The 144179-nt window shown below is 36.7% G+C and overlaps 1 long non-coding RNA gene across 1 annotated transcript; it reads left to right on the top strand.

Annotated features, from left to right (window-relative positions):
• Window positions 1-10372: 10372 nt before the first annotated feature.
• Window positions 10373-112270, top strand: LOC115510332. Its single transcript, XR_003967678.1, has 3 exons — window positions 10373-10469; window positions 74518-74770; window positions 112093-112270. It is a non-coding gene; the product is annotated as an uncharacterized LOC115510332 (long non-coding RNA).
• Window positions 112271-144179: the final 31909 nt, after the last annotated feature.

The following is a 144179-nucleotide window of genomic DNA, read 5'->3' on the forward strand; positions in this document are numbered from 1 at the left end:
CACACACAAATGTCTTTAAAGTGAAAGAAAATGTACCCTTCAGTCATTGACATCTGGGGCAGGATCTTCCACACTTGGTGTGGAGGAAAAAGGAAAGGCTTTGGTAGAAGAGATAGCATCGTGGACCATTGGAAAGTGGAAATAGAAGAACATTTCACCAAGATGGATGAGCCCATGGTACTCTCTGTGCAGGGAACATGGGGGTATATATGAAATACAGAAATCCCATTCTATGTTTTCTTCCACTTCTTGCTATTACCTGTCTTTTGCAACTTAGATAATTTACCTGTAACAAGGTTTCTTTCTCTTTTCCTTTGGTGTGGGTTACTTCCAACATGACTAGTAATACAACACAATATTCAAGCGTTTCAGCTCTGGAGAGATACTGCCTGCTGTATGGTTCCCACTGCCATTTCCTAGCAGCTGTGATTTAAGGGATGACAAGAATGTAAGAAAGGAGACAGGAGTAGGTCTTTGCAGCAAACAAGAAAACAGAGACAGAATTTCAAGGAAGGCAGGAGGGTACTGGAGAGCCATTAAGAGTGTCAGATCCTGCAGGAAGGCCAAGAAAGAAAATGGCTGAGAAAAGACCTTTGGTACATCATATTGTTCAATATGTGAGCCCAACATGTGATTTTAAATTTCCTCATAACCACATCAAAAAGACACAGGTAAAGTTAGGTTTAAAATGAATTTCATTTAGGGGCACCTGGGTGGCTCAGTCAGTTGAGTGTCCAATTCTTGGTTTTGGCTCAGGTCGTGATCTCATGGTTTGTGAATTTGAGCCCATACTAGGCTCTGTGCTGACAGTTTGGAGCCTGCTTGGGATTCTCTCTCTCCCTCTCTCTCTGTCTCTCCCCCATTCACTCTGTCTCTCTCAAAATAAATTAATTTATTTTTTTCATTTAATCCAACATATCACAAGAATGATTTAACATGTAATCAGTATAAAAAATTACATTTTACATTCTTGATTTCACACTGCCTTTGAGGTCCAGCGTGTATTTTACACTCATAACACATCTCAATTCAAATGAACCCCATTTCAAGTGCTCAGTGGCTCCCTGTGGTTTATGGCTGCTGAGTTGGATGACACAGACTTAGACAACAGTGAGAAAGTGTAGGTGGAGAAGTGGGACCAGTCATCAAGTTCTAAAGAGTTAGCATAGAGTGGATGGTAAGGACCCAGTTGCTAAGAGTGTGAGAGCTTGGGCACATTTTTAGAAGGCAAAGAGTTGAGACCATTTTCTAAATTAATGCTTTAAAAAGACAACTGAGATGAGGATTCATTTCATGGAGACAGTCAACAAATGAAGAAAGAGAACTTGGAGATGTGAGGAAAAAGTTACAAAACAAGCATTTCCCACTGAGGGTGAGACCTGGAGGGCCCACGATGGTAACAGTCAGAATTATGTTCTGTGTCGGGGAACAGACTTTCAGTTCTGAGGGTCATGTTTGGCCCTTGTCTTCCACAGGCCCACTGCCCATCCAAGTTAACTAGACACCTTCCTAGAGGCATTAGTGTTTGCACTTCTTAAGGGCACCAGTGGCAGGTGTAACTGGACAAATGAGATAGTCTTTTCTGTGATACTAGAAGATAATTGGTTATAAATGTATAGGCTTTCTTCTAAAATCCCAATGTTTCAGTGGATATTTCCTGTTTTCATTAACTCCTAACATCCATTTGTCATTCATTAACCTATCCAGTCTTCAATGGAAAATGTTTATTGAATTTCTACTAATTTTTTCTTGAAACTTTGAATCAGTGCATTAATTCTTTCATTCACAAACCTTCATTGAGTCCCTCACTCTCCTTTTCCACAAGTAGGACAAACCTAAGGCAAATTTTTACATGGGTGAAATTGATTTGGGGAATTTTTCCATCTTGCTTTATGAGTTCTCAGATTTCTAGTACTGACTTACACTTTTTTGACCTTGCCCAAAGATCCACGTCATCTAAACACAATGATTCACCACCAAGGTCAACACTGCCACCACCATCTTTCCCACCACCACCACCACTATCAACAACAACAATTAAACTTCTGGTTCTATTCTAAACTGTCCTGCTTATTAGGAGACAAAACAAAGTTAAAGCTCTTAACTTTTCCAGAAGCATTGGTGTTATAAAAAGAGAATGGTTATTAACACAAATGAATCTCTATTTTTTTAAGTTTATTTATTCTGAGAGAGAGAGTATGCATGAGCAGGGGAGGGACAGAAAGAGAGAGAGGAGAGAGAAAGAATCCCAAGCTGGCTCTACACTGACAGCACAGAGCCCCATGCAGGGCTTGAACTCACCCGTGAGATCATGACCTGAGCTGAGATCAAGAGTCGGCCAGTTAACCAGCTGAGCCATCCAAGCACCCCTCTATTTGTTGAAAAGTAAAATGAGTGAAAATATCTCCTTCTCCAACATTTTTAGATACAGACAATTTGAATGTATTTTATAGTAAATACCTATACACCTACCACCTAAATTCTACAAATATTATTTTGTTATATTGCTTTCTCATGTATCTATCCATTTATTACTACCTCTATTCTTTCATTAACCCATAGCATTTGTTTACATATTTCAAAGTAAATTGCTTTATGCAGACATTCGGATATTTTTCATTAAACACTTTAGCAAGCATATCATTAAGTAGATTTTGATATTTCTTTTGAGATAAATTTGAAATTCAGTGCAGTGGAATGGAATCCTTAGTGTATTTTGCTGAATTCTGATAAATGCAAACAACTGTGTAACCCACACCTCTATCGAGATGGAGACTATTAATTACCAGCATCAGAAAGTTCTCTAAGAGCAACAAGTCTTCTGATTTTATTTCTCCCATAGGTTTGTTTCATGTCACAAAAATGACATGAAAATAACTTAGGAAGAAAGGATACATGTGATAAAACAGTGGCCTGATGATGTGACTTCATGGAGGCTGGAAACATTAGGGGTTTGATGATGGTCTGGTTCCTCATGGGCAGAGCAGCAGTACACATCCTCTCAAAACCAAATACATTATCACTTGTCTATGGTAAGAATTGGCCAAGATCTTGGGATAGGTAATAGGTGCTGCCAAGCTCCTATGCAGATGTATGGAAATGTGGCAAGGAGCCATTCCTCTCTGCTAACATGAGTTAGGAAAGGGCCACGGGAGACATGCTCTGAGCCCAGCTGTAATTCCAGTCTGCCCTCAGTGGCAAGAGAATACTTCTGACATCATAGACCCAATCAGTGTCTTCATGATGCTGTAACCCTCTAACATAGTGTTAGGCCATTGTGTCAAGAAAAGCACAGATTGAATAAGGGGAAATTGGGGATAAGCAACTATTAAGAAACAACCTGTGGTCTCAACAAGTGAAAATAAAAATATCAGAAAAGAATCAGAATATTCAGGAGCCTTAAGCCTGATCTTTTCTTGAGTGTCTTGTTTTCCATTTAAATCTAATTATCATGGATCCAAGATTATATTTTGCAAAAGGATTTAAGGACATATTTTTAACTCTTATATGTATATATATATGTTTATATATTTTCATTTTTTCTTCTTTTTAATTTGTTGGCATGACATAAAAGACTATCGCAAGAGTATCTTTCATTTGGGGTAAGAGCAGGTGTATTTGTTGTCTTTCTTGATCTCCTCTGTTCAGAGGAGTGAAATCATAGCCTTGTTAGTCATATCTTAACATTAGAAATGGCCATGCCCCTGTGATGGCTAGGAAGAATGGAGATTATGCTTAAAGCCCAAACCTCAGACTTGTGGGTATTTTCTCTTCTAGGTTAAAAAAAATACCAGAAAGGAAAGATTTAACTCACTAGTTATTTTGAGAAAATCAATTTCCATACATACATTTAATTGCCCACTCATAAATTTATATTTCCCTTTCCCTCTCTGCATAATTGGTTTCCTGAATTCAGTTTAGCCCCTTGCCCCATGTTTTCATAAGAGTTTTTTATTCCTGACATTTGTCTGGTCAAGCCATTCTTTTGCTGAAAGAGCTGGTAACTTTTCATTGCCTTAAGGATGAAATCCAAAATTCTTAGTGAGACATTCAAGGCTTGTCAAAAGCTGGTCCCAAACTGATTTTCTAGCTGTACTTTCCCTGAGGATTCCTTCCCAATTTCCTCCCCTTTCCTTTCCATTTCCCACAATTCTTGCATTCCTTGTTGTTACCCTATGTGCATAAGATTTTGAGGGGTGGGCATGTGCAATTTTATGTTACCACATTTAGATGAGTGTGTGCCTATCTACCTATGTTACTGGCGACTCTTTTGTCAGAATATAATCTCCAATTTACCCTTCATTTGCTTTTTTAGGCTTTAAAACATAGTAAAATATAGGTAATATAAAATTTACTATATTAGCCATTTTTAAATGCTGCACAGTTCATTGACATTAGGTATATTCACATTATTGTGCAACCATCACCACTATCCATCTCTGGAATTTTGCATCATTCCATACTGAAACTCTGTATCCATTAAACAATAACTCCCCATTCTCCCCTCCTTCCAGCCCCTGGTAGCCTTCATTATACTTTCTGTCTCTATGAATTTGACTACTTTAGGTATCTCCTATAAGTGGAATCATACAGTGTTTGTCCTTTTGTGTCTGGCTTATTTTACTTCGTGCAGTGTCTTCAAGGTTTATTTGTATTGTAGCATGTATCAGAATTCACTTTCTTTTTAAGGGTCAGTAATGTTTTATTGTAGGGATACAATACATTTTGTTTATCCATTTATCTGTTGATAGACATTAGGGTAGTTTCCATTTTAAGGCTATTATGAATAATACTGTTATGAACATTGGTGTGCAAATATTTGAGTATCTTCTGGCAATTCTTTTGTGTATATATCCAGGATGGAATTGCTGGGTCAAATGGCATTTCTATGTTTAATTTTTTGAAGAACTGCTATACCATTTCTACAGTGGTTGTTTCTACATACTATTTCTACAGTTTCACCTTCCTGCCAAAAATGTACAAAGGTTTCCATTTCTTCACATCCATGCCATCCATCCACATTTTCTGTTTTTTGTTTTGTTTTGTTTTATAATAACCATGTTAAATGGGTGTGAAATGGTATCTGATTATGGGTTTAATATGCACTTCCTTAATAATTAGTGATGTTGAGGATCCTTTTATGTACCTATTGGCCATTTGTATGGCTTCTTTGAAGAAATGTCTGTTCATGTTTGTACCCATTTTTTTCAATTAAGTTGTTTGCTTTTTCGTTGTTGAGTTTTAAGAGTTTTGTATACATTATGGATATTAAATCCTCATGAGATAGGTGATTTGCAAATATTCTCTCCCATTGTGAGAGTTGTCTTTTTAAGCTGTTGACAATGTCCTTTGATGCAAAGTTGTTAATTTTGATGAAGTGTCATTTATCTATTACTTTTCCTTTGTTGCCTGTGCTCTGGTATCACAGCCAAGAAATCATTGCCACATACTTTGTCATGAAGCTTTCCCAGTGTTTTCTTCTAAAAGTGGTATAGTTTTAGACTTCACTTTTTGGTCTTTGATCCATTTTCAGTTTTTTTTTTATATGATGTAAGGTAAGGATCCAACTTTGTTCTTTTATATGTAGACATCCAGTTTTCCCAAGACTACTGTTGGAAAGAGTCCTTTCCCCCCATTAAATGGTCTTGGCACTCTTGCTGAAAATTATTTGATCATATAAGCAAGAGTTTATTTATGGGTTCTCTATTCTTTTCCATTGGTCATATGTCTTCCTTTATGCAAGTTTTGATTATGCACTGTTTTGATTATTATAGGTTTATAGTAAATTTTGAAATCACTAAGTGTCAGTTCTGCAACTTTGTTCTTTTACACGATTGTTTTGGCTATTAGAGGATCTCTTGAGATTCCATATGAATTTTAGGATGGGTTTTTCTATTTCTGCCAATAAAATATTGTTGAGCTTTTCATAGGTATGGAATTGAATCTGCAGATTTCTTTGTGTAGTACTGGCATTCTAATAACAGTATGTCTTTTAATCCATGAACATGGGATGTCTATTCATTTATTTATGTCTTCGTTAATTTATTTCAACAGTGTTTTATAGTTTTCTGCATGCAAGTCTTTCACCTCCTTAGTAAGTTGATTCCTAAGTAGTTTATTCTTTTTGATGCTTTATAAGTGAATTGTTTTCTTAATTTTCTTTTCAGATTATTCATCATTTCTTTTCTGATTGTTCAGATTGTTCATCAATATAAAAATGCAACTGATTTTTTTTTGTTGATCTTGAATCCTGCTACATTGCTGAATTTGTTTATTCATTCTAACAGTTATGTGTGCTGCATGTGTGTTTTTTCTACATAGAAAATCATGTCATCTGTGAACAGAGATAATTTTACTTCTCCCTTTCCAGTTTGAATGTCGTTTATTCCTTTTCCTTGATTAATTATTCTGGTTAGTACCTCCAATACTCATTTAACTAGAAGTGATAAAAGGAGACATCTATGTTTTTATTTTCTCCCTTATGTTAGAGGAAAAGCTTTTAGTCCTTCAACATTAAATATAACGTTATCTGTGAGTTTTTCAGAAATTACCTGTATTATGTTGAGATAGTCTCTTTCTATTCCTAATTTGCTGAGCTTTTTTTTAATCATAAAAAAGGTATCAAATTTTGTCAATTGCTTTTTCTGTATCTACTGAGATGATATTACAGTGTTTTTCCTACATTCTATTAATGTTATATATTACAATGATTTATTTTTGTATGTTGAATCTTCCTTACATTGCAGGAATAGATTCCACATTGTCCTGGTGTATAATTGCTTTCATATGCTGTCACATTAAGTGTTATAGTATTTGGTTGAGGATTTTTTACACCAATATTTATAATATATATTGGTCTTCCGTTTTCTTTCCTTGTACTGTCTTTGTGTGCCTTTGGTATTAGGGCAATGCTAGCCCCACAGAGTGAGTTAGGGATCCATCCCTTCTGCTCAAGTTCTGGAAAAGACTGAGGAGGGATTGGTGTTAGTTCTTCTTTACATAAATGTTAAGTAAAATTCACTAATGAGACCATCAAGTCTAGATCTTTTCTTTGTTGAGAGATTCTTGATTATTGATTCAATCTCCTAACTAACCATGAGTCTATTCTTATTTTCTATTTCTATTTCTATTCAGTCTTGGTATATTTCTAGGAATTTATCCATTTCATCTAGGTTACCCAATGCATTAGCCTACAGTTTTTCATAGTACTCTCTTATACTGTTTTCATTTCTATAGATTTGGTAGTACTGTCCTTGCTTTCAATTCTGATTTTAGTAATTTGAGAGAAAACATGATAGCTTATAAAGTATTTGTCCAGAAAGGAAATTATAAAGGATGAGAAAGTAAAAAGGGAGAAAGAGAACATTTGGCCCTGAAGAACCATCTGAACTCAAATGACATCCCAAAAGTTTGTATCCACGTACATATCACAAAATAAGTACCTTTGAACCCAACATGTGAGATGGATCAAAGGCCAGTTGTTCATGATTGTGTGTCACTGTGGTCACCTTTTGTCACTGAAATACTGTGACCTTGAAATGATGGCTTTTTCTATCCAGTATATTTCCCTAAGTATTTTGGAACCAAAGCATGGCTGAGACAACCCATGGCTGGCTGGCTTACTGGTTATTCCTGAAAGAGGGAAAAATGAAGGGGACTTGAGTTTTTTCCTTCTGTTTTCCATAAGATTTCCATTTCTGCCTCCTGTTTGTACTTCACACAGTACTTAGAGGGCATCACTGAAACTCCCAATAAATACCCAGTATTTTTGTACATCAAAAGTTTCACAACTCAACACTTCAGGAAGTCTGATTTTATTACTTGTTTATACATTTTTCCCTTTGGCCTGAACCAAAGCTGTCTTTTGCCAAATTTAAATGAAATTTGCCCCTCATTGAATTTCAGTTTGATACTGAATTCAGAAGCCAGAAAGAGGGAAGTATGCATTTTAAATGTATCTATTTTTTTAATGTATGTTTCATAATATTCCAAGCCAGGTATATACAACAAATTGCAACACATTTCCTCAAGCAACCACTTACAGATCATACTAAATGAAGTTAATAATTATGTATTACATTTTTTTAATGAGCAGTGAGGAATGTGCCTGAATGGTCCAGTTTATTAGAAACTTTTCCAGGAAAACTTCCTACCAGCGTCTCCCAGTAGAGATCACTTTCTTATTTTAACGTTTATTTATTTTTGGGACAGAGAGAGACAGAACATGAACGGGGGAGGGGCAGAGAGAGAGGGAGACACAGCATCGGAAACAGGCTCCAGGCTCTGAGCCATCAGCCCAGAGCCTGACGCGGGGCTCGAACTCACGGACCGCGAGATCGTGACCTGGCTGAAGTCGGACGCTTAACCGACTGCGCCACCCAGGCGCCCCTCACTTTCTTATTTTAAAGGCATCTGAGTTTACTCCTCTCCACTTCTCTCTCTCTCTCTCTCTCTCTCTCTCTCTCTCTCTCTCCCTTTCCCTCTCCTCTTTCAGGTGGTGGAGAGTCTGAGGATCATTTGCACTAATTATTTTTAGTTCCTCCTCACATAACACCTGAAGAGGGCATTCTATTTATGGGAACCAAATTACTTAGAAATATTTCCAAGCTCCTTAGCAGAGGTCAGTACACATATTAGCTGGGGGCAAAAGGAATATTCAAGCTCAGGCACCCCTTTTGAATTCACAGCTGGGATTTTTGCAGCTCCATGCTATCAGTCTGGTCCCCTTGGTTACCCTTTACCTTGCTCATAATATCCAGACAGCATGTCAGGACCCATCTCATCTCCACGTATCAACAAATGTTTGTGGAGGATCAGCTGTTCCCATGGTACCTGGGCTCAGGGATTTGTGTTGGAATGTGTGGTGTTTCCCAGACCCTGGGTTCCCAGCAACTGCTTATATACAATCTTGATTCTCTGTACCTACTGAGTCCTTCTACGATTTCATGGTGCTGCTCTGACACTTTCACACTCTGGGTCCTAACTCCCTATTACAAGCCACAGGGATTAATGAATTCCTTCCCTGAGATCTGACTGCACTCGCCTTAATAGGCCATTTGTTCCTCCCTGCTTTTTTCTCCATTAGGGTAATTTTCAAAGAAGCACTAATAATCACTTTCCTCATTCTGAATCCATATTATAAAACTTGAATTGGGATACTTCCACTGGAGAGAATGTAGAAATTTATCTTGGTGGAAAGACTCCCTCCTTCTGTGTGTGTGTGTGTGTGTGTGTGTGTGTGTGTGCGCGTGTGTGCGCGCGCGCACACTCGCGTGTTTAAGTTTATTTAGAGAGAGAGAGAGTGAGCGCGAAAGCACAAGCGGGGGAAGGGCAGAGAGAGAGGGAGACAAAGAATCCAAGAATCCGAAGCAGGCTCTGGGCTCTGAGCTGTCAGCAGAGTCCCATGCAGGGCCCAAACCCACAAACGTTGATATCATGATCTGAGTCAAAGTCAGATGCTTAACTGACTGAGTTGCCCAGGCGCCCCCCTTCTGTGTGTTTTTTTATCCTATTTTCTTAGCTGTGTGTTTGATAGCATGTAAAAAACCCAAACTGGGTGGCCATGGCTTTCATATAACAATAGACATAGTGTGGAAATATTTTTGAATAAAAATAAAATGGTGGCTACAATCTGTGTAAGTTAAGTGACATCTAAATAATAAGACATTTGAAACAAACATTTTATGAAAAAATTCAAATGCTTCCCTTGAATCATGAATAAATTTATGGTAATGTTTCTTACATAATACTTAACTCCCCAACTTTAAAAAATATGTACCTTGTGTGATAGCTCTTCATTCTAAGTCTAAAGTGTGGATTTGAAAAAGAAGAATAAACAAAGAAAAAAAAAACTTGAGAAAAATAAAAGACCAATTTGAACAGAACTAGCTTGGAAACTATAGATGATACAGATTCCTTTTTGCTACCCTTGGTAGGAGTCCCAGATTTACTAAAAAGAAGAAAAGACCCCCCCAAAAAAACACCCCAGAAAACTGAGATGCCAGTTAAATTTGAATTTCAGATAAACAATGAATAATTTTTATCCTAAGTATGTCCCAAATATGGCAGGAGGTGTACCTGGTTTAAAAGAATTATTTGTTGTTTATTTGAAATTCAGATCTCACTGGATGTCTTGTATTTTATCTGTCTGCCTTAACCTTTAGAAGTTCCAATTCAGTTGAAGATGAGTGGTGGAGGCCCAAATGACTAAATTTTTCATACTGTAAGCTCTGTATGGAATTCTATAAGTCAGGTTTGGAAGTCACCAAATTGTCATTTTAAGACATAACACAGACACACACCCACATACACACACACACACAATATAACAGAGACATGATGGTGGTCTCAAATTCTGTTTCTGATAGATTTCTACTACAAATGAAGACAAAATTTTATCTGAAGTAAAAGAGAGAACATCTGAGAACATCAGAGAACATCTGAACTTACCTTTGGGGATCCTGGTACAGGTGAGAAAATACTTGGGCATTTTTCTTTTCTTTTTTTTTTATATGAAATTTATTGTCAAATAGGTTTCCATACAACACCCAGAGCTCATCCCAACAGGTGCCCTCCTCAATGCCCATCACCCGCCCTCCCCTCCCTCCCACCCCCATCAACCCTCAGTTTATTCTCAATTTTTAAGATTTAGGCATTTTTCAAACCATAGTCTGAGCTATAAACTGGTAGGATTATAATCATGATGATCAATATTGTTTTGGCTGGCTAGCTTGAACTTTTGTTATCAAATATGGTTGGTTGGTATTAGATATTCTCATTAGCTTTTATTATTGATAGTGAAGTACAAGTTATAAGTAAAACCCAAAAAACTATATATATAGTAAGTGCCTGGTATGGGGCAGTGCTGTCAGAAAATGGTAAATGAGATAGAGCCCCGCCTCTTCAGGTGCTTAAATGAGTGGTTTAGGATCACATCAATTTCCAACAGGCCTTTAAGTTTATTATGATAAGCTGATTAACATAGAGCTTTATATGCAAAATGCCAGAGTAATAGAATACCTGATTTCACAGAGCTTACAACATTAAAAAAAGTCTTTGCATTTTCAAATGTAGCAGCCTCAATATAAAGCTTTGTAAAGGTGAAATCCCTTTATGGACAGTTGAGGCTACGTGATTTGGTGAGAAGATGACATTAAAGCTCTTTGTACTAACTGGGTTTATTTAATTAAGAATCAGTTATGGCATTTAACACTAGCTGATATGTTTTTATTGGTCATTGTCACATGAGACCTTTCTGGATTTTTTTTTCCTGTTAAGAATGTCTGTTGTAACCAGCCTGGACATGTTGTAACCAGCCTGGACATGTAACCACCATGTGAAATAATGCTCCTCAGACACATGGGGGAATTTCAGGCTTTTTAGTGTAGAAAATCCAGCTCAGTTCCCAACTGTTTCATGATGTCTTTTCTGATGGTTACCGCCCACTTTGGGCTCTCATTTTCCAGATGACCATAGCACTCCATGCTGGACCATGTACTGCTCCAGCAATCTCTTCATAATGTTTAAGTCTGGTAGTCTTATAGTATTTGGGGAGGAAGGGGGGCAAGCACTATGTCATGGGCTTATGGACTTATTAAGAATTATGGACTTATTTAGAATAATGTCTCCAGAAGAAGCCTGTAAGTATTTTATCACTTAGTTGTTTGACCTGGAAGTAATTTTGAAGATCACAACACCAAAGCAAGCAGTGTAGACAGTGAGCATCATTTGTAGCACCAAGGGTGTGTCCTGAGAAAGAGCCTAAACAAAAGTAAAACCTCAGTATGCCAGGATGAGTGAGGATTTAGGGGTAATTATTCTTTCTGGTTGGCTGGAAAATGTCTTTCTGAAAATTAAGTCTAGTATGCTACGAAAGTTGCTGTGCTTAGTATTCAGGTTTGTACAAAGAGTACTAATGCAGAGCACCTGCTCTCAAGGATCAGCTAATCCAGGTGAGGAGTTAAGAAATGTGTATGAAAACTTAATTAACAGGATAAATGGGCAGCACGGGAAGGTTATTTCTTGGCTCCAAAGGAGAGCTATTAAATGTGAGCTGCTCATTCTCTAGACTAGCTTATTTTCCTGTCCTGGTAAATACAAGATGGTGGATGGAACTGGGTCATTCTTTGGACATATTTCTTGTGGTCAATAGTCATAATAAAAAGAAAATAATAGCAGCCACTTAAGAAGTGATTAATACTTTCCAGATACTCTTGTAAGAGCTTTTTAAAATTTAACAGTTTTAATCCCTTCGACAACCCTGTGAACTAAGAGCTTGCAGAAAAAGAGAGGTGAGGTAACTTGGCCTAGTTTGCATAGCCATTAGGTAGCTGAGTCGGGCTGGTGGGTAGAGTCCATGCTGAACAGTAGTTCTGCTCTGCCTTCTTTGTTTCTGCCTATCAACTCCTAGGGTGCCTTCTAAAAAGTTACATTCCAGAAAATGTTTCCTTTTCTTTTGTCTGTTTATGATAACGAAGTTGAAAGGAAAACCATCTGGTTAATGCATGGTACTTATCAGACATTCTTTCCTGGATCATTGAAATTTTGCATTGATGAGGCTGATACCTAGTCAAGGCCATTTTATGAGAGCTGGAAGAAACAGCAAGACAAACATTAACATCCACCTAACAGCCCATGATCCACAAAGAAGTTGTGTGGGATGCCAGAAGAAAGTACAGTTACCTGGAGAAATACACTGTAGTAGATAGGAAAGTGATATTTTTCTGTGAGGAACCAAGGTGATTTCTGTGAAGGAACTATTCAGTTAACAACAAACAGGGGAAGAAATGAGCTGTCTCAGGCTTTGTAACATCTGTTGTAACTGCACCTGCCTCAAAGATTTCCTGGTTCCTATTCCGGAGAGAGAAAGTCAGCAGGAAATGAGGCAAGTGCATAATGACTTCACGGAAAAAGATGGCTTTTAACTTCTTGGGTTTAATTCCTGACAGTGTTACATATCCCCCTTGTTGTTTGCTGTACTTTACAAGGTGGCAGTTTGTATAACGGAAGATGGGGGAGAAGAAAGGGACCTGTGCTTGGAAACTGTGTTTAAGGAGCACAGGAATGTCTGGAGCCATTGGTCAATTGGGTGACATCATTGCACCTGGCCAGTTAGTCCTCACTCTGACTCAGTGGGTCACAGGTGGAAATAAAGCATATCCCTACTTACCAGAACAATTTAAAGACTCACCACTTTGTCTCTCCTTTCTTTCTCTAATCAGTTTTTCTCAAACTTTAGAGTGAATCAGAATCACCTGGAAGGCTTGTTAAAACAGATTTCTGGACCTGATGCCCAGAGTTTCTGACTCAGTGTGTCTGGTGTTGTGCATGGGAATTTGCACTCCTGCAAGTTACCAGGTGATGCTGCTGCTGCTGGTCTGGAATTACATTTGAGAGCCATTGCTCTAATTGATTTAGACAGAAGTCCTCTATTCTAGGGCCTTTCTCCTATCAGGATTATCCAGCACCCGGAGATTTCCATCTTTTCTTCCTATCAGTACGAATGATGAGAACCTGCCTTCACTTTCCTCTTCATCCTAGCCCCAACCCCAGCCTAGCTCAGCCCCAGCATTCCTTTCCAACTTAAAGAAATTAATTAAATCACATTCCACTGGTTCCGGAAAGAAGTTGAGTGGCTGTGGCCTTCCCAAGCTAGTAGAATGAAGCAGACTTTTCCCCCAAAGGCCTCACTACACTGGTGATCGTACTTTAGATCTTTTTCGGGAATCAGATTACTGCAGATGGAATGCAAATAGCTTTATCCATCATTATTTATGAGACTTTGAACAAGTACCTAACCTTTCTGTGTTTTATGTGAAGACTATGGAAGAGTACTGGCACATAGAAAGCTGCTTAAAAAAAAAGTTATTCCAATCAGAAACTCCTTGAATAGAATATATGCAGCACCATTCAAAGAAATAAAAAGATTATAATCTCTATATGTGAACTGTTTATTATATTACTATGATTACAGGGTTTACTACCTTAATTGAATTTATATTGATCATTATAATGATCCAGATTATTTATTCTTACATTGTTTTATTCAGATATAATTAATATATAGTGTTATATTAGTTTCAGGTGTACAATGATTCAAACTTATTCAGTGATCATCAAGATAAGTGGACTCTTAATCCCTTTTAGCTATTTATCCATCCCTCCCCTCTGTGAAGCACCAGTTCTCCATATTTAAGAGTCTGGGGTTTTGTTTGTTTGTTTCTTTTTTTCTTTGTTCATTTGCTTTGTTTCTTAAACTCCACATATGTGTGAAATCATATGGTTATTTGTCTTTCTCTGACTCATTTATTTCCATTAGCTTTACACTCTCTAGATCCATCCATGTAGTTGCAAATGGCAAGATTTCATTTTTCTTTATACTGAGTAATATCCCATTGTGTGTGTGTGTGTGTATGTGCGCGCGCACACACACCGCACACACACACACACACATATATATATATATATATATATATATATATATACCACATCTTCTTTATCCATTCATCTATGGATGGACATTTGGGTCACTTCCATAATTTGGCAATTGTAAATAACACTGCAATAAGCATAAGGATGCATAAATCTTTTATAATTAGTGTTTTCATTTTCTTTCAGTAAATACCCAGTTGTAGAATAACTAGATCATATGGTAATTTGATTTTTAATTTTTTGAGGAAACTCCACACTGTTTTCCACAGTGACTGCACCAATTTTCATTCCTAGCAACAGTACACACAGATTCCTTTTCTTCCACATCCTCACCAATGCTTGTTATTTCTTATGTTTTTGATTTTAGCCATTCTGACAGGTGTGAGGTGGTATCTCATTGTGGTTTTGATTTGCATTTCCCTGATGATGAATGATGTTGGGCACCTTTTCATGTGTCTTTTGGCCATCTGTATGTCTTCTTGGGAAAAATATCTGTTCAGGTCCATTGCCCATTTTTTTTAATGAGATCACTTGTTTTTTTTTTGGTGTTGAGTTGTATAAGTTCCTTATATATTTTGGATATTAACCCATGTACTCTGAAAACTATAATTGTTTAAAGAAATTGAAGAGGACACAAATAAATTGAAAGATACTCCTTGCTCATTATTGGAAGAATCAATATTGTTAAAATATTCATACTACCCAAAGAAATCCACAGAATTAATACAATCTCTACTAAATTATCAACAACATATTTCACAGAACCAGAACAAATAATCCTACAGTTTTTATGGAGCCACAAAAGACCCCAGATAACCAAAGCAATCTTGAAAAAAATAACAAATCTGGAGATATCACAAGCCCAGGTTTCAAAATATACCACAAATACGCAGTAATCAAGATAGTATGGTTCTGACACAAAAAATAGACACATAGATCAATAGAACAGAAAAGAGAGTCCAGAAGTCAACTCATGCATATATGGTCAATTAATCTACGACAGAGGAGGCAAGAATATACAATGAGGAAAAGACCATCTCTTCACCAAATAGAGCTGGGAAACCTGGACAGCTATCTGCAAAAGAATGGAACTCTACCACTTTCTTACACTATTCACAAAAATAAGCTCAAAATAGATTAAAGACCTAAATGTGAGACCTGTAACCATAATATTCCTGGAAGAAAACATAAGCCAGTAATTTCTTTAACATTGACCATAACAACAATTTTGTAGATATGTCTTCTGAGGCAAGGGAAACAAAAGCAAAATTAAACTGTTTGAACCACACCAAAATAAAGGGCTTTTACACAGCAAAAGAAGCCATCAATAAAACATAAAAGCAGCCTTCTCAGTGGGAGAAGATATTTGCAAATGGTATATCCAATAAAGGGTTAATATCCACATAATTTTCTCAAAGTGAAAAAGTAAAATTCTATATGTAAGGCATATATAATATTTTAGTTACTTAAATATTTTAAAGGAATATTTATTATAGTAACAAAATGCATATTATACAAATACAATATATATTTATATCAGAAATTATAACAAATATCAATATTATATTAGGTATAAAATATATAATATACAATATCTTAAAATACATAATTAAATATATTTTAATAATATATTAATTGTATTCATGTTGGCATATGTAGAGTCCTTTAAAAAGTACCTATATTGGGACACCTGGGTGGCTCAGTCAGTTGAGCATGCAACTCTTGATTTCAGCTCAGGTCATGATCCCAGAGTTGTGGGGTTAAGCCCCATGTCTCCACACTGAGCATGGAGCCTGCTTAAGATTCTCTCTCCCTCTGCCCCTCTCCCCTGCTGGTGCTCTCTCTCTCTCTCTCAAATAAAAATAAATAAATAAAATGTACCTATATGCAAGGTGTACATTAAATATATTAAAATGTTACATATAGAATTAACATTAATATAGGAAAATGTTGAAAAAGGAAAATATCCAGAAGATATATTTGTATATAATATGTAATGTATATCATTTATTATATGTTATTTACTATTTCTAAACAGTTAGTTGGTTCATTATTCACATTTAATCTATTCTGCTACATTAGTGTTAATAAAGTTATCCTCATTAATCTTATTGGAAAAATGACTCAAATTAACAAGTGTCATTAGATAATGGAAAGCTTATTTCATTTCCTTGGTACATTAACAAATGGAAACTGTGGTCTTAAAGGTCTTTGGTATGTATTTAGTGCTTTTCTTTAAGTGCATGTTTTAAATACGGAATGGTAATTAACATTATTTTTCACTTCTAAAGCAATATGTTAACTACAAAGGCTTTAAAAATTTGATATTTTCTGGGCTCTTGTTGAAAAGAGCAGTGTCAGCCTCATAGGGATCATTTTTAGGCTTCTATAATGTCTTACTGTTTTATCTTCTCTATCTTCCCACCATGGTGCCTGAAATTCCACTATTCCAGCATTCTTGATTTAATCACTATGGTTATTCTTCTAAGGAGCAGCCTTCTCCAAAATGCTTCCATTTCTTCTTTTAAGCTTATTTATTTATTTTGAGAAAGAAGAAGAGAGGAGAGAGAGAATCTCAAGCAGGCTCCACCATGTCAGCACAGAGCCCCATGTGTATCAGGAACTGTGAGATCATGACCTGAGCCAAAATCAAGAGTCTGATGCTTAACTGACTGAGCCACCCAGGTGCCCCAAAATGCTTCCATTTCTAAGAGGAATAGCTTCCTGTGAGTCCCATTATCAAAAGGTCATTTTCTGATGGCCTGTGATAGCTTTGGGTGTTTAGAGTTTAGAGGCAACAAAAATACAAGAAAAGGAAGCTGGGGACAGTTTTTTCCTGCTTCAGGCATCTATATGGCTCCAAAAAAAGGAAAAAAATCAACACTGAGATCCTTATTAAGTCAGTCTTATTCTTTAATATTTTGCCAAACTGAAAGCTGATATCATAAGTTATATGGCCCTACTGAGATGTGTGACTGACAGAAGTTAATCTAAAGGCATGTGCTATTGGATATTGAACTAAAAGTTAATAATCATGCCTTGTGGAAAAAGCCATGTGCACAGAGAATTTAGTCTATTTTGAATCACCATTCAAAAGATACTGATTTTAAAGTTGGTTCTATTTAAATCTCCATGTGTTTTAAGTGGACAACTATTTAAAATCAAATATACAGTGTTGATTATAATAATCCCTTCCATTTGTTCAAAGCCTGACCTTTGAGCTTTGTTCAAAGGCTTTTCAGGGCATTTTCAGATTTTATCAATGATGTTCTCTTATTTAAGACTTAGCTTAGACAAACACTGACTTGTAGGAGGTGATTAATAGACTTATTTTACCCAAGTAGAAACCAAGGCTCAGACTGAGGAGTCAAATAATATAAGCTTATGCAGATGATAGGTTGTGGATCCACAACTAAAATCAACCCCTTTGTGGCCAGTGCACTTTCCACCCCACTGTGCTCTCTTTGAAGACATTTGGGGTCATGGGATAAATAATATGTATTCCCGAGATCTGCAGATCTATCTGCACTATCTGAGTTCCAATCAAAGAAAAATTGGGACTGAGCAAGTGTAGCCAGATATTCTCTCTAGATGATTTTGGTACTCCCTCTGCATCTTTTAATGGGCTGAATTGAATGTGTCTTCCCCAAGTTTGTATGTTAAAATCCCAACCTCTCATTACCTCAGACTATAATGGTATTTGGAGAAAAGGTCTTGAAAGAGGTGATAAAGTAAAAATGAGGCTGTTAGGATGGGCCCTAATTCAGTTTGATTGGTGTCTTTATAAGAAGAGGCACAGGGAACACGTGTGCTGAGGGACAACCATGACGAAGAGGCAGCAAGGGGGTAGTCATCTGCAAGCCAGGAGAGAGGCCTGTAACAGATCCTTCCTTCATGGCCTTCACAGTAACAACTCTGCTGGCACCTTGAACTTGGAATTCCAGCCACCCAGTTTGTGGTACCTTTTCATGGCACAACTAACTAACTAACACAACAACCCAATACAATCTCTCTGAACCCCCACCTAGAAGAAGTAATGAGAGGGCAGCTTTTGGGAATCTCTCCTCAGTGAAGCTCTTCATTAACATATTAACCCCTAGAAAGTAGACCTGCCAGCCCTCATGAACGTGTTTTCCTGCTTATTTACATTAAAACTTTTCTTTAGCCATTTGCACGTGGCATGCACTGAGCATTTTTATTCTGTATGGAGATGTCCCATCTGCTGCCTCTTCCTCTCCATCGGTCTTTCCTTTGCCCTCCCTTTTTCCTCTTCTGTCACTGCTTACCCATCCCCTCTCTTGTTTCTCTCCTGTCTCCCTTCTCTCTGGTCTTTCCCATCCTCTGTCCCTTTGTCTTCTATTTTCTCCTCTCTCATTTCCCCACTCTTATATATTCTGACATCCTTACCTAACCTCTCCTCTTTCCTTTCAAAAAAAATTTCTTAAAAAAAGAAAGATGTTCAATCCTTTTTACCCTAGTGTAAACATTCTTCGAAATAAATTATCCCATGGGTATTTTCTCTGAATTCAGCAGGCACTTACATGAACTAAATTGCTGATCCAACCTCTAGCTGGATGGTAGCCATCAGTGAATAGATGTGAAGGCATTTCTGGGTTGGCACAGGCTTTCCATGTCCCCAGAGTCATACTATCAAGCAGACATCAATTCTTAACTATTCAAAAGTCCTCCTGCAGCCACTTTTTATGCTAAATGTTGAGATTCCTGACCTGTTTCAGTTTTAAGTATATTTAAGATAGTGTGAGTTAGTCAGTCCAGCAAGGAGGAGGCTTCAAGCATTGACTGGCCAGAAATGACTGAAATGAACAGAGATATTTGAACTTATTGGTATACGATCAAACTGGAATTTGAAGGTTAAAGGACAGAGTGTCAAGCACACATCATGTCTTAGATACCTGTCTGTCTCCTCCAAAGCATTTCTTGCTGTATTTATGTGGGCATCACAAAATGGAGCATTGAAATATCAACACTGAAATCAACATTGCAGATTCCCCCATTCTGTTTGACACCTTCTTTGTAGGAAACAAATGGGGAAGAGCTTCTCGGCTTGTCGTAAAAACAGCACTCTCAACTCTCCATTTCAGCTTTTTGGATTTCATCTTATATATAGAATAACATACTTGTAATCCATAAAAAGATTTCTTAAATTGCAGGAGAAATATGGCTTAACACTTCTTCTCTGGCCCAAAGAAAATAATTGGTATCCCAATAAAGTCATTATTAAAGGTAATGGATGGGCAAAGCCTGGAAAAATCATTTTTGAAAATTTCCAAACAGGCTGAAACAGGAAAATGTCTGGGTTTCACAGTGTTATTTAACAAACACACACTGTCTGCTCAGGGGACCTGCATCTCCTCAGTCATGAATTAAACATCATCTCATGGTGCCCCTTCTTGTAATGGTGGTAAAATCCATGACTTCCACATGTGGTTTCAGAATAGAAATAATAATTTAAAAAAAAAAGGAAACCAGCGAAGTTTTCTACAGTTTTAAATACTATAGGTGTTAATTACCAGCTTATATCTAGAGTGACATGAATACAGAAAGACAAGGCTTAATGAGGTTTTCAGACCATTAGAAGGTACCATTTGATAAAGGCAAACAAGAATCCTGCTCTTTTGATGGACATAGGTATCTTCCATCTAAAGGTGGAATTTCAGTTATAAATCCCAGGAGGGATACAATTGATATATTCATTGTCTAGCAATTATGGAGCTTCCTTGTGTCAACCATCCCTGAAAAAAGACTGCATATAACTACACCACTGCAATGCCCACACCTTTCTTAGGGTATCTATATTTACAACTATTGCTGTAAGTCTAGAGAAGTGACCTCTTTCTGCAAAGAGCCTCATTTTTGTTCTACCTAGAATCAAAGTGCAACTGTTTGTTCATTTTAAAAAAAGAGAGAAAGAAGGGTGCCTGGGTGACTCAGCTGGTTAAGCATCCAACTTGATTTTGGCTCAGGTCATGATCTCATGGTCATGAGATCGAGGCCTGCATCAGCTCCGTGCTGAGCATGGAGTTTGCTTGCGATTCTCTCTCTCCCTCTCTCTCTCTGTGCTTCCCTTGCACTCTCTCTCTCTCCTCTCTCTCTCTTTCTCAAAATAAATAAATAAACATTAATTTTTTTATTTAAAAAAGAGAGCAAAACATAACTACATCTTTTCAGAATGTCACAGCCTGAGCAATCTTTTCAGAGCAATTCACAAATTGAAATTGAAATGTATATCTAGCTCTCTATAGATCTGTGCTGAATTGTATAAAATATGAATTTTGGAAATGGGTGTTTTGGAAATATGAGTAAAGGAGGGCTTATAAGAACTCTAAATATAACAAAAATGTGCACTGAATTATCTTGAGACTACCTGATTCACATATTTGTCCATTGTTGCTCTAAGTATACTTGCTGTTGTCCACTATTTTTCTTGCTTTGGTTCTAAAAGTTGTGATGGAAAAGAATCAATGACCAGTCTGGAGAGATGTAGAAGAATTATGTCTCACAGTTATTTCAGCTGTACACGTTTCTCTGCTCACATTCACATGAGCTTTGAGCTTTCATCCTATAATATCTATAGCACCAAGTCACATTTGAAAGGTTGAATGGAAGATACCTCTCTTTCAAAAACTTTAAATCATTACTCCTTCATATAATCTGAACCTCTGTTCCTCAGTTTACTCTCTATCAAATTACCACGTTAGGCTGTGTGATAGTTAAGTTTCCTCATAATCATTTTGTGAAACTGATCTGGATCAAAGGTACTCTACACTAGCCCTAGTACAGGGAGAAAAATCTACACAATATAGCAAAGAGAACACAAAGTTAGCTGTATCTCCTTTTCTGGTTGCACTGTCATGTGAGGATCTGGTTTTGCCTCTCCAGGACCTGTGACCCAGAGAGAATGGGCAGAAAATAAGCGTGAGACCATACAGAGTTTACAAGGCAGCAGATATTTTGAGCTTTTTCAAGAGTTTACAAGACTTATACAAGTAGAAGCTTATTCAAATTAATGAAAGTTACATAGGAATCCATTGTTCAGGTGTTGTATATTCCAGGGAAACATTGTCTAAGCCTTTGTTTATCTTCCCTCTCTATCAATTTATGACTATTCAGTTATTTGGAATATCATGATTTCTAATCCCAAGAGGCGTGTAGTAGAAGTGAGAGATACACTATATATGTTTGTATCTATGTCTATCCTCCCCATATGTGAATATGTGGATACTATATATATATATATATATATATATATATATATATCATATAGATAACTATTACTCCTGGGTAACATACCCTGAGGGGAAATGTTGAAGTACACATACTTCATAGTTCCGTCTGGAGCTTTGGGACTTATCTGATGGCTTTATGCCTCTGTACTTTGATTTCCCAACTTCCTTCTTATTCATTGGCTTTGAACAATTGTGGAGTCTGTTGTGTAAGGTAAAGAGATAGTTATTTGAGAATAGGATAGGCTGGTTTTTAAATTATAGACAAATATTTTTCTGCTAATGAAATTTGTTTCACTGGGATTTTAAATGAATTTTCTGAACCTACTTGCTTCCTCTTGGAGGAGCTTTGTCATTATGAAGACAGGAGTGCTGATGCATAGGGGCACTTGTACCCACCCCAATGTTTATAGCAGCACTCTCAACAATAGCCAAATTATGGAAGGAGCCTAAATGTCCATCAACTGATGAATGGATAGAGAAATTGTGGTTTATACACACAATGGAGTGCTACATGGCAATGAGAAAGAACGAAATATGGCCCTTTGTAGCAACGTGGATGGAACTGGAGAGTGTGATGCTAAGTGAAATAAGCCATACAGAGAAAGACAGATACCATATGTTTTCACTCTTATGTGGATCCTGAGAAACTTAACAGAAACCCATGGAGGAGGGGAAGGAAAAAACAAAAAAGAGGTTAGAGTGGGAGAGAGCCAAAGCATAAGAGACTCTTAAAAACTGTGAACAAACTGAGGGTTATGGGGGGTGGGAGGGAGGGGAGGGTGGGTGATGGGTATTGAAGAGGGCACCTTTTGGGATGAGCACTGGGTGTTGTATGGAAACCAATTTGACAATAAATTTCATATATTGAAAAAAAATAAAAAAAAAATAAAATGAAAAAAAAAAAAAAAAAAAGGGCCCTCCTGGATGGTCAGTAAATAGGTGATCATGTAAAACAAAGAATGGTTAGAAAGTCCAGATACAGGCTGTGAATTTGGCAACTAGAATTGGGTAAGCCAGGAGAGAGGTTTAGTCTTGGCTGAGTAAAAACTAAACAGGAGTTAATTAAGGTTTTAGAGAAGTGGATGGAAACCATGATCAAAGAATTTATTGGGATGTGAATTGGAGTAAGGAGATACTAATACCTGTGTTATTGTAATGTCAAGAAAGCTATTATACTTCACTGAAAAGTGAATGATCACAATGTTGATGAAAAATAGATCTTTAGTAGATTATTGATAAATGTACATAAAAAATCAGCTTGTCCAGTGGTTTCCACAATCATCTGGACAGCTTTATTCATACTGTGCACATCTATGTCTGCCCATTGTTGTCACTGAAAATTCTTGATCTAAGGCAATAGTTTATTTTATACATGGAGAGACAGTAACTCAGAAAGATTAAGTGACTCGCTGCAAATCAAAGTTATTATATATAAACATACTGGCAGAAGCAGAAGGACTTCTGCATTGAATCATCCTAGGACATATGAGAATGCCTTTATTTGGGGAGGGAGGTATTGTTTTTCTTTCACAGTTATAGAATTAGGGACCCATTTGATTCTTATTGTGTCATTCTTAAATCTCAGGAGTTCAGCACTCCTTCCTTCTCCTTCCCTTTCAAAGTGTACCCACATGCTACCCATGTTTTATATCCACATCACTCAGAAGATAAAGGTTTTTAACTCTGGTTCTACCTAGGAAACACAGTTCTTCTCAGTAGTGTCTCTTACAGCCTCTGGAAAAGCCAACCATCTTTTTTTGTTGAACTGAATTGGTTGCTTTGTTTTCTTTCCTCTAGCTCTGTGAACCATGTATATTTGTCTTCATATTTTCTGTTTTGGTTCTTTTTATATTTTCATGAGAAATCCAGTCGATAATTCCTTATTACCTATATTTAGCAGGCCTCAAATGCTTCCTCCAAACACAGGCTGGTGGAGCTTTAGCCTCAAGCAAACTTCAGGTGGTTGTGGCCAAAACATTAATTCTCATCCGAGTGAGTTACAAGGTAAACAGACTGTATTTGGAATCTTAAAAGCCTTATTAGAATATTGTCTGGGAATCCAGCTTTGTTCTACTGAGCCTGCAAAAGGACTCCTGAACTGTTACTCTGGTGTTCGTCAAAATGGATTGCCATTCAGCAGGAGGAAGTGCAGGTGTCACACTGAAGAGTTGCAAAGGGAGCCATTTGGTACCAACAACAAGAGAGGTTTATTACAAACACTAGTACGTTATGGTTAAAAACACATACTGTGATTTTTTTAAACCCCTTCAGTGTTTGGATTCCAATTTTTTTCTTATGCATCCATGAAACTACTTTACAATCAAGAGTGAACATATCCATCAACCCTAAAAGTTTCCTCATGGCTGTTTGTAATTCCTTTCTTCCAGCTCTTTTCCAGACACCCTGCAAAGCAACCCCTGATCTTTTTTCTGCCTCTCTACATTAGTTAGCTTTTCCTAGAATTGTATATAAATGGAATCACACAGTATGCATTCTTTTTAAAAAAATATCCTTTGCTGCCTCCTTAGCTATAACTTTTTTTTTTAGTGGTTGCTTTAGGGTTTATAGTAACACATCTTTACCTTCAAAATATTTTATGCTACTTTAGGTATAGTATAAAAATCTTATAATTCTTCTATTTCTCCCCTCCCATGCTTTATGCTGTTATCACACATTTTACCTATACATGTTATACCCCCACAATAGATACTATTTTTGTTTGAAAAGCCAGTATCTTTAAAGAGATGTAAATAGTAAGAAAAATATATGTTTTTCTGTATAGTTACTACTTATAGTGCTCTTTATTCCCTTGGGTAGATTCATATTTTCATCTAATCTTATTTTCTTTCTGCCTAAAGGACTTCCTTTAACATTTGTTAGAGTACAGATCTGCGTTGATGAATTGGTATTTCTATTTTCCATTTTTCCTTTTTTGGCAAGCCCTACTTGAACCTCTCCTCTATTATGCATTCAAGGTCAACTGAGCTGGTCTTAGATGTTTAGTTCCTCAATATGTTATTCCATATTTCACCATCTTTTTCAGAATAACTTGGTTATTCAATTTTCTTTGACTTTTCATATGAGTTGTTGATATTTACAAAAAAGTTTACTGGAATTTTTATTGAGATTGTATTATCACATCTGTACATCAAATGGGAGAGATAACATCGTGATATTAAGTCTCCCAACCGTTGAGCAAGTATAGCTCCTTATTTTATAGGTTTTCTTTGATTTCCTTCACTAGTGTTTTGTAGGTTTTTTTTTTAATACAGATATTGTACCTATTTAGATTTATACCTAAGTAATTCAGTTTGGGGTGCTATTGTAAATTGTATTATTATTATGTTTCAGATTTCAATTTATCATGCAATATAATAGTACAATTGACTTTTGTAGGTTGACATTATATTCTGAGACCATGTAAAACTCATTTATTAGTTCTAGGAATAGTTTGTGAATCCTTTGGGATTTTCTGTGTAGACAATTATATTATCTCTAAGTAAAGATATATTTATTTCTTCCTTCCCAATGTATTACTTTTCTTTTTCTTGCTTTACTGCACTAGATAAAACTTCCAGTATGATGTTAAATAGGAATTGTGAGAGAGGACATCCTTGATTTGTTGTAGAGCTGAGGAGAAAACATTTAGTCTCCCACCATTAAATATCATGGTTTCTGTAGTCTGTCTTTCTTTCTTTCTTTCTTTCTTTCTTTCTTTCTTTCTTTCTTTCTTTTAGTAAATATCCTATATTGAGTTAAAGGGTTTCCTTGCAGAGCATTGCAGTTGTTAATATATGAGACTGTGTCACAAATGAGTGTATGTTGGACTTTGTTGGAAGATTTATCTGCATGTACTCATATGGTCATATAGATTTCTTATTTAGTCTAATAATAAAGTGAATTTCAGTGATTGAATTTTGAATGTTGAACCAGCCTTGCATTTCTGGGATGAATTCCATTTGAATTTGATGTATTATGCTATCTTTTTATTGCTGGGTTCTACTTATTAATACTTGTTAAGAATTTTTGTGTCTGTTCATGGGAGATAATGGCGTATGGTGTTCTTTTGTTGTAATGCTCTGATTTTGATATCAGAATAATGCTGACCTCATAGCATGATTTTAAAACAATCCCTCTTCTTTCATTTTCTGGAAGAGAAGATATGGGTTAGTTTTATTTCTTCCTCAAATGTTGGTAGATGTTCTGATTTTGGTATCAGAATAATGCTAACCTCATAGAATGATTTTAAAACAATCCCTCTTCTTTCATTTTCTGGAAGAGAATATATGGGTTAGTATCATTTCTTCCTCAGATGTTGGTAGAACACATCAGTGAAACTATCTGGGCTTGGAGAATTTTGTTTTGTTTTGTTTTAGCATATTTAAAACTACAAATTTAATTCTTTTAATAGATATGCAACTATTCAGTTATGTCACTATCATGGTAGATTTGTCTGTTTATCCTTTTGGATCCATCAGTTTTTGCCTCAAGCTCAGTTGTTAGGTGCATGATGTATAAAATCGTTATGTATTCTTGGAGAATTAGTCCTTCTATTATTACATAATGTCCTTCTTTATACCTGACAGTCTTCTTTGTTATGCCTTGTTTGGAGTTAATATAGCCACTTCAACCTTCTGGTTAGTGTTTGTATATCGTGATTTTAAAAAGTGTTGTTTTTGGGGCACCTGGGTGGCTCAGTCTGTTGAGCCACCGACTTTGGCTCAGGTCATGGTCTCATGGTTTGTGAGTTCCAGCCCCGCGTCGGGCTTTGTGCTGACAGCTCAGAGCCTGGAGCCTGCTTCGGATTCTGTCTCCCTCTCTCTCTGCCCCTCCCCGGCTCATGCTCTGTCTCAGAAATAAATAAACATTAAAAAAATTTTAGGGGCGCCTGGGTGGCGCAGTCGGTTAAGCGTCCGACTTCAGCCAGGTCATGATCTCGTGGTCCGTGAGTTCGAGCCCCGCGTCGGGCTCTGGGCTGATGGCTCAGAGCCTTGAGCCTGTTTCTGATTCTGTGTCTCCCTCTCTCTCTGCCCCTCCCCCGTTCATGCTCTGTCTCTCTCTGTCCCAAAAATAAATAAACGTTGAAAAAAAAAATTTATAAAAAAAAAATTTTTTAAAGTGTTGTTTTGGTAGAATACAGATGAGTCTTGTTTTCCACTATTGTTGTTTTTGTTTCTTTTTTATCCAATATGACAATCTCTGTCATTTAACAGGTACATTTAAATCACAGACATTTAAAGTAATTATCAGTATATTTGCACTCAAATTTATGTGGCTATCTGTTATCTATATGTTACACTTTTCCATGTGTCTTGTTTCTGCTTATTTCATCTTTTCTGATTTTAAGTATTTTTCCTTCAATTTTATCTTCTTTATACACTTATTATTTATACTTAAAACACCTTGTTAGTGCTTGTGCTAGAATTTAAAATATACTTTTTAAAATTATTTGAGTCTATTTTTGAATAATATGATACCACTTTACATGTAGTAACAGTACCTTATAACAGTACATTCTCAATATCTTGCTCCCATCTTTATGCCAGTGTGTCATGTATTTCACTTCCATACACATTGTAAGTATGAACGCTCTATCCATTTTTGCAGTTATCACTTTAAATAGACAGGTCTTTTTTAGGTGGGTTAAAAATAAGAAAAATAAAGTTGTATTTAACCTCATTTATTCTATTTCCAACACTCAATTCTTCATGTAGATCTAAGTTCCTGGCCTTTATCATATCCCTTCTACCTGAAGAGCTTCCTTTAATGTTTGTCATAGGAGTGGTCTACTGACAATTAATTCTTTCAGATTTTGTTTGCTGATAAAGTCTTTATTGACTGCTTTTGCCAAACAGAGAATTCTGGGTTGACAGGGCTTTTACTTCTCTTTCAACGCTTTAAAGTTTTCACTCTACTATTTCTTATTTGCGTGGTTTCTGATCAGAAATCTGCTGTAATTCTTCTTCATGTGCCTCTGTAGATAAAGTATCTTTTTTCCTCTCTGACTTTAATTTCCCTTTTTCTTTGGTTTTCTTCGGTTTGAATATGATATCCCCAGGTTTTGTGTTTGGAGTATTTATTATACTTGAATTTCTGGTTTTGTGTCACTTGTTTTGGAAAATTTTCTGCATTATTTCTTCAAATATTTCACCTACTTTGTTTTTTCTTCATCTGGCATTCCAATTACCCATATTATTCCATTTGATATAATCCTATACCTCCTGCATGCTCTGTTCTTTTTTTTTCTCCACAGTTTACTTGTATGCTTCAGCTTATGTAATTTTTTAATTTTTTAAAAATTTATTTTGACAGCGAAAGAGAGAGAAACAGAGAGAGAGAGACAGAGAGAGTGCAAGTGAGCTAGCAGGGGAGGGGCAGAAAGAGAGAGAGAGAGAGAGAGAGAGAGAGAATCCCAAGTGGGCTCCACACTGTCAGCACAGAGCCAGGTGTGGAGCTCCATCTCATGAACCATGAGACTGTCACCAAAATCAACAGTCAGATGCTTAACCAGCTGAGCCACCTAGGTACCCCTCAGCTTATGCAATTTTTATTGCCTTTCCTTCAAATTCACTGATTGCTTTCTCAGCTCTGTCAAATCTACTAATGAGTCCATTGAAGGTCTTCTTTTCTGTTATAGTATTTTATGTTTCTAGCATTTCCATTTGATTCTTTTTCATAGTTTCTATATCTCTGCTGAAATAACCTGGTTTTGCATGTTTATCTTTTCATTGACCCTTTAACATGTCTACATCGGGTTGTGAGGTCTCTTCAGAGTTTGTGTTTATTATCTTTTGACATGTAATTTTTGGTTGGAGGCTGGATGTATTATGTAGAACAGTAGATAATGAGGTAAATCTATTTATATTAATCTATCCAGGGTTGGGCTGTGTTTGAAATTTGTTGTTCCTCTGGTTCCCAGTGTTGAGGGCTATTGTTGCTATGTGTACCACAGACTTTGAACTTCTCTTGTTTACTTGATTTTGTCTTTCTTCTTGGCTCTTTGTGCTCTTACTCAGAGTCTGTCTTGTTCATCTCTCTTGGCTGAAATACATTGCTACTGTTATGGGAGTTTTGATAGTGTGGGATGTAGGGAAGGAAACCAGTCTTAATGTCTGATTAAATGTGAATGTTTGGTATCTGCAGTGGGTCTGTTTTTTAGGGTATGACCTTTAAAAGTGATTGTGACCCTCGTCCAAGAATGGAGCTTCTTCCTTCTTCTATTTCCTGCTCTCAGACATCCTCCAGTGTTTCCAGTCTATGCATCAGATGTATTCCACCCTATAAATTAAGTGCTCTTTTTCTTTTTTTTTTTCTTTTTCTTTTTTTAAGTGAGACAGGGCAGCTGAGGATAGAAGGAGTTTCCTTCTTTCAGCTGCAGTGCTTCAGTCTGGCAGTATATACCTCTGAAGATTGAATCTTTTGTTCCATCAGGGAGATGGGTCTGGGAGGATTCAGCAGTGGCTATTTTCTCTCCTCCAGAAAGCACCATGGGAAAGCTTTCTCCATATTCTCCCTGATTTTCCTTGTGAGAGCCTGGTGGGGTTTCTCAGGGAAAGCTTGCGGTATTGTGGCACCACCCCTATGATTGTGATCCCCAGGGGTTCTATATTTTTGCACTAGTCACTCTTAGCTTCCAAAAAGTCATTAATCAAAATCTCTAGTTTAATGTTTTTACCAGCTTATATGGCTTCCAGTGGCTTCTACCCTAAGCAAGCAAATGCTTGGGTACCATTTCTCACTAGAGGTACCTTTTCCTCTAGGTTTCACCGTCTGTTCTAGGATCTTTATAGGATCACCATGTATTCTGAGACCTTGTTTTCTGATGGGTTCATGAAACTTTATTAAGTAAGTATCTGTCCAGCTTGTTCTTTCTTAAGGATGGGAGCTTCTTTTTCTTCACTCTTTACATGTCTAAGCTAAAAATCAGATGTCCACCTACATTCATGATATTGGAAGGTTTTTGTTTTTTTTAAATATGTATTTATTTTTGAGAGAGAGAGAGAGAGAGAGAGAGAGAGAGAGAGAGCGAGCATGAGCGGGTGAAGAGCAGAGAGAGAGGGAGACACAGAATCCAAAGCAGGCTCTGGGCTCCCGAGCTGTCAGCACAGAGCCTGAGGTGGGGCTGGGACTCAGAAACCTTGAGATCATGACCTGAACTGAAGTCAGACTCTCAACAGACTGAGCCACCCAGGCGCCCCAATAATTGAAATTTTAAAATATTTTCCATCTTCTAGTTATACAAGTGTGCATTAGTTTTCTTTGTTTTCTTTGTTGTTCTGTATAGGTTTTGTTGGAAGGTATGTGGACATATTTGAATTAAGAAGTCATCATTCACTCACAGACCTTTTTCCAATCCTGAAAAACAGTTCTGGCTGATAGCATACTTCTCTATAGGTTTTGATTTACCAGAATTAGAATGATTCTCTCTGGAATTTTATGGTATATGCTCTCTGCTTCATCTAGATTCATTCTAATTTGACTTTCCCTCCCAAAGAGAGCTAACTTTAATTACATAGAATATTGTGAATCTGATCTGACTATAACAGAACTCTATAAGATGGGTCCATCTTGGGGCACATACATCAAATTTCCATGGTTAAAATTTAACTTGAATTGGCATTAATGATTATTACTACTGCCTTTTATAAGCTTTTGTGATGATTGTCTCATAAGCTCTAGTCATAGTAAGAATTTCTCATTTTTGAAAGTGACCTTTTCAGCTAACTTTGCAATTTTGCTCTTAATTATATTAAATATCTTAATGTTTTGAGTGTGGCATTCTTTTTTTTTTTTAAGTTTACTTATTTATTTTGAGATAAAGAGAGTTCATGTGCTGAAGGGACAGAGAGAAAGGGGGAAGGAGAGAATCCAAAGCAGTCTCTGCACTTTTAGGGGCCTGAACCCATGAAACTAAGCTGAAATCAAGATTCAGTCATCTAACTGACTGAGCCACCCAGGCAACCCTTGGCTATGGATTCTTGATTGTCAAGATTACTTTATATGATTTCAATTACACAAGGTATTAACTAACTATCATCTACAAAGTTGTTAAACATTCCATCAACCTCTTTATCACAATTATTGAGAAAAATCTATAAAATGATATCAAGACAGAACCACAGAAACTTCCATCCAGGTTGGCATTAATCAATGCTCTGTGCATTAGTTATTTACCTATCTGTGAACCTATATAATTAATTCTGATATGAGTTCAATCCCAACGTTGTATCTGCAATATCTCATTAAGGCTGCTGGATGTTTCTTTGCTATAGTGAAAAAAAAATTACCTCTATGCTTTCAGAATCCTAGGATTTATTCTTACCAAATCCCTTGATTTCCACTGATTACAATACTATTTTTAAATTTCTTATATTTTCAATAATCTCTTATGGAAATTTAGCCAAGTGTAAATTAGTGATCTCTAATCTCTAGAATCTACACTTCCTTCCCTCCTTCCCTCTCTTACTTCATTATTCTTTCTTTTAATTAAATATCTACCAAACTTTGGACTATTGACAACTTTGCTATTATCTAAGTAGTTAGCAAGAGTTCTGAGATGACATCTTCATGACTTATTAGGACTATAAATGGAAATTTGTCTCTGCTTTTGTAGTACCTAGATACATTCTTGGTAATTAGAAATTTGTTAGTATTAACGCACCTTGAGTTGTAATATTTTCTTAAATTATTACATAATTTTTAACTTGAAAATTAATTTATTTGATGAAATATATGGAAGAATTAAACTTTTCTTATTTTCTCAGGATACCTTTGTTAAAAATAAGGAACATTTAAAAAGAATTTATTTGAATTTCTAAATGCCCTTTAGATTTGCAAAGGCAAAAACTGAAAGGGTCCAACTCTTCCTATAGCTCAGAATTTTTCTCTATGTTAAAGAACTACAACAATTAAGCCCATAAAGAAAATATTGTGGAGGATTGATCTGAAGTTGTACAAATTGAGTAATAATCAAAATTGGTAGTCACTACATATATCCCCACAGCTCTGCTACTAAACTTAATTGGTATAGTCCAATAGCAGATTCACAGAAATCTTCATTCCAAAATACAATTTAAAATGAAAATTATCATGTTTAAAATGGCATCTTTAGTGGAGAATATTTAACCACAGTATCAAAAATTGTGATCATGGCTCATACCCCCAGTTTGTCTAGGGAAGTATAGATAATATAGTAATGATAAGTCCATGAATATAAAGCATAGGAGAATTAAGACTATGTGTTGAATGTACCTTTTTATTTATGAATGATCCAATGAACGTGCAATGCAATGTAAGAAATCCAATAGACATTTGAGTTATGAGTGCTTAGGCAATTTGAATCTTATGTTCAGATTATATACATTTAAATATTGACCTTGAAACATAACTGTATATAGCTTTGCTCACTAAAATTATTAATATATGTTTAACATTATACATACATATATATATATATATATATTCTTATGAATGTATTCTATGAAGAAAGGGAGCAAAGAAAAAACCCTCTTAAAATAAAAAGAACTAATACTGAGCTCATTTATGATGCTACGTTTAGGCTTTGGCTATGTTGTCTTTATGTTCTTTCCTTTCCTTCCTTCTTTCCTTTCTTCCTTCTTTTGTTTCTGAGTGGTTATGCCCCATATATTCTGACTATAAACTTCCTAGCAGCCTGAACAGTCTATGCCTGTGTTAGGTGGAAAGTTTACCTTTGAGATTCACATCTTCAGGGCAACACAAAGCCCTCACTTTGTTGTGTTTGAGACTGTTGAACTTCTTACTCTTAACCTCACATCTACCATATCATGTATCTCTGTGTTTTCCTTTTGCCCCTTTGATTCATTTTTTGTTTATATGTGTTCCTTTTCCTTCATACAGTCTCACATGTTGTAAAATCTAAAGTTCTCTTTGTGTCCCTCATCTTAAATTCAGTCTTCATAGGCCCACTGGGTGACCTCATCCATTCTCAATGTCCCAGAATGATAGATGAATTACTAGCTCACTAGCTTAGATAGGTATTCTGGTTTCAGATCAATATTTTCAAATGCCTTCTGAATGCCCTCCACTATATATGCCCCAAACTCATCCATTCCCTTACTCATATATTTAAAAAAGAATAATTGAGTTGTACTCTGTGCTGGAATTAAGTGCTTGATACTTCAGTTTACAAATAAACAAAGGTCTTTGCCCTCAAAAAAGTTATATTGTGTGTGTGTGTGTGTGTATGTGTGTGTGCGTGCGGCGTGTGTGTGTGTGTGCGCGCGCGCGCATGTGACAGAGAGAAAGAGAGAGAAACTAATTCACAAAATAAACATTATGCTATGGTGGTTAATGTACACCCTAGGGTAAGGTAATGGGGAGTGCCTGGGAAAAGTGTGGGACTTACAGTTTGACATAGACATATCAGGGTAGGCTTTATTTTGAAGGTTTATTCCAGCAAAATGCTGAAGGAGAGGTAGGAGTTAGGTATTCCACATCATGGGGAGAAGCATTCAAGTTAGAGGAAATACTATGCAAAAGCTTTATTGCAGGTGTAAGCCTATGCATTCTAGGACAGGAAGGCAGGAAGGAGAATGGTGCTCTTCAGAACAGTGTGAATAAGGAGATGAGAAGTCAGAAAGGCAATAGAGGCCACATCCTGCAAGTCCACATAAGCTGTTATAAATACTTTGGCTGGTATTATAAATGAAAGGAGGAAGTCATTGCATTGTTCTCAGCAAGGGAGTCACTACTCCAGCTGCTGTGTCTTTTTTACCACAAAAAGACTTAATAATTCAACTTAAATAAGTAATTCAACTTAAATAATTAAATAAAACAAATAATTCATTTCATTTACTTAGTCCTCCAACTCAACCCTACTTTACTTTCTTATGAAATTCCCCCTGTCTCCCAGGCCAAAAATACTAGAAGTTTATTTCTTGCTTATATATAATCAATGAAGGTATTCTCATCAGCAGGTGACTCTGTCTTCATTGATTCAAGGACCAAGGTTTTTGCATATTAGGGTTATTCCATCCCTTAAGGTCTCAGTCAGCAAAAGGAGGAAGGCATGCAGGAGCCCTCTCCTCTAGAGATAGCATGCATCACTTCTGTCATATGCCATTAATAAGAACTCAAGGGTATGTTCCCACTTAAATGTAACAGAGGCTGGGAAATGCAGTCTAGCTGGATACCCAGAGAAAAAAGATCTGAATCAACAGCTAAACATTCTTTTCCTCATCAAATAATTATTAAATTGATTGATTCTACCAATTAAATACCTCCCAAAAGTATGTTACTTTTATCTCTGCCAAAACTTTTCTACTTTATTCAAGTTTTATCCTCTCTACCTGAATTTATTGAAAAATCTACTAACTGTTCTCTAAGGTTTCAGGATCTTCTACAGATGTCCTGTTTCTAATATGCAAATTTGGTCATTTTCACACTTCTTCAGGAACTCTCCATAACTACTTACCCTGGTACTCATGACCTTTTTGGATCAGATTTCAAGACTGGTCTGCTCTCGTATTCTGCTGTACTGAGGCTATGTGTTTCTATCGTGCCATGTTATCTGCTATTCCCCCAAATCATCTGTGTCCTGTCACATGCTCTGAGTGCCTAAGTCACACTGCACCATATGCACATGGCAAATTCCAACTTTTAAAGCAGCTGATCTGTCCTCTGCAAAACCACCTCTGATCTTATGAGAAAACCCCAGGAAATGAGCAATGTACTTGATGCCTCACACCTACTTAGTTATGACCCGGGACATAGACCATGGCTCTGGAAAACAGGCATATATTATAGTTTTTACAACAGAATTGATTATTAAATCAATATCTCATTTCCTTTTCTTTCCCCTTTCTCTTTCTCTCTTTTCTTTCTTTCTTTTTCTCTCTCTCTCTCCTGTTATTTCTTTCTTCTGATAGTGTTTTACAGTGTTTGGGCTAGAGTACCTCATATTTTCAATGTGTGATTTGAATAAAATAACGTCCAAGATTTCTTTTAGCACTAGAAATGATGGATTCTAAAGGTCATGAACATGAGGCCTCATCTTTTATAGAACCTGCCTTATGATTCCTGGATTGAATTTGTGAGGGCAGTGTTCCCTACAGACCCCAGAATATTCTCCAGAAACCACTATCTATGCACAACACATTTGTTGGACACAAACCATCTGATCAATATTAGATATCCGGGGGGTAAGGAATTCAGATGCTATTTAAACAGCAAGACCTTTTCAGGTCAAACTAAGATGTCTATTCCTATCTCATTCTCTAATCCATCTGAAAAGTATTTGGAAATTAAGCAGGTGCATAACATGTGAGTTTTCTTTAAGATGGAATTTACTACCTCTCTTGGTTCAGACTGCCAACAGCATTACTTTCAATTAATTTAACATTAGATAGACATGAAGAAACATTTCTCATCTCTTCAGGAGACTGTACAAGATAATTGGGGACAGATTACTCTTTTATTCTAAACTGGTAATATTTTTCATGTCTTGCATCAGTATTTTTCTTATATCAAATGAAGGGCAGAAGTGTGTGCGCCTGCACCTCTGTTATCTAACCTTGATGTGTCTCCAGAAGTGGTTGAAAGCATATTATCAGTGTCTTCATCTTACTTTCCCCCCATTAAATAACAGTTATTAAATCATGTTTAAAATCAATTATTTTTAAATTACATTTACATTAGAATGATTCTTTTGTGAGAGCAGAGAATTTCATATCATAAACACAATAACTAGCACATACTGGTCAATAAATACTTGTTAACTGTGTTCTACCCCTTTAGTGGGATAAGACAAAACCCACTAAAATAAGAAAAAAAAAACTAACAAAAACAATAAAACAGTTTTAACTACAAAATATGATCAATTTTTAAATATTTTTTATAACCAGTTTTTGGAAATTTTAATTCATATTTTCTCCTCCATTAAAGAGATTGTCTCAAGAATAAAAAATAGCTTTGTTATAAAATAATATCTAACCTATAATGAATATTCATGAGTGAGGGATATTGACTTCATAAGCATGGGATAAACTGCCACAGATTCAAGGTTTAGTTTCATTATGTTGATACCAGAAACATACAACTATAAGACACACTATTTATACTCTCTCAATATTAAAAACTTCAAATTTACTTCTGGGATAAATTATCTTTTTTCTTTATTATAAAACCCTTTTGAGGTTTTAAATGTCATTAATATGTTCATGGAACTATACTTACATGTTGAACCATGTGTTTATAATCTCCACCTGAGTTTTTTGCAGGTATATTAAAGGTAAAGTTAAAACTGAATTTCTTAGGTTGCTTGCACATGTTGGTTATTGTGAATAATTCTGTGATGAACATGAGTGTACAAATCTCTTCAAGATCCTGATTTCAATTCTTTTCGTTAAATACCCAGAAGCAGAATTGCTGGATCATATGGTAATTCTGTTTTTAATTTTTTGAGGAACCTCCATACTGATTTTCACAGTGGCTCCATGATTTTATATTCCCATTGACAGAGTACAGGATTTCATTTTCTCCACATCCTCATCAGTGCTTATTATGTTTTTTTTTCCTCCTTATAATTGCCATCCTAGCAAGTGTGAGGTAATATCTCAATGTGGTTTGATTTGCATTTTCCTGATGATTAGTGTTGTTGAATATTTTTCATTTACCTGTTGGTCATTTCTATGTCTTCTTTGGACAAATGTCTATTCAAAATGTGGTGTATAAGGGGCACCTGGGTGGCTCAGTTGGTTAAGTGTCCAATTCTTCATTTCACCTCAGGTCATGATCTCACACTTTGTGAGATCGAGCCCCATGTGGGGCTGTGCTCTGGCAGCGTGGTACCTGCTTGGGATTCTCTGTCTCCCTCTCTCTCTGCCCCTCCCCCACTTGTGTGCTCTCTCAAGCTCTCTCTCTGTCTCTCAAAATAAATAAGTAAATTTTTTTTTAAAGAAGTGGTATATAGGGGCGCCTGGGTGGCGCAGTCGGTTAAGCGTCCGACTTCAGCCAGGTCACGATCTCGCGGTCCGTGAGTTCGAGCCCCGCGTCAGGCTCTGGGCTGATGGCTCAGAGCCTGGAGCCTGTTTCCGATTCTGTGTCTCCCTCTCTCTCTGCCCCTCCCCCGTTCACGCTCTGTCTCTCTCTGTCCCAAAAATAAATAAACGTTGAAGGAAAAAAAAAATTAAAAAAAAAAAAGAAGTGGTATATAAATACAGTGGAATATTGTTCAGCCTTAAAAAAGAAAGAAGTTTCTCCATATACAGCAACATGTATGAGCCTTGAGCATATTATACTAAATAAAGTAAACCAGTCACAGAAAGACAATTACTGCATGATTCCATTTACACAAGGAATCTAAAATAGTCTAATTCATAGAAGCAGAGGGTAGGATCATGATTGATAAGGCACAGAGTGGGGAATTGGGAGTTGTTCAGCAAGTGTAAAATTTCAGTTACACAAGATGAGTAAATCTTAGAGATCTGCAGCACAACATTTTGCCTATAATTAATAATGCTTTACTGCACAATATTATAGGTGGGTAGATTGCATGTCAAGTGTTCTTAGCAAATTAAAAAAAAAACTAAATTCCTTAGTTCTTTCTCTAGTCATTCACTTCTGAGGAAATTGCTTTATTAGTTAAAGTATTGCTAAAGCATAACAAAACAAAAGAAAGCAAAAGGCAAACAAAACAAAAATATCAAATTGCCTTGACCATCCCCTGTTTCTCACCCTCACATTCAGTCCCTGACCTATTAATTTCAGCTCCAGATTTACCTAGGATACACCCACAGTTTTACATCACCACTTTTATGACATTGGACCAACCTACCACTTTTGAATTTCTAGACTACCTCAAAATCTTCTAACAAAATTTTCATTTCACTGTTGTCTTCTCTAATATATTCTCTAGAGAATATCCAAAGCATTCTTTTTTAACCTGAAAGATAACATATACTGTCCCGTTGCTTAAAGTCCACTGTGGCTTCTCAGTCCACTTACAGTAAAATTAAAATTTCCCACCATGGCAACTGGTCTGTGCTCTGGCCTGGCTGGCCTCTGGCCTCTGCTCACTTCTCTCTTAAGTCACCACAATTTGACCTACTTTCATATCTTCACAAAGCTGAGTTCTTTTGTTCTTTGTTCAGGCTGTTCTGTGTGTCTGGGCTACCCTTATGCTGACTTCTGTCAATACCATCTATCACCTTCCCAGGCTCTAGTTTTCTGATTTAATGCTGAGTTTTTAGAAAGAGCTTCTGTGATCAACCTAACTATATTAATGTCCATAACCCACTAGTCCTTCCCCCACCCAGTCTGTTTTTTTATCTTAACACTACAGTTAACTATAACTTCAGGAGAAGCTTTATCATTTCATATGATTAGACGCAGTAGTTGATTAGATAATTGAAATCACAACAAAAAGATAGTTCAAGACTAAAATTGATAAAAGAGTATGTCTATAAATTAACATTTTATTTAACTTAAAACATAGATACGTGCTTTCTTTTATTGATCTTTTTACATAGGGTCAAGGACTTAAGTATGTTGTTGAATGATTGGAGTTATTCTAGATCTTTCTTGCATTAGTATAACCCATACTTCTTTGGCTATGATTTCTAGTTTCAACTGCATAATTTAGATCAAATGAGACATCTAAAGACACCTAAAGACATGTGTGAAAACAACCAGAATGTTTCTAGATTTTGATATTTCTTTTTTAATTGTAGATGTGTCTCCCACACTTTATTTGGCAGGGTTTTGTTTTATTTTGCTTTTGATTGTTTTGTTTTTGGTGAATTGTTTGTATTGTTTTTCCAAATATTTTACTCATTTTTTTTTTTTACATAGTAGTAACACAAGGACTCGGACTCCTTCCATCCTGTCCTTTGCCTTCCTCAAATGACATATTTATATTGCTCAGACCTGGAAATAGCACAGATTACCTTTACTCACATTCTATTGGCTAGTCCTCACATGATCACAGTTAACTGTGAGAGAGGCAGGAAATGTAGTTTAAATGTGTGCTCAGGAAGAAAAGGAAATGGGTTTGGTTTGCAGCTAGCCAGTCTTGGCAAAACTCTCCTTTAAGTCCACTTTAATATTGTTACACAACATGGCCCTATTTAATATAGTAAATTAAAAAAAGGAGATGACTAAATTTTGTAAGTATTATTTGTTTTTGAATGGTCCATATAATAGTTTGTTTATTCTACTTATCCAAATCTCCTAACAGAATTTGCCTGAAAATGCAAGTCAGTAGGAGACATTGTATCTTATTAATAATATCCCCCTTTAGAAATTACTCAGCACTTAGGCAGACAGGATCAGGAAAAAAATGAGGTCATAAGGACCATAATATAAGTTGGCATTATAAGTAGGATAATGTTATAGACATTGAAATATTAAAATAGTCTCTACTGTTTCCTGGCCTACCCAGTCAGTTCTTTTGGCTCTCACTTACCTACTTAGGTGTCAGCAAAATATCCACGAGATTGAAAGTAATAAAAGGTACTGGTGGCTGTATCAGGATTGCTTCGTTGGTCAGGAATAGCTTCCACACAGATGGATTGAGCCTGTATAGAACTGCTTAGAGGTACTGAAAATACCACCTCACTAAATATATCCCATTAGTTATCAACAGCTGTAATTCCAAAAGCCCACTATTGAAGAGACTTTACTGGGGTGCCTGGGTGGCTCAGTTGGCTAAACATCTGATTCTTGATTTTGGCTCAGGTCATGATCTCACTGTTCATGAGATTGAGCCCCACGTCTGGCTCTGCACTTACAGTGCAAAGCCTGCTTGGGATTCTCTCTCCCTTTCTCTCTGTCCCTCCCCTGCTTGCACTTGCTCTCTCTCTCAAAATAAATAAGCATTTTAAAGTAAGTAAGCAAGTTAGTAAGTAAATAAGTAAAAATAAAGAGAATTTGCTGGATTAATCATTATCTTCACAGGACTCCTAACAAAATATTAGTATCCTAACTGAAAGAGTAACAAATTATTGTTATTCATACATAATGAATGAATGTATTAAATTACCTAACTCTATGCAAACGGCAGAAGGTATGCGATATAGGACAGGTGAAATTTTAATGGCAAAGGTTGGGGAGAATAGAAAACTCTGGATATAGGTACTAAATTAAATGCTTTTGGCAGGTAGGGGGCAGGCCTAATGGCATTAGGGGAGTGGAAAGGTAACACTAACTTATAAACATATATTTGTCCCTAGACATAGTATGCATTTCTTGTACAGTGTCTGCCTGCTGCGAGTATTACTCTACTAGTTCTGTAAAGAGCATTTATAAAGTCTTTTATATTATTCAGTTGCCACTTCCATATAATATAAAATGATATCTTCTGCTATCTGAAGCCAACACCAAACATTAGACCAATCATAAGTAAATTGAAAATCAAAATAGAGTGTTGTAACAGCGTTGAGTTATGATATGATTGATATAAAAACAACTATACAGATTTAATGTATATAGTTTGGTGAATATGGAGATTATATGTATATATTTCTCCATGAAACTATCACTCAAAGTCAAAGTAACAGACATATCCATCATCTCCAAATTTTTCTTGCATTCTTTTGGGTGTTGTTTTTTGGTTTTATTTTTTTAATTTTTTTTAAGTTTATTTATTTTGAGAGAGAGCATGTGAGCAAGTGGGGAAGGGCATAGAGAGAATCTCAAACAGGCTCTGCACTCTCAGTGCAGAGCCCGACACAAGGCTCAATCTTATGATCCACTGTGAGTGCAGAGCCCAATGTGGGACTGGAACTCAGGAACATTGAGATTATGACCTGAGCCAAAATCAGTAGTTGGACACTTAACCAACTGAGCCACCCAGGTGCTCCTGTTGTGAGAACTATTAACATGAGATCTACCCTCCTCACAAAATTTTAAGTGCACAAAACAATATTGTTGACTATAGGCAGTATGCTGTATAGCAGATCTCTAGATCCTATTCTCTGCTTCTATGAGTTTGACTGTTTTTAAGTACCTCTTATAAGTGAAATCATACAGTATTTTGTGATTGGTTTATTTCACTTAGCATAAATGCCACACAGCAATAAAAACATCATCTGTTGGCAGATACAAAGATGGTTAAACCTTAAAAAATATATATTGAGTAAAATAACCCAGACACAAAGGAGTACATAGCCACTGATAGAAAAATCCAAGTACAAACAAAATTGCCCATGGTGATAGAAGTCAGCATAGTGGTTGTATTGGAGTTGGTCAAATAACCAGAAAGGTGCACAAGAGGATTTTCTGGAGTGATAATAATATTCTATATCTTTATCTGGAAAATGGTTACATGTTTGGTGCATTAGTCAAAGATCATAGAACTATCCACTCATGTTTTGGGCATTTTCATGCACATAAATTGTACTAAGTACTGGTAGACTAAAAAACATTGTGTCACTTCTACATAACAGTATTATTTTTTGGTATCTTTTAAAGATCTTTAAGATGCCAAAAAATAATAATTTCTCAATATGAAACAGAGAAATCGAAACTTCATCTGAATCATTTTCTATATGGCACTTTTTTCTAATAGCTCCCCAGAGAGAATGAAAGAAGAAAATGTAGAGTGAGAATATTTTCATTTCCTTTTAAATCTGTGAGTGTAACCAAAATCTAAATTGAAACACCAAAGACATGAAAAAGAAAATTAATAACAGTAGAGAATTCAGAAGTACTGGTGAATTTGAAGCAGGTGCTCCTATAAATAGTCACCCATGGTTGATGTGAATTTAGCACCTTGCATGTGATTCTGGAAAATATGTATACATCTGGCTTGCTGCTATTGGGCATGAGTTATAAAATTTTTGTTCAGATATATAAATCAATGCACTTAAATCCAAAAGATTAACAGTAAGAGCTCAGAGCTCATATTGGCCCCTTGGCTCTCTCTTCTGATGAACTAAAGTGGAAGGTTTGACTTAGCTTTCAGAGAACTTTAAAAGTCTTAGATGTAATAGACTTAAATAAGTCTCTTAGCATTTTGTCAAGTTCAGGAAAGTCAGCCAAGTTAAACTCAGAGGTATGTCTGGGACTGATGCAGTTTTCCCCCAGATAGTTGTAGGGATTGTGCACATAAATTAATGAATTAATCATGACAATGTCACAACACAGACTTCTAATAGCTCTCCAGTTGCATAGTTCCAAAACTATTCATTTAAAGTTTTCAGAAACAAAAATTATGGCCAAAGAAATTGTAAAAGCTTAGTAAAATGTTACATGGTCCTGTTTAATAGTTCTGATTAAATAAAAAACAGAGGCAAAATAAACCAATACAAATATTCTAAATTAACAGTTACAGAAAAATATGTATTCATTGGAGGACTACTTGATGGGTTAGAAAGCGCTGAGTGATCATATCCAGAAGTTGCCTGTTAATGAATAGATATCAATCTGGAAGGGATTTTTCAAGATAATCTACAAGCATTAAACCTTGGTCCTCTTTTGAACTATTTAGAATTTGGGCAGATATTCTAGATACCAGTACCATTAAATGTATGTGTCAATGCTAGGATTTAAGTCACTTTCTGTCACAACACTGCTACATAAAAAAGTGTTCCTTTATTAGATATCTATTGCTGTATAAACAAACTTAAAAATTGTGGTCACTGAAAACCACTATATACATACACACACACACACATATATAGACATATGTATACACACACATATATGTATACATACATATATGTGTGTGTATACATATGTCTATATATATGTGTGTACATATATGTGTGTGTATACATATGTCTATATATATGTGTATATTTTTTTCTTTTTTCTTTTTCTTTCTTTTTTTTTTGCTTATGATACTGTGGGTCAGCAATTTGAGCTGGGCTTAGATGGACAGTTTTTCTTCTGACCTCTCCTAGGGAGAATGGGCCTCAGCTGGACAACTCCAGTTGGCTAGCCTGAGCTTACTCACATGGCAACAGCATGTTCAAAGAGAGAAAAGGGAAGTGGCAAGTCCCCTTGAGGCCCATAGTCAGAAATCACACAGTGTGTCTTCTACTTCTATTCTGTTGTTTAAACAAGTCATTAGGCCAGCCCAGATTTAAGGGGTAAGGAAATAGATTCCACCTGTCAAAGGGAAACACTAGAAATAATTTGTGGTTGTTTTAAATTTAGCATAGTTCTCTCCTTGGGCATAATTATTTAGATTCCTCTGATGAAAAATACACTTACCACCTCCTAGCCACCAAAAGTAGTAGTGTATGAAAACCAACTCTCTAAAGGTGAAAGAAAGAACCCTAATCTGGAGCATTTGCTCACTTCTGTGTTATAAATACTATGAGCATGCATAATTTCAAGATACAGTATTTCTATATCACTGAGTGTGAGCTGGCAAAAGATGCACACAGCTCTCACAAGCTGGTATGAAGTGGCCCAGGCACATCACTGCCTGAAAGTCTCAACCAATTATGGCATTAGACCCAAATACAATATATCCGAATCTTTATCAAGTCCAGATAGAGATGGGGCTTCTTGAGTGTGGTTTCTCTTGATCCATAGGCCTGTAAAAACATACATTATCTGCTTCCCATGTTCCCAATGCATAATTTTGAGATAGTGACAAGACAACTGTGTAAAAAGGAGAAGAATAAACATCACATAATAGACACTGGTGCACAGCAGTTTTTATACAGTGCGTATTTTCTGGTTTCCCTACCCTGGGAGCTGGCAGTAGTCCTTGGTTAGAGCCCTGATCTGTTCCATGACAGTAACTCTCTAGTCCATTGCTGTCCTTAGGTCTTGACATTACTCTTTAAGTATTTGGCTTTTCTCCGTAGGATTTTTGCTTTCCCTCTGAGATGTCTTTTTTTTTTTCCTATAAGAAATGCTGCCTTTTTCCCGAAGAGAAGTTTTCTCATCCTGGTTCTTACTTAGTAAAATTGGGAGCCTAGGGGTATGTTTTCATTTTTCACTGTCTGTGCCACTTATAGATCAAGGTGCTGAATATCTCATGTAATGTACTGAATGCTGTACTGAAAGTGAAAAACAGGATGGGTGGATGGGTACAGAATGGTTGTAAGTGTATCAGTTGTTTACAGTTGTAATCACGTGGCTGATTGGGAGCTATGGCAGCCACTGCCCCACATCACGAGAGTACCTACCATACCTCACCAGCCAGGGAAGAAATCAAAACTGAAAGTTCAAAGTATGGTTTCTATTCAGTATGTATCATATTCATATCATATTAAAGTCAAAAAATTGAAAGTCAGGGACTGTGTGTAGTGTGATTTGGTATTTCTTATAGTGACTCCTTTTTCCTGCTCATTCTGTGATTTGAATCCTTGGTCTTGCAAATAGAGTTCTAATATTCACCCCCATAGCCTGGATAGGAGCTGGCATTTCTGAAATGTACACATTTAAAGAATGTATTTACTCCAAGCCACTAAAATTGCATTTGAAGAGAATATTTCGAGATTAGATAACTCACTAGTTTTTGTTCAGATCCAAGGAACAATAAGGAGACCACAAGATTTATAAACACACATTTGACTTACAAACATACAAACACACTCTGCTCCAAGTGAGGGAACAGAGACAGGCTCACAGTAAACCATATGCATAACAAAAAGAAAGAAATGCCTTCCAAACCCAACCAACTTTTTGGCAGTCTGAAAAGTCTTGTCTACCAAGGCCCGTGGGGAAAAATGAATGCTTCCTAGGCCTCCTTTAATGGGTCAGGGAGTTGAATGCCCAGCTGAAAGAGGAAGATAGTGAGCCATTTGTCAAGGAAGGGATATTATTCTGCTGGATAACCTAGATAGATTCCATTTCCCAGACCCCTTTTCATTTTGTATCTTGTGGTACCAGTGCTGAGCTGGGTTACCAGCAATGGATTTAAAATTTCTACTCAAACTTGTCACTTGTATACAAACTCTAGGTGACAGAAGTTTAAACTGGAAGTCATTTCACCTAACCAAATAGCAACTAACTTTTCTGTAAACATGGAAAAAAAAAAAGAGGTCAACAGAGGTCTGAGACCTCTGTCCTGGATCATAATCCACAGTGTATTCATGCTTGCCTGTCAAGTATGCTTCTCTATAAAGCAGCTAGACAGTGAGTTTGGCTTCTGTTTTGCTGACTCTGCCTTCATATATTCCCCAATAAACTTCTATAGATTTCTATATTGTGTGAGATTAGTGGTACCACCTTTCAGGCTTAAGAGTCTGGGGTGTATATCTAAAAATTAATTTATGTAGCTGTCTCTCCCCTCCTTCAAATTCTCTTCTAGTTTTGATTCAGTCTATTTATTGCTAAGCATAGGATGCCCACCTAGAGGTTTGGGAGTAGCACTAATTGGTAGAAACCAAGCAAATTTCTATTTATTTTCCATAAAATATTTTTTAGAATATTCTAAGTGTTAAGCTCTATACTGTGTCCTAGAACAGTATTTCTGAAATGGGGATGATTTTGGCACCAGGGTTGCTTTGACAATGATTGGAAGAATTTTTGGTTGTCACAAAGGAAGGAGGGAGGGTACTATTCACATCCAGTAGTTTGAGATCAAGGTAGTTGATAATAATCCTGCAAAGCCTAGGACAACTTCCCACAACAAAGAATTATCCCATCTAAAAAGTTGATAGTACATTATAGTTATGAAACCCAGCACTAGAGATAAAATGATGCCGCGGGGCGCCTGGGTGGCGCAGTCGGTTAAGCGTCCGACTTCAGCCAGGTCACGATCTCGCGGTCCGTGAGTTCGAGCCCCGCGTCAGGCTCTTGGCTGATGGCTCAGAGCCTGGAGCCTGTTTCGGATTCTGTGTCTCCCTCTCTCTCTGCCCCTCCCCCGTTCATGCTCTGTCTCTCTCTGTCCCAAAAATAAATAAACGTTGAAAAAAAAAAAAAAAAAAAAAAAAAAAAAAAAAAATGATGCCGCAACAGTGATATCATTGGCTTGTGGCCATGACAGATAATCTTCAAAGAAGTGCTTTAGAATGTGTAAATTTACACAGCTGCAAAAGTCAAAAATCAGTATCAGAAGATCATGTAGGAAGACATGTCCAAGGAAGTCTTACTTGAAATAAAACCTGAATGTTGAGTAGAAATCAGCTATGTGCAGGGAGGAAGGAAGAACATTCCACAGAAAGGGAACATTGTGTGGGAAGGCCCTGTGGAAGGAGTAAACAGAAAGAAGCCGAAGGGCAGTGTTGATGGAGTGTCAAAGTGGAGGTGGAACTTGGTATGGAGTGAGTCTGAGAAGTGGGAAGATAGCTACATCATGTGGGGCCTTATAGGTAATGTTAGTGAACTATGACTTTATCCTAAGTGCAATGGGAAATGACATTTTTGAACTAAAGAGGTAGTGGTGGTAGTGGGTGATCATTCTGTATACATTTAAAAATGGTTAAAATGGTCAATTTTATGTCATATATATATATATATATATATATATATATTTACCATAATACAAAAATAAGTGGTGGTATGCCATTTATTATGGTATATAAATGAAAGAACTTGAATGTGTGATTAAATTCAGAAGTCCAAAATAGCCATAAAGATTTTGAGATAGCTCTAGACTATTATTGGCATCAACAATGCTAGTAATATGTGTGTGAACAGTTTTGGTTGCTTCTCAGCCAAGAACTTCCTTTTCCTATCTAGACCCATGAAACATCTTCCTTTGAATGTCAAAGCAGGTGTTTACTTGAACCTTGTTAAAATTTCCAGTTGATGGATTTTCTTTCCCAGATGGAAATTCTTCTAGTTTAAGTAATCTTTCAAGGAGAAAAATTTCTGCTATGAAGTTACTTAAGGTTGGGTCCTTTTTTTCAGTATAAAAATATTTGTGTCTGAGGGGAGGAGGCTGAATAATGAGGAGATGAGGCTGCCACCACTTGGGTGTTAGTGACCCAAGCAGTCCCATCTGGGGCCTGTTACTATATTTTATAGTTGTTTTTCAGTGATCAGTGTATTCATTGGTGCTCAGCAATCCCAGACATCTGGCTTGTTCAGATGAAATCCTAGAAGAAATATACAACTTTTAATGAAAATCAATAATAGCACTGTTTTTCTTTCTTTTCACTTTAATTTTTTTAGTATAGCAAACCTCAAAGTATTTCATCACAGAAAAAAAAATGAGTTTTCCTTCTTCATGAGCATATTTTCCCAATAGACATATTTTTAAAATACTTTTAAATGTTTATTGTATTTTTTAAATAAAATAGAGTATTTTCTTATTTGTAAGGGAGAATGGCAATGGGATTGTAAGATTAATGTATTTTTCTTTGTTTACCTAATGAAAGCTGAGACTTGTAACAGGTAATAGTGGGTGCAAACTGAACCTGATCTATGAGGGACTATTCTGTACTTTGCATTTTAGAAAGGGAGGAAAATGAGTCCTGGTAATTCTGATGTATGCCTTACTGAAGTGCTGTCCAATAAAATGTTCTAAAAATGAAGAAATACTATAAAATGTTCTATAATATTTGCTGCCCAGTATGCAGTCAATAGCCCCAATGTGACTGCTGAGCCCTTGAAATATGGTTAATGCGACTGAGCAACTGAATTCTTGATTTTATTTCATTTTAATTAATGTAAATTTAAATAATTATATGTGGGTAATAGCTACAGTGTTGGAGGGGAAAATGTCTGATTGAATAATTTTAGGAGGGAGGGAAAAAGCTTCCTTTGTACTTCTAAAGCTTGTGGCACATTGATTAGCCACATTATTGATGGTGGTAAAAATTTGCCTTTTAAAACATCTTTTTTATTCATTTTTATTTTTTACTTTAATTCCAGTGTAGTTAATAAATTGTGTTATATTAGTTTCAGACATACAATATAGTGATAAACACTACATCACCCAGCGCTCATCACAAATGCATTTCCTAATCTCCATCACCTATTTCAGCCATCCCCCCATCCCCTCTCCTCTGGTAACCATCAGTTTGTTCTCTATAGGTAAGAGTCTGTTTCTTCATTTCTCTCTCTCTGTTTTTTTTTCCCTTTGCTCATTTTTTTTCTCTTAAATTCCACATATGAGTGAAATCATATGGTATTTGTCTTTCTCTGACTTATTCTGCTTAGCATTATACTCTCTAGCTTCATCCACATTGTTGCAAATGGCAAGATTTCATTCTTTTTCATCACCAAGTAGGATTCCATTGTGTGTGTGTGTGTGTGTGTGTGTGTGTGTGTGTGTGTGTATCATGTCTTCTTTATCCATTCATCTATCAGTGGACACTTGAGCTGCTTCCATAATATGGCTACTATAAATAATGCTGCAGTAAACATAAGAGTGTCTGCATCCCTTTGAATTAGTGTTTTGTATTTTTTTATAGATAGTAGTACAATTACTGGATCATAGGAAAATTCTATTTTTAACTTTTTGTACTGTTTTCCAAAGTGGCTTCACCAGTTTGCATTCCCATCAACAATGCACAAGAGTTCCTTTTTCTCTACATCCTCACCAACACTTGTTTTTTGTGTTTTCTATTTTAGCCATTCTGACAGATGTGAGGTGATATCTCATTGTGTTTTTGATTTGCATTTCCATGATGAGTGATACCGAACATCTTTTCATTTTCTGTTGGCTAAAACATCTTCAATTAACTTTCAAATGTCAATACATTTTTTAAGAAAGCAATAAAATCTAAGTATGGATTAGTGTTAGAAAAAAACAGAAGAACCTAGTCAACAAGAAATCTACAGGAGCTAATGTTTAAAAGACACATTCTCAGTCTGCAAAACATTATAAAACAGAAATTGTAGATTCAATTCACTGGGGCTGAGTATGCAAGCATTCATGGAAATATGTGCACAATCTCAGTGAACTTCTACTGTGTAAAATACAGGGATTACAGGACACAAATGAGTAAGAGGTTAACAACTTGCTTTCGTGTTCAAACTAAAGGTCTGAACAGCAGTCCATAGGATGACCAAAAAAAAAAAAATGATTATCATAGATCTTGATGTTTAAAACTACAGATTTAGGGGTTCCTGGGGTGGGTTAGTTGGTTAAGCATCCAACTTCAGCTCAGATCACATTCTTGTGGTTCATGAGTTCAAGCCCTGCACCAGGCTCTGTGTTGACAGCTTGGAGCCTGGAGCCTGCTTCATAGTCCATATCTCCCTCTCTCTCTGCCCCTCCCCTGCTGTGCTCTCTCTCTCTCTCTCTCTCTCTCTCTCTCTCTCTCTCTCTCTCAAAAATAATAAATAAACTTAAAAAATAAAAACAAAACTACAAAACAGTACTTATAACCAGTATTAAATAAATGGATCCAGGTTATGAACAGACAATTCATAGTTGAGGAAACCATACTAACCCTTACGAATAGATGTGGAACTGCACTAGTAATCAGAGCAAAAGTGAGATACTATTTCCACCCACAAAATTGGCCAAGCTTAGGAAGGATAGCAAAGATATGCTGATGGAAGTTTGAATTGATGCCATTTTAGAGATAAGTTTATAACGATGCTCTACAATATAAAAATCTCAATTTTAGGTATCTGTCAGGGCTAGAAAGCTTAACTGTTGCACATGTGCATAAGGAAGCCTATACGAGAATACCGATACATGAATTATTGTAACAAGTATTGATTGACCACCTATTATAAGCTAGATACTATTTCAGGTCCTGGGGATTCATTTATCAATAACATTTAGACAAAGTATCTCCTCTTAATGAACTTACATTTCATCCGTGGGAAGACATACCAAGAAAATAAGGATTAAGCAGGTGTATGTGGCAAGAAAAGACTTCTCTGATATGGAGAGAATAGAACACCGTCTTCAAAAAAGTGAGTGGGCAATTTAGGGAAGATATTTGGGAGGGGGGAGGACAAACTTCTGAGGCAGATGCCATTCTAGAAACAGACAGGAGGAACAGAATTGTTGACAAATGTGATAAGAGATCAGGATGGTTGATGAAAAGGCTTGTAAATCATGATAATGACTTTGGATTTTATTCTCAATGATATGGGAAATTAGAGGAAAGAACTAAGTAGAAAAGTGGTATGGCTTGTCTTCTATATCACGCTGGCTGCTATGTGTAGATTTTGAAAGGTGTGAGAAGAAGGAAGGAGATGAGTTAACTGGAAGCTCTTGACATTAATCTAGCAGAAAGAGAGATGATGATGGCTTTGATTAGCATGGATTTAGTCTGAAGACAGAGTCTAAAGAATTTGCCGATTGGTTGATAGTGAATGGGAATAGAAAGAGAAGAATCAAGGATAGAAACATAGGGGTCAAGGATGATTCCTTCATTCTGGTCCTACTTTCAGTATTCACATTAAGTTGAAAATTGCAAACAACCTAAATGACTGTTAACAGAGGAATGAATAACCCAATGGTACATATTTGTATATTATATTATGATTCTAGAGTTAAATGATGGAATTTTATCTCTCTGTATCAATCTAAATAAATTGTGAAATCATAATTTTGAATAAAAAGGTAAGTCATAAAATAGCACCCATAATATTATTATATATCATATATCAATATAGATTGATACAATATTATTAGTATCATTAAAATATTATGTTATTAATGTAAACTTCATAAGATATAAAATAATATATTTATTATGGGTATATATATTGTGAAAATAAAGAGATCTGAATAGAGAATGGCAGTTTTCTTGGGTCAGGGAGTTGGGGATAAAAGAAGTTGCAAGGGTTTTGTTAGCCACTGCAGTCCCTTTATACAGATGTTTAAAATTAAAAAATCTTAAAACCACTCCTTGAAGCAGATGCAGCCCCACACCAGAATATATGGCTGGATTCAACACACCAACTCCCTCAGCTGGACATTCTTAGGTGGCACCCCTGGGAAATGGGAAGTGGGACAGAGGAAGGGTTGAGAAAAAGACCATCTGTGTCTACACTTGCTTTATTTTTCTTAAAATAAAAGAGAACATCATCTGGAGAAAATATGTCAAATGTTGGGAGTATATGACCATTCTTGGTGTTGAGGAGATTAGAAATTGCTACATTGATCACTGTATCTTTTCATATGTTAGGAATACTTTAAAAAAAAACTTCAAATTTTTAAGAGCTACCAACTCTTAAGTCCTCAAGTTGGCAGTGATGGCCAACTATGTAGATCACAGTATCAGTTTTCATTCACTCTAGGAATTTGACAGACTCTTTGGAGTCAAGCTAGGCAATTCAGTTACTAAGCCACCCTTTTCTCATCTGCAAAATGGGATAATAAACTCATCTGCCCTGTAAAGTTGCTGATGACTCATGATCTACCATTATTATCGCCATCAATGATACGACTATATATTCCCAAAAATGTGACAGAGATAAGATTAGTTGTATTTCCAATGTTAGAAAAAAGAATGACAAAGTTTAGTAAGTTAAATACTTTAGTTTTCACAGATGGTAGGAGACAGGATTCCAATTCAGATCTGCCTGATACAAAAATGTGTGATTTTACACAAACATGTGCACTAAAAGGTCACTAATTGAATGTATCATACACTGGGTGAAAGACTTAAAAATCACAAGGAAAGGAAGCGTAGTGCTCATGTATTGTAATGCATAAACACCGTGAAGAGTGGATAAATGCATAAAGATAAGCTAGCAAAATACTGCCTTCAATTAAAAAAGGAAGTACACAGTTACATAGGTGTAAGTATGAAGGCCAGAGCCAAGAAATCACTTCCCCTGGGGGGTAAGTGCCTGTTTCCCATGAGGGCGCCACGCCAGTGTTTTATGAGTTCATTATCACTAAGTGGGGGAAAATGTGATGGACAGGTCTTACTTTTTAACTGTATTCATAACATCTTTGTTGTATAACTTTTAATGTTATCATTTCATGGTTTCTGAGGATTAGGAATCTTGGGGCAGCTTTTCTGTGTTATTCTGGCTTACTCTCTATCCTGAAATCACAGTCAAGCTGTTAGCCAGGACTGCAATCATCTCAGTTCAACTGGGGCTGAAGAATGTGCTTCTGCACTCACACACGTGGCTACTGGAAGGTCTTAGTTCCTTCCTGGCTTTGTCTGAAGATCTCAATTTTTTGCCACACAGTTCTCTTCATTTGTTGCCTGAGAGTCCTCATGACATATCAGGTGGCTTCTCCCAGTATACATGATTCAAGACAGATTGAGCCTAATATTTAGCCGTTATATTTTATAATCTAATTTTAGAGGTGGTATACCTTCACTTTTGCTATTTTCTATCAGTCACACAAACCAACCTTCATAGAATGTGGCATGGAACTACATGAGGGTATGAATACATGGAGCAAGAATCATTGGAGACCTGCTTATGGGCTGCCTACTGCAGGTGATCACTGAATTAGTGTTAGAAGAACTGTTATTTATTCACTTTCTATTTTTAATGAACACAGAATCAGTTAGGTAGAGATTCTTAACCAGTGGTGATTTTTGCCCCCAGCGAACATTTGGCAATATCTGGAGATACTTTTGATGGTCACGACTATGCAGAGGAAGGCACTATTAGCATCTAGTGGGTACATGCCAGATATATTGTTAAGTATACAGAATACCCACTCATGATAATTAACCAGCACAAAATACCAATAGTGCTGATGTTGAGAAGTCCTAAATTAAAGAAAGTCTAAATAAATAGCAGACACCTTGGTTACTAAATAGATTTTTCAGCTAATTGTATTCAAATGATGTTAAATATACAAAGCAGTTTACAGTCACACTTACACACACATACACACACACACATATCTGCAGTTGATTACATCAAACCAAAGAGTTATAACCCATAGAAGATCCCATCAATTAAAATAAAATTTGGGAGAATTTCAGGATGGTAGCTAGCAATTAGCTATTAATATCCACTGGGCCAGTGTGCTATGGTCACAGAGGTCATTGAAAAGATACGAGCTTGAGCAGAAGGTGTGATGGTGTTTCTCTAATTTCTCACATAGTTGATTTTTTTTTGTAGTTCTCTTCCCTGTTATGTGTCATAAGATTATTGAGTCAATGACTAACCTCCCAGGCTCATTTAAGCTATGTAAATAACTGGTAGGAAACTGAATGGCTGGAGAAGAGAGACGTTGGATTGTTTCCTTCTCTGTCTTCTCATTTTTCTAGCACCTAGAGTCCAGCCAGTGATGGTGTCCTTCCAGGACAGCAGCTCCTTTTGGGCAGTCCCCCTTCTACAACTCCAGTTCTCAGTGATGTGATTTCCCATCTTTGCTGCTCTCAGATCTTGAAGTAATGATGGATTTCTACTGTTATTAGTCACTGTCTCACATCTTTTGCGGGATCTCTGAATCCTGGGATCTCTCTGTACATAGGCCCATCATTATAATCTTTTTTGAATCCCATATTAAACTATCTTTGGCTCCTTGCTTGACCTGACATATATCTGAACAATATAGTGTGGACAGAAGATCCTGACACTGGATCCCATCCAGGGTTGGGGTGAGTTTGGATAGGGAGAGGTGGAGTGAGCAGAGCTCCACCTGCATGTGTTGTAAAGTTTGTTAGAGGTTGTGTCAGAGAGAATAAATCTTTATCATTAATTTCCTGGCTGCATGCTTGTACCTTTGTGGTATAGTGAAAAAATATATATTTGGTCTTTATTCCAGATTTCTGGCACAGAGCATCTAAAACTTCCTAGAATTTCTTGAGTGAAGGAATGTCTCTGGTTATTCGTAATGAGTGTCATTCAACCACACTTGAGTTTATACTAATGAGGTGACTCAAGGCAGGGCCCCTAGATAGCTTCAGGATAGAGGCTGGTCACCATAAAGCCTATGAGGGTTGGAACTTTCAGGCCCAACTCTAGATCTCTGGAGAGGGGAAGGGGACTGGAGATGGAATTCAGTCACCAGTGGCTGATGATTTAATCAGTTGTGCCTATATTAGTGAAATTTCAATAAAATTTTTTGAACAGTGAGATTTGGGGTGCTTTTAGGTTGTTGAACATGTCTATGTTCTGAGAGCCAGCTGTAACCAGAGAGGGTGTGGAAGCTCTGTCTTCCCCTTCCACCCCACCATCTTGCTTTATGTATCTCTTCCATTTGGTTCTTCCTAAGTAGTATCCTTTGTAATAAAACAGTAGTAGTAAGTATAGCACTTTCCTGAATTCTTTGAGGTTTTCTACTGAATTACTGAACTTGAGGGAGAGAATTTAAGGTAACCTCTCAGTTTGTAGTCAGCTGGGCCAGCAGTGCAGGTAGTCTGGGGACCCCATTTGTGTCTAGCATCTGAAGTGGAGACAGTCTTGTGAGCCTGAGTCCTTAACTAATGGGGTCTGCATTAACTCTGGGTAGTGTCAGAATTTAATTGAATTCTTGGACACCCAGTTGATGCTGAGGAATTGAAGAATTGGTTATTATTTGTAAGATTAAGTAATCCCTCAGTAAAGTATGAGTATCACAAAGAGAAGGGCAATGTCTGATCCATTCACCATTAAATATCCAGGACTAGATCATGACATATATACAATAAATAATTATTTTATAAACCATGGTGGTCCCACACAGGTTAGAGAAATAAGTTAGAGTAGTGCAGTAATAACTTAGAGAATCACATAATCTAAAGGACTGTTACAGTCCATGAAGATTGCACCATCACTGGGATGGAATTCTTTCTTAAATATCCTTCAATACCTCGCTGATCTAGATAAATAACAGAATTATGCCAATTGTCTATTTGCCATTAATCTTAGATATTTAGATGGGAACCATAACTGATGATTATTTAACCTGGGAAAGGACAAGGAGGAAAAAGGAGGAGGAGGCTAAAGAAGAATGGAAGATGATGATATTTAATTTTAGTCCTCAGAAAACACAACATGGCTACTGAGATTGCAAAACAACTGTTTATCACTTGCCCTGACATTGATGTTAGGTAACAGAACACAGAGAAATCCTGAATTGATGTAAGAACAATTGTTTATTTAACAGTTTATGCTTCTATATATGTTTGTAGGCTAGCCTTTCAGTTTGTTTCATTTGATCTATCTGCAAAATGGAGGTAATCATGACTCTCTTTTTCTATCAAGATTCATAAACTTAAAAAAAAATTAATGTTTATTTTTGAGAGAGAGACAGAGTGTGAACTGTGGAGGGTCAAAGAGAGAGGGAGACACAGAATCTGAAGCAGGCTCCAGGCTCTGAGCTGTCAGCACAGAGCCCTAGGTGCGGCTCGAACTCATGAACCGCAAGATCATGACCTGAGCCAAAGTCAGTCACTTAACCAACTTTCCCCATCCAAAAATTCTCTTAAATATGCTGTGCACCCTAATATTTGTCGCTTGTTGCTTCTTGTTGCTAATATTTAATAATCACAAAACCTATGTCCACTTACCTCTCTTTTCTCACAGACGAGTTGGTGGTTGTAAGTTATAAGTTCAGTTGTTTCCATGTCTCTGAATTAAATGGCCTCCTCCCTTCTAGCTATTGGCCACATCATTCAAGAACATGTTTCCTCTCACTGGACTAATAATGAATCCTCCCACCTTGTCACCCATTTCTTTCTGTTTCTAATCATTTTATATTATGCCCTTGGAATGTATCCAGATACAGACATGGGACAAACCTTTCAGAAATACTCAATCACTCCCCATTTTCTATCAGTTAATTAATTGATTATCCATCACCTAAAAATGAAGTGCCAGACTATCATGTGTGTGATTCCAGCCTACCTTTTAAAACTTCTTTCTCATTTCTTCTTTCCTTTTACCTACATTAAAGCCAAGTGGACCCACTTTTAGATCTTTACTATTCCCCAGACATTCCCATTCCCATGATTTTGCTTCTCCCATTTCCTTCACCTAGAACACCTTTCTTTCCTACTGTGTCAACCTGCAAAAACTCTGTCTATACTTGCTCATATTTAAGAATGATTCTTAAAATTATTTCTGACCCTACACAAAGATCCCTGAACTCAGTTGTGCCTTGCACTTGCTTAGTGAGTATGTCATTCTCCTTTGAGGGACAATTATCTGTGCTCTCAGAAGTCAGTGTTATGTAGTGATTGAATTTGGGGGCCTAGAGTCACCGTCTAGGTTTGGAATCTGGCTGAGCCACTTACTCTGTGACTGGGAAAGTTATGTAATTTCTATGTACTTTAGTTTTCTCATTTGTAAAATAGGTATAGTAATAGAACTTTCTTCATAAAGTTGTGGCCAGAGTTAATTGAGATAATATCTGTATAGTTTGCCTGGCACATAGTAAATGTCATCTGCTGTTGTTACTTGTTTTCTCCCCGTCTTCCCAGACCATCACTATTTTGACTTTTCTTCCTTAGTATTGCCAACTCCTGAGTCCAGGTTAAAATTATCTTTCACCCAGATGGTTTCAGTCATCTTCTCACTGGTTTCCTTGTGGTCAGTTCTGGACTTCCTCCAACCTATTTTCCACAAAAGCCAAGTGATATCTTAAATGCAAAACCACTCATATCACCTCCTTGTGAAAATGCTTCAGTGGTTTCCCAATACATACAGGATGAAGATTCAGCCTCCTAGGATCCAAAATCCCATGTGGTCTAGCTCGGCACTGTTCAATAAAATTTTCTGTGAAGATGAAAAAGTTCTATTATCTGTGCTGTCCTATAAAGTGGTCAATAATTGTATAGCCATTGATCACTTACAATATGACTGGTGACACTGAGGAATGGAAGGTTTATTTTCATTTCATTTTAATTAATATAAATTTAAATTTAAGTCTGAATAGCCACATGTGGCCAGTGGCTATCTTATTGGACAGTGCAGCTTCAGCCTCTGCCTGGCCACCTTTTCAGCTTTGTATTCGTCTTCACTTTCTGAAGTCCAGACACATTATGTTTCTCCAATGTCTCATTGCTTCCTCTTGACTTTGCAAATATTGCGTCATGTGATGGCTAATTTTGTGTGTCAACTTGGCTAGGCTATGGTATTTAGTTGTTTGGTCAAAGACCAGTCTAGATGTTGCTATGAAGATATTTTCAGATGTGGTTAACATTTAAACTGGTAGACTTGAAATAAAGCAGAGTACCCTCTGTATTGTGGGCGTACCTCATTCAATCAGTCAAAGACCTTAATAGTAAAGACTAAGCCTTCCCAAAAGAAGCATTTCTGCCTCAGGCCTTCAAGGTAGAACTTGAGTTTTCAGTCTATATTTTAGCTTAAGACTGAAACGTCAACTCTTACCTGAATTGCCAGCCTGCCAGCCTGTCCTACAGATTTCAGAATTACCAGCCCCCAGAATGACTAGCTCAAGTGAATCACTTGAGCCAATTCCTTAAAATAAAATACCTGTCTCTGTAGCTTCGTGTGTGTGTGTGTGTGTGTGTGTGTGTGTGTGTATACGTACACAGGATTCATTCTGTTTCTTTGGAAAACCCTAATTTACTCCCTTTCTTCTTCTTTTTTTTAATGTTTATTTTTGAGAGAAAGACACAGAGCATGAGTGGGGGAGGAACAGAGAGAGAGAGAGGGAGACACAGAATCTGAAGCAGACTTCAGGCTCTGAGCTGTCAGCACAGAGCCCGATACGGGGCTTGAACTCAAGACCAGTGAGATCATGACCTAGGCTGAAGCCGGACATCCAACTGACTTGAGCCACCCAGGTGCCCCTATACTCCCTTTCTATAGCACCCATTCCCAGAAAGCATTTTCTTGATTATTTTCCAATTATCTTTCAGGTTTTAGTATGAGATGAGTTCTTTTGCTCCATTCTCAAAATCAAACTGAATACTTACTTCAGTTTCAGTCAATCAGCATTCATTCATTTATTCATTCAGCAAATATTTCTTGAATTTTTGTACTGTACACATGTCCTAGCATGGAGCACACAGCAGCAGCACAGCCTCATAATTATTTATTTATTAGTGTAATTTCTTGATTAATATCTATCTGTACCTTTAGATCATAAATTCATGAAAGCAAGGACTTAATTGTGCTTTGGTCACCAGTGTATCACAGACTCCTAATTCAGTGTTTCAAGCATGTAAGTGTTAATAAATGAATAAAGTTCTGAAAAGCTGGGATATTGTGTTAACCTTCCTTATATCTGTCATAGGATTGTGCACATGGGAACACCAAGATGTTCTATAGTTAAAATAGAGTTTTATACATTTTTAACACACATAATGTTTTTTATGTTACTCTCAGATAAAACAATGCCCATCTATAATGAAGCGCTTCAAAAGCAAATAGTATTTAAAAATAAGTGGAAGAGTTAATTTGGGGGTCAAATTTTTCGATTGGGAAAAGGATCTAAATAATATTATTCTAGGTAAAATTTCTCTGTTCAGATGAGCAGCTCTTTCTCAATAAGGGTAAGAATTAATACTACTTTAAAAGATGCTATAAGTCTTATGTTCCACAAGCAACATGGGAAAGAATCCAACAGCTGTAAGAACCTGCTATTATCTGGGCACCTCAGGCATTAGTTCTCACAAAACCTGCAGGAGATTGGTATTTATATTAGCTCATTTTAAGAGATGAGAAGACACAGGCTTAGGGATGTTACATAACCTGCCCTGCCCAGCTCCTTAGAGACATCTGGTAGAATTGGGAGTTAGAAACCAAGCCTGTTGGGCTGAAGCCATGACCCATCCCAGTCAACAGAATGGGAGGGGTAACACACCATTGTGTCTTCATCCAGATAAGTTGATTTGGGTCAGGATCACCTAGATCCTCTAGAGAAAAGGTGGTGTAGGAGATCTTTTGCGAGATCCTATAAAAAGATGTGTATGTGTTAGTATATATTTTTTTAGGATCTATATGTGTATATATATTACATATATAATATATAATATGCATATTAATATTATGTGTGTTAATATTATTAAAAATGTGTATGCAATATATATGATATATAATATATAAAATAATTATATATATTGTTTGGAATATATATTCATGTTATGAACTAAGATATAAAAGTTGGGAATGTGTAAAAACGGACACGCTCTCTTTTTGGTCTATATTTCTGGCTGAAAACCCTGAGATGGATTGCCTCTAAACTAGGATAATATGATACAAGCAGTCCCTTGCCCTTTCTTGTTAACCCCTACCCACTAGACATTTCCTCTCAAAGCCTTTTCTTAGCTTCTGATGTAGCAGATATGGTTCCTTTTGCTTCCTTCCCAATACAGTGTATATACCTGCTGAATTGTTGAGCTGAATATTCAGCAAGCCTTAGCTGGAAAAACTCACTCTGTAGGGAACCAAAACAACAACAACCTCATGACAAAAACAGATCTGAATAAATTTGTCTGGATTTTCAGACCCTACCTCTCAGAATGTTGACAGTGAACTAAAACCAAAAACACAAGGCAACATTAGATATTTGCTGAATCAGGCCAAGAGACAGAAATGTACCTATAATACATATCTGAATATAAAGGTGATATAAGTGATCAAAAGAGAGGGAGAGTGAAAGGTCAAAGGAGAAACTCTCAGCTTGTAGAGATTGAACTACTTCCTTGAAAGCAGCTACATTCCAAAGTGGTTGCAGCAGTGGATGGGGTGCATGTAGAGGCAGGTTGCATAACCCAAGAGAGTCTTTGAAGGTTTGTGCTCACACTCACTTTCTGGAGATTTATGAGGCCATTCTAAACTCTATCTTTCCAGTGCTACATCAAAACCCTACGTCTACATTTTTTAAAAGAAAGAATAGACACTACTATATTATGAATTGGGTACCAGTTGAGCAGATTTCACTCTTTATGGAAAGATTGCTTTGGTAATTATAACACAAGGGGGGAGGATTAATTCCTGATTTTTGACAATTGGATTCTGGAGCCTGAAAATATCATCATTTTTATTCCATGCTGTTTTCTCCCTTCTTTCCCTCCTGTCTCCCTCACTTCTCCCTCTCTCCCTTCCTTTTCCACTCTCTTTCCTCCTTCATTCAACAAATGTTTATTGATGCTTATTCTGCCAGATATTACTTTAGGTGCTGGGAATGCATTAGTGAATAAGATAGATACAGCCCCTGACATTGTAGAACTCAATCAGAGTGAAAGGAAGGATTGTGTGAAGGATTTCTTTGAAATTCTTATATGCTTATTTGTCTAAGAATCATCTAGGAGTTTATAGATAAGAATACGGTAGAGTTTAAATATTTCAGAATTAAGAGTATATGTCAGGGGGTACCTATGTGGCTCAGTTGGTTAAGCATCCAACTCTTGATTTCAGCTCAGGTCATGATCTCACAGCTTCCTGAGTTCGAGCCCCATATTGGGCCCTGCACTGACCCTGCAGAACCTACTTGGGATTCTATCTTTCTCCCTTTCTCTCTGCCCCTCCCCTGTTCATGCTCTCTCTGTCTCAAAATAAATAAATAAACTTTAAAAATTAAAAAAAAAGGAATGTGTCAAAATCAGGGTATTTTTGATGCCAAACTGAGACCAGCTGATTTGTAGAAACTATGAAGACAAGACAGTAAAGCGAATGGCTGGAAGAAGTTCTAGCAATAGATAGCAAAGAAGAATCCAGATGGGTGGGTATTCAGCTTTCAGAAGGTGCTATAGTACATGAGAGGTGATGTTCCTGCCCAGAGAAATAGCAAGTGGCTGGGAGTTGGCAGCTACAACTCTTCTGGAGGTGTGACTTATAGCAAGAAGATGCATGAGAAGTTCAAGGAACTGAAGAAAAGGTCAGAGTGGCTAGATGGCAGAGTAGGGGGATGTTTGAATGAGGTTGCAAAAAATAGGTAGTTGCAAGAACAAACCTTGGAAGTCATCTTAACAATCTTGATTTTTAGGGGCACCTGGTGGCTCAGTTGGTTAAGTGACTGACTTCGGCTCGGGTCACGATCTCATGGTCCGTGAGTTTGAGCCTCGTGTCGGGCTCTGTGGGAACAGCTCAGAGCCTGGAGCCTGCTTCAGATACTGTGTCTCCCTGTCTCTGCCCCTCCCCCTCTCACACTCTGTCTCTCTCTCAAAAATAAATAAATATTAAAAAAAAGAATTTTGATTTTTATTCCAAGTGAAATGAAAACTTAGATGTTTTCAAACATAACTGTGCATGAAAGAGAGAATAATTTTTATACATTCTGAGTCTACTTTGTTGGCAGTGAGACTACTGTGAGACAGTAATCTAATCAAGAGAAGCTAGTAGTTTAGAATAAGGTAATGGCCCCAGATGGGAAGAGAATGGCCATCGTTGACTGCTGTTCAGAAGATAAAATCCACAGGACTTGTCGCTGGCTGCATATGATAGGTTGTAAAGGATGACTCCAAGATTTCTGGTTTTGTAGCCATATGGAGGTAGCCATGATGATGATATCTCATTCTCTGAGATAGTTAACCCTGAAGGTAGAATCAATTTGGGGAGGGGGAGGATAATGAACGTTATTTTGAAACTGCTGAATTTGAGGTGCCTTAGTGATATCCAAACGACATATCAAAGAGGCAGCTGAGTAAATGGGTTTGGAGTTCAGAGGTGAGGTCTGTGATAGAGACACTAATTTGTAAGTTCTCTGTAGTGAGGTGAAAATTGAAGCCATTGGCCCAGATGGAATCTCATTGTTTTATTTTTAATTTTTTTAAGTTATTTATTTATTTAGAGAGACAGAGAGAGGGAGACAGCATGTGCACACGTGTGCATGAGTGGGGGAGGAGCAGAGAGAGAGAATCCTAAGCAGGCTCCACACTATCAGTGCAGAGCCTGATGCAGGGCTTTATCCTATGAACCATGAGATCATGACCTGAACTGAAATTGAGTCAGATGCTTAACAGACTCAGCCACTCAGGCACCCAGGGATCTCCTTGTTTTCATGTAGAATATACGGTGGCCTAGGGAAAAACCTTGAAAGATAACATTTCTTGGCATGATAAATGAGATTAAATCTGAAGTGAAGATATAAGAGATATAAACATTTAAGGGGGGCGGGGAACAAAGTAGCCTTTGTCATAGAAACAAAGACAAGAGAATATTTTAAGAATCAAAATTCTGTAGTCTTAACTATTGAGTTCTGTAGTATTGAGTTCTTCTGAAAGGTAAATTAAGGTAAGAATTGAAAAAGTTTTGATTTAGGGGTCACTGGTAACCCAAGTAAAATTTTTACATAGAAGGAAGGGGCTAACGGCCAGATAGATATGAATTGAGGGGTGAAGATACTATGTTCATAAGGAAAGGCTGAGCACATATAAGACAGAACACATGATAATAGTAAGGGATTGGATCTAAAGTATAGATTGCATGGACAACAAAAAGTCAGCTCTCTTTTGAGATTGGAGAGACACAGGGACAGGATGATATAGATGCTAGAATGTTTGTAGATTTTATGGAAAGAAGTTGAGGGAGTTAGGATTAGATGGCCTCCGTTCTCTCTGAAGCATGTGGCTATTTTTTGAAAATGAGGAGAAGAAACCAATTATTTTGGGAATTAGGGCACAAGTATATCAGATATACATAGCTTATAGTATTAGTTATCTATTGCCACAGCAGTGCTATGTAACAAACCAACCCAAAGGTGAGTGACCTAAAACAATAGGCTTTTATTTAGCTTATGAGTCTGTGGACTAGCTTGGTAATTCTTCTATAGTTGTCTGAGCTTCCTCATGTATTTTGAGATTGGCTGACTGTCACTAGGCTGGCTTCCACTGGGTCACTGGGAGGAATTATTCCTCTCCCATGTGTCTCTCATCTTTAGTAGGCTATCCCAGGCATGTTCTCATGACCAAGGCAGAGATGCAAGAGCAGAAATAGAAGTATGCAAGATGTTCTCAAGCCTCTGCGTTCATCACATCTGCTAACATTCTGTTGGCAAGACCCGTTAAATGCCCAAACTCAGGATCAAAGAATAAGGAAAGTGACTGTTCCTCTTTAGTAGGAGAACCTCTCATGCTGTACAGTTGTATGCAAGGGTGGGGGTGGGTGGTGTAGATACAGTTGAAGGGCAAGGCATTGGGCCCTTAAAGCAATGAATCCACAAGTCCCCAATAGTATTGAGAGCTCATTCATAATAATTATCATCTTTTGGTAGTAGAATCCAAAAGCCCTATCGTGTGCATTTCTTCAGAAAAATTTGAATGCTTGGGTGGAGCACCAAAAAATACGTTAAACTCTGGGAATTTCCAGAAAGTGTGAAGAAAATACAGACAGACAGAGAGGCAAGGCCATTTATGAAATAAGTTAGGCAGGTATTGTTGTGTAAAGCATCTTAAAGTATATACTGGTTACCGAGGAATATGAAGGTGTGGGGAAAATGGAAAGCGTGAGGGCATTGTGAAGCCAAAAGCAAGTCATAACAAAAATAGTTAAAATATAATCTTGACAAGGAAGAGGTCAAGTCAGGAAGAGCATGCTTAAATTTTCAAGGTAGAGCATTTACATGAGATAACAAGGCTCATGGAGTTAGTTGTTATGAGTGGGGAAGTGAGGTGGAGAGTAGGAAAAGGAGAAGGGTGAGCAAATGAAGTAAGAGTGGGATGTGGGTAGTGGGTCATTCCTGTAATAGGAGAAAAGATGAAAAATACTAGCCCAGTGTCAGAGTGTTGGATGAATGAGAGGGTGTGACCAGGAGGTTAGTAGATGAGACTGTGGAAAGAAGAAAAACACAGTAGAGGCAAACAGCATGGGATGCAAGAGGTGGATTTTTTGATCAGATTAGTACTATTGTTATTGTCATTGAGAATGAAGGTGAATGCAATAAAAACAGCAACTAGAAGCAAAGAAGTCAAGCTTTTCTCTCAACCTTGAAATACATGGATAGTGATAAAAACAACCAACCAATACCTGGGAGAGCAGCAACCTAGACTGCAGATTAGACCGCATTGAGGGGCCTGCAAAATTTATTTTGGAACCAGTAGTGTCCCATATTCACTAATGTTTGCCTGGCAGTTGTAACCTAGATTAATTCTAGTCAAACTGGCATGGGTATTCCAGGCTAGGCCAGAGAACAATAAGGGTGGGAAAGGGACTGAGTTAAGGAAAGGAGGTAGGAGAAGGTAACAGAGAAACATTCATTCTCCCTCCCTGTCATCTCAGTGGTTCCTTGATAAGAAGTCAGTGCCTCCTGAAAGTAACCCCTTTTCTGCCCTCAGAAGGACAGAAACCATTCTGACAATTGATGATCTCAAAGCCTTTGTGGGAATAAATTAACCATTGTGGAGAGGATGGGAAGTAACACATGGGAATTATACAGAGATAGGGTTGCTATTTTCTCCATGTGAGAAAGAAATGAGGAAAAATATAAGAAAAACATATATGGTAAATATACATTTATTTTTTTTTTAATTTTTTTTTTCAACGTTTATTTATTTTTGGGACAGAGAGAGACAGAGCATGAGCGGGGGAGGGGCAGAGAGAGAGGGAGACACAGAATCGGAAACAGGCTCCAGGCTCCGAGCCATCAGCCCAGAGCCTGACGCGGGGCTCGAACTCACGGACCGCGAGATCGTGACCTGGCTGAAGTCGGACGCTTAACCGACTGCGCCACCCAGGCGCCCCTACATTTATTTAAATGTACATGCATTTATTTATTTAAAGATACATACATTTATTTAAAGATAACATGAATGTCCAGGATAATGATTATAAGTGGATATAATGATCTAAGATCAGTGAGTTAACTGATCACGTAAGGAATAAATAATATATAGTATTGCACATGACTTGAGTTCGTATCCCAGTCATCTTGCTCATAATTGTGCTCATCTGGTTGGCGCTTAGATTGTGATACATAGTAAGTATTAAATTTATATATTTGAAAAAAAATAATAAATAGTCTGTCTCTTGAGGAAGTATAGTTAAGCCTTTCTGAACCTTAACTTCTGCATTTCTATTTTCCTAATTGACAGTTTCTCTATAAGAGATAATTGTCAGTATTAAATGAGATAGGAGATGTGGACGTGGTCTACAATAAAAGTTAGCAAATATTAATTGGAATCTAAATTTGCCAATGTGAAGAGAATCCTTTCCTTAGTCATCATTCAAAGGTCTCTTGCTGTCTTCCTGCATTTGCATTTTAACCCAAGCCTGGTATATAAATACTAGTGATTCTTCTTAAAGGGTTGACCTGTTATATTTACATACACATGTACTCTTTGAGGTAATCTTGAGCCAGGCTCTTGCTGATTATATTTCAGCTTTTCATGCTGTTGTCCCAGAAGACGTTGACTTCATCTGGAGACATAGTAGCGCCATCGGTCTTCAGAGGTCCAATTCATTCTGCCATCCGGAAATTCTGTCGACAAGGCGGCCAGTGTTAGAAATTAAGCTTGTGACATGCAGGACATGGCGGAGTGCAAACATTGGTCAGTGCTTCCTCTCCCAGCCACAGAGGAAAGCCACACTGATTGGTATTCAGGAAAGGGACCTCCTGTTTCGAAGGATTCCTTCATGCTGTTCAGCAATGCTGTTTAGGGTGGATTTTCCCATTTGAACTGCAAAGCTTAAACACAAATATTAACTACCTGAAGCTGCAAATAGCAGCATAGTACATTAAAAAAATAATGAATATTTTAACCAGCCTTTGCCCAACCAAGAAAAATATTATGCAGAAACGAGGCTGATTTTAGAAAAATGCCCAAGGAAACATTAAAAAAAAAGTTGAGTTTCCTTTCAAAGTTTGTTTTTGCTAAACATTCATAATTTTGCTTTTTTCCAATCCAATTTTATTATAAGAAAGGTCTCCCACATGTGTACCTGGCATTCCTTTTAAAATGATTAGTAATACACAAAACCTTTGGAAATGGTGGGTGAGTTCTTAAATGTGACAGAAAGGACAAGATGTATTATAAATAAGGGAAGGTGCTGCTTTGCATGCATATATGTTTGTAGCCCCTTTGGTTATAGGCAGCTTTTCATGTTCTCATCATTTTGACTACTTAACATTTTAATTTTGCTCATTTAGAGAATCCAAATGTAACTGCTTCTTCACTGCAAATTTTCTCCCCAGTGAAATCACTGAAGGTACCAATCACTCGTGGTCAATGGAAGACTTTGGTGTTTTGGAGCTGTAATTCTGGATAGACATTCTGTTACACCTGTTGGATAGCTTCCTTGGCATTCATTTCTGTCTGTGGTGAAGATCAAAATGAAATTATCAAAACATGCTCTTCATGAATTCTCATTCTCAATCATTAAAATAGAAATTTTAAACTGATTTTAGTGAATAACAGAATGCTTTTAAAGCATTTTCTCTTTTTTACAAGCTCTTTTTTCTCAGCACATAACATTATCTCATTAACTCCTCATAACAATCCTATGAGGTTGGTATTGGTATGAATCCATTTTCCAGATGAGGAAAATATCACACAGAGATTAAAAACTGCCCAGATGGTCAAGTCAGGATTCACATATAGTCCAGATCCTTTGCTTTTTAACCTCCCTGTTCTGCTGTAAGTAAAATTCAGTTAAAAATTAGCTAAAATGGCTTTCCTTGGCTCCTGTTACTCTGTTGTCATTCAAGGTTTGGGATGGTTTGTTTATTTTTTTTTTGTTTAATTTTGTGGATTATACATTTTATTGTTATAATGGTAATAAAACTTGGGTCAAAGCACCTAGATTCTAGTTACAGCTTACCTACTGGCTCTAAATGACTATGAGTATAGGAAACTCTCAGTCTCCCTCCTGTAAAGCAGACACAATGGCAGGTAGTTTCCTATCTTTCTCAGGGTTTTGTCCTCCAAATCCGCTGGCAATAGATTTAAAATATTATTGCTGATGCTTCTCTCCCTACACAAGAAAAATACATCAAGCTAAAGTTCATAACTGTTCAAGTTAACACTTGAATATTAAACTTCTAAATTTTTTTGCCCTAAAGGATGTTGAACCTTTTGGGGAAAGGGAAATTCTACATTATTGGTGAATTTTTATCAAAGTTTTTGCTCTACGTCAAGAATTACTACCAAGAATAAGTTGTGACGGGGCATCTGGGTGGCTCAGTCGGTTAAACATCCCACTTAAGCTCAGGTCATGATCTCACGGTTCCTGAGTTGGAGCCCCATGTGCAACTCTGTGCTGACAGTTCATAGCCTAGACCCTGCTTCGAAATCTGTGTGTGCCTCCCTCCCTCTCTGCCCTTCCCCTGCTTGCACTCTCTCTCTCTCTCTTTTTCTCTCTCCAAAATAGACAAACATTAAAAAACAAACTTTTAAATAGAAATTAAAAAAAGAATAAGTTGTGACATGCCTTTGGAACAATAAAGAACAAAACCACCTATGTTTCAGTAATATCAGAAATGTGGGAACATCTACAATAATAGTCCAATGGTGAAATTAATTTTGACTGCCAACAGATTCCTTATGCCACTCTTTAGGGATTGCTGAATCTATTTATAGGGAACCATACCCAGAAAAATGCCACAGTTGGAAAGGCCATCACAATATCTGTGAACCCTTGGCATAAATGAATTTTCAGACTATTTTAAGGCAATTTATTATTTTTATTCCCAAAGCTGTTTCTTCTTACCCACATAAGAGTATTTATCTCTATCGCTAAGTTCCTGTTTTAGTCCTTTAGTCCTTATACAGCTTTCTTCTTTCTTCTTACCCCAAACTTTGAATCCAATTCCTCAGTTTTACATTGTTTGAAATAAGTCTTTCTCCTATCCTTCTCTCTCTAGGCCAGTGTTGTCCCATAAAAGATGAAATTGTACTGTAAATGAAGGAAAAACCCAAATTTAAATATCCTACTCTGTTATTTTAAAGGGATCATTCTTCGCTTTTTTCCTTTAGTACAAGCATCTTGAAAGGATGTGGTCTTCATGCCTGGAAAGCCAGAATGGTTTTATTTGAAAAACTGGAGCCCCCTCAGTTTGTATTACTAAGCACTGTGCTTGTGGTTTTTGTAATTCCTTCCCTTGGGGATGTCCTGACCCCTACCATACTTAATAATTTCCCTCTTCTGCTCCCTTCTTTGAGGTCTGATAGTGACAATGGAGCAGCAGGAAAAACGATAGTGAATTAAATGATTTATTTATTAAATGATTATATAAATATTTAGTGAGCACTTTCTATATGCCAGGAACTATTTTATGTACTAGAGATATTGTAGTCAAAAGTCAAATACTACTGATCACACAGCACTTATATTCTAAGTATATTGGACAGAGAAACAGAAAAAAAATTTCTTTTTTTTTTTTTATATATGAAATTTATTGACAAATTGGTTTCCAGAAAAAAAATTTCTATCTTAGTATTTGTCTAGCTTAATAAGCAAATAGATAATTAATAGATAATTTTGTATTATGGTATAAAAATAGAGGAAATAAAATGTGATAGAGTTTGGGTTGAGAGAGAGATGCCTTATTGTGGTCAAGATTCTGAGAGATAACAGGGGATACCGTAATTATGAGAACTAGCCATGCGAGGAACATTCTAAACAGAACAACACCACGTACAAGTGAGGTGAGATGATAATTACTTGGAATGTTGAGAATTAGAAGATTAAATGATCAAGGTGAAGATGACACAGATGAGGTCTAAGAGATAGAGAGGATCATGTAGTATATATGTGGCTTTGTGGATTGTGGAAAGGAGGTGTGGATTTTGTTCCAAGTATGATGGCACAGAGAAGTGATTCTCAAACTTCATGCACATCAGAATCACCTGGATGACTTGCTAAAGCATGCATTACTGGGTCCCCAGAGTTTCTGACTCAGCAACCATAGGTTAGAGCCTAAGACTTTGCATTTCTAGCAGGTAGTCCCGACACTGCTGGTGTCCAGCCAACACTTTGAGAACCATTGCCATCACAGGCATCTGTTATTTGTGCCTGCCCAGAACAGATTTCACCACAGTTTTGTAACTGAATTTGATTTTCTTGTGGGAAAAGCCCCTTCTCTACTATTAGCCAACCCTGTGTATTCCATTACTTTACTTTGGTCACAGTGAAGACATTCAAGGATGGACATATAACTTGGCAGTAGTAGTCAAAAGTCAAATACTGGTGAAACCCAATCCAGAGCCACTCTTGTAAGTCTTGGGAGATGGAAGTTCTCAAGCCACTGGATGAGAAGCTGGTAGGCAGGGGAAATCTCCCTAAGAGGTAAGCCATGGCAGAGGAGCACTGAGCTGAAAGATGGCAAGACACTGAGCTCTGATATTCTCAGCTGAGCTCCTGGATCCATCCATCCCTAAATCAACTCTATTCCTGTACTTTTCAGTTACAGGACTAACTTTCCCATTTTATAATTAGGCAGTTTCTCTTTGGTTTCTAAAACTTTATAAACCAAAAGTAATTATAAATAAAAATCTATTGTAGATACACCACTTATTTTTATTTAAATGTACCTTAGTTCATCACAGAGAATCAGACAAGAGAGTTTACATGGCTTAGTACTGCTCTGCATATTTATGAAATAACCTTTTTACAAGCCAGACTTGAGGTGTTTTAACATAGAAAGTAACATAAAAAATGGGACATGGTGGCATCACATCCCTGCCAGCAGCACTGTTACCCCATATTTCCATAATCTGACCTTAAATAGAATTTATAATTTTATGGAAACCTCATGTTCTTCACAAGCTGATGCAAGTTTTTTGTTTTTGTTTTGTTTTGTTTGTTTTGTTTTTGTCTCTTTTTTACCTCTGGCCCCTTTCAGCCATGGTTTTTCATTATAATTATATATGGCAACTTCTCATTCAGTTTTGGTCTAAACGTGATCCTTTCAAATAGCCTTGCTTGGCTGTCCTATTTCAAGTAGCATCTCCATGCTCAAGTCCAACTCTGTCAAATCATTCTATTTCATTACTTTCTGAGAATTTAACATTTTCTCAGATTATCTTGTTTATTTGCTCATTATCCATCCCTTATAATAGAAGATAAGCTACATGAAAGCAGTGGTGTCTCCTGTCTTATTTATCCATAGGTCTCTGTCATCCAATTGATGACTGAATTAGTTACACATTTTCTAGAATGTAAAAAATAATGAAATAATTGCACGTTTTTACTTTTTCTTAAATAACCTTTGCAAATAATAGACTGTATATTTTTAAGATTTTTTAAATATTATTTATTTTTGAGACAATGCAAGAGACAGAGTGCAAGCAGCGGAGGGGCAAACAGAGGGAGACACAGAATCCGAAGTGGGCTCCAGGCTCTGAGCTGTCAGCCCAGAGCCTGATGCGGGACTCGAACTCATGAACTGTGAGATCGTGACCTGAGCCGAAGTTGGATGCTTAACCAACTAAGCCACTCAGGTGCCCCTAGAGTGTATATTTTTTAGAGCAGTTTTAGGTTCACAGCAAAATTGAGAGGAAGGTACAGGGATTTCCCATATACTCCCCAGCTCTGTATATGCATAGCTTCCCCATTATCAATATCCTGCACCAGAGTGGTACATTCATTACAATTAGTGAACAGTTACTGAACTTACATTGTCACATCATTATTACCCAAAGTCCAAAATTGACATTAGGGTTTCCTCTATGAGCCTGGAAAAAATATAATGACATATATTCATGATTACAATATCATACAGAATATTTTCACTGCCCTAAAAGTCTTTTGTGCTTCTCCTATTCACTCTCTCCCCACCCACCTTGGCATCCACTGATCTTTTTACTGTCTCCACAGTTTTGAATGCCATACAGCTGAGACCATACAGTATCGTAGACTTCTCATATTGGCTTCTTTCACTTCGTAATATGCATTTAAGTTTCCTCCATGTCTTCTCATGGTTTGATAGCTCATTACTTTTTAGTGCTGAATAATATTCCATTGTCTGGATGTACCACAGTTTATTTAAACATTCATCTACTGAAGGACATCTTGGTTGCTTCCAAGTCTTTATTCAGTCAGGTGAGTGGGAAAATATGAGGACTGTCTATAATTTTGTAATTATATGTAACCTTTATGATTTCAAGATGTTGCTAGTGACCCACTGGCCGTATGTGGATCAAAGTGTTTTTCTGCAGTGGTGAAGGATTTGTGCCAAGCTGTCTATGCTTCCTCTCTTGTTCAACCTCATGACCACTTTGGCATTGGTTTGTGGGACAGGGTGTGGGCATTGGCAGACCTCAAACATTTTGGAAAGGAAGTTGTTTTTTGGGGGCAGTGGTAAATCTGTTTTTAGACATGTTATTTTTGAGGTGACAGCAGGCTACCAAGTGTGACATCTACATGTATGGAATTGTATATGGTTAGAAATAAGGTATTGCAGATAAAAGAGATCATAGTTTGTCCTAAATATTTGAGAGTCCTAAGCCTAAAAATCTTAAAGAAAAAGTGTGGATGATCACAAAGTACAGGTTGATGGTCATTTTTGAGGAGAGGCAAAGGCAGATGAGGTTATATGTGGGGAGGATCACTGAGGGGCAATCTTAAAAATTATTGGTAATCTTTTCTTCCATAATCTTGTTGGTATGTTTTCTATTATATTCAAATATCATATATTTTAAGTTAATTAAATTTGTAAAAAAGAATAAACATGGATTGCCTTTCTAAAAAAATGTGCAGTACCAGAGGAAATTTTCAATACTTTAGATGTCTTTTTAAATTTCATAAAATGTTGTTGCTTAGTTGAGAGAATTCAAGTGAGTGCAATATTTTTCCTTAGTTTCCAGCTATTTCAAGAACACTGTTTTAGTTATGAATGAATTGATGATGATGTTTTTCTCAATTCTGTTACTCTTGTGTAAACAAACATAATTCACTGAACTTTTCTTCATACTAATGCTCACTCATCTACAAAAGACAATTTCCAAATACCTACAGCATAAAGAATAGAATTAGAGCCTATGTTAATTAACACACGATTTAAAGCATGACCTATGTATCGGTTCCTTATTGCCATAATAATGCTGTATAGCAAATCACCTCAAAATTTATTTGCTTAAAATGTAAGGATCTTTATATCATAGTTTTAGGCTGGGTGGCAGGATTGTTGTAGTCTTGGATGGGTTCATTCTTGTGCCTGCAGTGTGCTGTGGATGAGCTAGAATGCTCTGCTGATCTTAGATAGGCTCTCTCCTATGACAGGGATACACCAACTGTTAGTTTGTCTAGAAGGAATCCGACTGGAAACACTGGGACAATTCTGCTGTGCCTTGCATGTCTTATCCTCTAGCAGGCTAATCTGAGCATCTTTCTTATGGCAGAGATAGAGGAGGAATGTAGAAGAGACATTTAAGGACTTTTCTGGAGCTTTAGTATATTTTTACAGCCTCTGTTGATGCCATGTTTGCTAACAGTTGTGGCCAAAGTAAGAATTAGTATACAGCAGAACACTCTTCCCAAAGTGGGAGGACATTACACATTATAGGGCAAAGGGCACGGATTCAGGATAGAGTAAACGTGGGGCTGTTGATGCAATTCATATACCACTACATGGCCTTGCCCTTCCCTTCCCCATGCCCTTCTGCATCCTCTCCCTGCCAATCCACGTCCTGCATCCTAGCCTTCCTCTGAGTCTCAGGTCTTGTCTTCCTGACTGTGCAAGTGATTATTCCAGCCTTTTTATCCACCCAAGACCTTAAGTTTCTCACTGTTAGCTTCCATCATTTCTCCTTCTGTGTCTACATTCTTGAATGTTACCTCATAAAAGAGTATATCCAATCAGACATGAAGGATTAAGGAAGGGTTTTGTTTTACAACCCTATAGAGTCTGATAGAAGCTGGGCAGTAATTAGACCATAATCAATAGTTTTTATTCTTTGTTCATTGATTTGTTTTTGTTAATGTATTCATTCATAAATCCTCACTGTCTCTTTCTGGAGTTCTAGTATATTAACATTTATTTTTGTTGGTAATTGAATATAACCCATCAATTCCCTCCTTCCTTTTATTGCCTTTTTTCCTTCTTCCCGTCCTCCCTTGTTTACTTCCTTCTTTATTTAGTTCTTTTTTTTCCTTTCTTAATTTTTGAAAACTTTTCTCTAGATATAAGGATTTTAACTTATTGAAGATAAAGAGGCTCAAAACCCTTTTCATCACAGTTAATTAGATTTCTGACTTACTCTCCATAGCTAGTATTTCTCCAGGCATATTGCTTGTGCATACCCCCCAAAACAGGTGTCAAAACACATTAAAGGCACAGCCTCCTAAAACATCAAAGTCGTGTGTTCTTTATTTTTTTTAAGTGCCACCACAAAGCTACAAACCTGTCTAAATTAGTCATGTGAACTGTATTACTGTCAAGATGTAGTTAATTCAGGTGCTGCCCTCAGTATTGATCTCATTATCTCATTTATATATGTATAAAATTCTGCTTTAATCCACATTCCAAATCTGAATAATTTATGCAGAGACCAAAGGTATGGCAGGCTAGCAAATAATTTCAGGACCTTTACAGAGATGCCAGGTAAAAGCAAAGAACTAGAAAGTAGAAAAGAAACAAAACAAGTCTTGTTAGGTGGACTGTTCAAGAGGCAGGCACACTAGATATTAAATACAAGCCTCCAATTTCTCAGTGAAAGGTTCAACAAGAACCTCCAGAGTCTAGATTTTCCACCATGGAGATGACTTTAGCCTAGGCCACCAGCAACAAAGATTTGAAAAATACTGAAAGCAAAATCCACATTAAATTTATCACAATTAAGTGGTATGTTGGAGTAGGAAAGGAAACCCTAAAACACACTTTTGAACCTAGGATCAGTTGGGCAAGAAATGTAATAAGGCATTATTACCCTCATTATATAGTTGGAGAAACTTAACTGTGTAACAAACAAAGCAGCTGAGTGACTTGTGCTACCAAATTCACACAACTAGCAGGTGCAGGAGAATCTGAGTCACTTTCCTTTGCCTCCTCAACAGAAGACTGAAAGCATCATCCTATCCTATATGTAAAATATCCCCAGATTTACTGCAAAAGGACTTCCTCACAGCAAACGTGAGTCCACTGGAGAGTAAATACAGAGAGCCTTCCTTGGTTTTTAAAGATTTTGTAATCCAAGTTAATTAAGTATCTCATTACAGTCTGTTACTATTTTTTGAGACAAGTAAGAAAAACAAAACGAAAGTGATAAGCTTGGGAGAAATGGGGTCCATTTTTAAGCAAGCCCTCTAGTTAAAGACTCTTCTCCTTTCCTCTTTATTCTCCCACTTAAAACCAACTGTGACATTTAACTCAGTGCCTTATGATAGAATATCTCTTTCCCTTATTTTTTTTTCTTTTGATTTCTTTCTTTCTTTTTTTTTTTTTCCTTGAATAAACTGCTGCATGAGCTTTCCCCCCACCTCCCTGTAGTCCTAATATACCCAGGACATTCTCTCACATGAAATCTGCCAGGTTGGTCTGCCTGCTCATGTTCCCACTGTTCTCATAAGAAAAGAGAGGAAGGGGGCTCAATGCCTGGAGTGTGTGAAAATGGGAGTAAGGTGAAGGCAGAGTGTGGCAGGTATTGTCCCGAGGGCATGGATGGATAATCACTCCTGTCACGGCAAATAGACTCTGTCACAAGGAATTCCGTGGTTTTCCAGAGGAAATGAGCTTTCCCTGCAGGCTGCCAAGCCCAAATGAGCTCCTTACAGCACCTGCAGATCTGAGCATCAAGCAATTATTCCACTATCTTGCCTAAAAACAAAGACTGTGCTACCCTTTGACAACCTCTGACCTTTTCCAGCTAACATAAACTAATTATATTTGCAGCAGGAGGGGAGGAAGGCTTTCGTAGTCCTCTGTGGGAGTTGTCCTTCATGCTTTGTGCCATGTTGTCAGTTCTGGCAATCCAAAAAATGACCACCCTTCAATCAAGGGGGTTGTTGGACGAAGCGCTTAAAGAGATACAGGGAGGCCCTTATCACAAATAAATCTCACTGCCCAGGATTTAGCAATGTGCCTGAGTGGCCCACACTGTCCATTTTGCAGTGGTACAAGGGAGCCATTGTTAAGTGTCACTTAGCAGCAATTACAGCCTGGTCAAAACAGTTTTGTTTTGTTTTGTTTTGTTTTTGCACAACTTATTAATGGGCTCACCATTAGGTGTAAGGAATAACCCAAGCCACGGGCACTGAAACAAGGTTAGAGGTTAATTGAGACTTTCTATCTCAACAGCCTGAGATTTTGCAACCTTATGCTGAGAAGACAGTCTTGAACAAAAAGATAATATGATACAATTAGTTGGAAAGGAAGAGGGTCAAAATTCCCAGATGAGAAAGGAAAACTGGCCAAGGAAATCAGGCCAGAGGGACCACCTGGACCACTTTGGATGCCAAGAATATCTGTGGCCATTCATCTGGTGGATGAGGCGGAAAGTGGTGTGCCCGCCATTCATCACATCTCTCTTCTCTACCAAAGAAAATACAAGGTCAATGCTGTAAACAGTAGGCACCCCAGAGTAATTGAAATTCCAGAAACTGCCTCATTAGAAGAGCTCACAGGCAATCAGGTTTTTCTTTTCCTGCTGAAGGTATATTCATCCCTTGAAATTGCATGGCTGGCCTTCTTCATGGTGACTAAAGCTGCCAGGGAGGTTTTCTGAGAGTTTTTGAAGGACTGTGTCTAAATAAATGGATGCCTTCATAGTTGAGGGAACGTGGCCCATCAGGACTTCTTGGGCTTGCTTGCTAGGCCATGGCATGCCCGAAGTCCACACCTGCTCATTCCTTCTTCTCTATCAACAGGGCTCCTCTTTCTCCATTCCTTCTAGGTCAGAGTCAACATATTGTGTCTTAAATTCAGCAGCAGCAGCTCTTTATCTAGAAACCCAGGCCTTGAAAATATTGTTGTAGGTCTCTGGGATTTAGTATTTCTTAGTTTTTTTTTAAAAAACCCCCTCCCTCAGCCCCACCCCCAACACAAACTTTGACACATCCAGCTGGCAGACCCCTCTGACTGGAAGTTGACTAAAAATTGCCAACTCATTTTCTTTCTTTCATTTTTTTTTTCTTTCCAGTGCAGCTGGTGCCAAAATGTGATGATTTGTTTTGCTCCAGTCACTGAAGTTTTTGTTTTCTTTTATTTCAACCCCCTGCTGGCTTCCCAACTTGGTGCTGAGTCATCTGGTGCAGGTGTTCTGAGCGGCTGGTATTTATGTCACTCGCAGATGGTTTGGGTAAATTACACGATGTTCCTGCAGCCCAGTCGAGGCTCTCTCAGCTCTCTTTGATCCAAGGGCTTCCTGTGGCTCCTGCACATGTGCAGGACTTCAGGGCACTGGGTGAACTCTTGGATGGATTCTATCCAAAGATGGTTAGGTTGCTCTGAGCCCCACAGACTGATGGGCTCCAATTCAGGCTAAGAGAAGTTGACTAGGACAGAGAATTCTGAAATCACAAGGCACCACAGCTTAACCTGCACAGGGAATTACATGCCCAGTGTTCAATATAACATGATTAAGTTTACTATACAGCTGCCTAAGGAAATTGGGACAAAAGGGACCTCATTCTGTCTGTGAAGAAGGGTGGGAGTCATCTTAGAAAAATTAGACCTGTTATGTGGCACTGTCAAGTCTTAGAAATACACATTTAGTGTTCTTTTTCTTGCCTCTTGTTTAACCCCACTGTGTCTCTAGCTTCTATTCCCATGCTTGATGCAAAGGCTGGTCACATAAGAATCTTAAAACTTCATTCATTTATGCTTTAGACACAGAGCATTGGTGAGGAGCTTACAGATCCTTGATCCCTTCCATCTGAAAAGACTCATCACTGTATAATACTACATTGATTTTCCTGGAGTAACCACCCTTCCAAAGAGTTTCTCAGAAAGAATGACTTTCAGTGCTAAAACCAAAATAGTCCTGGGCAAGTGATGATCACCTTAATGTATGTGGAGGATTACCTGGAAAACTTCTTAAAATGCACATTTCTGGGCTTCTCTGGTACCCAGGGGTAATGATTCCGTTGGTCTGGAGTGGGGCCTGAGGATTTGCATTTGGAACAAGCACCAAGGTGATGGTAAAAGTGCCAGATCAGGGCTGTATTTTGAGTTGCAAGCAGCTAGACAATCCTTTGCTATTTTCTAGCAACTTTAGAAGAGGAGATCACATGTAGGCGAGGGTAATAGTGAAGAACACAGATGCTAGAGCAGGGCACAGACTACAGAAAGGCATTATTTCTTTAAAAAGTGACTTACCCTGAATGTAGCAGACAGCTGCTGCCATATGAAACACCAACCAACCAATCTGGGTGGCATACAACAATAAACATATCCTCACATTCACAGAATGACAGGCCCAATGTGGCTCAGCAGATCTGGGCTCTGCTGGGGGGCTGTGTTTCACTCTGTAGGTTGGGTGCAGGTGTCTTCAGCATACCTCATTCTGGCAACCTGACACATGTTTTTTTCTGAAGGTGGAGGTCACAAGTAGAAATTTGAAAAGTTTCTGAACACTCAGACTCGGAACTGGCACAACAGTACTTTCACACACATTCCACTGAATATAGCCAGTCAAGCCCAAAGTCAATGGAGTGGGGCAGTACGTTCTTCCACTGAAATGGGTGAACAATAAATATTTGCTGAATAATAATCTAATCTATACAGTGAACTCAAAGCTTGAAAATTATCCAGCCTGGTGACTGAAATGTAATTGCTTCGTGTCTCATAACATGCAACTGACTTTCAGGTTCTCTTAGCACAGAGGTAGAGATAGTAGCTGAAATAGTTACTAAATCCTGTCATACAGATCCCAGTTACTCTCATTTAAAAAAAATGTTTAACAATAATTATTTCTGAGAGACAGAGAGAGACGGAGCATGAGCAGGGGAGGGGCAGAGAGAGAGAGACAGAGACAGAATCCAAAGCAGGCTCCAGGCTCTGAGTTGTCAGCACAGAGCCCGACACGGGGCTCAAACTCACAAACCGCGAGATCATAACCTGAGCTGAAGTTGGTCACTTAACCAACTGAGCCACCCAGGAACCCCCCAGTTATTCTCATTTTTAAAAGAAATCTCCTTGATATTTTAATATATTTGATTATTTTGTAGGAAACCAAAGGGAATATAGAATAAACAATGTTAACCCAGTTGTAAGTTTTGTTTAGGAATAAGGGTTCTGTAATTTATTTTATTTTACTTTATTTTATCTGAAATATTTTATATCTCATTTTCATTACCCTTTCCTCTGAAGTCCTTAACCAGTTTGCATTCAATTAAATAAAAGTATAGATTCAGTGGCTTTTCCCTACATAAACATTATAATACTTGATGTTATAATAAGGTATCATGTAAAAGATTTAGAGAGAAAACACAAATAACTATCAAAATAAGTAGGTAAATTAAGAAATCATTTTGACTACACTAGAACTACCTTGTTCTTTAAACAAATAAGCTATTCTTGATTTTTAGCAAAGGGCTTTAAATGGGATTTATTTGTATACTAGGATTATTTATCATTGGTAGGACCTTCTGGAGGATCAGTGTTTCCAGAATGTTGGAAACATTCTGTACCCTCATCCATTGCTCACTGATTAGGTCTTTTCCGGCAGAGCATGAGGTTGTCATTGGTTTAGCAAAGGGATGTCTTTGTCAAAGTTAAGGAAATCAATTTGTTATTTGTATGGCTCATAAAACATAAACATTTGTTACTGAGCCCCCGAAAAGTCTCTATTATAAAAAGACTAGCTAATTTTTTAAGCTATCTTCAATCAGGATCCAGGTTATACACCATGGTATCTGTAGCTTTTTGGCTGGGTCACAGTGACCTGCACATAACCCTGGCAGCAGGCCACTAGACACAGTGTTTTCATCCTTTTGGTGTGCCAGTGTATCAAGAATCCACAGTTCTCATTGAAATGACCAATGGAAGACTAGTGCAAATAGGTCATCAGTTGGGATTGTTTCTACAAAGGGTACTAATTTTCTTGCAACTGCTATAAAGGATCAAAGGTAAATTCCATTTTGTGCTGCTAATCACTCCACTAAATTTTATGTAGGAAAAACCCGGTTAAAATGAATTACTGTGGCAGCTTTGAAGGGGAAAAAACAAGGAAAGGATTATATAAAAGTACACTATGCAACCTAATAAATATGCAGGGAAGTGGGGATGGATATTGTTAACAAGTATCTGCTACTCAAGATGACCCCTCTACTACTATGGCATTCAATTTCATAGTCACTAGCAATATGGGACTATTTAAAATAAAATTTAATTAAAATTTAAAATTCAGGTCCTCAGCCACATTAGCCACATTTCAAATGCTCAGTAGCCCCATGTGACTAGTGGCTACCATATTGGAGAGTACAGATATGCAACATTTTCATCACTGCCAAAATTTCTATTGTTCAGCAATGATCTAGAGGAGGTGTTGGACTTAGTGCTTGTATACTGAAGACATAATTTATTTTAGTAGTGCTATAAAACTCTTTCTCAGCTCCTGCTCTATAGTAAAGATTACCCTAAAAGACAAACCTAGAGAATTGACTTACCATTAATGAACAAACTGCTAGTACTGATATTAATATTTCTGCTCCTGATGAGCACTTGCTATGTGCCACAAATATGCAACATTAACTATGTCCAAAGGAGGAGGCAGGAGCAGGCTGCTGTCTGGAAAGAAGATGACTTTGTTCCATGCTTCCCATGCTTACTTTGTCATCCAAGGTTCCCTCCCCACAATTTAGGAGATCTGAGTTTTAATGAAATATAGGGTGTAACAATCTAAGGGTATTAACTAGCTTTTTTTTTCTTCCCTATATTTCTTTATGGATATACAGAGTGAGAGACTTCTTACACTATTTCACTTCATCTCCAAAAATTGTAAATACCTATTAGACTCCTCCATCTTGATGATATATGATAACTGAAAAGCCAAACCAATTCTTAAATGCCATGACTCCCAGGTTCCAAAGGATGTATGTAGATTGGGACTCAGATTCAGTTCTTACCTCTGTCAGAGAGGATATGGCTCCTGTTACTCTTAGAAAGAATCTATGTTCCAGAATCTGCTCTACTGCACACCACTGAATTCTGGCATTTTCAAATATTGTATCATTTCGTTCTCATATTAGGGAGTAAGAACTATCTGTGGGTTACTTTGAGAAAAATTACGTTAAGAGAAAAGAGCTGACTCAAGATCACAATTAAATAAATTTATTTGAACCTAGGGCATTTGCTTCTGTTTGTCATTGTTTTTTTACTCACAGCTACTGTTACTGGGATAACTATCTAGAATAAGACAGTAGACTCTGCCAGAAATTGGGGTTTGGGGAACGAGGGGGAATGAGGATAAGAATAAGGACTGTATCCAAGAGGAAAGGAGAAAAGAAAGTGTAGAGTATTTAAGCTCTCACCAAAGAGGCTGAGATTTAATAGGAACAGTGGGAGCAGATTCAGGAAACCAAGGCAGAAATTCAGTTATAGGATCCAAGCAATCAGAGGAAGGTTGCACTTAGGAGATTTGTGGGTTCGCAAGCTCACCCCAGAAACAAAGGCACAAGACTGATGCCACTAAATGGACAGATTAGGATCCTAGTTTCCTTCCAAGATTAAGTAAAATTATACAGTTTGGATATGGATTGCCATTCTCAAAGTTTTTGAAGAAAGAAAATCTGTACCCTCATCATTTCACTTACTGAATTTAAGGTTAGCCATAAAATTTCAGAGGAAGAAGATGTCATGTATTCACTGTTTTGAATGAGATATTACTATTTACAGTCAGAATAAAATAAAGTCATAGAAATACAAACAGAACATAAGAAATTGTTGAGTGTTGTACTTCAGGATAGTTAGTAATGAAAATATTCTATTCTACTCAGTTTATAGTAAAGTACTCTCATATAGGACACAGAACCTAAGTCTTAGAACACCAAGGATTGTCCAGCCCTGTTTTACTGCAGAGAAAATTTGCCATAGTTTTTGCATTTGGAAACTTTTTCTTATGTTACACAAGGTAAAAATATAAGCTCTTTAGCACCTGGAATTGTTAGTGAGGTATAACTAGGGTGACAGTATAATTTATCGTCCAAATAGAGACACTTTTGAGAATGGATGTAATTATTTATAATTACACTAGAACCACAGGTGTAAACCAGAACCATCCAAGGCAAAGCAGGGCACACTGTCACTCTAGGTATAGACCACATCTGCATGCAATTGGATTCATGACATTTTCCCACCTCAGTTGCCGAATATGACCCAAAGGCTGCTCTTTTCTGTCAGCTGATATACACGGTGATTGAAATAATAATGTAAATACACAGTGATGAAGACGTCTAACACTCATTTTAAGTAAAAATAATGAGGGTAAAGAAAAATGTAACTGATCATTGTTGTTGAGTTTTTATTTTTTAAAAAGCAGTCACTTGACATAGTACATCTTAAAAAAGGATGTCCTGTAACCGATGCCCATTCAGCATGGAAGAGTATCTCTCTTTAATTTTTAAAAAATTATCAATTTCCTACAATCTTCAAGGCACCGTGTTTGATATTCTATTTTGGATGTGTCCTTAGTCACCACGGGAATTTGGAGGTTGTCACAGTGTTTGGGTGGTATTTACTCGATGGGGACCTGCACTTGTAGATGCCCTGCACTGTGTTGGATAGTCTTGCACAGCAAAGAAGTGTCTCAGGTCCCATCTGACATTTATGTGCATGAAAAATGTGTTTATAAATACCTAAGCCTAAAACTTAACTCCATTTTATATATAAATGCAAAATATCTTTCTTACACTGTTTTAATTGTAACTACCATACACATTGAAGGAATATGCCTTTTGTTTTATTTGGCACTTTATCAAGAATTGTTTATTATTTTAGAGAATCACCTCACAGAAGGCAACCCCAGTCATCACAGTTGAGTGGCGACACAACACACCTGCATTTGTAACTGACATTCAAGGTGACCCTTGAATGAGTAAAGACTGACAATTTAATTATATCTTACAATGTAGGTATGCCTAAGCAATTACGTGTTGAAATACTTACTTTATCATAAATTATTTTCCTCATAATTTCTTTTACAATTTATTTTTACAACATATTTAGAGCATTATGTTGACTTAAAATAAGTGTGTGGGAGGCTCATATTATCTATGAATTTAAGTGCAGTATAGTAAATGCTATGTTATAAAATCTCTGATATAAATACAGGCCTTTGAGTTTTATTGGGCTTTGGACCAGGGCTCCAAAGCAGTGTTCCCCACAGTATAGCCCTAGAATTGGCAAGGAGTTCATTAGAAATGCAGATTTTTAAGTTTTACTCCAGATCAACAGAATCATAGTCTCTTAGGTGGTATCCAAGTGATCTGTGGTTTAACAAGTGTTATAGGTGTTATACATGCTATTATTGTGCAAATTTGTGGATTACTGTTCCAGGTAAGACAAAGATGAATGATAACTTGGCTTCAAAGAATATATAGTCTAACAGGCGGCATAAAGATATCTTCCTACTTGAGTTAGTGATAGACTGAACATGACATATCAACAGCATAAAGCTAGATTCTGAGACAAGTTTAAACTACACAACCCCGATTAAAATGAACAGGACTCATGCTGTTAAGACTCGGTACAGTCCTAAAAACATACCCAGCAGAGTATTTAAGCTGTTCCAAAACACGTCATTCTCTACTTTTTAACAGGGAGTGAACAGCTGGGATGTGTTATTAGTAAGCCATGTTTTCATAGGCTTTCTGGTTTTCTTTAGCCAAAGTCTTACAACAGTCTTTGGACAAATTAGTGCCTGAAGCTATAGGAAGTCTTTAGTCGTTTTGGAGAACTGCTGAGTAAGTCAAGTCTCAAAGACAGCATGCCCACACGGACTGACTTTGCCACCTTTGGCCTCTCCACCTTGGAAATGCCTTCACAACCAATTACACTATTCTCAAATGTCTATTTACTTTTAATGACTCTATTAAATGTTAAGAGTTATTCCGATGACCCAGTTCAAGACTAGCAGGAAAAGCTTAAACAAATCAATAGACTAAACTGAGAAGCTCTCAAATGAATGAGCAAGAATCAAATCAACATTTTAATAAAAGAGCAACACATTGTTGAATGTCAATATGCCTTGGTGGTACTGAACCAGATCTTACCTTTCAAAAGACAATAAAGAGATCAATATGGAAGCAACGTTGGAACATGGAACATGGAAGCTTTCTGTTCCTAGACAGTCTCACATTCACTTTGGCTCCACAGCATTGTTTTTTTGTTCCAAATTGTCAGCACAGTGATCTAGCCTCTCCCATGTTAACCAAAACAACTCCCAGAGATATTCTTCCTGTATTTTTTTGTTGGGAAAAATCCTGAAACATTATCTCCTCCTGTCATACACAAGAAACTGCCTAAGGTTCTTCCTTGTGTTGCCTCTTATTGTTGGGATCTGCATGGGTATTCTGTTTTAACTTTGTTTTATTTTCAGTGCTGCTGGTCAGTCATTACTGAATCCTAGCAAGCCCATTTATGTCAGATTCTACACCTGAAGGTGTATTCAAAATATTGTTACATGCCCTTTGTTCACAACATCTAGTGTCCATTTTTTATGGCCTGTAGGCAACTTCTGTAACTGTATAACTCCCACTTGGGAGTGAGAGAGAGAGAATGGTGCCAATTCTTTTGATAATTCAGGATGCAAAAATCTATATGCTAAAGTCATCTGGATAAAAGTATAAACTCCTCACCTTACTTTGGCTGGAAACAACTTCACATTAACATTCACATCCCCTTTGGTACTGAGAGCTGCTCAAGGAAGCATTTAGCAACAGGTGGTCCTGGTTGCACTTAAGCAATTCCCCCTAGGGAACAACACATGCTTACACTGTAGATTCCCAGGCCAGTAAACCCAAGACAAAATTACAACTCCCAGTAGTCAGCTCATTTAGTTTTACACAATGGAGTCCATCCTCTTTGTTGGGAATGGAAAATGTATTCCTTTTAGAAAAAAAGTATAGTGTAATAGAAGAGGGGGAAACTCATTGGAAATTAACAGACTCAGGAGATAATAAAAGTTCTGCCAATGATCAGCCCTGGGATATTAGTCAAGAATTTAAAATTTCTGTTCATTAACAGTGTCAGTGTGTATAAAAATTAAAAGTTTAAAAATCCTAGATGGCCTGTGAAAGGACTTTAGGAGGTGCACATATGCATTCATTTGGATAAAAATTTGGTGCTTCTCAGCATATGCTTTCTACAGATTTTTACAAGGGTAGATATGACCCCCAAAATTAAAAATCATGGGATTAAACTTCTCCAAGGAAACTTTACTACCCTAATGTTCTATTTAGTTCATTTCAGCAAAAATTTATTGAAAACTTTTAATAAGCCAGTATGCTGTGTCAGGCTCTTAAAATATATGGACAGACAATACATAGACCTTGCCTTGCAGTTTTTTTTTTTACCATGAGTTTACAGTCCCCGACTATAAAGAGATCAATTGCACCAGATTTATCTGGTCTCTTATAATCTGGGTTTCATCTCATTCCCAGCTAAAATTTTATACTTAGTCCACGGGTGACTCTTATTCACAAAACCAAATGTTATCACCTAAAAGTACCTGCATCCTCTGATTGTTTATTACAAATGCAGCATATCTGACTTCACCCTAGATCTCTCTCTCTTTTTTTAAAATATTTATTTAATTTTGAGAGAGAGAGAGAGACAGAGCATGAGCAGAGGAGGGGCAGAGAGAGAGGGAGACACAGAATCCGAAGTAGGCTCCAGGCTTTGAGCTGTGAGCACAGAGCCCGATGCAGAGCTCAAACTCACAAACTGTGAGATCATGACCTGAGCTGAAGCCAGACGCTTAACCGACTGAGCCACCCAGGCGCCCCACACCATAGATCTCTTGAACCAGAATTCACATTTTAACGAAAAGTGATTCATATACATGTTAAAGTTTGAGAAGCTCTGTCTATAATACCCAATAGTTTGACTTCACCCCTCTAAACTAAAGAAATAAATGATACAATCTGTATTCTAGAGAAGCCTTAACTTTAATGTCATCATTACTTTTGTTAACATAAAATATTCAGAATTCTTATAATCACTTAGAATAATGAAAAAAAAGTAGAACTAGTGTGTAGGAAGAAAATCTACCTCCTTATTTCTTTGTCTAATATCTGGGCTTAATTTGTTGAGTTAGGGGATAGAATTGATATCCTTAGTATTGTGATTCATTGCAACTGCTCAATAAATTTTGAATGGACAAATATCAAAGAACAATACAACAAAAGAAGTCAGGAATATTGGTTAAAAAGAAAGGAAGTGACTGCTACTTCTGGGCAAGGTGGAATACATCATGTTTACCCTCCCGTCTGGAACAAGAGAAAAACAGACAAAACATATGAAACACCAGTTTTCAAGACACTGGAAAGGAGACAATATCAGTGATGCCTGAGAGCTGGTAAAAAAAAAAAAAAATTAGATGAGCCTTTCCATTACCCTAGATGACTGCCTTAAGATAGTTGCCAGAGGATAGCGTAGTGAGGGGTGCTCAGAAAGAGCCCAGCAGACTCTTTACTATTAGGAGACAGAGCTGAGAGTCTACAGAGAACAGCATAGTTGTATACTGATCAGTCCATTTATATGACAAAACTATTTGAAGCTGAGGAAGAAATCACTGAAAGGATTAGACACTGTTCTAAGTGGACCCACAGGTACTAGAAATACTGCCTGTTCCTATTAGCCAGACTAGAAAACCTCAAGATTTCCTGGGGCACTGTGTGGGGTACACAAAAAGATGTTGCCTCAGTAGTAGAGAATAATTAGTCTAGATTGAGCACTGTGTTGGTCTTACTGAACAAATCTTAAAAGCAAGAAAGAAGGATTAAACTTCCAATTAATTATCCTTAAACAAAATTCAAGAGTATTTAGAGAAATACAAAATTATTCAGCACTCAAGAAGGTAAAATTCACAATGTGTGATATCCAATCAATTATTAGCTTACATGCAAAGAACAAGGAAGAAAAGCCCATAATGAGGAAACAAATAAATCATGCCAAACCAACCCTGTACTGATCCAGATGTTAGAATTAGCAGATGAGGGCACTATTAAATTTTAAATGAATTGGGGCACTTGGATGCCTCAGTTGGTTAAGTCTCTGACTTTAGCTCAGGTCATGATCTCATGGCTCTTGAGTTTGAGCCCTGTGTCAGGCTCTGTGCTGACAGCTCAGACCCTGGAGCCCGCTTTGGATTCTGTGTTTCCCTCTCTATCTGCCCCTCCCATGCTCATGCTCTGTTCGTCTCTCTCTCTCTCTCTCTCTCTTAAATAAACATTAAAAAATTAAAAAATATTTTTGGGAATAAATTAATTACTATCTTAAAAACAAAAACAAAAACAGGAAATGTCATGCTTTTACAAGAAACATCACCACCTGGTGGTATTTCCAGGTTTTGCCAGTAAAGACACTTAAAAAGAGGAAGTCTTTGTGTGGTTTTTCTTGGGGTTCACAAATACTTGCATAAATAATACAATCACTTGTGTAAATAAACATTTTAACAATTACATAGACTATTTATACTAGTAGTGTTCAACCACTTATATAAGTTATATATTCATACATTATTGTATTACTATACAGACACATATGTATATGTAGACACATTTATGAGTTTTCAGAACTATGTAAATTATATATGCAGCTAGTAAATAGACTTTTTGAAACAGTTGTTGTACTGAAAGTTAAGTGTAATTCATTATCCAGTAAGAAAGGCCTTGTCTTCCTTATAGCATTGCATTCTTAGACATAATTTACAAAAAAAATTTTAATGTAATTTAAATATCCTATCATAACCACTCTGTATCCTATTACCTGGATTATTCTTTTCATATAAGTAATTTCCATCTCATTTTCTCATATATTCATTTATGTGTTGATTGTTTAATATCTTGCCATTAAAAAGTAAGTCCTTTGAAGTTTTATCTCCCCACTGTATCCCCAATACCTAGAATAATCTCTAGTATGTAGTAAGTACTCAGTAAACAAAGTTTAAATAATTGCTCAAAGCATGAGATGAGTTTAATGAGTCCTGAGGTTTCAACAATCAGATATAACCAGAGTATATGTAAAACATATTTATGCATTTTTTGTGCAGTTATGTGCATATTTATTATAATCCCAAATCCATTTTATAGTAAGTTTTGCATAATCAGATATCAACTTTATTGGCCAATTTTAGTTTCTAGCCAGGCAGTTATTTATTTGGCAATTTGATATTTGATATTCTAAAATAATGGTTAAAAATATGCCTATGGAGCCAGCCTGGGGTCAAACCTTGATTCTACTTCTTATTTGCTATGTACATTGATTAACCCATTTATCAGGAAACAGAAACTATTCTAGGTATTTTCAACAGGGAGATTATAATACAGGCATTTGATTACCCTGGGAGTAGAAGGTTTAAGAAGCCAAAAGGGGTACTGAGTTCTCTAAAAGATCAGCAAAAACAGGAAGACATCACCACAGTTAACATGAAAATTCAATATATAGACTGTGTTGCAGGAGCTCAAGAGTCAGGGTCGAAGACAAGATTATCAGACTTCTGGGGACCATGGGCAGAGGGGCTGTCAGGTGAGAGCTGGAGCCATACAGGGTACACAACTACTGACAGAGATGCAGTCAAGATAGATAGAAGTAAAGGGAGAAATACATTGGTTTGCTCCTTTCTTCTGCCCTCTGTTCACTTGCTCTTATAACTCATTGGACATAACAGCCATAAGCTGTTTGGCAAGGAAATCTGAGAAAAATAGTTCTCAAAACTCTGTAGGCTCTGGTTAATCCATCTTTAAGTTGCCTAAATGAACATTTTGTCCTCTAGCTTTGCTTCAGGATCTTTCCACAAACTTTCTCTTACACTGGAATAATCTTCCTTCACCTCTTCTCTTGGTTACCTGTTCCTAATCCTTCAGATTTTACTGTCTGTGTCACCTCCGTAAGAAGCTTCCTCTGATTCATCAGATCAGGTTAAGCTTTTCTGTTTTACATACTCTTGGAGAATTTACTACATCCCTGGAAATAGCATCAGAATTTGAGATTATGAATTTACTTGAGCTCTTGTGTTGAGAATGTCTTTCTTTCTCACTAGGTAACATGCTCCATGAGGTCATTTTTCCTCACTGTAGACTCTTCAGAATCTAACACAAAGCTGGCACTCATATATTTGTTGAAGGATATTTCTCTACCCATATCCTCATCCCTGTTTTTGAAGCACCATCAGGTCCCAGGCTTCCCAAACAAACCAAGTGCAGCCTTGAAATGTTATCTCAAATTCCTAGACATGTAGAGTACCAAGTTACCACTCAAATCAGCTTGCTTAATGGAAATTCCAAAATGAAAACCCGCAAACACTTCTCAACTCCATAGCATCTTCTCTACAAAAATCCCGACTGAAATACTTAACTCCGTCTAATTCAGTTTCAAAGATAATTTTGACAATTGTGTTAGAGTTCTCCAGAGAAACAGAACCAATAGAATCTCACATATATAATTTATATGTATTAAATTAAAAAATATAAGAACATTGGCATACATGATTACAGGGGCTGACAAGCCCCAAGATCTGAAATTGGCAGGCTGGAGATCTAAGAGGGGTGATAGTACAGTTCCAGAACAAACCTGAAGGCCTAAGAACTAGGAGAACTGATGGTGTGATTCCAGACCAAATGCCAGCAGGCTTGAGACACAGGAAGAGCCAATGTCTTAGTTCAATTCTGAAGGCAGGGAAAACAAAACAAAACAACATAAAACAATGTCCCAACTTGACAGCAATCAAGCAGGAGGGATTTCCTCATACTCATGGAAGAGCCAGTGTTTTTTAAATTTTATTCAGGCTTGCAACTGATTGGAAGAGGCCCAGCCACATTAGGGAGGGTAATCTGCTTTACTCAGTTTCCTGATTCAAATGCCATCTCATCCAGAAACACCCTCACAGACACACCCAGAATGGTTTTTGATAAAATGTCTGGGCACCCCATGACTCAGTCAAATAGATGCTTTAAATTAAACATCACAAGTTCATCTCTTGTCAACTTGGCACCTATACACATCTCCTTAAACTGTACTTAATCTCAAAATAAAAATAACAGCAAAGTCCTAATATGGCCTAACATGATTCAGCTATTCTGGGTACAGCTGAAAACACACTAACTCCTTCCCCAGTAGAGGAAGTAAAGTACTCCATGACCTAAATACTACAATGTAAAACTAATAATGTTTAAAAACTATGACATAAAGTCAATACATCTTATATTACATGATAAGGGAAAGAGAAGGAAGCAAAGATATTGTTCTCTTATAGTCACACACACAAATATATTCATAACAACAACAACAAAAGGAAATACTCATGACAATTACTGTCCTCATTTCTGTAACTGGTCACAAGGTCATAGCTAGCATTTACAGCTACCTTCTTCCACTACCAATTCTGTATTCCCTTTGTATTCAGCAAGCACCTCAGCTGATCATCATCCTTTTCCTGTTAGAGTGACAGTAACTTTCATTCCTAAAGGGTCTGGGCCATTAGCACTCCTGCCTAGATTGGGATGTCTCCCAGCATGGTAAATACTAAGAGTCTCCTGTATTGTTCACATAACTCTTCCTTAGGTCCATCATGCAGTAGTGGTTTAATCTTCCATTGTGAACTGAGCCAGCACAGGAACTCCCTTTTTGCCTTTTGATTCAGAGGAATGAAGAATCCAGCATGGCCTGGTGGCAGTCTTGATTTCCAGTTCATTGAAATCATTGTTGTATCTCCTGGTAGAAGAATTTCTCCCTTTGGAACTAAAAGCACTAGGCCAGGGAATTATAAGGTCACAAGAACAGAAACCAAACATATTTGCTTGTGGGTCACTAAGGTAATAGTGAGTGGTGCCTCTTCCATTTCCACTGCTTGATTTCTGGACACACGAATCCTGGCTGTTGTGGAAACAGTACTACATTCATATATTAGACACTGACTCAGTCCTTTTGGGGAAAACAGATGTGTACATGATCAAATATTGTGAAAATCACAGTATACATTCCTGATGAAAGTGTAAGTGGGACACTTCACAGAGTATGTGGCATTTGAAAATGACAGAAAGCTAGGGGCTGATTGCAAATGACATTAATGTCATATGTTTTTTCTTGGCCTTTCCCAGAAGTAGACTTCCAACTAAGAATTCAGTTGCAAGTGCTTATTTAAAAAGTCATCCAGAAACAGGGGCACCTGGGTGGCTCAGTTGGTTAAGTGTCCAACTTCAGCTCTGGTCATGATCTTGTAGTTCATGAGTTTTGAGCCCCACACTGGGCTCTGCACTGTCAGCACAGAGCCCACTTCCAATCCTCTGTCTCCCTCTTTCTCTGTACCACCCTTGCTCGCTCACTCTCTCTCTCAAAAATAAATAAACATTAGGAAAAAAAAGTGGTCCAGAAACAGTAATAATGGTAATAATGGCATGAGGAAGTTAAGACTGGGAAGGAGAAGCCATTGTAGGGTGAACTGCCAAGCTACTCTGGGCAACTAGATCCTAATCTCACTGGGGATCTCTGAGAAACAGTGCTGAACATGTTCCTCAGGTATTTTGCTCTTGAGAGGTGAAGGGACTGAAGTAATTACCTTCAGTAATTCCCTGAGTGTTGCTTCTGTGGTAAGTGTTATTAATTCCTTGACATTTCTGCCTTTCCATGTGCACCAACAGAGATGGCTAGAAAAAAGCTTTCAGGCGAAGAGATGCACAGACTAGTATTTGATACCCAGATATACATTCTGAAAGGCAGAGTCGGGGAAAGGGGCATCAGAGGAAGACCAACAGATTTCCTACAACAGAGAAGGGAATTTGGACTTTATTCAATGGACATTGGGAGGCCATCAAAGGCTCTCAGAATGTAGGATAGAGAGGAAGTAAAAGATGACTTTTACCACAGGTGTTGAAGAGGACAGTGGTACTATTAAACTAGTAACTCAGAGTCAACTTGATACTCCCTTTCTTTCACCCTTCACATTTGATTATTCACTTAGTTTCATTTTGTTTTTTGTGTTGTTTTTTTAGTTCATGAATATTCTCAGCTTTCTTTTATACTAATTTTTGGACACTAAAACCATGATCTCCCCTAGATATTTACTTTAGTTTCACAATTGCAATTGAACATTCCTATACCTAGCTGTTAGCTATTGTCCTAACAAATTTAACCCTCAGCTTCACTAAGGTCTCCATTTTAAATTTCAGATCTCATCAGGGGTCATTTCAGGACCTTCATAATGTGAGTCTACACTTCCTTTCTCCTGCTACAGTAGCCACACTAATTAATCTCACATAGCTCCTCCATTCCATTCCCACTGAAATTCTCTATTTTTCTATCACTGCATATCCATTTATGCCATGGTGACTTTGGACATGTTCTAACATTTGCTGAAAAAGTCAGTTTTCCAAGTACTTATCTCTTGAGGCATTCACAGTGTGTGTGTGTGTGTGTGTGTGTGTGTGTGTGTGTGTCCCCAAATTCTAGCAGAGGGCATATTATGTGGTACATGTAATGAATACTTGCTTAATGAAGAACACAAGAGAAAATAGATACTTTCAGGAGAGAGTTAATGAGTCCAGATTTATTCCAGTTTTATCCCAGTTGATCCTGAAGTAATTGTCATTTATTAAAAAGTGTGTAGCAAAAAGTTGGAAAGGAGTCTCTTGATACCTGGAGGAAAGTGAGGTCTGAAGCAGCATACACCTGTTTGAATTTTATTCTGAAAAAGAACATATGATTTAAATCACAAAGCACATGAGTCTTGTTTCCTGTTGCCCCCACACCTTGTTCCATTTAGAAAACAAAGGATTACTTACAAGAACAAGCAAGAACACATATGGTGGCAAAGGATAGACTATTGTAGGACATCTTCAAAGTGTAATAATTGGGGAACAAATAAGAGAACTTGAAATTCAAACTAAAGAAAAAAAATCCTCATCTGCCCCTTTGAAATCTTCCATATTCAAGTAGGACCAATTTGTGAAAGCAATAAAGATTCTACTTTCCTTCTTTCCTCACTTTCCAGTGACATTCCACATGCATCATGCTCCCAAAGCTGGGCTGATTCCTAAGTTATAGACCAAATAATTGTTGGGTAAACTAAGAGTATATATGTCTGTAACTAAGGAAGAGTAACTTGGAATGGCTTCTTCATAGAACAATGTAACGACATTAGTCAGCCTTGGAGTAAAGCACTATTGTATGGTCAGTAAATTGAATATCTGTGTGTCTATTATTTCATGGTCCAGAATGAGATTCAGTATTTATCTACATGAGGAGATCTGTTGGATTTTTATGTTTTGTTTTGTAGAGATAGCCTTTCTTCAGCAACACAACAACAACCAAACTTCATGACAAGCAAACACACACCACTTTTCTTATGTTCTTTTTGGACATTTCAGGAACAATCCTTATCCAGTGACTCAGTTTGTCAGTTCCCTCTGTCTAACTTGAATTTACCAGCATTTCATGTAAAGAAACTACCTCCCAGGGTCAGAGTGTGCTGACATATGAACTCACTCAACTAACCATCTGATTTTCAGAGACAAATATAAATAATAATACATTTTTTCTTGTTGTTGTTAATGGGCAATAAGAACCTCCAGTGTTTGAGAATTGTCTAGATCACAGATCCTAACATAAAAAGACTTCTGGAAACTGATGGGGCACTCTGTGCAGAAGAACAATAAATTAAGCCTAACCAAGAGCAAGGTGAGTGCCCAGAAGCACAACTACACAGGTGTGGATTTCTCCACTGAAAAGACATATGGGAATCAAGAGTGGAGGCAGGAGGTGCCTCTGATGAAAAGGATGTGGGAGTCTTTAGTTCACTGATAACTGTGACAAGATGTCATAAAGATGCTTTGATATTAAGGAGAACCATTCCTATAAGAGCTGGTCATTTAGCTTCGATTTCAAAGCTTACACATAATTCTTTAGAATATCCAGGGAGGAAATCTGCTAAATTCGGGTTGAGGGACTATCGGGGAATTTGTAGTATTAGGACTAAATGTTGGAAGCTACTTTATGCTATCACATAAAGATCTGTTAAAGATATACCTGTTAAGGATATACCTGTTTCTACCTCAACATAAGAATTTCCACACAGCATCTATTAGTCACTTGGTCTATCAGTTCCAACAAGGATGACATTTTCTCTCCATTTTATTACATGGGAAATAACTTTTAAAAATATGCAGACTTTTTTACTCTAAAGATCTCTTTTAAAGATTTTTATTTAAGACTATGATGTTGATTACTGAGTAACTAAGATGAACATGTAATAGGATTTTCATACTTTATCTCACTAAAAAAAAGTTAAGGAACATTTCATAGAAATGTTAGATCTTCTGTCAATAGGAGCAGTTATTCTCTCTTCATACTTTTTTTTTTAATCCATCAGCACCACAAGGTCATGGTACAAATGATCAAACATATAATGAAAAATTAGTTCCTTAGAGCTCTACTTTCATTACTCTTGAGTGTCTACTCCAGTAAATCTTTGAAATTTCCAATCTATGTGCACTCAAAGCCAGCTTAGTGACTAGTGACCAAGTCTGAGCTGACCAGCTGATGTAGTAAACCAGCCAATTTTTCTTGTTGCCTGGATTCACCAGTTATTTGACTGGTATTATTGAATACTGAGGTAGAACTTGAAAGACTGTGCATATAAATGCAAATTCAGAGTTTGCAAAGTGACAACTCATATGTATCTCCCCTCAACTATATGATACCTTTATTTCATCTCTTTGTACCATTGCAAACTCAGCTCTGCTTTAGGTCAAGAGACTGTGTGACACAGAAGCCCACATTCATTTATCTTGTATTTACTAAGTACCCATAATGTCCCAAACATTCTGCTGGGCCCTTTGAGGTACAGCAGTGAGCCAGAAGAGACACATGGACCATACACCCATTCTGAAGTCATTTTCTCTGTTGTTCATCTCCATCTTTCTATAATCCTGTTTCCTGACAGAAAAAAATATGTCCTTCTTATTTAAGCATGCAACTCTTGTTTTCTTCTGTCATACACTGGTCAGGTTGGTCCCCTATAGAACCAGCCCCTGCAAAAGTGATATGGTCTCCAACACTATTAAATCCCACATCACTTTCCCCTTTGCTGCATGCCATGCCTTAGAGCCTGGCATTGAAGAATCACAAATCTACAGTTTGGAAGAAAAGCTGCTTCCGTGACAGGCATTAAAAAGAAAGGGAGATTTGTGGTTAGTTTAGTGAATTTGATCTTTTCACACCAATAATTTAATTGTGATCTTTGTGAATATTCTAGAAGTTATGATATCATTGAATTCAGGGCAGGAAGAGTTCCCATGAATACTTCTACTGCCTTACTTTTTCACACAAAGAACTCTGATACCAAGTGGCTAAGTAAGTGTTTGTCTTTACACAGTCTGCTTGCTTGGGAATTGAAAAAAAAAAAACAGTGAAAAAAGTAGAGATAAAATCTAAGCATAACTCATATCTAGAGTCTAATTCATTATTATGAAAACGCAAGTTTAATTAGAGTGATAAATTATTATTATTCTAAAGGGTCAAGCCTCCTTAGATTCTTTCAATTACTTCACTTAGGAAAATAACTATAATTTCTTCTTTAAAACACCAAATTAACAAAACTACTACTAATTCTCTGGGAACCAGGGGAAAGGGAGTCTAGAGCACAATCACATATAAGCATGTGTAGTTAATATATTTTTAGCATCTATAAGGAAATAAGTTTTTTTTTTCCCTTGGACAAAAGAGTCTGTATGATATAATCTGTTTCCACTTTTTCAATAAAAATATGTTGGGTCTTTTTTTTTTTTTTAACACTTTTACCTTCTTTCTATTTCTAAAATTGTCCAAAGGCAATGTGATTTTTGTAAAATGTCCTAACGGTTCAAAATCATTCTACTGCCAATGTCTAATTCTAAACCTGATGTTCTGGAGAAATGTGTGGCCTAAACCATGCCAGAATGTCTCGTTTTATGTTTAAATGGTCACAGATTTAATAATGGTCTGAAAAAAAAGAGGCTTGCATTTAACTACATCCTTTAGTTTTTAAGCACTCATCCAAGCATGCACAAACACAGGGGAATGCCATGCTCTTTAAATCCATGAGCATCATGGAAAAGGCCCACTCTGGGCTCTGTACACATTAACAAATTATTACCCATTAGGTCAATGCAGAAATTAATTGTGGGATTCTTTTCAAATCCACATTGTTTCCTGGCTCCGTTGCGGGCCACTCAATTAGACACCTCTCAAGGCCTTTGTGCTGGACTAAACGCAGCTAATTGTTGTATTTCTGCATGGAGTGATTCATCTCCCAGATGTCTCAGACCTTTCAGCAGCTCTGCTCCACCAATATCTCGACATATGAAAATAGAGTCATTTGGGACCTAGGCAGAGGGGAGAGATTGGGAAGCAAATAGAGCAGGGTATTCTTTACCCCTGCCCTTTGGTATGATTAATCTTCAGTGAGAAAGGACTCCTGAATCATTCTCTTGACAGGACAGCCCCCTTGCCCTATCTGGCTTCCCATGTGAGGAGAGATGGATGAATGCTTCCTTTTTTCTCTTCCTCCAGGTGCAGCCCTATTCACACTCGAGCCTGACAGCACATAATAGAACAGTTTCTACTTGCCCGTTGCCTCAGCTCTGTATTCTTTTCTCCTCCATTGATTCTCATTTGTTCATCCCAGTGACAAAGCCAGTCGAACTGAAAATGCACGAAGACCCAAGGACAGTCACTTATTTCCTTGGAGCGCTGGAGTAAATGTGTGTGTGTATTTTCTTACAGGAAACATAACTTCAGAGTAAATCTATGTAAAAAAGGTCCTTACATGTCTGAGTTACTGGGTTAGCTTGATTTTTTTTTTTACTTTGACTTTGAATTTTTGCTTTGTCTTTGTATTGTTTTCTTCAACTCTTTCCTTTGCCCCTAGCAAATAATGTCTGTCGTTCATCCATTGCAATAGTTGACTATACAAGAATGAAGTTGTGGAGTAGAGAGAGGTATCCAACCCTGTTATTTCTGTGGTTTCAACCATATTTAAAAGAACCAATAACTTATCATCATCAAATATATTTTTTAGATTTAAATCAGATTGACAAAAATGCTCTGATTAAAAAGTGAGATGAAAAACTGGTACTTAAAACAATGTTTTAACTTTAAGTACCAGTTTTTCATCTCACTTTTTAATCAGAGCATTTTTGTCAATCTGATTTAAATCTAACAATGTTTTAACTTTATATGGACACACACCTAGAGTTAGGCTGAGCCCTACCAATAATAATTAATCTAAACATTAGTCTTAGTTTGAGTTCCCTGAAAACAGACATTCATATGGACACACACCTAGAGTTAGGCTGAGCCCTACCAATAATAATTAATCTAAACATTAGTCTTAGTTTGAGTTCCCTGAAAACAGACATTGAGACCAGGATACAAGTGTACATAGCTTATTTGGGAGGTGATTGCAGGAAGTGAGGTTGGAATAATTGATGAAAGGTAAGGCAACCTAAAAGACAGCCTAACTTATCAAGCAAGTTATCACCGTGGGCAGCTCAAGCTCAGTCCCAATAGGGAACTCTGGGAACCCCTATAGAACATGCAACTCAAGAGTGATCCCATCTACAGAGCAAGGGAGCTATAGTATTTATACACTAATTTCCAACAGTAGTGGTCAAAGGTTGTTCCCACAAGACTTAATTATACCAGTGTATCAGGTAGATTATACTTGATTACTAAACAGTCTTCAGGCAAGTAAATGGAGATGTGGCTATTGAAAGACTGCTGTAGAGCACAGACATGGCAGGGCATCAGCAGAGTAGTGTCTCCTCCATTATTGTACTTTCTAAAGCTAGGACAGGAATGATCACTGGCCTTGATCTAATTAAAATCCTGCAGTGTTGTAGCATCTATGCAAACTCTGACTTTGAACGGTAAGGCCTTCCTTGACTCTTCATTTTGTTACATCAACATTTCTAGCTGAACTTCTCTGTCCTCTGCTTCACTAGACAAACAGCATGGCTAATTAGTCTGACGTCACAACCTTGGGAGAACCTATTTGTTTATTTTTGTAAGCACAGTAAAGATTTTTTTCCCCTGAATCATTTGAGAGTAATTGCTAACCTGTTGTCCCAATACTTCTGGGTATTTTAGTATATTTTGTATATACTATGTATATATATAGTATATATACACTATATATATACTATATATGTACTATATATATAGTATATATATTATATATAGTATATATATACTATATATGTATACATATGTATATATGTATATGTATATATATTTTTATATATACTATATATATGTATATATGTGTATATATACTATATATATATACTATATATATGTATATGTAAGAGAATGTCCTTGTTTTTTGTAATGTCCTTGATTATGCAAAATTAGGAAATTAACATTAATGCATTTCTACCATCTAATCGTCAAATCCCATTCAAGTTTCACCAGTTACCTCAGTAATGACCAAAGCCCATCCCTGCTGCTCATCTTTTCCTTGAGATCCTCTTTCCTCTTTTCCTTGAGGCCACCAAGAGAAGTAAACACATATTGATCAATAGCCAATGGAAAATAAGAGTACATTTTGATCAAGTCAATTGCCTATGATCTACTAGCAAAGAGGTTTTTGAGGAAACAGAGTCTCCTGCTTCCCACCTCTCATTCCATATCTTAAGAATTACTGGCTGTTCACAGTGGTGCATACTATATGAAGCAATGCCCAGCATATTGAAAAATACAGAGATAAGAAAGAAAGATGCCCAAGCTTCAAGAGTTATTGCTTGCTTTGCATGGAGTGAATGAAGAGAGAAACAGAGACCCTATTTAACCCACAGTCATGCTGCCACTCATAGCAGTAGTCTAGTAAAGGTCGTGAACTCAACACAATGATTAGTAAATCCTTCTCAAACTTTTGGGAGGATATGGTACATAGTGCTGAACTGAGAGGTTAACAGAAAGTGCTTCCTTTTCTACATATTCATTTTGATAGAGTCTAAGAGAGCTACAGCATGGATCATTCAAAGATCCTGCCTTTAATGGGGCAAAACAAAATTTAGTTCAACAAATAAAATAGAAGATAAGTGTGAAGTTCTATGTGAAAGGGACAGAAAAGTGGGCAAATGACAGTGTATGAATAAGTTTCCTTTAAAAATTGTGTGAATTTAAAGAGCTTTACAAATGAGATTTTTTGTTGTTGATCTCCCCTGTATGAAGAGTTGGGAGTTTTGTCTCAGGTCATTACACAAAGACCAATTCTCACCAGGTGCTTAGGGTCATGGGTTCAGTTCACTCCTTGGTTACACTTCCTTTCGGCTCAGTCAACTAAATCAGTGCAGAAGAGAACTTAATAAAGGAAAGGAAATCCTACCAGGACCTGCTCTAAGGCATCTTAGGGTTTTAAACCTAATGCTTGGCCTCCGTATGCCTTCAGGTTAACCATATGTAAACAATTGCTACTTTTCACACCAGAAGCAGGTTACCTTTCAGTGGTGGACTGATTCCTTGGCCATAAAGTTTATAAGTCCACTGGCTAAGTTTATGAAGTGCTCAGGCATCCTTTGGAAATGAAAGGCACTGTGTAGTGGCAAGGGCTCTAGGGTGCGAAAGAAAGGAAACACAGCCAAAGAGCCTAAGTCTTATTAGCCAAATACATTACTTTTGCAATGAAATTAGACACATTCTCAGAGAATTAAGACTGACCCACAGCACTGAAATGCCCTTGAGCTGGTAAAGCAGAGAGCTGTTACATGCTCAGCCTCTGAGGGCTCTTAAGCATGGGAAAACCCAGCGGAGAGTTGAATGGAGTAAAAATAAAACATCTTTGGCTACAGTAAGTCTTGTCCCTTCTGTAAGCTTAAAGCAACTCATCACTGAATGGTTCTTCCCTTGAAGTTAGTGGGAATACTATCAAGACGTAGAGAAGGCTTTGAATCAAATTTCCTCAGTTTTCAGTCTTTTTTGTAAGAACTTTGACTTTCTCCCAGGGCTGCTAATTGTGCATCTGCTTCAGAAGCAGATGAGACTTCCCTTCCTTAGTCATACATCTTTCCTGAAGCTTTTATTCCTTGTAAAGATAAATCAGATACTATTCCCTTTCAAGTTAAGCACCTAGTTTTGCCATGTAACACACCATCCCAAAATTAGTGGCTGAAACAATCTTTCTTTTCTCATGATAACGTAAATTGGCACTTTGGGCTGGGCTTAACTAGGACTGCTTGTCTCCCCTTAATAAGGTGGTGGAGTTCACCCATTTGTTTGTGATCAGTTGGTGGTTGATGGCCTCATTCACATGCGTGGTGGTGAATAGCTGGCTTCAGGGTCAATGGAAGTAGCTAGACCATGTGTCATTCATCCTCCAGCAGGCTAGCGGAGATTCAGTCACATGATGGTAGTCAGAGCTCCTAAGAATAGCAAGACAGGAAAAGCCCCAGTGCTCAAGCAATTGTCATGCCTCTGTTTATATCAGGTTTTCTAATTTCTCATTGGCCAACACCTGTCACAGGTCTAAATCTAGATTCAAAAAATAGAAGAAATAAACTTCCCTTTCTTTGAGACAAGCTGCTAAGTCTCATTGCAAAAAAGGCATGGATACAGGAAGAGAAAGAATTTGTGGTCAGCCTTGCAATTGACCATATAAGGCAAAAAAATGAAAAGAAAGCTGAATATGTTCTCACTGTAAATTCATTCTGATCCAAAGAAAATGCTAGAAGATAATACCAGTGGGAAGTAGGGATGCCATATTTATTTTGGTATATAATTGTCATTATTGGAATCTTTCAGCTTATGCATGGAGAGATTTTTGAGTCTCACAGTATGATATTTTTTTCTTTAAAACTTCCCTCTCACATTATGTGCACATTGAGGAAGCATAGTTATTTCTGGACAAAGAAGCTCAGTATTCATTCTCCCCCCACCCCCTCCCCCTCCCTCTCTCTCTCTCTCTCTCTCTCTCTCTCTCTCTCTCTCACACACACACACACACACACACACACACACACACACACAGAGTGGGGGGGTTAATAAAAGAAGATAAAAGAAAGTAAAGGAAAATTTCAACTAGATTTTTTTCTCCTTTTTTCCTTCCTTTAATTATTCTTTAGACTTGCTTATAAAACAAAATGAAGCATGTGGTGAACCTGTTCATACTTTCTCACTTTTAGTGACTAACTTCATACCTTTATTTCTGTATATTGATGGCATTTAGGATACATTACCCCAAAATATGGCAACTTGGCATATTGACTATTTTCAGCTGAAGGAGTTTCAGAAAACAGCAGAAGAGGAAGGTCACTCTGACTTTCCCTCCGCTCTTCTTCCCTGTAACAGGTCATGAAACCCTCATATGAGAGGTGCCTTCCCTATACCCAAGGAAAGGAACCTCCTCACCCCTAAAGATAAAGGGAACACAAGACGAATCCTAACAAACTCCCTAACCTATACAACTAATCTATACAACTGACAACTCTTTATCAATCCTAGCATAAAAATATATTTGTCTGTGTATATGGGTCTTCATTTCCTGATAAAGCCTCCTGTGTCACTTAAAACTTATACCAAATAAGTGTATATGTGTCTCTCATGTTAATGCATCTTTGTCAGTTCAATGTTCAGGTGCAGGCAGAGACCCTAAGAGGATCAAGAAAAACCTGTGTCCTCCCCTACAATGCCAGTTAATACAGTTATTCCAATACTACCACTTAAAGCTGTGTGGCCTGGGCAAGTTACTTAAATAACTGATATCTCAGTCACTTCATCAGAAAAATGAGAATAATGAAGGAGTCTCCTTCAAAAGTTGTCATAGGAAATGAAGGACTTGTTATTTTTAAAGCATGTTGAACAGTGCCTGAATCATAACTAAAGTTACGCCACTTTAAAAAAGTGTTTATTAAATAAAAAGCAAGAAGTTTGTGTTTATCATAACCATGTCAACTGAAGGCTGAAGAGGTGACCAAGACATTAACCCCATTTTAGAGCAAACTCAGTTTTATTTATGAAAATTATTTAGGTAGACCCTACCATCACTGCCTACTCTTGGTTCGCTGTTGCTAATGTGGAGCAGTGTTGTTAGGATGTAGCAACAACAATGCCAGCCCCACAGGCTTGCAGAATGTTCTTCTGCCTCTAAAGCACTTTCCCACAAATTGTGTTTGATCCTTGTGCGGAGGTTTACCTCAGTGGTATGTGAGGGCTACTTCAAAATATTGGCCTTAGGACCAAAAGAACAGACAGAAAGCAAAGGAAAAGGGAAGGAAATAATTAATTCTTCATGTTTTGGGGACCCACTAGCCATGCCCCTTGGAAAACTGCCAGAATTTTTTCTAGCAGTTTGGAGTCAGCAACTGTACTTACAAAATCAGGGGAAGCCACAATAATCGGAAACAATCACACTTCATATAAAATTCATGAATTGTGATAGAACCATTGCAAAAAGAAGGAAATTACCAGAAATTCTTCATGACTGTAAAAAAGCCCACATTTTTTTATATTAACCGAAAAGGACAACACCCTTGAAAATTTTGGATTGATATGTTCTAGTTGGGAACTTTGGATGTCTGATACATTTATGCAGTTTACATTCAGATGCTTTTTGCTGCAAAGAACAGAATGCCCAAATAACAAAGGAGCTTAAACAGTAGAAGGTTCTTTTTTTTTTAATCATATATTGAAAACTATGTAGGAAGGCATTTGTTAGCTTTCCTCAAATTTCTGGCTCTTTTCCTGATTTCAAGATGGCTGTAGCAACTTTAAGGCTCACATCCTTACAGGAGAACTTCCACATGTAGGACAGGAAATAGGTCTGCTCTTCATACAGACCTTGAGTGGATCGCATGGCCATGTTGTAGCAGGAAAGGAAATTGGGAAATCAAGTTTCAGCTGCTATCTTTGCTTTTACTGATGTAGAATTGCGAGGGGCAGGTGACAGGGTGAGGATCTCTCTGACTGGCAAGAAGAAGGAAAGAGGAAACTCACACGGTGTGTCCCAGTTTGCTGGGACATATATTTTGATCCCAACATATATATGAGTTTTCTCATTCTTCCCCCATCTTCAGTTATATCCACAGTCACAAACAATACACACTCTTTATAATATTTTAGGAATGACTATGTCTGAATTAGCACTAAGATAAGTGGATCTATCCAGGCCTAAGGAAGCTCTGAGGACCACCCCAAAAGTGGTGGATAATATAACCAATTTGTCCACCTAGTGCCCTCTGGCTTAGCTGGATGTGCTATCACCTTAAAGAAACAGCTTCAGTTCTTGTCTTTTCACATGAATATTTTGATCTATGTCTCCATGTGAAATTGAATAGAAAGCTACCCAACTAAGAGTAGTGAGTAGCAGTATTTTATGTTACCATCTTTTAAAACTTAACATTAACTCAAACCATTTTACCATTTTCAAATACAGTATGGTATAGGACAGTGATTTTTAAAATTATTTATTGTGCCCTAGGATTCTGTTGAGGCCAAGTGGGTGGGGTGGGACTAAGGGTTGCCCAAACTCTGGCACATCCATCTAGATATCTCAGCTTTTGTCATCTCTTTGATTTGGAGCTGAGAGAGTTCTGCATAAAAATTTATTTGTAAAATGAGTTCTATAGCTAAGAAAATTTCTTTAGTGAAAAGAATTTATGATTCGGTGTTAGAACTGGGCTTGGACATTAATACTCACATTTATTAGTATGCCATGCAATTATGGGTAAGTTCAATTCCTTCCCCCTGTAATACTATTTTAATGATATTGAACCCATGAATTTTGAGACATAAAATAGTTTACAAAATCACCGATGCTATCTAAGTACACATTACGTGCCCGGGAACTATCAATATCTTTCCTCATTCACATTTTTCATGCTTTGATCACAGTAGAGTGCCCCATTAAGTTTGTGTTCAACAGATTTCTTAGCCAAATTGGATTGTTTCAAATGCTTTGTTGCAATAACCATCATTCATGCAGAAGATATTTCTTTACTCTAATATTCCCATGGAACAAATTCTAGGAAATGAGTTTGTGGATCCAAGGATATAAACATCTGTTTGCTACTCATGAAATTTTGCCAGATTTTATTTTTTTAACAGAATCATGATTTATACTGCCACTAACAATATATCATTGTACCAGGTTTAAAAAAAACCTTGCTAATTTGGGTATTTCTTTTATTTAATTTTGGCAAATATAGCAGGTGTAAAATAATATCAAAGAGTTGTTAAATTTGTAATGGTTCTATTACTAGGGAAGATACACATTTTTCTTCATTTTTAAGGATGACTATGGTTTCTGTAAAGTGAGACAATGGTCATTATAAAAATGGAAGCAACTAATAAACTTATAGACAAGAAATTTAGAAACCATTCCAAATCCCACCATCCAGATGTATTTCATTTCAAAATCAGGTAAATGTTATTCCAGAAATCTCATAGTTATCACCCTCTCACCCTCTGTCTCTCTCTCTCTCTCTCTCTCTGTCTCTTTCTCTCATATATTTTCACATAAAATATTGATTGAGGGTAAATAAAAATATAAGGAAAGAGATACACATCAGATCTTATATCTATATTTTATAATTAAAAGTATGATTTTTGATGAATGGTGAATAATAATGAATAATAATAATTTCTCATTTCATCAGATTTAGAAAAGATGTGTTTTTCACCATTGGTGTAAAATTAAATCAAAATATTTTAAGAACCATTTTTATTATTTTTAAATCTATGTATTTTACTCTCCTTTTTGGTTTTGTATATTATTTTAAGTTTTAAAGTTTGCTAATAAGATTTAGATGCTCACATGTTGCTTTATTACTTCAGATAACTTTTTTAAGGAATTAAAATTAAGGCCAGCATTTGATTCATTTCCCTTTCCTTCCTCCATCCTTCATTAGAGGAAACCATTATTTTGAAATGAGTGTTGTTTTTTATCTCCATGCAAATGTTTGTAATTTTATTACACACCTAAGGCCATAAACAGTACACCATTGTTTCCTGTGTATAGTGGACACTGGCATGCCCCTTCCAGACCCCTTTCACTGTTGGTATACTCCAGCTCCAGCTACAGTACGTGTTGGCTACTAATGGCTCTCAGCTGTCCTAGTCTCTGAGGGATTATCCTGGGCTAAATGGAAGATATTCCACTGGGAGGATGTTTCTCACAGGTCAGCCCACAGCCAGTGATGGATTGACTGGCAAGTGTGTGTGCCTGAGGTGGGGTTTGGGGAGGGAGAGTCAATGAGATCAGCCCCTTGCTCCAAGGTAAGACCAGTGCTGTGGTTCAGTTAATTCTCCAGAGCTGTTTTGGGGATCAGGCCTCAGTGAGACTCCAGCCAAGAGCACAACCTTGCTCTCCTGTTTCTTCTGCCCTGCCCTGATCCTGCTCTTTTTCTGAGAGTTGTCCCCTGATTAATCACATGTACCATGATCCCTGTATCAGGCTCTGCTTTTAGAGAGTTCCCACAGAAGAGGATGTGATATCTAAATTTACATATATTATATAAATTATATCTTACTTGTTCCACTTGTTGTTTAGCATTTTGCTTTCTTCACTTATATACCAAAATAAATATGATTATTTATATGATATTTTGTGAGATTTATCTTTCTTCATATTTGAAACAATGTCTTTAACTGATATTATTTTATTTTAAATAAGTTTATTCCTCTAGTTCCCATCTAAGAAACTGTTAAATGTTTGTTTTCTCTCTCTTTTTTTAAAATCTCTTGCAAACATTGAACAATTTTATGTATGTTCATCTTCATATACTTTAAAATTTCTCCATGGTTGATGCCCAAGATGAGAACTGCTGGCCCATAGGGTGGGTGGGTCATCACCATTCTTAGGTATTCCCAATTTACCTTCTGAAGTGGGATTCCAAATAGCTGTTAGTCTGAGGGTTTTTTGTTTGTTTTTGATTTTTTTAAATTTTCTATTTATTTTTTAGAGAGAGAGAGAGAAAACATAAGCAAGGGAGGGGCAGAGAGAGAGGAGATACAGAACCTGAAGCAGGCTGTCAGAATCTAAGCTGTCAGCTCAGAGCCTGATGCAGGGCTTGAACTCATGAACCACGAGATCATGACCTGAGCTGAAGTCAGACATTTAACCAACTGAGTCACCCAGGAACCCCAGTCAGCTCTTGGTTTACATTACTGTTTTGTAGCATCCTTGCCAACACTTGAGGTTTTCAAATTTATTATTATTACTTCTATTATTATCACTTTGGATCTGAATTGGTGGGTTATTGTTTTGATATGTATTTCTTCAGTCACCAGTAATATTGTATTTATTTAATATATGAATAAGCAATTAAAAATTTTTAATGTTTATTTATCTTTGAAAGAGAGAGCGTGAGCAGGGAAGGGGTAGAGAGAGAGGGGGACAGAGGATCTGAAGCAGGCTCTGTGCTGAGAGCAGAGAGCCCAACACAGGGCTTCAACTCATGAATTGTGAGATCATGACCTGAGCCAAAGTCAGAGACTCAACTGACTGAACCACCCAGGTGCCCCTAAATAACCAATTTGGGTTGATAACCAAGCTAGATATTCTCCATTTCCGTTCAAATCTTTTCTCCATCTTTTTCTACCTTGCTGTCTACCTGAGAGGCTGACCTTACTGAGGCTGATCTACAGGGACATATTTTCCTGTTTGGTTTGGCCAACTAGAATAGCATCAAGAGATAGAGAGGGAATTAGGGATTTTTATTTTGGCTCTCCCTCTGTGCAGATACCATCATCTGGCTGTGTCTCTTTAATGAAAAGTCCTTGCTCCTGTTAGACACTTTTCTCCACAAAACTAATATCCCTACCCTCTTCTCTTGGCTTGCTGGACAAATGGAATGTGGCAGAAATGATATGAAACTTCTGATACTAAACTTCAAGAGGGTTACATGCAAGTAGGATGGTATAGGAAGCAGCATCAATATTGGAGAAAAAGAAAATCCCTGAGGACCTTAACTGAAGCACCAAAGTTGGCAGTCCCCAAAAGCTTCATGGGGAAAGCCTACAGCTGTGCAGTCTTTGGCAAAGCCCCCGCTCCTCTCTAAGCCAGCAACATCAAAGAAGGTGTTTGTGAGAAGGCTGAAGCTGATGAAGATAGTGACATCCCTTCTGCCTTCCAGATGTCATGCCAGTTTCTCCTGTGGCAACCTTTAACCCAGAAACAGACAATGAAGAGCAGCTTTCCTAGCAGCTGTTCTGGAATTGGCAGGTGATATTGACAAGAAGTTTGGTTTTATTGTTTTATTGGATTTTATGTTTAGCTTGAAAATGTTGAGACTGTCATAGGTCAGCAAACTTTCTCTGTACTGGGCCTAAGAATGAATATTTTAGGTTTTGAGGGCCAAGGTTTCAGTGGCTACTCCTCTCCTACCTCCTTCCTCATTCTTTTCAATAACTCTTTAAAAACGCAAAACTCATTCTTTGTTCTTGGGCTGTGCAAAATGTGACTGCAAGCCTTTGACCCAGTCCATAATTTTCCAAACTCTAATCTACATCTGGTATCATTGTTGACACATTTAGATCAACTATACATCAGTTTTTTGTGGTTCTTCTTCTTTCTACTTAGAAAATTCCAGTTTTTATCTTTACTGATTCCAAATGGATCGTATTTTAGTATACTGTACCTTCACCTCATTTGAAAGTTACACATTCTATTTCAATTCTTTTTTTAATGAGATATGATACATAGCATAAAATTAATTCACTACTTAAAAGTGTACAAGTCACTTATTTCTTTTTATATCCACAAGGCTGTGTAATCATCACAACTATTTGATCTAGAACATTTTCATCACTCCCAAAAGAAACTGCCTCAACCAGCAGTCACTCCCCATTCCTGTACTCAGAGGCCCTGGAAACCACTACTCTAGTATCTGTCTCTATTGGATTTGCCTGCTCTGTACATTTCATATAAATGGAATCACATAATCCATATTGTAGCATCTAATTGTGCTTTATTTCTTTTTATGTCTTTTTATACAATACTCCATTGTATGAATATACTATGTTTTCTCTTTACCACTTGATGGACTTTTGGGTTGTTTTCACTTTTGCGCTATTGTGAATAATACTGCTATTCACAATACATTATTCATAATACTGTTAGGATTAGTGTACACGTTTTGGGGCACCTGGATGGCTCAGTCGGTTATGCATCTGACTTCAGCTCAGGTCATGATCTCACGGTCTGTGAGTTCGAGCCCCGCATCAGGCTCTGTGCTGACAGTTCAGAGCCTGGAGCCTGCTGCAGGTTCTGTGTCTCCCTTTCTCTCTGCCCCTCCCCTGCTCATGCTCTGTCTCTCTCTGTCTCAAAAATAAATAAATGTTAAAATATTTTTAAAAAATAGTATACAAGTTTTAATGTGAACAGATGTTTTCACATGTAGGGTATATGTGTGAACTGCTGGGATATATGGTTGGTAACTTTTTAAGGAACTGCCAGATTATTTTCCACAACCATACATATGATATATCCATTGGTAGTGAGTGAGGTGCCCCAAATTCTATACATCTTCACTAACACTTTTTACTATCTGTATTTTTTATTATAGTTCCCATACAGGTTGTGGAATGGTGTCCCATTCAGGTTTTGAATTGCATTTTCCTAATTACTAATGATGTAGAGCATCTTTTCATGTGCTTGTTGGCCCTTTGTATATCTTCTTTGGAGATATGTGTATTCAGAGCTTTTGCCTAGTTTTAAATTGTGCTATTTGTCTTTATATTATTGAATTATATGTCTTCTGTATATATTCTGCACCCAGATTCTTATCAGATAGGTGCTTTACAAGTGGTTTTTCCCATTGCGTGGACTATTTCCATTTCTTGATAGTGTTTTTAACGTTCAAAAGTTTTTAATTTTGATGAAGCCCAATTTCTCTCTCTCTCTCTCTCGGTTGTGCTATAGTCTGACTGTGTGTGGGGGTTACTTAAGTCATGAAGATGGAGCCCTCATGAACAGAATCTGTGCCTCATAAAAGAGACTTCCCACAGATTCCTAGTCCTTTCCCATGTGAGAATACAGTGAGAAGGCCTCGTGTATGAAACAGGAAGCAAGCTGTCACCAACCACCACTGTATCTGCCAGCACCATGATCTTGGACTTAGCAGTCTACTGACTGAACAGTGAAAAATAAATTTCTGTTCATTATAAACTACCCAGTCTGTGGTATTTGTTATAACAGCCCAAACAGACTAAAACAGATTGCTTGTATTTGGGGAGGACTGTAAGACTCCCAAAAAACCCCTATGTTTTCTTTTCTTCCATTTAAGTCTTTGATCCATTCTGATTTAAGTTTTATACACCGTGTGAGTTAGGACTGCAAATTCATTCTTTACATGTGGATATCCAGATGTCTCAGCACCATTTATTGAAAAGACTCTTCTTTCCCCATTGTGTAATCTTGGCACGATTGGCAAAAATCAATCGTCAATAGATGATAGTTTTATTTTGGGGCTCTTCAATTCTATTCCATTAATTTATTTGCTCTTATACCAGTACCACACACTTTTTTCCTATTTATCAACTTATGTGTGTGTTTTTTTTTTTTAGATTTAGTCTTACTTTATTTTTTTATTGTTTATTTTAATGCTAGTATAGTTAACATACAGTGTCATATTATTTTGGGTATACAGTATAGTGATTTAACAATTCTGTACATTATTCAGTGCTCATCATGATAAGTGTACTCTTTAATCCCCATCACCTATTTCACTCATTCCCCTACCCACCTGTCTCTGGTAACCATCAGTTTGTTCTCTATAGTTGAGTCTGTTTCTTGGTTTCTTTCTCTCTCTTTCTTTTTTTCTTTTGTTCATTTGTTTTGTTTCTTAAATTCCACATATGAGTGAATTCATATGGTATTTATCTTTCTCTGACTTATTATTGCTTAGTGTTAAACTCTCTAGATCCTTCCAGGTTATCACAAATGTCAAGAATTCATTATTTTTTACAGCTGAGCAATATTACATTGTACATATATACCACGTCTTCTTTATCCGTTCTTCTATCAATGGATGGACAGTTGGGCTTCTTCCATGTCTTGGCTATTGTAAATAATGCCACAATAAACATAGGGGTGCATGCATCCCTTTGAGTTAGTGTTTTTATATTTTTTAGGAAATATCCAGTGGTGTGATTACTGGACTATAGGGCAGTTTTATTTTGAACATTTTGAGGAAGCTCCAAACTGTTTTCCACAGTGGATGCACCAGTTTGCATCCCCACCCACAATGTAAGAGGGTTCCTTTTTCTTCATATCCTCACCAACACTAGCTGTTTCTTGTGTTGTCAATTTTTGCCATTCCAACAGGTGTGAAGTGGCATCTCGTTGTGGTTTTGATTTGCATTTCCCTGATGATGAGTGATATTGAGCATCTTTTCATGTGTCTGATGGCCATCTGTATGTCTTCTTTGGAGAAATATCTGTTCATGTCTTCCACTCATTTTTTAATTGGGTTATTTGTTGTTTGGACATTGATTCCTGTAGCTTTATAGTAAGTTTTGAAATCAAATAGTGTTGAGTCCTCTAACTCTACTGTTTTTGAAGATACTTTTGGCTATTTTGTGTCCCTTGTACTCTCATATGACTTTTGGTATCAGCAGTCCAATTCTGGGGGAAAAGTCTTTGGAAACTTTGATGCATTAAATCTATAGCTCATTTTGGGGAACAATACCATCTTAACTGTATTAAATATTCCAATCTCTGAACATGGCAAGTCTTCCCATTTATTTATGTCTTCTTTAATTTCTTTTCTGAAGCATGCACACAGTCTTGCACATGTGCATAGGCCTCTAGATTCCTAGGACTATGTCAAAGCTTTTCAAAGCCCCTGTGGGACATGTCATTGCTCAGCTTTTCCTTTTATGCTTTTCCATTAGTCTATGGTTTACCCCAAATGTTATGCATTGCCTCAGGCAGCCATGACATTAAAACATTTGCCTTTAAATGTTTCTGACAAATGCCCCCCAGGAGGGGCTTTCAGCATGAGATGAGCATAGAATCAGGTTAGATAAAGACAATTCTTTTGAGTGGTCTTTCATGGACTATTAGTTCAAATAATGGCAATTCTTTGAGAAAGAGAATTTGAAAGAGCTACAGTTCTGTTCCCATCAGTACTGAGAATATGAGCTTTTTTTTTTTTTTTTTTTTTTTTTTTTTTGATGGCTACTGTGAGTTGGAGAATGGGAAATGGGACTAGGGTAAGTTAAAACACTACAAAACTCTGTTCTTACTGGCATTCAGCTGTTTTTCTTAAATACTCCCTGGATTGCTGCAAGCCTATGGCTAAGTTCCAGAGTTCTGAAAAAAGTAGATTCTGACAATTTTGCCAGTTTCTCATTGCTTTTAGAGGATGATAGAATTTTTGGAGGTCATTACTCTGCCATTTTTACCAACATCAGTTGCCCTTAACTCACCTTAATTCTCAACATGAATTCTTTTTCTGAACAAAAATTCAAAGTAATAAAAGACTTTGTCTTCTTAATGTTGTAGGAATTTTATAATTCCTTAACTCCTATCACGCTTTTTTCTTACATGGTATTGTGAGCATGTTGTATATGTTATTTTATATAAAGACATTCTCCTAAGATCTCTCCTTACTATCAAAGCAGAAATTTTCTTTACTTATTCTGGTTACATCTCATCCTTCTTGAATATCATATCTTCCTTTTAAAAATTAATTCCAGGGCACCTACATGGCTCAGTTGCTTAAGTGTCCAACTTCCACTTAGGTCATGGTTCCCACAGGTCGTGAGTTCAAGGTCCTCATCGTGCTCTCTGCTGTCAGCACAGAGCCCACTTCAGATCCTCTGTCTTCCTCTCTCTCTTCCCCTCCTCCACTCATTCTCTTTGTCCCAAAATAAATGAATAAACTTAAAAAAATTAATCCCCTTTTTATGTTGGGGCACATTCTGCAACATTCTTTTTAAGAATACATAACAACAAATTTTTGAGAACTTACAGTTCTAGTATTTTAGTTCCACCTTGTTTTAATAATCACCAAATATGTCATTATTTTCTCGTTTTCCAGCATTCAATCATTTTTTTGATTTACTTAGTAAATGTCTTTGACTACCATTCTTTCTTCTACCCTCCTCTTTCCCTTTTATTTTCAGTTTTTTTCTTTCCTGAGCATATCCTTTATTCTTCATTTTGCCCTCATAATTTGGTATCCTCTTATTTACTATTCTAATAATATTCTAATATATTCTAATAATAATATTCTAATAGTGGCATTGCTCAGTTTAAGTGTGTTGTTACTGTTTTCTTTTTTCGTTTGTTCAGTTTAAGTGTTTAGACATGTTTAATTTTAATAAAAGTTGCTGATTGTTGATCCAAAAGCCTATAAAAATTACATTTCCTCCTAGCCTCGTGAGGGATGAGAGGTAACATGGAGCAGAGATGAGCCATACTAATTGAAGACAGTCTAGACCAACCCACACTGAAGCTGTCCTCAGACACAGCTCAGCCTAGACCAGAAGAATCAGCTGACTGGCACACAGACTCTTGAACTGACAATATGCTTAATATATAAGCCACTGTTAAAAAAAACAACAGACCCAAAATGGAGTTATTTATGCAAAGCCCCATATCACCAAATCAAGACTTAATTACAGTTTCAACTCTCCCAGAAATAGCATTTTAAACTAGTCAATCAGAAATTCCTTAATCAGCACTAGTTAGGTATCTGCCTGATAGACCCTTGCTATCTCCTAAAGTAAAGTGACATTGCCATAACCAGTCAGCTTTTTTTGTCTAGTATAACTTCTTTGTTTTTGCTTGTGAAAGTCTTTCATTTTGTATGGTTCCTCTCAGCTCCTTTCTATCTGCTGGATTGGATTCAATAATTCAATAATTCAATTCAATAATTGAATAAATTGAATAAAGCCAATGAGATCTTCAAAATTTACTAAGTTAATTTTGCTTAACAGCAGTAAGTTTTGAAGTTATTTATTAGGCAATATCAAAATGATACATATGGACTATAGTAAAAAGTATCTCAAAAGCAAGATTGTAACCTAATATTTCAAATCAGATAAATGAGGCCACAGTTTGGCTATACACATGGCCATAAGCATGGTTACAGTGTAGGATACAGATTTTATAGGCATTTTTGCCCTTGGAGCTGAGCCTGAAAGTGGTACTATAAAGAGGTGGACACCTAGGGAGCAAGCTAAGACCAGTTCTCCAAAGATCTAACTCCTTATAGGTTTAATGGATACCTCCTTATTGCCAGGCATAATGCTAGTGTCCTAAACAAGGAGAGGAGTAACAGATCTTCAAAACTGGGATCAAAACTGTCAGGTAAACACTCTATCCCAAGCATTTGGTGCACATAGCTACAGGAACTCAAAAGTAATCCAAATGATAAGTTTGAAGTAAGTGTATGCATAGGCACACTTAATAATTTCCATGACAGCCCCTCCTAAAAGATAGATACTCTATGCTTTACCTAAGTACAATTAAACTATGTTCTCTGAAATTTATATTTCATTTTTTTTTTAACATTTTATTTATTTTTGAGACAGAGAGAGACAGAGCATGAACGGGGGAGGGTCAGAGAGAGAGGGAGACACAGAATCCGAAACAGGCTCCAGGCTCTGAGCTTTCAGTACAGAGCCCGACGCGGGGCCCGAACCCACGGACCGTGAGATCATGACCTGAGCCGAAGTCGGCCGTTTAACCGACTGAGCCACCCAGGCGCCCCTGAAATTTATATTTCAAAGCAGATGGAGTCTTCCTCTTCTGGATCCATGGAGGCTGCTCTAGACTGATGAAGGTTTCCCCATCTGGATTTCTATCTTCATAGACCTGTGAGTATTGTTGGAGTTGAGAGTGGCAGAAGGTGTTTGTTCCTTCTGAACACTTGTATGGACAGGTCGCCACATCCACCTAGGATTCTAGAAGACATCTGTGGTAAGTAACTGTGGACAATACACATAAGTGTGTCTAACTGGACTAGTGCCCGATGGCAGTGTCTGCTTATCATATATATTTTTTTTAATATATAAACATAAGGTCAGTTTGGGTTAATTTTTATAATTATGGTTACAGTAGTATGCATACTCAAAGGCTAAATTATATATGCAGTTTTAGGGTAAGAAAATTGTCTCCTACTTTGCCCATGCTCTAAAAGAAAATATCCCATCAATAACAATAAATAGCAAAGCTCAACATGCTCACATTGGAGAGCTACCATTACCTTAGATGCTTTCCCTTTTTTTTAGTAGAGGCTTTTTTCCCCTTTCCTGCCAACTGTACTATTATAAAGTATATTTTATGCACTTAATTACATTTCCACCAACGTCATGTCTAATGTGTGAGCATGCCAAAAAGCCATGAGAATATTCCCTGTCTTATTGTCATGCCAAGTCAAGTATAAATTAATTTTCTGAGGATCTTGCAAATGTCTCATTTAACATTCTTTCAGCCTAAACCTGCCTAATATAAATGTACACAAGTGGTAATTCTCTGTTGGGAGGTGGATTGAGCAAAGATGTCATTTTGGAAGGAACTCTTAACTTTAAGCGATTCCCTTTGAAAGTATGCTACATATTACCTGCTCTGCTTAGCTCTCAAACAAATAGCCAGCAATTTCAAATGACTACTTTCCAAAGCAAATTACTCACACCTTCCTACTCATCAGAAAGTCTCAGCTGAACTAACATTTTAAAAGACTGTTCTCAATTCACAATTCTTATGGAACGAAATTGGATTTTTCTCCACCCCTCATTTTTGCTGTAACACTTTGGCTACCTTTACCACATGTCACTGTAATATGCTACCAAAAATAAAGTCTTAAGTTGGTGACATGAGATCAATTCTGGTATTCATCACTGTTATTCTCTAATGCTCCATCTATTACAAACCATGGAATGTTAAATAATCAAACTTTTTTTTTTTTGCCTATCTTATTTTGGCAAGATGTTTTAGTCTTTCAAGAAAAAAAAAATGAAAGCCATGTGTTTTGAATGGGTTCCATTGCAGCATGATTACTGCAATGAAGACATTTTATTGTGCTAATTTTCATTAAATAAAACCTTGTTGAAAGCCAGTAGTTTTCCAAAACCCATATGATTTATGACATGCTAATGTTTGTAGGAATACACTCTTTTTCAATTATATGGAGTAAGTAACGCCTTTCAGAACAACTCAATAATAATATCACCTACGACAACTTTAATTTTAGACCTACAGCATGGGTGTGAGACCTAGGAACCTATCGACAAAATTGTCAGCTTCTGCACAAATTTAATCTTCATCACCTCTATGCTGTGTTTAACATCAGATGGTTGTGCTTGCCAGAGACTCCAATAATATGCTTCCAGAAGGCAGGCACTTCATAAACATTGAAAACTGGGTTTTCTATAACTCAAATATTTTTTAAACAGCCAGCAGAATGAGGGGTTCTAGGGCCCTAAGGGAAATATGGGTGCACCTGTAGGAAATGGGCTGGATATTCCAGATATTCTCCCTGTACATTCTTTCTTTCTGTTTGATGTACCTATTTCCCACACACTGACTTTTATCCCTTCCTTAAAGACCCTGACTCTAAGTGCAAATACATGAAATGAAAACAATATATTTTCCCATTAATTTTATGGGGAAAATGATATGTTCTATTCTAACCCCAAAATATGCATAAATTTATCACAGATAAAAATATCAAATGACAAAAAAATCAAGTTTACATAATTAATAAGCAACAATTTGGAAGTACATAAGTGGTATGTACATAAAATTTAATGAAATAAATATTTATTTTACTTTTCAAATTATGAAGTGAAGAGTCAAGACTAAATAATAGTAGTTGAAGGTAGGCTCCAGGGAATCATTTTTTGGAAGGTTCATTCTTTGTGTACCATTATTTTCACTAATATATGAACCTTTCTGAGGCTTATTATTTTCTTGCATTCAAATTGAAATTTAAAATAAAATTGAGACACAGAAGAATATCTTTAGTCAAATGAAATGCTAAGCCTTTCATTGAAGTGTTCAAAATAGATGGAAATAGGGGATACATACAATAGCCTGAGGAGGCTTTTGTATGAGATACTTCTCATTGCTTCCTCTTGGTGTGAGGACACAAAGCAACACTGTTGGTGTTGTCTAAACACAACATGCAATTCTAATTCATTCCATATGATATCCTCTGACTATTGTATTAAGGGAGTGAGTGTGATTTTGCCTGAAACTGTAATGTCAAATACCATTTTTAAAGAGTCATTAGGGTGAAAATTCATTACCTGAGCAATCATTATTGAGCTTGTCTGTATTTGGAGGGATGGGATATCCTTGGCTGTTGCAGTTATACAGTAAAAATAGTTCCTTGGCTTCTTTCTCTTCTGATTGATACTGTGCCCAGATGATGGATGCTTCAGGAAAACTTGTGAAACATGTAGGAAACAACATTCTCCATCTAAATGGAGAAATTGGACATTCCATTAAGCATATCCAATATTCAATAAGAACACCTTGGTCCTAAAATATGCTATTGCTATGAGAGGACCATTAACTAGAATGTATTTGGCACTCAATATGAATGACAGTTCTTGGTCATGTAAAAAATGAAGAAAATTAATTCTAAATTTTGCTTCTGTTTACTGATCAAAGAGCAATCCCAAGAAATAATGAATGAATTAATAACATGCTAACCAAATGAATAGAATAAAGATTCATTTTAAAATTTGGATAGTGAATTGGAGTACATTCTATTAAAGTTAAAATAAAACACCAGGATTTCAGTTTATTATTATTATACTCTTACCATATGATCCAACAATCATGCTCCTTGGTATTTCTCAAAGGAGTTGAAAACTCATGTTCACACAAAAATATGTGCATGGATATTCATAGCAGTTTTATTCATAATTGCCAAAATTTGGAAGCATCCATAGATAAGTAAACTATGGTACATCCAGACAATGAAATATTATTCAGCACAAAAAGAATAAACCTGCCAAACTCCAAGTTCATACTCTTCCCTATCTCCTTCATGGTCTCCAGAAATAGTAGATGCTGAGATAGTTATTTAGAGAAGGTATTCAGTGGTACCTAAAATAAATGTTATATATGAGGAGAGGAAGACTGTACTGAAATAATTCTGATTGATCCTCTGAAATCAGATGACTAGGTTTCTCAAAATTTCATTACATTCTGCTTACTTATAGACTTAAGCCAATGGAAACATCAGTAGCTTTCAGCCTTGCATTTGAAGCCAACTAAAACTTTCTGTGTCTTTTACCTCCTTAGAATTAACTCTCCCAAAGAGAAAAATAATCAACAATTTAAAAACATTGCATTTAATGCATTCCAAGCAATAAAAAGAAAAGGGCATCAAGACAGTCCCAATAATTAAGTACTAACACCCAACCACTACATCATTCTGACTTCATAATTAAAAGGATATGTTTGAACCTGCTTTATGTGAGTCCTTGCTCTTTAAGCCCCTATATGCACTAATGGTTATCAAATGGGTGCCTGTTTATTTTGCAAGGGAAGGCCAACCCTACAGACCGGGTTGTTTAAGTATTTTAAATAAACATTCTCTATAAACTCTAAAATGGTGCATTTACCATGACTTCTATAAAGGACTCATTTACATTTATGTGGAAAAAATAAATAGAACAAAGGATCATTTAAACCTGGTCTTTGCTCAAATTCAATCTCCAGGTTCAAGCCCCTGGTACTCCCTTTCAGATCAGGTACTTTGTGGTCAGAGTATAAATTGAGTTGGGCGTGCTAAACCTGCAGTCAGATTACACAGGATTTCTAGAATGTGCTGGGAATCCCTTTGGATTCTAAGCATCCCCAAGGTGGAGCTGTTTATAGTTCCCATTTCTCACACCATACACCCTATTTGCAAACATTCCTGGTGCTGCAGAAAGATAATCATTTGTAAAAATAAGCAGTATAATTGTATCCTAAAAAACCTAATGGAGAGAAAGCCAAGTCTTCACACCCATTTGTCAGTGAATGATGTTGATATTGTTAATAGATCCCTGAAATCTGCCTGTTTTAGGCACTGAAATATTCCCAGGGACAGAATACCATTGTGTGAAAATATCATGCTTTCTTTCAAATTGGATGCCCTTTGCCTATGTATACAAATTAAGAAGGAGGCATGAAATGGTTTTTCTTCTTAGATCCTGCTTATCTATAGTGGTGACAAACTTTTCATTTTCTTTTTTTTTTGTTTTGTTTTGTTTTGCTTTTTAAATTGAACAGCAGTCAGCATTTTCTAATAAGTTGTAGGAGTTACTCTTTGCTTTGACTATATGACATTTTATGACATAGTAAAAAAAAGTCACTTTTTCATGGGCTGCTCAGAAAATATAATCATTATTATATACTTTAAAATACCATATATCATCATAATGTTACAATATCTGGCATAACAAAGAGACTTCAATTGGGTGAGGGTTTGTGAGTTTACAAATATTTGGAAATAAAAGGAATTATCATTAATTCCCTAAGAGTACTCTGCTTGGGGTGAAGCTAACCAACAGTGAACAATTAGTTGAAAAGTGAAAAACTCCATTAATGGATGATTTTGCCTACACAATATTAATAATTAACTATGCTTTTTTAACTCAGCTGAATAATTGCATCTATGATAGGTGGGCACTGACATAGAGTAGGATGGTCACATGGGAAGAGTGCTGAGCAGTGGTTTGTTCAAACTTTGCCTAAAAAATTAATCTTGAGATAGTTTTAAATGTAAATATAAATTTTATTTGTAAAGATGAAAATTGCAAAAATAATATAGAGTTCACAGATTTTCCTGGTCACCCAGATTTTTCTAATTTGAACATCCTGCTTGCATGAAGTACGACTAATAAATTAACATTAGTGTAATACTAATAACTAAGTAAAAGACTTCATTAGAATTTCAGTAGTATTTCCACTAATGCTCTTTTTTCTGGTCCAGGATCCCACATTGCATTTAGTTTTTATGTCTGTTTTAGTTTCTTCTATCTGTGATAATTCCTTAGTCTTTCCTTGTCTTTCATGACCTTGAGGCTTTTGAAAGAGTGCTTAACTAGATATTTTGTAGAGTGACTTTCAATTAATTTTTCTTTGATGTGTTCTCATGATTAGGTTGAACTCATGCATGAGGTTGAGATATCTCAATACTAATGATATTAGCTCTGGTTACTTGATCATTTTTCTATACATTTACTATTTTTCTCTTTGTAACAAATAAATATCTTGAGAGAATACTTTGAGATTATGCCAATATTACTGTTTCTCAAATATTCTGTTTCTTTATGCCCAATAATTTTAGTAGTCTTTGGTGAATGTTGCCTGCAACAGTTATGATCTTGGTACCACCATTTCTTGTTCTACTTGGGCTGTATTAGCTGATGAACCCTCGTACCTTGATCTGAGTATGAAAACATAAGTTTTTTTTTTTTTCTGTCAGAATATGACACGATAAATTGAATATTAAAAATGCTTGCTCAAAACTGTTGAATATCATATTCCTACCTTGGGCTCAACAGGGATAAAAACACTGCCATCTAACTTATAATCACCTGCCATGCACGCATTTGATTAGACAGCTGTCAGGTATCTTTAAAATTAAGGTATTTTCCCTTAATCTCTACTCTAGAAATTGGGGTAACTAATGTTTTCAACTAGGTTGAATGTGAACTTTTTTTTTGTTGATTTATTATACCCTTTTAACAATAAACATTGAACAGCAGATCTATTCAGGGGACTTTAGGTAACAGAGAAAGTGAAGACAACTAGGAAATATACTTTATCAAATTAAATGGAGAGCTTTGTATTGTTCAGTACAGTAACCACTAGCCACATGCAGCTATTGAAATATGGCTGACCAAACTGGGATATGCTGTAAATGTAAAATACCAACGAGATTTCAAAAACTTAGTATGAAGAAAGGAATACAAAAGATTTTCGTTAGTAATTTTTATGTCTATTACATGTTGAAATGATAATATTCTTTATATGTTGGGTTAAATTAAACATATTATTGAATTCCTTTTCTTATTTTTTAATGCATCTTTGAAAATTTTAAATTACATAGTTTACATTATATTTCTGTTTGACAGTGCTTAATTTGAACTTTATATGGAATTCTCTTAGCTCCTTGAAAAGCAAAGTTCAAAGGTCATGGGCACTGTAGCTGAGAGACCTGAGTTCAAAACCAGGCTTTATTACCTAGTAACTATGGAAATTGGAAAGTTACTTAATCTCTTTGAAGTTTCTATTCTCCTCATCAGCAAAATGAGAACAGGATATATACATCGTATGGGTTTTGTGAGGATTAAAGAAAGATAATTTATGTACATATTGTAGAACAGCAATTGACACACATTACGTATTTAGTAAATGGCAGCTAGAGTTGTTATTACACACTGACTAACTGAAAAGAATTTCAGATCTTTGAACTGACAACCAAGGCACATATAATGTGTACTCTATTTCTTTGTTGTTTATTGTTTAATCCTCTGGGAAAATTATAGTTAATAGCCTACTAAAGAGTCTAGTCACAGGGTAACATAAATCCATATTTGAAATTATTTTAATTTTCTCTTTTAATTATACCTATCATAATATTTTCTACCAAGATCTGTTTATTCACCAAATATTTTCTTGAGCAAATTACAAAATGCCAAGCAGGATGGAGCTCCTGGGGATGCAAAACTTAACTTAAAAGAAATTTCCCTGTTTTCCTGGAGCTTACACTTTAGCTGGGGAACACAGATAATAAATAAATTAATAAATGTCAGGTAATGATATGTGTAAGAAGTGAATAGACTCCATCCACTGGAAAACTAAATTTAAAAATAATTCTAAAAAATGGTTACTTGTAGAAAAAGGGATCCAACAGGGTGGCATAAACCATAGAGGGCAAAAAAAAAAAAAGAAAAAAAAAAGAAAAAAGAAAAGGTGATGATGTGAGGCAGGAAGAAGGTTTCTTTGAAGGAGGAACAGTAAGAAGTCCAGTGTTCCTGAAGCAGAATGGCCAAGGGCAACAAGCCACAGATAAGGTTTGAGAGGCAATTATGGACCAGATGTGAGGATGTATATGACATGATAAAACTTTTTATTCTTTCACATTTAATAATGTACTTGATTATTCACCCAGCAATTTCTACTAGTAGAATTCAGAGGATTTTAGGCCCATTGTCCTAGTTCATCTTGATATGATATGATTGACTTAACTGAAACAATTTCTCTGAATACTTTGTGAATAGACAAAAGCTAGTCAGGAATAGGTTGTGGGAACTGATTAGATGGTTCTAATCATTAGTATCTGGGAGGAAGAGAAAAGTGGTAGGATTTGAGATTGATTTTGAAGATAGAGCAGGCAAGACTTGTTTTCAATTTCACATGCTTTGTAGAAAAAAATGAGGAATCAAGACTGTCTCCTTTTGACATAGGAAACTGGGAGAATAGTCTGGTAACATAGAAAAATTAGAATTTTCTTGGGTGGGTGGGTGAATAGGATTTCTAGCTGGACATCTTATGTTTGAGATTCTCATTAGACATTCAGGTAGAGAAGGTAAATAGAAAGGTGTCCAGATTAGGGGCATCTGGGTGGTTCAGTCAGTTGAGCATCTGAGGTTCAAGAGGGAAAGAGGTATGTGAAATGCCCATAATTTTTGTTCCTTTCCATAACTTAGGCTTAACTTGTACACAAGTTATATGAATATTGATCCAGCTTTGTGCATCCTTGGTGGCCTTGCTTTAATATGTAGGGCTAAGTCACCAGCCAATCCAGCATGGGAAAGAGGCAGGGCAAAGCAAGGCTTAGGAAGTAGCATCTTTGTAAAATATCCAAGAAAATCACTCATAGTTGATGCAATTAAAGACTGTAACATTTCAGTAATATAATGAAAACCCAAATCATACTTTAAAAATATCTGAACACCCTGTTGATAACTTAATTGAACTTGATGAACCCTCTATCTAGACTTTTTAAAAAATGAATGGAAATTAATTATATGGGAAGTGTAAAAGGAGTCTGACTGTTTTTTGATATTTCACTGCTAACAGATTCTAAGCCTCACCCCACCCTCTTCCCCTTCTGCCATATTCCGAAAAGCTAAAAAGTACCCTGGGTATCCCCTCTTTTGGTGCCAGTGGTAGATTCAGTGTACACAAACCCTTGCTGCACATTAGAAGACTCACCTTGACCCCACCCACTGGCATCATAAAAACTCTACCAGCCTTTCCTTTCTTTCTCAAGCCGGTTTTGGACCTGCTTGAGAGGCCCATCTGCATCTCCCCAAAATAATCATTATATAAGCAGTAAACATTTTCATGCCTCTTGCTGTGTGTGGTATTAGTCTCAGTAATCTGAACCATGTTTTGGGCAGAGGTCCGTTCTGTTTACATAGGAGGACTGCAATAGAAAGTGCACCTGTCAGAGAGATTTTTATGGCTATTGGAGTTGGGCTCTAACAAAATAAAATAATTATAAACTACTCGATGAACTTGCTTAATGGAAACCATAGGATATACTGGGAATCTGCATTGAGAGACATCCCCTTTTTAAGAATTCCTTTCTTAAAAATAGATTAGTGATTATGGGTACACAATGAGGATCATTGGCCAACTTAAAGCTAATCATCTATTTCAAAACTTCTTATAAATAACGAACATTTTATATTTGCTTTCAGCTCTAATTATTCAGTGGAGATTATAAGATACATCACAGGGTATATATTTATATATTTGAAATTTATTAAATCCTCGCACCTCCCTTGGCCTTTCTTAAAATACCCTTACTGAAAAATACTGACTGAAGATGCTTGGAAGGTTTGAATCTCCTACAGGGGCACCTGGGTGGCTCAGTTGATTAAGTGTCTGACTTCAGTTCAGGTCATGATCTCACGGTTCATGAGTTTGAGCCCCACATAGGGCTCCATGCTGAAAGCTCAGAGCTGGAGCCTGCTTCAGATTCTTTGTGTCTCTTTCTCTGCCCCTCCTCTGCTCATGCTCTCTCTCTGTCTTGCTCTCGCTCACTTGCTCAAAAATAAACAACCATTTAACATTTTTTTGAATCTCCTACATGCTTTAATGCTATTTCAGGTCTTGATTTTTATACCTAGAATACAATTCCTCCTTAGTAAAACTATTGTGTAGTGTTCCACCAATTATAAATTCCAAGTCTAAATGAAACACAGTGAGATCGAGAAAGAAGTCTAATCTCTTCTTTTTATAGATGAGGAGAGGGAGGCCCATATACACTAAGTTACCTGCCCCATTTCTCACAGCCAATTAGTGGTAAAGCTGGGACTGGTCTTCTCCAGGGCTATTTGTCTTCTCTACAACCATTCCTCTACTTCATCCCCAACATTATCAGACATTCATCTTCATACCTCTCAGTGAATAGAAGATAGGAGGTGAACTGTCTCATGTCGTCCTCACATATCTCCACGTGTTCACAAACACTGAAATCTTAGTTTATCTTTTGAGGGCAGAGAGATGCCATATATTTTCTTTGACTGAAAATGTAAGTAGCCATTTCCAACATGCATAGCTGGGGTTGTGCAAGCTGATTCTGGACATAAAATAGAGCAAAGGCTACAAAAGCCAAGTCCAGTTGAACCTTTCCTTTCTCTGTCAGATAAATTAATCTGAGGTATTTAACATATGGCCACTAGTGCCGGAGTCCAAATACAAAGACCTCCAAATCTTATAAATACTGTTTGTTGATATGTTATGTTTTTTAAATGGTAACATGCTACAGTATCAGAAGCCTTCTTTTTTCCTTTAATTTTTTTTTTAAATCTACATCTTCACTGAAAAATCAAAGGACTTTTGATTCACTGCCAGTGACATTAAGTTCTGTTAACGGATAACTTTATTTATTTTGGCCATATAGAGACACTAGAAACAATAATACAATAGCATAGTATGCTAAGTGTGGTGCCAACCTCTTCATCTCTATCATACTATTATTCCATTTAGCCTCCCTAATAAATCTACTCCTTATAGTGAAGAAGCCATTATCCTACCAGTTTTATTATACGATAACTGAGTCTCACAGAAATTATAATTTACGGTAGAATCTGGCTACAGAACCAGGAAGGCTGGATCCAAATCCCAGGATCCAGTATCTGTGGATCCTCTCCCTACTTTAATATCCTGCCAGTCTTGTTTACTAGTTGAAGTCCAAGATCTCCCATCATACCCAATACATAATAGAGGCTCAGTAGATAGATGTTAACATGAAAAGATGAATGGACAGGCATATTTAGTTTTCTGCCTGAACTAAACAAACAGGCCAAACCTCACTTTGCAGGCAGATGTAACTCAGAAGAATGCAAGAATCTAGTGTTCATTAGTGTACCTGAGAAAGACAATACAAGTCCCTTGGATAAGGGAGTTGGTATTAATGTAATTCACCTTGAAACCAGGGGGGAATTGAGCAAAAAATCATTATGGACATAGATTGGCTGTAGAGAAGTTTGTGTAGTTCCAAGACAATCATTAAAAACACCCTCCATTTGATTGCTTTGGTAAGAATTCTGTCAGTTTAACTGCCTCCTGCCACGTCCACACCACAGGATATTAAAAAGCCACTTTACTTGGTTGTGCCCACTATCAATGCTGTGATTTTTTTTTTTTTTTGATGCTGTTTTAACATGAGAATGCAATTAACTTATTCTGCTCCTGTGAAGGGATCAGACTTCTGGGAGTTTAAACAAATTAATAAATGTGTTGATTAGGAAAGAGAATTCACCAGCTTCCTGTGTATATTTTTATTCGGCACAATACACACATAGAGCTGTGTTGTTATTTTTGTCTACTGGCTAATGAGAAAGAGAAGGATGGTTGCCAACTGTTCTCCATCACCTGTGGTGATAGGAAGGAACAAGCTTTAGCTCTAGCATGAAGTCATTAGGTTCATCACAGGGAAGCTTAACTTTTCCATGGGGTTTTAAGCCTTTGGAATGGATTGGTGAGGGAGATGGAAGCTTTTGCCAGGTAGGGAAGGTGTAATTTTTTTGCTGAAGTATCACACAAGAGGTATTCCTTTTCCAGTATAACAGTCTTCTGCTCCCCCCCCCCCCCCCCCCCCGACACACACACTTCTTTATACATTGGTAGTTCTCAGGTGATGCACAGAGATAAAATGGAATCCTTTAAGGAGCTTTTAAAAATCCCAAGAGCTAGGCCATTCCCCAAATTAAATCAGAAACATTAGGGATAGGACCCTGTCACCAGTACTTTTTGAAGCTCCTCTGTGATTCTACACCTAACTGTAAACTAAGGGAACTGCTTAAGGAGAAGTTCTCCTAAACCAACTTTGGTGACTGAAGATTGTGTAAAGGACATTTCCATTGAGCCATGAGCCTGCATGTCAGGACTTGCCCATCACCTGACCCTAAGTAACCTCGGGGGCTGTGGGAGCTTCTAAGCCTGTAGAAGAAAGTAACAAGAGAAACCACTTCTTTAAAAAGAGTTGATTATGATCAGTATAAAACACAGGGGGAGCAAACTATTTGAAGTCTGTGACCCCATAAGAAATTTGGGCTCATGCTAATGGATTTGTTGGGTCATTACAGTTCCTAAAACAGTGGATTTGGGGTGCAACGGCCATGCAACACCAAGTTCCATCACAACCAACAATCTTGAGCTGACAGTCCCAAGTATTAGTTAAAGCAACTGGTCATCTTTTCCCGTGAGATGCTGTGGCCTTTGCCTTTATCAATCCCACAGCTGCTGAAGTCTAGGACATAGACTTGTGAGATGCTGTTCTTCCTCTTATAAAGAAGTTGTGGTTTATATATACAATGGAATACTACTTGGCAATGAGAAAGGATGAAATATGGCCTATTGCAGCAATGTGGATGGAACTGGAGAGTGTTATGCTAAGTGAAATAAGTCATACAGAGAAAGACAGATACCATATGTTTCACTCTTATGTGGATCCTGAGAAACTTAACAGAAGACCATGGGGGAGGGGAAGGAAAAAAAAAAAAGAGGTTAGAGAGGGAGGGAGCCAAAACATAAGAGACTCTTAAAAACTGAGAACAAACTGAGGGTTGATGGGGGGTGGGAGGGAGGGGAAGGTGGGTGATGGGTATTGAGGAGGGCACCTGTTGGGATGAGCACTGGGTGTTGTATGGAAACCAATTTGACAATAAATTTCATATTTAAAAAAAAACTATATATGAGTAAAATTTCAATGCTTTCAACTAATTGTCTCTGGTTTAATCTTTTTCCATGTTTTCTCCTCCTTCTGCCTTTTTCCCCCTGCCTTTTCAAACTTTTTATTTTGAGATAATTTTGGCCTTTTTATTGTGACAAAAATGTACAAAACAGAATTTTCCATTTTAACCATTTTTTAAGTATGCAATTTAATGGCATTGAGTAAATTTACATAGTTTTACAACAATGACTGCCATCCATCTCCAGAACTTTTTTGCCATCCCAGACTAGAGCTCTTTATCCATTAAGTAATAATTCCTCATTACCTCCTCTTCCCAGTCCCCGGGAATCACTGCTATACTTTCTTTTTCTATTAATTTCATTCTTCTAGTTACTTCATATGGTGTAATCATATATTTGTCCTTTCATGTCTGGTTTATTTAATTTGCCCTAATGTGTTCAAAGTTCACCCATGTTGTGGCATGTATCAGAATTTCTTTCTTTTTCAAGGCTGCATCATACTGTGTGTGTATACATAAGATAACTGTAGATTCACATGCAGTTTAAGAAACAGATGAACATAAGGTCTCCCTCTCTGAGGGAGACAAAACAGAGACTTATAAATATGGAGAACAAACTGAGGGTTACTGGAGGGGTTGTGGGAGGGGGGATGGGCTAAATGGGTAAGGGACACTAAGGAATCTACTCCTGAAATCATTGTGGCACTATATGCTAACTAATTTGGATGTAAATTTTATTTATTTTTTTTTAATTTTTTTTTTCAACGTTTATTTATTTTTGGGACAGAGAGAGACAGAGCATGAACGGGGGAGGGGCAGAGAGAGAGGGAGACACAGAATCGGAAACAGGCTCCAGGCTCTGAGCCATCAGCCCAGAGCCTGACGCGGGGCTCGAACTCATGCACCGCGAGATCGTGACCTGGCTGAAGTCGGACGCTTAACCGACTGTGCCACCCAGGCGCCCCATCCTTTTTTATTTTTGAGTAGTATTCTATGGTATAAATGTACCACATCTTGTTTAACTATTCATATGTAAAAGAGCATTGGAGTTTCCAGTTTGTGGCTGTTTAGAATAAAACTGCTATGAATATTTACATACAGGTTTTTATATAAATATATGTTTTTGTTTCTGAAATAAAAGCACAAGAGTGCATTTGCTGGGTTGTATAGTAAAAGCATGGCTAGTTTTGTTAGAAGATGGCATATATATTCAAGCATAGCAGCGTCATTTTCCGTTCTCACCAGCAATGTATATGTGATCTAGTTTCTCTGCATCCTTGCCAGAATTTGGTTTTGCTACTTTTCCTTATTTTGTCCATTTTGATAGGTGTGTAGCGATAGCACATCATAATCTTAAACTATGTTTTCCTAATAGCTAACGAGCTAATAAGTTCAGCATCTTCTTGTGTGCTTATTTGCCATTTGCATATTATTCTTGATGAAATTTATTTTTTTTATGTCTATTTATTTATTTATTTTGAGAGAGAGTGAGTGAGAGAAGCAGAGATTCCCAAGCAGGCTCTGTGCTGTTAGTGCAGAGTCTGGTGTGGGTTTCAGTCCCATGACCTGACACAGTGAGATCATGACCTGAGCCAAAATCAAAAGTCAGGTGCTTAAACAACTGAGCCACTCAGGTGCCCCATTTTTGGTCAAATTTCTGTTTTTCATGTCATTTGTCCATTTTCATATTGGATTTTCTGGCTTTGTTTTTACTTTTGAGTTTTGAAAGTTATTTTTTATATTCCAGATACAAGTTTTTGTCAGGTAAAAGATTAGAAAGGAATATTATGAAAACCTCTATGCCCATCACTTTGATAAGTTTTGTAAATGGACTAATTCCAAGAAAGACACAATCTACCAAAACTCACATAAGAAGAAACAGATACTCTGAGTAGCCTCATATCTATTAAATGTATTGAATCAATAATAACCTTTTATAACAAAAGGTGCCAGAGCCAGTTGAGTTCACTGGTAAATTCTACTGAACATTTAAAGAACAAAGTATACCAATTCCCTATAATCTCTCTGAGAAAATAGGAGCAGGAGTACTTCCTTAGTTATCTATGAGGTTAGCATTACCCAAACACCAAAACCATGCAAAGACACTATAAATGAGAAAACTACAAACCAATGTCTTATGAATACAGATGCAAAGTTTCTCAAAAATATATTGGCCAACTGAATTCAGCAGTGTATAAAAAGAATTATACACTATGATTAAGTGGAATTTATCCCAAGTATGCGAAGCTGAATCAACATTAAAAAATCACATCACTAGGGGTGACAGCGTGTCTCAGTCTGTTAAGAGTGACTTCAGCTCAGGTCATGATCTCACAGTTCATGGGTTCGAGCCCCACGTTGGGGTCTGTGCTGACAGCTCAGAGCCTGGAGCCTGCTTCTGATTCTGTGTCTCTATGTCCCTCCTCCACTCACACTCACCCTCTCTCTCTCTCTCTCTCTCTCAAAAATGAACATTAAAACATATTTTTAAAAAATCACATCACATCAACAGATCAATCAGATAATGGAAACATTCAATTAGCCTTCTACCATAGTGTTATATTTTAGGGGTACACTGGTGTGGGGCAAGTCAAAATATCCCTTCTAGGGTATGTTGTTGCATCTTCTCCCTCTTATAACAACAACAACAGTAACAAAAAAAGGCACAATGCTTATCAAGTCTCTTTGGATTTTAGAAGAAGCACATTTCTCATATGGATGTGATACTCAGGCACATTTACTGAGTAATCCAAAAATTTAAAAGTTTAGAGTGGTATGCCGAACATGAGAAGGCCATGCCACAAGTCCAGGCTGCCACACAAGCTGCTGTCACTTGGGCTATATGATCTAGCAGATCCAATGGTACTTGAGTGCAATGGCCCATAGAGTTGTTTGGAGACTTTGGCTGATTCCTATAAGTTAATTAGAGCACAAGACCTTAAGATTTGGAGCAGGCCCTGCCATTAACTAAAGATGTCTCCTTTTGAGAAATAGCTTTTGGCCTGCTAATGGGCCATGGGCCACCAAGTTAGCATGAAACCTGAATTGTGTTTACAGCAGCACTCCATCATCAAATAGAAGTGGTATATACAAGATTAGATCCCGACATGCCTGAAGATACAAGTAAGTTACATAAAGAAGTGGCCCAAATGCCTGTGGTCTCCACTTCCATTATACTACCTTTTCACTCCCAATCTGCACCTTTGGCCTCATGGGGAGTTCCCTATGAACAGCTTTCAGGGGAAGAGAAAAGTCTCACCTTGTGTACAGATGGTTCGGCATGATACGCAGGCACCCCCAGAAAATGGACAGCTGTGCGCTACCACCCCTTTCTGAGACCTCCCTGAAGGACAGTGCTGGAAGGAAATCCTCCCCATGGGCAGAATGTCAAGTAGTACACCTGGTTTTTAAATTTTCTTAGACAAAGAAATGGCCAAATGTGTGATTTATATTGATTCATGGACTGTGACCAGTGGTTTGGCAGGATGATCAGGGACTTAATGAACCTGATTGGGCAATTGGTGACAAGAATGTCTGAGGAACAGGTATATATTGCCCTCTGAGTGGGCCAAAAATGTGAGTATGTTTGTGTCACGTGTCAGTGCCCACTAAAAAGTGACATTATCAGAGGAATATCTTAATAATTTACCCAGCCACCCTTGTCGATACCCTCCACACTCTTGAGCAATGTATGCATACGCAGGGCTGGGACTATGTATGGGCAACATGGACTTCCTTCCACTCATTAAGGCTGATCTGACTATAGCAGCTGGTGAGTGCCCAATCTTTCAGTAGCAGAGACTAACACTGAGTCTGGAGATTTCTGGCTAATGCAGAAGAAAGCTTTCTTAAGTTTATAAAAGTGTTTATAGAAAACCTTCTACGAACATCATATATAATGGTGAAAAACTGAATGCCTCCTCACTAAGATCAGGAAGAAGGCAAATGTGCCTGTCTCACCACTCCTATATGATATTATAGTAGATGTTCTAGTTAATGCATTAAGACAAGACAAGACAAGAAAAGGTTTACAGATTTTGAAGAAAGGGGTAACACTTTCTTTATAGACAGCATGATTGCCTATAGAAAAATTCCAAAGAATTGACCAAAAAAATTCTGGAAGCTAATAAGCAATTAAAGCACAATTGCTAGAGGTAAATTAAATTACAAAAGTTACTTGCTTTTCTATGCACCAGAAATTAACAGGTGAATTTTGAAATTAAAAACACAATATTACTTTCATTAGCACCAGAACAGAGGGAGCAGGTACTCAGAAATGAATCTAACAGAATATGTGCTGTACGTACATATATATTATATTGCAGATATTGATAAATTGATTTTAAAATTTATATGAAAAGTAACAAAAAAATCCAGAATAGCCCATACAACTCTGAAAAAGAACAAATTTGAAGGATGGAAGTTTCCTAAAACCAAGACATATTACAAAGTTATATCAATAAAGACAGTGTGGTATTGGTGAAAGAATAGACAGATAAATCAATGGAACAGAATGGAGTCCAGATACAATCACAGAAAAATGGTCAACTTATCTTTGATAAAGAAGTAAAGATAATTCAATAGGAGAGAGGATAGTCTTTTCAAGCACTGTTGCCAGAACAATAGGATGTCCACCTGCAAAAAGTAAATAAGTAAGTCTAGACACTGACTTTATACCTTTCACAAACATTGACCAAAAATGGATTACAAATCTCAATGTAAAACACAAAACTATAAAAGCTTCTAGAAGGCAATATAGGAAAAAATCTGGGTGACATTAGGATTGGCAGTGAGTTTTTAGATCTACCAAAACTGTAATCTATGAAAAAAAATTGACTAAATTTGTTAAAATAAATTTAAAATTGATAAAATTTAAAAAGTTGAAATCGATAAAATTAAAAACCTCTGCTTTGTGAAAGACACTTAAGAGAATGAAAAGAGAAGCCACAAACTGGGAGTAACATTTGCCAAACATATTTGCTAAGGACTGTATCCAAAATATACAAAGAATACTTAAAAATCAACTGTAAGAAAACAAAAAAACTTAATAAATGAGTAAAGAAATTTAAGACATATATGGCAAAGGAAAAGATATTTGGAATATTTATTCCAAACATACATATCCATACATGCATACACAAACACACACAGGGAAGAAATCATCTCTGTGACAAACTTCCCAAGAAGAGTTTATCCCTCTTGTAAAAGGTATTACTATAGTGATAAACATATGCCTTAATTTGGGCCAAGAAATTTTGATTACTTGGTCTCTTATACAAAATAATCATAGGCCTGTGGATCTCATGATTTTAAGTATTTGTCCCTTATAAACTCCTCCATCCTCACAAATGGCATTTAAGAGACATCTTTGACTTGTCTTCATCACCCATGTTTTCAGTCACTTATATCAGTATCCTAAAGATCTTTCCTGTTCGTTCTCTCTTCTCATACTTTGGATCCCACCAACTTCCACCTTCCTAGCCCTGACCCCTTTTACCTCATCCGTTCATGTTGTCACCATAATTACTCTGCTTTGGTTTTTAATTCCTCATTTTCAATTTGTATTTCATACTGCTGATGCAGACGGATCTCTAAAACCCAAGTAACAGTTTGATTATCTCATTCCCTTGTTCAGACATTCTTCAGTGTCTACTAGTTCTTCGTGCAAATTCTTTAAACTATCGTATTAAGACTGCATGATTGTAGTAGTGTTGTATGATGACAGATGGTAGCTATACTTGCCCTGAGCATAGCATAAGGTATAAACTTGTTGAATCACTATGTTGTACACCTGGAACTAATGTAACATTGTGTGTCAACTATATTTAAAAAGGGTGGGGGGCACCTGGGTGGCTCAGTCTGTCAAGTGTCTGACTCTTGATTTTGGCTCAGGTCATGTTCTCACTGTTCGTGGAATCAAGCCCTACGTTGGGCTCCATGCTTACGGCACAGGGCCTAAATGGGATCCTCTCTTTCCTCTTTCTCTGCCCTACACCTGCTGACATGCGTTCTCTCAATTTCTCTCTCTCTCTCTCAAAATAAGTAAATAAACATAAAAAAGACCCTGAATTATTGTACTGTATAATATTTAGCTTGCTACTAGCCTTCAGATTGCTGGTGCTGTAATCACACTAGAATGCACTGAGTTTTGTAAACAAGAGTTATTTTATTTTGTGTCTGATAAACCAACTTCCATCTTACCTAGATTAATACAACTAATGTATTTTTTTTAGCTTTTAGATAATTTCTTCTCTTAAACCTTTCTCTGAAGAAAAAATACATAATGCTTTCCTTGTCAATAGACACTCAGTAATTATTTTGAAAAGTGGATAGATGGATGAGTGGATGACTGAATGAATTTTAGTTATTCTCTAAGCTTGTGGAAATAGGCCCTCTTTCTACTCTATGCCCATAGAGTAAATTGGGCACTCATTTACTAAATAATTGAGAATGAATAAATGAGTATCTTCCTGAATGTATGAAAGACTGTGGGCTAAATACTGCCTTCCAAGACAATTATTTTGATAGTCCTTGTTTGAGGAATCAAGTAGTGATATTTGATAGTCTCTTCTTTAATAAGAACAACTCAGAGTTATTCTTTCTTTTGAAAGTTTGTATTTGACATCCAAAGTAGACAAAATTCTGCCCAAGTAAGTCTCTGGCCACTTTTCTCTCCTTAATGGAGTATGTCTGTCATATTTTTTTTTCCTTTCATCATGAAAAAAAAAAGTTATGTAGTGAAATAAGTTCTGGGCAAAGCATTAATTACACAATATGTACTGCTTAGACATTTAAATCTTGTAATTTTATATGTCCTAGAGCTGAGACTCATCTTACTGACAAGCAATGTGTATCTAATGAAGATCATTTTAGGCAAAATGTTCTCCTAAGAGACAAAACCTTGCTTCTAAGCCTCAGGTAATCTGCAGCAAACACTGAAGTATGCAGAGGGTAGAGAGGAAGAAATCTAAGAAAAATAAGAAACTGGCCTCCTCTGTGGAATCCAATTTAAATCCAGAGAATTCTCAATCAGGTTGTCACGGTGAGCCACATATATATGAAAACCCAATCATTGCACTCATATTAATTAAACTCTTCATGAGAATTCAAATTACATTTATTTAGTAGACTCTAGAAACTCTAAATAATATGCCAGTCATTTTGCTTCTCATCTTCACCTTTGAGGTATTTTAAAAGAGATTATCTCTTGTGAAACATGTTGGCACTCATATCTGAGAAGATTTTGTATAAGTATATGGCTAGAGTTCTTTCAGAAGGAGAAATGGAAAATAGCCATTTGACTGCAATTCTGAAAAGATCTTACAAAACCTCTCCCTGTGTTCTGATTCCCAGAGGGATAATTCTCTTCTCTCTCCATCAATTTTTGGATATACAACTCATGGGGAAAAAAGAAATGTCTTCATTTTCAGATGAGCACATTTCCATTATCCTTATTTTTTGTCAGTATTGTGTTTTGAGCAGGGATTAATTCACTAAGGTCAAAATTCATTCAGCTGCAGGTATGCATAGGTAATCCTTTGTCCACTTCATTTGAAGATGAAAGGACATGTGGTCCTTCTTACTCAGTTATGACCAGGCACTGCTTTCTGCTCTTTGAGGGGGCTTTGGAAGAGGATGGCTGCCATGGAGTAAATATTGGTTCTGTACATTCCATGGCTGGGCAGCTTATATTATGGCTGACTGGAAAATCTGATCCTTCTTTTTCCTTTCATGTATCTCTGCATGAATAGTAATATGCAACTAATAAAGTAACTAGGCCAGGACAGAATGAAGACAAGCTCCAAACAAACATTACAACTAATTCATCCTAATTAAAAATTGGCCTCATTTCTGCCACATGGAAAAATGCTGGTAGTGAAAACAAATACATATGCCACTTAGATACTGAGTTATTGGTTTACCTTACTTTTCTTTGACCAATGAATGTATAGGATTTGGGGCTTTTTATTTTTAATTTTATTTTACTTTAATTTGGGGGAGGGTCATCTACAGCATCAATCTGATTTATCAGCCTACTATTTGGTGAGGGCTGAAACTTGTAACGTTTTTTTTAACTTCTTTCCCTTCTGTTGTCTTTTGGATGGTGTCAACCCCTCTGTAGAAAACGAAAACAATAACAGAGGAACTGTAGGGACATAAAAAGAAATTAGTCAAACTTGTTATGATTTTGCCTTGGTAGAAGTTTAGAGAAGATAAATAATGGGACGTTCATGCTCTATTCATGCTCTTGCACTAATAGTGTTATCATTTTCCTCCTGATTTTCCTTCCTCATTGCACCAGTATTCCACACCAGATCCATTTCTATATGCATTTAGATTTTAAATATGGAAAAAACAATAATTTATCTTAAGGGTGAGATCTTCATTTTTGTGGTTTAAAATAAAATACACACAAACATGAATAAATATGCATGACTTTTTTTTTCTAGTCACAATCTGCTACAATTTGTGTTAGTAATCCAGCCAGCCTACCACCTGAATGCAAAGGCATAAGTGAGCCCAGACAAGATTGACTGAGACCAATCCAGATCACCAGAACCCAGCTGACCCAAGCATTTGTGAAATAATAAATGGTGGTTAAAGGTTTTAAGCCACTAATTTGAAAATTCATTTCATTTGTATGCAACACATACTGACTCTTTGCTGTTGGTATTTTGTTTGTATCTTCTAAATTAAGTATCAGTACAAAATCTGCTGGGTACAAATGCTAATGGAAACAATAGATAGTTCACTGTGTTTATTTCTTCACTTGTTTTTTTTTTTTTTTTTTTTTTTTTTTACATAGCATACTCTCTGAAAAGGACTAGCAGTGGATTTAAAAGATATGAAATATAACAAGTGATCTATAATTAGTAGTAACTTAAAAGTGGTAAATAAGAAAAGCAAAAATGAGGATAGTGAATGAAACAAGAGGTAGAAATGAAGCATACATTTTAAAATAATGCTAATATAGTAAAACCTTGGACTGTGAGTAACTTGTCCACAGGTGTTCTGCAAGATGAGAAAACATTTCTAATAAATTTTAACTTGATAAACAAATGATGTCTTGCAATACAAGTAGTACATGACATCAAATGTCACATGATCACAACTGAGCCCATGGTTCTTGAAATTTGCTTTAATATTTGAGTGATTTGGATTGCAAGCATATTTCTGGAATGAATTATGTTCACAAACCAAGGTTTTACTGAGACCACTAGCTTACATTTAAGCCCTTTTAGCACCCAATTGAAGCGTGCAAACCTGAACCAGTTACACAACTCATCACAACCATAGCTTAACAGATGTACAATTATTCCTCCATTGGAAAGACCATTTGAATCCTAAACAGATGAACAAACAAAAACTGGCATATGTGAGATGTCTGATTGTTGAAAACATTAGAAGAAAGCAAATGTAATAAATGACTGCCTAAGAAAGGTAATACTTGTACTAAAAAAAAAAAGAGAGAAAGGAAAAAAATAAAAGATGCAATGAACAAAGAACATCCAGAGAACATGAAAGTGATCTTAGAAATTAAAAATATAACTCTTCAAAGGAAAAGAAAATATAATTTCATAGAAGAAACAAAAAATAAATTTGAGCAAGTTTTCCAGTGTGTGTATGTGTGTGTGTGACAGAAAGCACACAACCAAAAAGACACAAAATTTGACATATCTAGCAGTTACAACATGTGATAAAAGAAATCTCTGAGAAAGAAAATAAAACAAAACATAGAGATGAAACAATAGTTATCAAGGAAATTGGTTTTGAAAACTCACCTGTCAAGAGCTGAATAACTGAGTGACATAAGCATTAAGATTTAAGGTGCCATTAACTGCTGAACAAAATATACATTTTTTAAATGCCTTGTATAATTCATGAATTTGCAGAACATCAAGGATATGCAGAGCCATTAAAATTTCTGGAAAGAAAGTGGTGACCTCTTACAAAGAAACAAATATCAGACTGAAACCTACTTAATTGGCCACTCTGGATTGCAGAAAGAAATGTTTTCAGTAATGTTTTCTCTGGTCTTAGAACAGATATATACATACGTATTTGTTCTAAGAATATATATATATATATATATATTAGAAATATATAGACATATATAATATATATAATATATATATTTGTTCTATATTCTAAAACCAGCCAAAGTTTCAATCAGGGCAAAATTAGAGAGATTTTTTGATAATTCAAGGACTCAGAGTTACTTCCATATGCTCTTTGTTACATTGTGTATATACTTGGCAGTAATAAAAGATTAAGAAAAAAATATACCCTAAAATGAGTTAGTTTTTCCTGCCTTCTAAGTCTGACCTAACCTGATGCTTCTAGATTTACAGAAAATACCCCACATCTTCTATATAGATTCATGAACATGGGCAATTTTATGTATCTGACATAATATGTCAGCATTCATAACATCTGGGGGAGAAATGTACTTTCTAAAGGAAATCTTGATTTAAAAGATATTTGGGGTGCAGAAAAGGAATATTTAACTTGCTTAATAAACCACTGTTCTTAAGCACTTTTAAAACCACCTCAGCTATACCATCAATAATTAACAGAGTTCTAAGAAAGTATTTTCTGTTCACTATAATGGGCTCAGCAGGACTCCTGCTTACACATACTATTGTGAGGAGCTCCCATTACTGCCCCTAGTTGAAAGTAAACATATGGTGCCTCTTTTAACATTTCCTTTGTTTCCAGATTCAGGCCAACTCTCCATGTAATTATTTCAAATTGGTGGAATTGTAGTCCATTTGTTTCTTGAGCATTCTATTAATTTTTTTCATTATGGAAAAGAATGTGACTGCACATATCCTGGGAGTAAAAATTCAAGGAAATAATCTCATTTAAGTTATTTCTGATGTCAAATCACACAATCACACAATCCAGAAGTTAGGCTATAGTAAAACATAAAAAGAATAAGCTTTATTAAAAGCCACTCTAAGTTACAGGAAATTGCAATTAGTTGGATGTATTACTAGACATTTCATAAGACATTTCCATGAGATGTAAAGCCGTATTTCCGGCCTTTTTATGACCAAGTACACTCTGAATACCCTATATCTTAGTTAACAGATTTAAAGTTAAAATATGTTAATAGCAAATGTTATTAAAGTGTGTCCAGCCTGTTTTTACAGAAAATGGTGAAGCAAAACAGAGTAGAACAAAATCATGGGTTTGCTTTGGCCAATGGGTGGAGAAAAAACGTATAGTGTCTGTGAGAAAAGTTATGGCAAGAATCTATCAATAAAATCTGTTAAAATAATTAAGTGGCTTTGCAATGTCAAGGGCAAGGCAGAAAATATTTTTCAAAATTAATGCAACATTGCCTTTTGTAAAAATTCAAAATAATTTGCAGTTAGAAGGAAGAGCAGGGCACAATTCACTGTGCATATGGTATGAATATAGGAGGGTGTGCTATATATATATATTACAGATACATATATAATATATATAGCATTATGTATGCATATCCATGTGTCCATATGTGTATCATATACTTTCTATAATGCTGCGTGTGTAGTAAATACAAACATATGCTATCCCATCCACATGCCCATTGTCCGGAAAGAATTTAAGGCAGTTGGAGGTTTTCCATAGTTTTTTTTTTAATAGTTTATTTGTGTATTTTTATGACCATACAAACAGACAAATTCAGAGATCAATATTGTCAACACCTATACCTACCACCCAGATTTAATAAATGATGTTGACATTTGGACACACTTGCTTTCACATCATCTCTTCTCTTAAATAAATCCGGTGTGGCAGATACAGTTGATGCCACCCTTACTCTCCATTTCTTTCCAGACTTTACTTTTACACTGTAACTGGTGAATATCAATCCCATCTAGGGTTATATACTTTACTACCTTCATATAGTCTGCAAACAGTGGTATTTATTTTTATGTGTTTTGGCATCCTTATGTATTCTTGTGTTACTCATTTTGTTCCCTTGAAATTCAGTTGCTCCATGATACTCCATTATATAAGCAGACCACAGTTTACGCATCCACTGGTTTCCTGGTAGCGTTTAGGTTGTTAGCAATTATTGATCTTTTATATAATGATACAATGCATACTTTTGAGCAGGCCTTCTTGGGCACATGTTTAAGAGTGTTTCTACAATATATAACTCAAAGTAGAATTGCTGCATCATAGGCCATAAATGTCTTTGGTGTGTGTGTGTGTGTGTGTGTGTGTGTGTGTGTTTTGGAAATTGCCATAATGCTTTCAAAATAGTTATAACCATTTACATTCCCACAAAAAGATAGTTTGTCTTTCCTCTGCATATTTACCAACACTTGCCATTGGTTTTCCCAGTGTGTACAGCACAATATAGGAAGAATGTTATTCCTCTCTCCCTTTCTGTCTCTCTGTCTTTCTCTCTCTTCTCTCTCTTTGGACAGTTGGGCAGTATAATACAAAAAAAGTTTTAACAAGAGAAAGTACAGGATTTAATAGGTATGAAATATAAATCAACCTTTGCAGACTCCGTCAAATTTTATTCTCCATCTAGATTTAGAAATGGTTTTTATTACAACAGTGTATCAGCAAATAAGTTAAATTTTAAGAAAAATAGGAGATTTATCCAGGCTTTGCTGTTTGTATGAAGATATTTGGGTCAGAATCTGTTTGTTCTCAGAGCTTATTGGCTTTTCACACTATCTTAGTGTGTGTACCATGTTTAGTTTATGAAACACTTTCATATATCATATTTACCTTGTAGGGAAGACACTCTATGTATATTTAAATTATGTTTCTAGTGTAAGGCTTACACATGTTATCATGTAATCTAATTTTCAGAATCTTAAATATATTAACTCTCATTTTTAAAAATCAGGAAAACAAAACCTGGAGGTATGAAGTCACTGCAAAACATAATCAGAGAAACGTAAGTAATGATACAAGATTCGAACATAGTTGTGCTTCCAAGTCTATTGCTCTGAGCTTTTAGTTCATTATGTTGGTTTTGTTTTGTTTTGACTGAGAAAACTAAGACAGTAATCTATAGGGACTTTGTTACATCAGAGGAACGTTAGTTAAAATTGAATTTAGGCTAATTTTAGAAAGGGCAAAGGACAGGGAATTATTGGCTTTCTAGGTTGGTGGCCTAGAAAAATTGTGTCAGAGCTTTTGACTGGCCAACGGGCTTGTAAGAGGCCATCCTTATAAGTAGGGGGAGGGAAATAGAGCTCAAGGTACATTTCTGAGGTTAAAAAGAAAGGGCATTTGCTTATCTAGACATGATATCAAGAACTGACCCAGATAAACAAAAGAAATAGCAAAGCACTGTTTTTTCCTCATGAAATCATTAAAAAACCATCCCACCCAGAGACACTATAGTAAATCTCCATGCTGCAATTTGCAATTTATACTTCACTCTGAGTTACTGGATTTTTTCCCACATGCAATTTGTTTTGCCACTTAATGTTTGGCTGTTCAATGCAGACGTCTCCAAGAGTCTTTGTGTTTCTTCTTTTTCAATACGTGTGAGGACATGAGGTCTTCACTACTGTTTGCATAATTAACTGTAAATGCACGGGAGCAACAATATAACAGAGTTTTTACAAGTGCTGGTTCTGGAATCCCAGTCCTGGGTGTAATCCTGGCTCTGATTCTCATGTGCCTAGAGACCCTGAGCTGTTTACTTAAACTCAGCCTTGACTTCCCCATTTATGAAATGAAGAATTTTTGTAGTTCATGGTTCATGAAGAGTAAGACAATTAAGCAGATAGAGTAATTAACAAAATTTCAGGCACCTAATAAGTATCTGATATATGTTAAACATCATTATTAACATCCTTTAGAACTACATATATCCATTGTAGAGCTTTAAGTAATAAGCTAACAGACACACAAACACATGCAATTAGCCACTAGAGTGCATGAAATTACTGAAGAGGGTAGAACACTCAGAACTATAAACCACAACTTGGCAAAACCCATGTAGGTAGTGCCTGAAGAAAGGATTAGGGAATGTGTCAAGAGTTTTCGGTATCGAAGGAATTCAAGAGGAAAGTTTCTAATAACAGGAAAATTGTTTGGAACAAGATGATAAATTGTATGAAGTTTAAAAAATTCGAATTTATTAAATAAGGGTGCCTGGATGGCTCAGTCAGTTAAGCATCTGATTCTTGATTTCAGCTCAGGTCATGATCTCTCACAATTGTGATATCAAACCTGTGTGGGGCTCTGCCCTGGGTGTGGAGCCTGCTTAGGATTCTCTTTTCTCTCCCTCTACCCCTCCCCCACTCACACGTGCACTCTCTCTCAGAAAAAATAAAAATTAAAAAACAAAAAACATCCAAAATCTATAAAGAACTTATCAAACTCAACACCCAAAAAACAAATAATCCAGTGAAGAAATGGGCAAAAGACATGAATAGACACTTCTCCAAAGAAGACACCCAGATGGGCAACTGACACATGAAAAAATGCTCAACATCACTCATCATCAGGGAAATACAAATCAAAACCACAATGAGATACCACCTTACACCTGTCAGAATGGCTAACATTAACAACTCAGGCAACAACAGATGTTGGTGAGGATGTGGAGACAGAGGATCTCTTTTGCACTGTTGGTGGGCATGCAAACTGGTGCAGCCACTCTGGAAAACAGTATGGAGGTTCCTCAAAAAACTAAAAATAGAACTACCCTGTGACCCAGCAATTTCACTATTAGGCATTTATCCACGGGATACAGGTGTGCTGTTTTGAAGGGACACATGCACCCCCATGTTTATTGCAGCACTATCAACGATAGCCAAAGTATGGAAAGAGTCCGTCGATGGATGAATGGATAAAGATGTGGTATACATATACAATGGAGTATTACTTGGCAATCAAAAAGAATTAAATCTTGCCATTTGCAACTACATAGATGGAACTGGAGGGTATTATGCTAAGTGAAATTAGTCAGTCAGAGAAAGACACAAATCATATGACTTCACTCATATGAGGACTTTAAGAGGCAAAAGAGATGAACATAAGGGGAGGGAAACAAAAAATAATATAAAAACAGGGAGGGGGACAATACAGAAGAGATTGACTCATAAATATGGACAACAAACTGAAGGTTACTGGAGGGGTTGTTGGAGGGGGGATGGGCTAAATGGGTAAGGGGCACTAAGGAATCTACTCCTGAAATTTTTTGACATTTGTTCCTAGCAGCCTCATGTAATTCCCAGTGAATATAAAGTCTAAGATATGTCATTAATGACAATAAATGTTTGGGTTTACCTAGCAAAGACAGGACTCTGAACTAAGAAAAACATACCTGTGCACAAACTAGCAAGTAAAACATCTAAATGTATTACTATGCTGTTTAGAAGAGGCACATCTCAAAAATCAATGTATGGATGAAGTTATGAAAGTTATAAAAGAAGGTAATGGTGATGATAAGAGAATTCAAAGTGAAAGTTATTAAATACATTAAAAATGATATCACATGAAATACAAATTAAGTCAACATTTTTGCAACAGAATATTGTATATAATTCCAAACTAAAATTTTGAAAACTTGAATAATTGATTTTTCTGAAAAATGTTACCCAGAAGTACTCAAGAAGGAATAGAAAACATGAATGGAACACAGAAGGAGTTGCAAAAGTTGCCAAAGAGATATACACAAGGATGTGCATTACTGCTCTGTGTATAGCACTGAAGTGTTGGTCCCTCAAGAGGAGACTGGATAAATACACTTTGATGTATTTATGTGACACCAACATGAAATAGACAATAAATTAATGAATCACATGGATATGTGCCATAAAATATATTTCAATAAAAATAGCATAATATATATGACATATTGTCATTTGCCTTAAATGTCATAACATATAAACAATTATGCACATGTATCTATTTTTGTAATTGTATAGAAATGAATAAAAATTGTAACTCCCAATTTCTTGACAATGAATACTGCTAACACAGTGTTGGAATTCAATTTTGATACACATGGGGCTTCAACAATATTTTTTCTTAAAAAATAAAGCAGAAAGATACAAGGTGAAGATGTTATAAAGCTGATTAGTAGACATTTTTATTATATTATTTTCTATTAATTTTTGTCAGTTTAAGATATTTACAAATAAGTAATACCTAACCTAAGAGAATCACTTATAAAATATTAGAAGTAATAAGCAGTTCAATAAAGTGACCAGATAGAAGCACAACATACACACAAAATTAATGGCTTTCCTAGTAAGCAGAAGTGAGTAGAAAATGTAATGAAAACAATAAGTCCATTTTCAATGGAAAAAAAAAACTTGAATTATTAGTAACTACTCAAGCAGAAATCTACAGCTAATAAGAAAGAATATACACAGTTTTATGAAAAAAATTTATTTTGAGATGGGGAAATATTATGTTATAAAATTTTCAATTTTTATCCAAATAAATCTTTCAAACAATGCAACTCCAAAATTTTTTGTTTTGTTTTGTGGAATTCAATATATTTTTCTGAAGTAAATAAAGAAAAGCAATGTGCAAGAATCAAAATCATATTTTCAAAAGGACTTTATCCTTTTAGTATAATTGATAATCTCATTCTAAATTTTGCCTGGAGGAAAAATGCTCAACAACAAAGACATTTTTTTATAAACATGCACGCTATGGGACCTGACTTACAAGGTACGTATTTTTTTTAATGTTTATTTACTTTTGAGAGCTAGAGAGACAGAGCACAAGTGGGGGAGGGGCAGAGAGAGAAGGAGACACAGAATCTGAGGCAGGCTCCAGGCTCTGAGCAATCAGCACAGAGCCCCACATGGGGCTCCAACTCACAAGCAAGCCTTGAGATCATGACCTGAGCCAAAGTCGGAGGCTCAACCGACTGAGCCACCCAGGTGCCCCTATAAGGTACACATTTTTAATAACAACAATAATTGAGAGAGTGTTTATCAAACATAGATAGAATGGTGGGTGGTTCTGTTGGTTGAGCATCCAACTTCAGCTCAGGTCATGATCTCACTGACTGTGAGTTCAAGCCCCACGTGGGGCTCTGTGCTGACAGCTCAGAGCCTGGAACCTGTTTCAGATTCTGTGTTTCCCTGTCTGTCTACCCCTCCCTCATTCATGCTCTCTCTCTCTCTCTCTCTCTCTCTCTCTTTCTCTGTCTCTCTCTGTCAAAAATAAATAAATATTAAAAAAAAACATATATAGAATGTTGAAACAAAAGTAGCAATCAAAAAAGACCTATGTACTTATTGGAAAATTGCCTTTAGCATTAAATATATATCATTAATATAAATCTCTTCTTGGCACTATACTTAAAAATAAATTAATAAGAGAATAACTGTAAAAGCAAAATCTTTTGAGTAGATTAGGGAGGGTATGTGACAGAAAAAAATGTGTAAGGATTCACCTTTGATTTTACAAGATATTTTTCCATTGTAATAAGAGAAAAGAATTAAGATATAAGAACAATTTTAGATTCAGTGGTAGAAAAATGAAGAATCAAGGGGGCATATCTGAACCACAAACACCCTCATACCCTAATCTCATGTTGTATCTGGCCTCAAAGGCAACACATTCAGTCAAGATTCACAACTTTCCTCTTTAGTCACGTGCAGGAGCCATATGTCTGCACTGCCATGGACCACAGGTGAGAAGCCATAGATACTTTTGATCCACAAGTTTATTTGTAAGCTCTGGAAGAACTAATAATTAACTTCCTGTGACTCAAAAGGTAATACTTGAATTATGGTGCATTTCCTTTTCCTTTTAGCCAAGTTTTGTTTTATTTTATGTCTTCTCTTTCTTTCTCAACAGTAAAGTGTTTATTTCATTGGCTTTGGTCTTGTAAGTTTAGTTATAAAATTATAACTGGCCTGAAAATCACTTCAAATCTAAATCTAAAAAAAAATTTTCAAGGTTCAAATAAGTTCAGTTGTACTTTTTTGTTTAATCGTATGCCTTGGTGTATGGTGGTTTCAGCCTGGGACAGAAGCAGGGCTATCCAAATATATGAAGAGAGCCCGTTTCCTTGTTGTTTATGACTTATGATGGTTGGAAGGATAAGAAACCTTGCATGAGCGTGGGATCATGTGTGACTTCCAGACTAGAGAGGTTTGGATACTGTTCAGAGAAATATTTAAACCTTGTGATGGGTCTTCATGGGTTAACCTTCATAGAACCATTCATCTCCAATGATAGCATTCATCCTACCCAATTTATTTAAAGGATTTCTATGGAATACACTGTTCTTGGTAGCTTTCTGAAGTAAATACTCTGTTTGGGAATAAATACTTAGACAAAATCAAGGATGAGAGTTCCATCAAAGAATTTTAAGGGAAGTTAGAAATATTTGGGAAGAGAGGCCACATCTGTTGAAACTGATATTATCAGGTTGATTTTCTAACATGATTATATCAGTACCACTGATAATCTAGCCATTCACAAGCCCAGATGTTGTATAGTAGATGGTTCAATCCAGTGGTTGCTATATCTCTGTCCACTTAATAGAGATTGTCTTAAAGTGGTATAGGTGTATCATAAATTGCATAACCCTATAGCTAACCCAGTAATGGGGGTTTGATTTAGTCTTTGGTTACTTTTCACAATGTGTTCCATACTTTTCAAAGAAGCAAGAGAACCAGGCAAGTAATAACTTTCTTAATCAAGAACAGAAAGATAAAAGAAACATTATTAGTTGAGGCTTTTTTTTAATGTTTTATTATTTAGTTTTGAGAGAGAGAGCGAGAGAGAGTGAGAGAGCATGAGCGGAGGAGGGGCAGAGAGAGCAAGTGAGACAGAATCCGAAGCAGGCTCCAGGCTCTGAGCTATCAGCACAGAGCCTGACACAGGGCCCAAACCCACAGACTGCACAGGTCAGACCCATGGCCTGATCATGACCTGAGCTGAAGTTGGATGTTTCACCAACTGAGCCACCCAGGTGCCCCCAAAGATTTTTTTTTAATTTAAATGTAAAGATGAGGCATTTTGAAGACAAAGTTCTAGAGATGGCAGTCTATGGAATCATTTGATCAACTCTCCAAATAATCAGTGTCTGAAAACCTGTTTCAGTCACCAACATAATAGTGCAGCCCAAACATTTGTGTGATAAAATTAATTTTTTTCAGTCAATTTGGTTTTTATAAATACTTGGGCAAAATAATACAGAAATATCATATCACCAGCACTCATTATAAAGTTTGAAATTATTGCTTTAAAATTTTTTTTTATTATTGGGGTACCTAGGTGGCTCAGTCAGTTGACTGTCTGACTCTTGGTTTTGGCTCAGGTCCTGATCTCACAGTTTGTGGGATTGAGGCCCGCATTGGGCTCCATGCTGACATTGCATATCCTACTTGGGATTCTGTCTCTCGCTCTCTCTCTGTCTCTTCCCCCGCTTATGCATGCTCTCTCTCTCTCTCAAATAAATAAGCATTTAAAAAAATTATTATTTCTAAGACACATTTAGTTCTCAAGTTAGTTCCTTGAAAATAATTTAATTTGATTCTCAAATTCATAGTTTTACTCTGCTTTTTGAAATCCTACCTACTGTTAAAGGCAGAATTCATGATCTGTCTTTTACCTCAAATCCTCCCTAACTTCTCAAACCTACAGTAATTTCTCTCTCATTTGGACTTTTATAATGCTTCATATTCTACTCTGCAAAGGATGGATTTTTT

The sequence above is a fragment of the Lynx canadensis genome, chromosome A3, assembly GCF_007474595.2.
Source record: "Lynx canadensis isolate LIC74 chromosome A3, mLynCan4.pri.v2, whole genome shotgun sequence".
NCBI lineage: Eukaryota > Metazoa > Chordata > Mammalia > Carnivora > Felidae > Lynx > Lynx canadensis.